Source organism: Myotis yumanensis, unplaced genomic scaffold, assembly GCF_028538775.1.
Source record: "Myotis yumanensis isolate MYYU_CA2020_CCGP unplaced genomic scaffold, mMyoYum1.0.hap1 SCAF_3, whole genome shotgun sequence".
Taxonomy (NCBI): Eukaryota; Metazoa; Chordata; class Mammalia; order Chiroptera; family Vespertilionidae; genus Myotis; species Myotis yumanensis.
The window spans coordinates 155,391,431-155,535,609 of record NW_027223754.1 but is presented as its reverse complement, the minus strand read 5'-3'; positions in this window follow the sequence as shown (position 1 = coordinate 155,535,609).

The following is a 144,179-nucleotide window of genomic DNA, read 5'->3' as shown; positions in this document are numbered from 1 at the left end:
TCAGCCAGAAGCCAGGCTCATGGCTGGTGAGCACAGAGGCGGTGGCAGGTGCTTCTCCCACCTTTGTGGCAGTGCTAAGGATGTCCAACTGCTGGATTAGTCCCGCTCCCTGAGGGACATCCCCTGAGGGCTCCCAGACTGAGAGAGGGCACAGGCCCAGCTGAGCGCCGCCCCCCCCCCCCCCCCGCATGAATTTCGTGCACCAGTCCTCTAGTATTACTAATATTATCAGTATTTAAAGATTTTGCAGCCTAGGAAATTAGACTTAAAATATACCACCATACATGGAAAGAGAAATATCATACTACACAAAGCTGTGGGTCTTTATTAAAGTGCTATATTTCTTCAATAAATTATATAAAAGTACTAGGGAAGAAGTACTAGCCTAGGTTAAGAGACTTAAAAGATTATAACAAAAAGTAACGTGTAGACTTTATTTGGAACCTTATTTTAACCCCAAAAGAGATATGTTTGAGATAATCCAAGATATTTTAGTATGAACTGGATACTTGATTTTGTTCATCAGAGTTTTGTAGTTTTCCTCAGATAGATCTTATGCATATTTTGTTAGATTTATACTTAAATATTTTATTGTAATGGCTCTAGTGTAAGTGGTATTGTGTTTTTAATTTCAAATTCAAATTGTTCATATCTGGAATATAGGAAAGTTACTGACTTTTATATATTAACTTTTTATCCTCTAACTTGCTGTCATCACTTATTAGTTCTAGGATTTTCTTGGTCAATTCTTTCAGGTTTTCTAAATAGACAGCCAGGTCATCTGCAAATACAGCCAGCTTTATTTCTTCTTTCCCAATCTATATACATTTTATTTCATTTTCTTATCTTATTTCATTAGCTACGACTCAATGTAATGTTGACGGTATAGTAAGAGGGAACATCCTTGCCTTGTTCCTAATCTTAGAGGGAAGTCTTCAGGTTTCTCACAATTAAGTATGATGTTAGCTGTAGGGTTTTTTTTGTAAATATTCTTTACCAATTTAAGAAAGCTCTCCTGTATTCTTAGTTTAATGAGAGTTTTTATCATGGATAGTTTGGGGATTTTGTCAATCAATTTTTCTGTATATATTGATATGATCATGTAATTTTCTTGTTTTGTCTATTGATGTGATGGATAACATTATTTGATTTTCAGATAATGAACCAGCCTTGCATATCTGGAATGAAAGCCACTTGATTTGTTGAAGATTTTTATCATTCATTGTTCATGAATGATATTAGTAATTAGCTTTTATTCTTGTAATTTTTTTTCTGGTTTTCATATTATGGTAGCAGTAGCTTTATAGAATGAGTTAGGAAATATTCCTCCTGTTTCTATCCTCTTTAATTTCTTATTAAATGTTTGATAAACTCACCATTGAATCCATCTGGGTCTAGTGCTTTCTGTTATGGAAGGTTATTATTAAATTGATTTCTTCGATAGATGTAAGCCTGTTAAAGTTTGCATTTCTTTTTGTGTGAATTTTGGCAGATTGTGCCCTTTAAGGAATTGGTTTATTTAATCTAGGCTATCAAATTTCTGAGCATAGAGTTGTTCATAGTTTTTCCTTCTTATCCTTTGATGTTCATATGATCTGTAGTGATGTCTGCCTCTTCATTTCAGATATTAATCATTTGTATCCTATTTTTCTCTTTAGGTAGTCTGGCTAGAGTATTATCAATTTTATTCAATCTTTTATGAGGAAGTAGCTTCTAGTTTTAAAGATTTTCTCTATTGATTTTCTGGTTTCAATTTCACTGACTTATGCTCTAATTCCTATTAATTATTTTTCTGTTAACTTTGGATTTAATTTGCTTCTTTTAATAGTTATTAAGGTAAAAAAATACATTATTAATTTTAGATTTTCTCTTTTATAATATTCATTTTAAATGCTATAAACTTTCCTCTAAGAACTGCTTTTACTGCTGCCCACTAATATTGATAATTTGTGGTTTACTTTTCATTTAGTTCAAAATATTTTAAAATTTCTATTGAAATTTTTTTCTTTGGCATGCATGTAGTTTATTTCCATGGTGGTCTGAGAGTGGATAGTGTATGAATTCCATTAGTTTAAATTTGTCAAGATGTGTTGTATGGCTCAGAATGTGCATGTTATTGGTGAATGTTTCATGTAAGCTTGAGAACAATATGAACTCTGCCTTTGTTGAATAATCTATAGGTTAATTGTTGATTTTCATTATTTCCTCGCTGTTTTTCTGCCTTCTGTTCATTTCTGAGAGAGGGGTGTTGAAATCTCAAATTATATCAAAGGATTCATCTATTTCTTTGTGTAATTCTATCTGTTTTTACCTCACATATTTTGATACTTTCTTCTTAAAGTCATAGATATTAAAGGTGTTATGTCTTCTTAAGGGATTGACTGTTTAATGATTGTAAAATGCCTTTCATTATCTCTGATAACTTTTCATGGTTTGAAATTTACTTTGTCTGAAATTATAGGACTACTCCTGCTTTCTTTTGAATAGTGTTAGTATGGTATATATTTTTCCATACATTTAATTTTAATCTATATGTGTCTTTTTATTTAAAGTAGGCTTCTTGTAGATAATTTATAGTTGTGTCTTATTTTTTGTTCACTCTGACAATGTATATCTTAATTGGTGCATTTAGACTTTGATATTCAAAGTGATTATTGATATAATTGTATTAATATCAAAAATATGTGTTGCTTTTTTTCTACTTGTTGCCCTTGCTCTTGGTTGCTAATTTGTCTTTCATTCTCCTGCTTTTTGTGGTTTTAATTGAGAATTTCTTCTTTTCTTTTTTTAATATCAGTTATACTTCTTTTTAAACTTTTTTTCATGGCCTTCCTAGAATCAACTGGGTATTGATGAATCCAAAGATTTGTTTTTGTCATATGTCACATAAGCAGAGCGGTTTATTAATAAATGCTTATCTTCATAAAAATGCAAATTGAAATGTATAAAGTTAACATCATGACAGTCTTCGATTTCTCTACAAATTTTAGGTGACAAACTTGGATGACAATAATCGGAGCAAGAGAAATCTTGGTAATTTTTGAACATTTGATGTTTGGAGGATTTAATTATACTACTTTATCCAATTTGATGCATTTGAAATTTTTCCTTATAATAATCTACTCTATAGTTAGTAATTAATTTTTTTTTTCCATTTCAAAAGTGCTCTGTAAATTAAGTCACAAATCTACAGATCATCTTATTATCATTGATAATTTAACTTTCATGAGTAAGAAAAAGTTTAGGTACCGATTGATCTACACATGCACCCAAGGAAAGGAATGAGTCAGTTTCAGGAAAGTTACTGGTCTGGACCCGTCTGGCTGGTTGCCTAGTACCCTTACACTACGTTCACTGTCATTGCCTGAGTTAAGCTAGACAACACAGGGCTATGTTCGAGTGATGTTTCTTAAACTGATCTGAAATTGTAAAAAAGCTTAAGTTTTAAGCTGTCATCTTCAGTTTAAGAATAAAGCCCGTTTTCTTTTGTTGCTACAGATGAATGGCAGAAAATGTTTAAATCCAAATGAAAACTTCCAAGAACTTAGCAAAAAAGTTAGAATCTCTTGTGCTTACTATAATCACCATTTTTATATGTACTTTATTTTCATTTCTTCGAAGAAGCAGGAGATAAATTGAACAAAGATTTATGACATTTAATGTCACAGTTGATTACCAACATAAATTGGAAGAATGCAATTTTTATGGCTTTATGTAAAAGTAAGTTATAATTTAGGATGAAATGGAGATTGGCTAGACGAACAGATTTAATTTTTAAAAATATATGTTATCTTGCAGGAAATATTTATATAAATTAAGAAAGGCAAACCTCTAATTTGTTTTAAACAATTCATCTGACTTTCTACTTGTCACATATGTCTCTTAAATATCCTTTTTCACTAGTACACCCAAATTATTAAGAAATCACATAAGATACTGAAATTCTACTCATATAATTAATTTACTGACTTAAGCAGTTATCTGATATTTGTTTTTTAAATTCTATAATATCTAACATGATCTATATTAAATGTTCAGTAAACCCCTCAAATTATACCCAGTCATTAATGTTGGCTATATGTAGGCATATTGCCTTTACTTTTACAGTAAGGCTTTTTTAGCCTTTCTAAGATAATTAATCTCATCTTGTTAAATAGTAAGAACCTGCCTTAACCCGTTTAGCTCAGTGGATAGGGTGTCGGCCTGCAGACTGAAAGGTCCCAGGTTCGATTCCGGTCAAGGGCATGTACCTTGGTTGCAGGCACATCCCCAGTAAGAGGTGTTCAGGAGACAGCTGATCAATGTTTCTCTCTCATTGATGTTTCTAACTATCTATCCCTCTCCCTTCTTCTCTGTAAAAAATCAATAAAATATTGATTTTAAAACAAAAACTGGTAAGAACCTGCTCATGAGAGACACAATCAGGAAAAAAAATAATCACTAACAAGAATAAATATATTTCCTGTCATTTTCACCCCTATTACCATCAAACTAAAGGGGATTTTAATAAATGCATTTATCCACATATTTAAATAATAAATATTTTGGGGCACTAACTGTGCACTAGGCACAGTGTTATAAATGACCTTAATTTTCAGGATCTCCATCCTCCTCAGAGTTGATAGATTACCAAGAAAGACAGTTATTCGATTACTTAATACTAGGGGCCCAGTGCACGAATTCATGCACCTTGAAAGGAACTGTGGGCCACGAGGCTGCAGTGGGCACAGGAGGATCTCGGGCCCATTCTCCACTCCCTTGCCTGGCCCCCAATTCCCTGTCTGCTGGCAGCGCCGCTCCCGCCACAGCTGCTCCCGTGTGCTCACAGCACTGGCCCTGCTCACACCCAATGATGGTGTGGAGCAATTGGGGCCGGCACCAGCAGAGGATGTGAGCAGGGCTGGCACTGCCACCATCAGTGGGTGCAAGCAGCAGCTGCTGCCCCGATTGCCCCACAGGAGCAGGGAGAGGTGAAGAAGACCTCAGGGGTGATGGGGGCCGACAGTGGGTGCGAGTCGGGCCGGCGCTGGCAGCAGGTGCAAGTGCTGGGCGGGACCACAGTGCATGGGTGCAAATAATTTTCATTAACCACCAGATGCTAGCCCCAATGACAGCAATGGTATGGCTCCCCAGCTCACCTGCTCCACCATCCTGCCGCGGCAATGCCTGCCATGTTCTGTGCGTGCACACCTGGTTGTCAGCGCACGTCATAGCAACTGGTTGTTCGGTTGTTCTGTTGTTCAGTCTATTTGCATATTAGCCTTTTATTATGTAGGATTCTTTAAACATATTATACAAGTCTAAGTTTCTACAGATTTAGACAGGTTGATCCTTCTGTCTTATATATTATTTCATATTTACACCACCCAATGAACTGCTCTTTATCCTTGAGGTCAAGTGATAGGGTGATTAGATGCTTTTTTTTTTAACTGCCTGTGAATTCAACTAATTTGGAAATACTGTTAACTGTATTTAGAAATGACACCTTCTAATAAAAACATGCTTCCTCTCTGAGAAGGTTTATAATATGGTTACTTGAATTTGCATAACATGTATCATCTGACTGTCCATATTCACAATTACAACAAATCATTTCAATATTATATTATACTATTCATGTTATTAAATCAGCATATATTTATTTAATTGGAAAATGAAGAAACTATAAAATTAAAATGCTCATCTTCACATATGGTAATACACTTACAAAGAAATCTAAATTAAGAGCTATTTTCCTCATGTATTAGGATGCCTAAGACATAAAGTTGGTATAGATACTTCTCTGATACAATCCATTTCCGAGGGTGGTTTTGTTTTATTTTTTTCCAGGATCCTTACTCTATTGCTTGTTGCCTTGTGTTTGAAAGATGGTTGCTATATGTATTATCCTGAAAGCCAATGGGCAAAAGAAGAGTACCAGCCAAATATGATACATTTTCAGAGCATCTTCAGCTTTTTGGAAGTACTATCCAGTGGACTGATGCTTATATATAATTAGTCAAATATGGGTCAGTTATACAAATTTAACTGCATGGGAATCTAGACGGTTGAATAATTTTTGCATGGTGTATTTTCACCCTGACAAATATCAGAATCCAATTGTAAAGAAAAAGATGAAAATGAATATGTAGTAGGTACCATCAAGTATTTGTCACATATTGTCCTGCAAAATAAATACACTAATTTTAATTTTTCTTTGTATATAATTTTCAATATTATTTCAAACCATGCATATACTTTCTTAATATGTTTTTCCCAATATATACTTAACCTGTAGATTGCATTGGACTCTAAACTGTCTTTAGCTCAATGGGTAAAATAAGTTCAGTGCCTTGATAGGAATAAATACTCAATAACACTTATTGAAGTTAGTTAAATATTTTTAAAAAAATTTAGAATGTCCAAAATATTTCATTGATGTTTAAATATTACCCGATAAGTTGCAACACTAAAATGAGAAGTTCTTCAACTTAATTGCTGTTTCTAACGTAAGTTGCACATATAGACCAAAACATAAACTTTATAAAATGTAAAATTTTAAGAAAATACATATTTATTTAGCATAGTCCCTCTTTTCTCAGGTGGAGAATTGAACCCAGGACAATAAAATAACTTCCCTGAACCACACTTCCAGTCAATGACAGATCAAATAATAGAAACATTCTGTTTTAAAACATATACATACTAGAGGTCCAGTGCATAGATTCATGCACCAGGGGGTCCCTCGGCCTGGCCTGCACCCTCTCGCAACCTAGGACCCCTTAGGGGATGTCAGAATACTGATTTTGGCCGAATCCCCACAGGCTAGGCTGAGGGACCCCACTGGTGCACGAATTTGTGCACTGGGCCTCTAGTATGCATATAAGATCTTTGGTTAATCTCTTCTCCCCATCCCTCCTCCCCACTTCCTTGTGAGATTCATCAGTCTGTTCCATGTTTCCATGCCTGTGCATTAAGCATCTACACCCTGGTGGTCAGTGCGCATCATAGCTACAAGTTGAACAGTTGAATGGTTGCTTAGACTCTTATATGTATAGATAAATATAAAACAGGATATCATTTTCTTACTATAATGGTTCTCATATAGGTAAACAAGGCATTTAAGCAAATATTATTTAATGTGACACTCTTTTACAAGTTTTTGTTTTTTTCCATAAAAATATACAAGTAGCTAATAAAATGGAGAAAAAAAACAATATTTGGAAATTCAAGAATATTTCATACTGTATGGGTGCCAGGTAGATCAAAAGAAGATTTCTAAAATCTTATAATATCTACAGGAACTTAATATATTCAATATGTAATTTCTCTTTTTAACCTTTTGGGGAAATTGTTGGCATAATTTGGAAAGAATAATAAAACAGAGTGCATATTTGTTCTATCTCTTGGTAAATATTATGCTCAAGAGATTTTCTCTGCTGTCAAGTGTATCTTTATAACAAATGTAATCCAGCACTTAAACATTATGTATAGGTTTGCAATTTAAGATGGCATACTTAGCATAAACATTTACATCCCATTATCCCTCAACTGCACACCCAGTGCTCTCTAGAAATAATAAAAATAGAGAAGGAATAGAGCAGCAACAGCAAAGAGAAACAAGGGAGTCTTCATACATGGATGAGAGTTTTAAAGTTTTCCTGTAGCTGGACTCTGGAGAATGCTAATGGATGCAGCAGACAGGAAGATGTCAGCATGTCATGAATGCAGACTGCCAGGCCTACCCCAGGAAAAGGTCTAGGTGTCTCTTTGGCAGTCTTTTCTAAGGCCTAGCTGAGAAGGGGTGCTGCAAGCAGGGGAATTGTTTGAAGTTTGATAAAGAAAATAGCTATATCCTTTTTGTACAATATATAAGTGAAAAATACCATGCAGTCTAGCATTCATTCCCAGGGTAAAAAATGGTAAAAGTAGTTGCTGAAGAATTGAGCAAACCTGTGAGGAGTTGCTACTGTTCTCATCATTGCAGCATTCAAGAAATTATAGCAATAGACCACAAATCTAACTCACTGTAAATGGCAGAAAATGCCCCTCTCATATATCAAGTTAATGATCAGCAAGATTCCTGGTAAATAGCCATGTATTACCCATTTGGCAGAGGAGATTCAAAATGCAACAGAGTAAAAATGAAAGACTGAGAAAGGAAAATAAACAAAAAATTAAATTATGGAAAAATCAAAGATAATTCAGGGAACAGAAAAGAACTATAAAACAAAAACCTATAATTGTTTTTCAGAGCTTTTCAAAAAGATATTGCTATTGGTTTACAGAAATGATAAAATAATGTTATGATAGAGGTGGTAAAGAAAGTATTCTTATGGATTAAAAATGTGGTTGCCAAATTGAAAAAAAAATCATGCAGATGCTTGAATATAATGGTAACTTTCTTAGAAATATAACAATCTGATAAAGATATAGTAATCTTCAGAGGAAAAAAAAAAATGAAAGGCTATAAATTGGGCCAATATTCAAGTGTTAAGAGTTCCAGGTGGGTGGGAGAGTAGGTAAAAATGTATGGGTTGAAGTTAACAAAATGATGGAAGGAAAATTCCCACTGCTGTAAAGAAACATGAGCCTTCAAATTGAGTGTCTACCCAGTGTAGATGAAGATAAATCTTAAAATTGTCACCTAGACAAGCACGAGTAACATTTCAAAATAAAAAGAGAAGACAGAGTTAAAAGAAAATTAAAGACTTCCAGTAGACAAAATGGTGTGTGTGTGTGTGTGTGTGTGTGTGTGTATGTATGTATGTGTGTGTGTGTGTGTGTGTGTGTATTAAGCACAACTACATAATCATCTCTGGAAAAGGCACAAAAGATAACCAAAGAATAATCTGAAAGGAGGTGAGGAGGTGAGCTGATTTGTGACCTCCAAACTGGGGGATCAGCACCCATCAGGGTGTCTTGTGTGCCCCCACTCAACAGAAGAGGAGCATCCAGACCTCATGTTTCTTGACCCCCTGACTAGCAACGGACGATGCAGGCAGACTGCTGCTTCCCCTGAAGGAATGAATGTTCTCCTGACAGCAGCAGGCCACCCTGACAGGAACGTAAGGGGGATAGGTTGGGAGCGCCACCAGAAATAAGCAGCCTGGGGAGGCACTCTCCTTTCCCAGACTTGAAGCTTTCCTTTTCCACTGAGAGAGATCGAACAAGGTGCCGGTGTCAACAGGAGAGATCCACTTCAGTAATACACCCACTACCCACCAGGAAGCTTCTTTGTTCTCTTGGGCCAGAGATTCTCGCCTCCTGCCTGAAGACACCAGGTGGTGGTGGGAGTGGAGGAGGATCCCACCACATCTCTCCCTTCCTGAGGGACATCGGGTACCCCAGCCCGGGACACACCCTTCTGGCCTCCCAGGCATCACCAGGAAAGACTGGTGGAAACCCCAGTGGAACCAGGTAAGTGAAACAGTTAAACAAAAACCAAAAAACTGCAAAAGCCAGAAAGTCAAATTGTCATTGGAACCACAACCTACAGAAATAGGCTAAGACCTCAACAGAGACAATTCAAAAACCATCTATTTTTATTGATTTCAGGGAAGAAGGGAGAGGAGGAGAGAGAGAGAAACATCAGTGATGAGAATCATTGTTCTGCTGCCTCCTGCACACCCCTTACTGGGGATGGAGCTCGAAACCCAGGCATGTGCCCTGATTTTGAATCAAACCATGACCACCTGGTTCATAGGTTGATGCTCAAACACTGAGCCACACTGGCCAGGCAACAGAGACAATTTTACTTCTTTTTTTTTTAAAAAAAAATATATTTATTGATTTTTTACAGAGAGGAAGGGAGAGGGATAGAGAGCCAGAAACATCGATGAGAGAGAAACATTGATTAGCTGCCTCCTGCACACTCCCCACTGGGGATGTGCCCACAACCAAGGTACATGCCCTTGCCCGGAATCGAACCTGGGACCCTTGAGTCCGCAGGCCGATGCTCCATCCACTGAGCCGAACCAGTTAGGGCCAATTTTACTTCTTTCTTTCCAATCTGGATGCCTTTGATGTACTTTTTCTTACCTGATTTTTTCTGTCTAGGACTTTCAGTATTATGCTGAATAGAAGTGGTGAGTGAGCACCCTTGTCTTGTTCCTCATTTTAGAGGAAATGCTTTTAGCTTTTCATCCCCTGAATATGATGGTAGCTGTAGACTTCTCATATAAGAACTTTATTTTGTTGAAATACATGCCTCCCAATCTGTTGGAAATTTTTATCATGAAAGGGTATTGAATTTAGATAAATCTTCAGGGAATTATGCTTAATGAAAAAGTCAATTTTAAAAGATTCCATACTATATCATTCTACTTATATAACATTTTGAAATGATAAAAATTTAGAGTTGGAAAAACAGATTAGTAGTGTCCCGAAACTGGGGAAGGGCAGAGTAAGTGATAGGAGAAAGGCAGTTGTGAGGGACACTTGTGGCACTGGGACTGTTGAGTATCTTGACTGTGGTGGCGAAAGCAGGAACCTACACAGGTGATACTGTTGTGTAGAATTTAACACACACACACGCACACACACATACACACACACGAGTACAAGTAAAACTGGAGAAATCTAAGTATGACTGGATTGAATCAATGCTCACATTCTGGTTATCTTATAGCATAGTTTCGCAAAATGTTACAATTAGGGAAACTAGGTAAAGTGTACAGAAGAGTTTCTGCATTTTTTCTTACAACCTCAAGTGACTTCAATTATCTCAATAAAATAGGAATAGGACATCTAGAACCTCTACGTAAAACAACCAATGGAACAAAAGAGACACCACTCAAATCTAAGATTAAATGATTTTTGAATAGTGTTACTTATTTACTTATCTTAGCCCCATTTCAAGAACAATCAAACATGAAGTCAACATATATACAGTTTTAGACATGCAATAACACGCAGATTTTTTTCCTTGTATCTCTTTCAGAGGAAGATAATTAATAATAAACCAAACAAAAACAATGCCAAAAGGTGGTAGTGGGGGGGGTGGGATTGAAGTTCCAGGAAACCCAAAAGACACTCGAGTGAGGAATATTGGAAGATGTCAAGAAGGTAATTAGTGCAGATTAAAAGTTGAGGGCTCCAGCAGAGATATTTCAGAGAAAAATAAATGGATCTCATGCAACGGGAAATATGCTTTTAATGCTAGATAATGTGAATTGAATAACATTTACCTAACTTGTTTTTTTCTTTTTGGTAAGCATTAAGAAATGAAAGCTTTTCAGTAATTTCAGGGGAAAAAAACACACCTTGATTCACATTTGAAGCAAACTAACATGTGGCATCATTTTAAAGAACTGAAGTGTACAGTAGTAAGTGAATGCCTTTAATCTGGATGCTAGGGACATTATTTATTCTATGTAGAGTTTTTCATTCATAATCAGTTTCTCATTATATGGTACTGAGCTTTCGGAAGCTTATTAGTCTTTGACAGTATTAAAGACATTGTTAAGTTGAATTTTTAATCATGTTCCTTATAAGCGGTATGAGTTTAGTAATGTGAGAAGAGAATAAAGATAACAAAGTGCAACATGTTGGTTTCCTCCGAAGTTCTAATTAAGATAACTCCCATTGCAGCTGATTTGAATTACTGTGTCTGTTTTATTAAATGTATTTCCATCCACTATAATCACTAACATTTCTTTAAATAAAATGATGTAGTATTTCAAACCCAGTAATAACCAGTGGGTCTAAATGGTTGTCTATTTTCCCAAAATGTATTTCTTTCTTAGAAATGAATGGGAGTCTGCCAGTCATGTTAATTGTGATTGTTTATCTGAATGACAATGTGTTGGACATTTTAAGAGGTTCGGTGAAATCTGTGAGCATCATGTAACAGTCATATAAGGAAAAAGCCAAACTGATATGAAGAAAGAAATTGTAGATGGTGGAAAATGAGCTATTGAAATAGGAAATAGCTGGCAATGAAGCACATAGAAAACATTAAACTGAGGAGCTATTGCTCAACCTTGGGAATAGGGTCAGGATGAAAAAATGTTACTACAATGGAATCATCCCTTAACTATTACATTTGCAGTTTTCCTGTAATGAGGGAGAAATCCTTATCAAGGAAAAGCAGGTACTAAAGAATGTGCCTTCTGGGAAGCAAATGTATAAGGTGAATACACTTAACCTAGAGATTTGATCTTAAAAAGATTACTAATGTTCTCACAAAACACTAACATTTTACTGTTTGCCAGAAGTTCCTGACAGGCCATTAATAAACAATAGCAACTGTGGAAAACAGTGTCAAGGTTCCTGTTAACCAGTCCACGTGTCTGTCAGTTTCAGAGATTCATTTTATTGTGGGTACACATTACCAGATAAAAGCAGTAGGTGGGTTGGTTTTGCCTCACCCTACCCCACTTTGAGTTGAGAAAATGCACTGGTGTTTCTATTCAGCCCTGCACTAATGCACCTGACTCCTTCCTGAAAGATTAATCAACCACATCCAGAATAAAAATCAATATAACCCTGAAACATAGAACTGGATACCAAAAATAAGTGTGAAAAAAAGACAGACACGCATCTCTCTCAATGTTTTGGAGAACTGTGCTAGCATTGCAAAGTGCAACTGTTCTTTTTTTTCCCCTCTGTAAATAGCGATGGGTATGAATTTTATATGACATTTTCAATGCCAGCTGGTGCATTTTCAAAACAATATTATTAAAGGTTGAGTCTCTGTCCTCTACTGCCTGTTATTTATGATGGCTGCTTTGTGGCAAACAAAACACCGAACGCAAATAAATAACGGTGCAGCTGTGTATGTTCTTTCCCCGCACAGTGTAAAAACAAAAGTATACAGTTTGGAACTTGCTTCAGAAAGGGTTTTGTTCATGTAAAATAATATCCCTTTCAGCGGGGTGTGTAAGGAAATAAAACTAAGCTAGGCAATCAGTTATGTTGTATGAACTAATTGACTGATTCAGTTGATAAAAAATAAACTAGGACATGACAGATAGAAAGTAGTCCATCACTAAGAAAATCAAGCCTGCTTTCCTCTCTCTCTCGCTCACAAACAGACACACAGGACAATTAAGTAAAAAAAAAAGTATGGATGAAATCCCTGATTTTGTGATAATTTTAGATGTTTCATTGGCAATTAATTTTAGTGTTGTTTATTCATCCATATTTAATTTTCTTTAAGAAATAAATAGTATCCTTCAAGAATTGTATATCCTTGTCTTTACCATTAGTATTTTTTTTTAATGAGATAATATAAAAATCATAACGATGCTCTCATATTTTAGTAAAAATTTCACATGTAAAAAGATAATGTTTGACCAATAAAATAGTAGGGATTTAATTATCAGATTTTATTTGCAATTTCAGTTAATGAAAAACAAAATTTAGGGAAATAGTGTTTTTTTTCTTATTAGGAATTTAGTTGTATTGGGATTTAGTTATGTTTTCCTACATTACAACATTTTCACTAAAACATAGACATTCTAAATCTCATTATACATCATTCTCACTAAAATATGGACATTATGCATTTACCTCCAGTCCCATAACTGCCTAATATTTATTTTTTTGGTGTTAATTTTTAGCATTATTTCAGTTGTCCATCACACACAAAAGTTAAGAGAAGTTGTGTGGTTATCTATACTATTTTACAGATGAGGAAACTAAATTAAAAAAAACTAGAATACACATATATACCAGACAGATAATGTCCATCCATATTATAAAGATTATAGGTGTAACCCTCTTTGTACTGCTTAAACATTCACCTAATTCGGTTTTCAGGGAGCTCTTGCCTCCTCGGAACTGTAACAGATTCCCTCTTTCTGTTATCTGCAAATATGCTTCATTCTCCTTTATTAATGCTTAATCAGAAAGTTGATATGTTTTCTCTAAAAGGCAGAAACTTAATTGCATTGTATAATAAGCCACAGAATTTTTGTTTGTTTTCCTCTATATTACATTGCTCTAGTTAAAGTTCTTGAGAACAATTTGATTCTGATTCAACCTAGGGTAAATTTAGTTTTCCTCATTACTTCTTAGAATTATTGCCTTTATCCAGTCCATTCATGGTCTCTTCTGTGTTGGAAGTAATAAGACATTTTGTAGAGAGATTACCGTGCACATGAAGTGTACACAATCACTGATCACCTCAAAGTGGAAGGAGTCGATCACTCATCCTTCCGTTGGCACTGCCTTCCCTTCAGGATCCACAACTCCAGCACTTCAAGTGGACCTGTGATCTTCATTCTTTGTTCTCGAGAGTTTATACTTCTGTTCTATTTGTAAATAAACTGAGAAAACTCCTTAATTTATGCTTTTTAAAATTTATTCAGGAATAACATTTTGGACAGATGGGAACTTTGTCTTTCCATCAGTCTAACTGGTGCCATCTCTGTCAACATGCTATATAGCATTGATTTGCAGCATTAAGTGCAAGCTCAGGCCATTTAGCAGCAGGAATTTTTGAAAGTGTTAAAAATTAGTAAAAAAGAAAAATGTTAATTTAAACTACACCTCTTATTCCTATCATGTGTTCCTCACTGCTAAGGAAGATAATTGCTCAGCATATATTCAAAGAAATTCTCAGACAGGAGTCAAGGGCAGATATAAATACCTGATAATAAATAATAAGGTGCAGGCTGAATAAAAATGATAGAATGATTTTTATTTCATTAGATGGGCCTTGAAATTCCTCAGGAAGAAAAAAGTATAAGATGATTTCTAACCCCTAGAATTAGGACATTTTGATAACCAAATCCTGTTTTTAAATAATTGGGCACAATCTTTTCTTTGGGTCCATTTCTCAGGAAAATATTAAAACCTTCAGAACTCTTCACACTTGTACCATTACCTTCACTGGTCCCATCTTGGAATGCTGATAGGAACCTTGTTTTTTCCAGACACTATTCAAAGGCCTGCTCCCCAGGGACTTGGGATTTTGTTTGTTTCTTTTTGTTTTTGCAGGCACACTCATGGCTACTCATGGTTATGCACAGGGTGATTATGAAAGGTTTGCAGGGGGCCTCATCCAGCATTAATCGTTTTTGCCCAGTTTTGAGCCATTTTGGTGTTGTTGCTCTCTAGATGAACTTTATGTCAAAGAAACAATAATTGTCTATTTTTATTTTACCTTTGGATTATGAATAACAAGAACTACATGTTATATACCTGCCTAATATAGAAAAAAGAGAACTAGTAGATTTGGTGTTTTATTCTCTAGATAGCATTGATAATTTTTTTCTTCTTATGTGATTTGCATACTCAAAATGTTACAAACTTTCATTATCAGACAAATTGGATTTATCCTGCTTATGCATACCAGACTCTATTTAAAAATCATATGTATGTATAATATAAATCTGATTTATATAAATTACTATATGTAAAGACTTTAGAACCTACTCTGGTACATAATATGCAATCCTATATAATAAAAGAGTAATATGCAAATTGACTGAATGGCAGAACTACCAGTCGCTTTGATGTGCACTGACCACCAGGGGGAAGACACTCAATGCAGGAGCTGTCCCCTGGTGGTCAGTGCACTCCTACAGGGGGAGCACCGCTAGGGATGGGAGCAGGCCAGACTGAGGGACCCTCCCCCCCAGTGCATGAATGTCATGCACCGGGCCTCTAGTATAGTAATATTTTAAAATGATATGTCATTTAATTCTTATAATATAACATGAGTGAGTACGCTCCCGTTTTACACATAAGTAATTGAGGTTCACAGGTTAATTAACTTCCATAAGTTAACATAATTAATAAATCATCTGTTCTATGGTTTAAATTTATTTCTGATTCCAAAGCAGATACTAATTTCACTAGATTATTTTACCTTCTATTTAAAGAAAAATAATAACTTCAGCCACAGAGCAATTGGAAATAATGATTCCCAGGTAAATCTTTATAATAGAGAAATACCACACTTTAACAGAGATTTGATTTGGTTTCTGCAAATATCAGTTCCACAAAACAAAGTATATGATTCTTAAAATACATGAAGAGAAAACTGTTTAGGAATAATTCTTTATTATTATTATTACAAAGCTCCTCAACTAAAGCTTTTAATTCTACTCATCTGACCTTATTTTAAGCCACATTAATTCTTAAATGAAATGTAACTAATAAGAATTTTTACATTTTACTAACCACTAAGGCAGCAGAAAGGTATACAGGTTAGTTGAAACAAATACCATTACTGTTGAATTTTCATTGATTGACACAAAGAACATGAAAAGTTTAGAATTAAAATTTCATAAAAAATAGCTGGTACAAAATAGGATGTGAAAAATCGGAAATCCCAGCATCAAAACAAAAGTAGTGTCTGCTACTTTTAAAGATTATCACATTTATAACGCATTTGATGAAGATCAGTGTGAATTACCATTTCAAAAGTATTACTAATAGAACTAAGTTTCATTTTACTTGGAACATTTATTATGCTCAGTGTATTTTCCCTCACCATTGCTATACCTACAAACACACACATACTTTCATATAACCCCATATGTAAACATCTTCAACCACAGCTAGAATGTAGAACTATAAAATCAGAATTGTGCAAGTAAATATAGAAAGATCAAATGGCTAGCCATTGTCTAGGAAATAACAATACCTACTGTACATTTCCCCTTATGGTGCATTAGCCAGATATGAGTGTTCAAAAAGCACTTCCAAAGTGAATTAGACTGTCATTTAGCTTTTCACTTGTCATTATTTCTCAATATTATTGATTGCTAAAGTGTAAAATAATGAAGAAAACTGTAGAGTATCTATTAGTGGTCAGTGTTGCAATGGAATGCAAAAGGATGTTGCAGAATTCTAGTGTCATAAAATGATGGGGAATTACACATAAATGCAGAAATTGCATAAAGCACAGTCCTATATGATGCATAATATTAAAATATGATGCACAAACCTCAATGTATTCGTCTAGTTAAAATATAAATATACCTAGTGTTTCTAGCAAGAGAGTGTTGAAATTAAAATTTAATCCTGAACTCATTTGTATTGCTAATCTATAGTCTATATTGACAAAAAGTTATTTTCCCCTTTCCAATCACAATAAGTAGATCCAGATAGAGATTACTGAATATAGTTAATATAAAAATAAAGCTAATAGGTTGTCTTTTAATTAATTACTTTATCAGTTTATTTTAGGAAACTCTTAAAAGTTTGAAAAATATATACAAAAATAAATAAATAAAATGGGTTCATTATCTTTTCCCATTCACCCATCATTCTCTATACCCTCTGTATTATAACTAGCCTCCCCCTCTACACTATCATCCTTCAACCTTGACTCTTCATTCTCCCTTAGCTTACTTTTGTGTAATCAGCTAGATATTAAGCCTTATAGAGGGTACCTATTTCTTTCTCTTTATTCCATCACCAATTAATTTAGTTTTCCTTTATTTCTAATCTGGATTATTACAGTTAATCTGTGCTTCAGGTTCAATCTCTGCACATTCATTCTCTTCATGAATGCCAGCTTGTCCTTTCTTAACTAAAGCACACATTAGCTCATGCCCATTCTTCTTTAAATGCTTTAATAATTTCTTACTGCTTTATAATTAATTTTGGATTACTCACATGGGATAGCAGGTCATTGTAGATCTGGTTCTTGTCTACCTCTGCTGTTTTATAACCACTTTTACTCTTCTTTCCAATTACAGTGCACCATTTATAGCTTAGAATATATGAAATTACTAGTATAGCTCAGAGTATATGAAATTTATATATTAGTGCCTTCAACCTAGTGGTCCACTGGTTTACTCAAATTAACATTTATTCAACATTGAAGGGATCATTTCTTATCTTTATCTGTTTTTTAATATGTAGTGTTATTTTTTGTACAGTAGGAACCACAGTAACTCTCTTAACCCTTGTCAAGAGTATGGACATTAACCAAAATAAGATCAAATTTCCTCTAGGGTGATCTGCATCTTGAGTGAAGAAGACAAACAGGGTGAAAGACAAATATATGTTTGTAGAAGGACATAACTAAGAGATAGCCCAAAATTTCTTGTTAGTGAGAATATGCCTTTTGCACAATAATGGTATTTATCTAATATTTCTTTCTGTATTTTTTCAAATGATCATATAGATTTTTTCCTTCTTTATTCTGCTCTCCTAGTGAATGGCATTAATTTATTTTTAGATTTTAAACCAACCTTGAATTCTTTTTTTTTTTTTTTTTTAACAGTCTGTGTTCCAAATGTTTATTCGTGAGTTGCTTATTTAGAACTTGGAATATATATATATTTTTTATTTTTATTTATTTATTTTTTTAAATTAAATTTTTATTGTTCAGATTACATTTGTTCCTCCCCCCCCCCCCCATAACTCCCCTCCTTCCAGTTCCCGCCCCACCCTCCGCCCTCACTCCCCACCCACTGTCCTCATCCATAGGTGCACGATTTTTGTCCAGTCTCTTCCCGAATCTCCCATTCCCCTTTCCCCCCCAAGAATAGTCAGTCCATTCCCTTTCTATGTCCCTGATTCATTATAATCACCAGTTCATTCTGTACATCAGATTATTTATTCACTTGATTCTTAGATTCACTTGTTGATAGATGCATGTTTGTTGTTCACAATTTGTATCTTTACCTTTTTCTTCTTCCTCTTCTTAAAGGATACCTTTCAGTATTTCGTGTAATACTGGTTTAGTGGTGATGAACTCCTTTAGCTTTTCCTTATCTGTGAAGCTCTTTATCTGACCTTCAATTCTGAATGATAGCTTTGCTGGATAAAGTAATCTTGGTTGTAGGTTCTTGGTATTCAGCACTTTGAATATTTCTTGCCATTCCCTTCTGGCCTGCAAAGTTTCTGTTGAGAAATCAGCTGACAGTCGTATGGGTATTCCCTTGTAGGTAATTGAGTCTCTTTCTCTTGCTGCTTTTAAGATTCTCTCTTTGTCTTTTGCTCTTGGCATTTTAATGATGATGTGTCTTGGTGTGGTCCTCTTTGGATTCCTTTTGTTTGGGGTTCTCTGTGCTTCTTGGACCTGTAAGTCCATTTCTTTCACCAGGTGGGGGAAGTTTTCTGTCATTATTTCTTCAAATAGGTTTTCAATATCTTGCTGTCTCTCATCTTCTGGCACTCCTATAATTCTGATATTAGTCCGCTTGAAGCTGTCCCAGAGGCTCCTTACACTATCTTCACACTTTTGGATTCTTTTTTCATTTTGCTTTTCCAGTTGGGTGTTTTTTGCTTCTTCGAATTTCAAATCTTTGGTTTGATTCTTGTGCTCCTCTGGTCTGCTATTGGGTATAATATTCTTTATTTCAGTCCGTGTATGCTTACTTTCTAATTTCTTTATGGTAGCTTCGAGGGTCTCATTAGTTTTTGTGAGGCTCTGCTCAAGTTTATTGCAAGCCCTCAAAATTGCGATTTTTAGCTCCATATCCTCCATTTCTGTCATGTTTTTTTGTCTCTGCATCTTTTATGCTTTCTTGGTGCACCCCCTTGTGGTCTTTGTGCACAGTCTTGTTCTAGTTAAGCCTTAATTGTTGTAGTTAATACTAGAGGGATTTGACCACCAGGCCGACTGGCTGTGGGAATCAGCTGTGTGGAAAACTTCTGTCCTCTGGGAGGTGCTAATCTAGCCTTTGCCTGAGGTGATCGGCAAATGGCTCTGCGCAGGGCTTGGGCGGGGCGGGATCAACAGGGCGGGTGGAGGGAGCAGCTATGGCTGCTCTCAGTCCTTCCCCAGGGGCTCTGCCTCTCTGTCCCAGCAACTGCTGCAAACCTCGGAGGGACTGTAGCCAGACAGTCCCGCTTCTCCCGTTTGAGTCTGGGTCCCTAGAGACTCGCCCGGATCTGTAGCCCAGAGTCTGAGACTCCCTCCTGATTGAAAACGACAACCGCGCCCTCAGCCACCAGCCCGCTTTGCGCACGCACCACCGCACCACCGTACCTTTAAATTTTCCACACTGCGCCTCTTCTGAGCCTCGTAATGCTGTTGTTTTTCCTTCTAGTTGAAGAGTCTCTCCTCAGCCAGCCTTCCTGTGGTTCTGGTTGATGTCCGTTCCATCTTTTAGTTGTATTTTTGAAGTGGTTGTTTGCGGCAGCAGTCTCCGGTGTTTACCTATGCCGCCATCTTCAATTCTTCCCAACCTTGAATTCTTGATTAGACTCAACTTTTTTTGTTTTGAAGGATAATCAGAATCAAAATATATTGAGAAAAGTTTTGAGGTCCAATATACATCCAGAAGAGTTGACAAGTCATTAGTGTGTAGTTTAGTGAACATTCAAAGCCAAACATATTCATGTAGCCAAAACCCAGATTAATAAACAGACCAGTATAAACTCCCCTTTCAGTCAGTACGTTCACTAATTGGAAACCCTCATCTGATTGCTGACTTCACAGCATACTATATATTGCTTTTGAAGTTTACATGAATTAAGAGGACTCTTTGAGACAGACTGATCCAGTGATTGGTCGATACAGGATATAAAAGGCTGAACTCCTTCCTGCTCACACTTGCGACTATTCTGAAGGGGTATTCAAGTTCTAGAGCAGAGATGGCGAACCTATGACATGCGTGTCAGAGGTGACACGCGAACTCATTTTTTTGGTTGATTTTTCTTTGTGAAATGGCATTTAAATATATAAAATAAATATCAAAAATATAAGTCTTTGTTTTACTATGGTTGCAAATATCAAAAAATTTCTATATGTGACATGGCACCAGAGTTAAGTAAGGATTTTTCAAAATCCTGACACGCCGAGCACAAAAGGTTCACTATCACTATTCTAGAGCATCCTATTGGCACTGGGATGCCTTATACTTGTGATATTTACCTCTCTGAGCTTCTAATTGTTTAATAAAATAGCTTTAGTACATAAATATAGATTTACTAGAGCCCTGATGCAAGAAATTCATGCAAGGGGCTTGGCCCTCGCTGTCTGGTCTAATTAGCATTTATGCTTTTATTATTATAGATTATGACAATTATATGATATGCATATAAAGTTTTTAGCATAATGATATAGTAAGCAGTTATAATATGGTTCTTATTGTATGTAATTAGAATCTGTCTTCAGAATCCATCATTTAAATCCTAAATTCTCATAAAATTTTATCCTAATTTTATCTTAAAGATTTTTTCATTAAATTGATTGTGGTGATAACAGTAAATAACATACAAATTTCAAGTGTACAACTTTATTTATTTATGTATTTGCAAACTTTTTTGTTCTTTATTGATTAAGGTATTACATATGTGTCCTTATCCCCCATTGCTCCCCACCCCTCTCATGCCCTCATCCCCCTGGTGTCTGGTGTCTGTTGGTTAGGCTTATATGCATGCATATAAGTCCTTTAGTTGATCTCTCCCCTTTACCCTCACCCTCCCCTACCTTCCCTCTGCGGTTTGATGGTCTGATTGATGCTCCTCTATCTCTGGATCTGTTTTTGTTCATCAGTTTATGTAGTTCATTATATTCCACAGATGAGTGCGATCATGTGATATTTATCTTTCTCTGACTGGCTTATTTCACTTAGCATAGTGCTCTCCAGTTCCATACATGCTGTTGCAAATGGTAAGAGTTCCTTCTTTTTTACCGCAGCGTAGTATTCCATTGTATAAATGTACCACAGTTTTTTAACCCACTTATCTGCTGATTGGCACTTAGGCTGTTTCCAAATCTTAGTTATTGTAAATAGTGCTGCTATGAACATAGGGTACATATATTCTTTCTGATTGGTGTTTCTAGTTCTTGGGATATATTTCTAGAAGTGGGATCACTGGGTCAAATGGGAGTTATATTTTTAGTTTTTTTAGGAAACTCCCATACTGCATAACTAGACCACCAACTTACACCATACACAAAAATAAACTCAAAATGGATAAAGGACTAAACATAAGACGGGAAACCATAAAAATATTAGAGGAATCCACAGGCAGCAAAATCTCAGACATATGCTGAAGCAGTATCTTCACTGATACAGCTCCTAGGGCAATGGAAATTAAAGAGAAAATAAACAAATGGGACTACATCATAATAAAAAGCTTCTGAACAGCAAAAGAAACCATCAACAAAACAACAAGAAAGCGCACTGCATGAGAGAACATATTTGCCAATGTTATCACTGATGAGGGTTTAATCTCCAACATTTACAGGGAACTCATACAACTTAACAAATGAAAGACAAACAGCCCAATCACAAATTGGGCAAAGGACCTAAATAGGTACTTTTCAAAAGAGGACATAAGGAAGGCCAAGAGACATATGAAAACATGTTCAAAGTCACTAATTATCCGAGAGACGCAAATCAAAACGACAATGAGGTACCATCTCACACCTGTCAGAATGGCTATCCTCAACAAATCAACAAATGACAAGTGCTGGAGTGGATGTGGAGAAAAAGGTGCCCTCGTGCACTGCTGGTGGGAATGCACACTGGTGCACCCACTGTGGAGAACAGTATCAAGTGTACAACTTTATTATATGACTTCTGTAACTCTATTGTAATGTTCTCGTGGTATCTCCATTATATCGCAGTTACTATTACTGTGTAAAAAAATATCCAAAAATAGTAACTTAAAACAACTACCATATTATGTTCATGAATTCTGAGGATCAAGAATTTAGAAAGGATATAGCGGGGGACATCTTGACTCTGTTCCACAACATCTGGGTGCTCATTTGCAGGGACTCCAAGGCTGGGGTTGGGATGACTCACATGGCGGAACAGGAAGCTTCTGAAGGCTCATCCATCTATCTTTGAAAGCTAAAAAACAAGCTATGCTGATGGAGCACCTACATGTGGCTTTTCTGTGAGTTTGGCTTCTTGGTGGTAGGGTGGCCACAGGTGTCCGATCTCCAACTGTGAGTGAACTAGAATGGAAACTGCATTACCTCTTTTGAAGTAGTTTCAGGAGTCACATAGAATAATTTCTGCCACTTCTATTGATTACAAAAAGTAATTAAATCCACTAAAGCCTTTCCAAAATAGCTAACATTTTGGTGTCTGCTTGTATAACTTTTTTTTCTATTCATTACAAGCTTAGGTCTTCAAGTGGTGACAGTATGCACTGTATTTAGACTTTGAGAGAATTAAAAACCCAATCTTGTGACACAATTGCAAACTGTGATAAGTGGTAGAAATGAAAAGCTGCAATGGAGATTATAACTCAGGGCCCTGGTTTAGTTTGAGGCTTCATGAGGGCTTTTCTAAGGAAGTCACATCTAGGCTTAGACACCAGTGATTATTGAAATTGTAAACTGCTAATTCTCACCCAGCACTAATCCTGAAGAAAATACAGTTGTCTAATAATAAACATCTCAATTAGATGAGCCATGTGTCAGAATGCTCTCCTTCAAATGAGACCAGTGACTCACTGGTCATTGTTCATTACAAGATGATTTAGCACACAGCTATAATGGAATGAAATATAATCAAAGGCTTTCTAAAAGCCTTCAAGAGTCTCTGTCAATAAAGCAGACCTAATTAGTAGGAGACTTTTGGGTTCATTTGCTACATTAACAATCAGATGTCATTCCCAAAGGAGACCAGTGAGAGCTGGCTCTGTCCTCTGAAGGTTATTTCTGATTCTTGTATAAGCCTTAATAATAGACTATAGAGCATTTTAAGAAATACTGTGACATCTAGAGATTTCTGTGAACCCATCAAATATTTGAAGTTTCCTGGCAAACTACTAATGTAACATGCATAATTATAATACCAGCAGAAAAAAGAAAAATAATAGAGCAGAAGAAATATTTGAAGTAATAATGGTTTAAGATTTGGGGCAGACAAACATCCTAAATTTAAAGGACTATGGAACACGCAAGTATGTTTTCAGAAATAATGGAGTTAAAGTAGAAATTGGTAGTAGAAAAATAACTGAAAACTATTCAGTGATTAAACAGTATAATTCTAAATAGCACAATGGTCAAAAGAAGTCTTAAGAGAAATTGTAAAATATTTTTAACTAGATTAGAATGAAAATACAATTTATCAAAATTTGTGGTACAGTTAGAAGGATATTTATAGTATTGAATGCATATGTTAGAAAAAAGAAAGATCTATAATTAATAACTAAGCTCACATCTTAGGACACTTAAAGAAAGTAGAACAATAAAATTCTAAAGCAAGTAGAAAAAGAGAAATTATAAAATTTAGATTAGAAAATAATTAATTTGAAAACAGAAAAATAATAGAGAAAATCAATGAAATGAAAACTGGTTATTTACACAGCTAGTAAGACTGATAAACCTCTAAGCACACTAACCCAAAGAAAAAAGGAATAATCAGAATTTATCAATACCAGATATAATGTAGCTTTAAAGAGTAATGAGACATTTAAAGATTAATGAGAAAATTCTATAAAACATTTAAAGAGTAATGAGATACAATAGACATTTTGTAGATACAATAGACAAATAGATACAATAGACATTTAAAGAGTAATAAGAAAAAACTATAAAACTGCATGGCCTAACGTTTATCTTCAATAAAGTAGACCATTTCCTTGAAGGACAAAAATCATCAAAACCCACACAAAATAAATAGATAATATAAAAGGTGTTTATCTATTAAAGAAATCAAATAAAAATTAAGAACCCCCCCCCCCGCCCCCCAATAAAAAAAGCCAGTTTCTCTCACTGGTGAATTTTTTTTAACATATTGTTATTGATTTCAGAGAGGAAAAGAGGAGAGATAGAAACACCAATGATGAGAGAGAATCCTTGATCTGCTGCCTCCTACAGGCCCACACTGGGGATTGAGCCTGCAACCCAAGGATGTGTCCTGACTGGGAATCAAACCTTGACTTCCTGATTCTTAGGTTGATGAGGCCAGGCATTGGTGAATTTTATTAAATATTTAAGGAAGAAATTATACCAGTTCTCCATAATCTCGTCTAGAAAGTGGAAGTAGAGGGAACACTTCCAAACTCATTCTTTGTGACAAGCATTCTCCTAATATTAATACCAGATGAAGATATTACAAGGAAGGAAAAACACAAATATTGCTCATGATCATAGATGTAAAAACTCTCAAATACATATTTAGCAAATCAATTGTACAATGTATAAACTGTATAAAAAGATTATTCACCAAGATTTACTCTAAGACACAGTAATAAAGACAGTATATGATTGATGAAAGAATAGACACATAGATCAATGGAATATGATAGAGAGCCCAGACATAAACTAATACAAATATATTCAAATGATCTTTGATCAAGGAGCAAAGACAATTCAGTGGAGAAAGGATAGTCTTTTCTGAAAATAGTGATGGGTTAGTGTACATCCATATGCAAAAAAGAATTATCTAGACACAGACCATTCTAGATGGTCTAAAATAAACTCAAAGTGGATTTCAAACCTACATGATAAATGCAAAACTGCAAAGTTTTCTAGAATAATATATAGGAGAAAATTTATTTGATTTGAGGTTTGGTGATAATTTTTTAAATATAACATCAAAAATAAAATCTATAAAAAGTAGTAAATTGAATTTTAAACTATTTAAAAAGTTTGCTCCAGGAAAGAAAATTTTCATAGAGTGAAACAACTAGCACGGACTGGGAGAAAATATTTGCAAATGTATCTAATAATGGACTTATGTCCAAAATATTTAAAGAATTCTTAAAACACCACTAAACACCATTTGTAAAACATCCAATTTACAAATGAGCAAAAGATTGAAACAGCTCACCCCAAAAGATTGTATTATGGATGGGAAATAAATGTAATATCGATGCTTAACATTATTTTTCATTAGTGAATTATAAGGTAAAATAAAAACTAAATACCACTGAACACCTATTAGAGTGGCTAACATTAGAAAACAAAAACAAAAACCTGACAGTACTTGATGAAGATGAAGGCCAATATGAACCCCCATTCCTTGCTGGTGGGAATGCAAAATGAGCAGCCATTTGGACCATAGTTTGGAATTTCCTAGAAAACTAAAAGTAATATTACCATGAGATCCAGCAGTCACAATTCTAGGTATTTACCCACTTTGCTTGAAAATTATATGTGCAAAAAAACTTGCACTCAGAAATTTTATTCATATTCTCTGAAAACTGGAGACCACAACTAGTCCATCAATGAATAACCAAATAAACAGTACTATTTAATATTGTAAGAAAATGAGCTATGAAGCCAGGAAATGACATGGATGAATGCTGCATGCATATTAAAAAGTTATCAAAATTAGTGTCAAAAGACTCTTTACTGTATGATTCCAGTTATGGTTTTTTGAAAAATGCATTACTGTAGCTATTGCAAATTGATTAGTGCCTGCTGGGGGTTCAGAGGGAGAGCTGAGGGATGAATAGATAGAAGCACTGGGAAATTTTTAGGTCAGTGAAACTATTCTGTTTGATACTGTAATAGTGTACACATGATAATATACATTTATCAAACCCACAAAATTTTACAACAGGAATGGTGAGCCTTACTGTATAGAATTTAAAAATATATATTTAGGAGGTTGGAGGATCCCAGGATGAAATGAAGAAATGACAAGCGATTTATGTAATGGTCTGCTCCTAGTGACATTCTTTCAAAGAAGTCAGTATGGAAAGGCAGAAAATAGTTCTGGTTTACAATGGACAAAGCAGACAAATACTACCTCAGACATGTGACCAAGATCAACAGTAACAGTGATAAGTTGATATATACACTTGATATAATACAATAAAAATGGTATTCTAACTGTATCATATGCTTCCCCTCCCCCAAAAAAGACACACCATATAACTTCAACCCAATTATAACAAAAACATAATAATACTCCCAATAAAAATACATCCTAAAAGTACCTGAGCAGTACCCTTTCAAAATTGTCAACTTTATCAAAAAACAAGCAAAATCTAAAAAGCGGTCACAGCCAAGAGGAGCCTAAAGAGACATGATTCCTAAAAGTAATGCGATATTCTGGGTGGTACCCTGGAACAGAAAGGACATTAGGGGAAACCTAAGGGAATCAGAATAAGCTATGGACCTCGTTAATTGTGATAAATACACCATTGGAATATAAGCTGGTAACAAATAACAATTTGGGGTGGGATATATGAAAACTTTCTATACTATTTTCTGTAAATCTCAAACTGTTCTTAAAAAATATTTATTTAAAATTACTTTCTTTTAACCATAGTCAACATACTTTTCTTTTTAACCCAATTTTAAATGCACTTATAATTATATATACATATATATTTTAATAAGATCATTTGATTTCAAGTATACATGTCTATGATATATGATCAGTATATAAAATTACTTTTGAAAATATTTTACTTTTAAGATAAGTTTAAAATTATTCATGGACTCATGGATATTTTATATTTTGGATATATATATTTCTGCACCTGTTCTAAGTCCTCATGAGAGTTCCATGAAGTTATTAACTATATGACTGTGTTGCCTTTGAACTCATATAGCTAGTATTTCAAGAGGTATGTGCATGAAGCATGAAGGACCAAGCATTCTCACTATGTTATTTAAAAACCTCTACTCTAAGACTTTTCTTTTAGGAGCTGTGTGAAATAAACCAAATGAAAAATTCTCATATTTGATCTCATCAAACTGTAATCTGAAGGATGGAGGGTCTTTTTACTATTTCCCATGTAGGTTATATCTAAGTTAGTGTCTGATTTCTACTTTATTTAAGGCATCATAATCCTCCTATTTGTTCATAACCACATTTCCTTATAATAAATCATGACCCACTCCTCTCATCCCATCTAGTCTTCCCTCCCTCCATCCCTCCTTCCCTTTCTCTCTTTCTTCTTTCCTTCTTTCCTTCCTTCCCTCCTTGTTACCTTGTGGTAGAAAATAAGGCAAATATTAGACCTATTCTTTTGGAGCTTATAATCTGCTAAGAGGAGACATATTAAAAATTTAAAAAGTTCAATGTTAGAAAAATGTACAACATTTAAAAAGGAAAGGAAATTGCTGTAAATTATTCCAGCATAAAAAAAGAAATATTAAAAGGCTATCCAGAAAGACTAATTTATAAAAAGTTGAAAATCCAGTGGTTTTTGTCTGTTTCTATTAACTCTACAGCAAGACCATTTCAAAAAGTATTTTCTATCTAGTCAAAAAAATAAAAATGAATTAAAAGTCCAAAAACAAAAGCTAATTTGTCATTCATAGGCAGTGCAATCAGAGTTAGTTTAGGTTTAGATTTATCTGATGGGAATGTACATGTACAAATGGCATAAATAAAATAAAATGTGTTTATTTTTTATATAAATGTCAGGATATAGGCAGTTCTGGGCTAGTATGGTGGCCCTGATCCATGAGGTTCCCTGAAATACAGGCTTTTTTCCACTTACTGCTTCACTAAACCTCGTGAGTAGCATTGTTCTAACAGTTGAATATGGCGATTAGGTTTTGGAACACATTATCCACATTCAAGTAGCAGATTGAAAGAAAGGGCCTAGGAAATGGAACAAAAATGAGAGCCCGCTGTCTTTTAGAGAAACCTACAGGAATGTGACATATACATACTTCCATCTATATTTACCTTTGACATAGTAGTGAGGTTGTAAAGCATGGCCTTTATTTGGAAATTATACACCCAGCTAAAAATTGTGGGAAAAGGAAAAATAGTTATTAGGAACAGGTAACGGTTTCTACCATATCTACCTACAGTGTTTATAGAAAGCGTTTGGCCTCTCTGCATGCATTTATAAATCACCACTACTTACATCCAGTTGCACAGAGGTTATGTCTATAAAAATCAATGCTGTTTAATAGAACATTGTTCGATGATGAAAATTTTCTGTATCTGAATCCTCCAAAAGGATAGCCAGTAGCCACATAGGCTATTATTGAGCACTTGAAATTTGGCTTGGGTGATTGAAGAACTGCATTTTTTATTTGATTTGATTTGATTAAATTTAGATTTCAATGGCTATGTGTGGCCAGCAGTACCATATACACAGCATAGCTATAAAACTTTAGAATGCTCAGTGGCTATGATCAGCTTATACTTTCCTCCAGCTTCTGGTGGACCACTTAGAGATTTGTGTACTTAATTACCTGAGGAGAGCAAGCTTTTCAACTTACAAGAAATTTATGTAATAATATGATAAAGAGGACAAAACCATAGAGATATATGTTTCCTTCCTTCTTCCTGTTTCCCTAGTAAGATTTTGTTCTAGACTTCTTTCTAGCATTTTGCTGTCTTTTATGTTTTTCAATTTAAAAATGCGCAATAAAATGGAAAAGAGTTATCTGGTATGAGCCTTTATATTAATTTGCAGCATCACCTAGGGGCATTTGAGCTCTCACCGATCCCAGTAGGTCATGTCATAAGAACACACAGGCAAGCCTTAAAACTGTCTAAAATTTCTGGGAAATACAATGTTATCATTCTTATTGCAACAACTCTGAAGGACCATAGATCTTAGAATAATTCAAAGATTTCTATCCTTTCTCATGACCATTTAATGTATTCAAATAAGTTATATTAGTAGCACTTTTTTGCCAATGTGTGTATATGTATACATACATGCATGTTCATATGTGAAAAGTGGAATGACCAAAGAGAGAAGCATAAGGTTTTACATATATAAAGAGGAAACATATGAGCTATTCTGGCTAGTAAATGTATATGAAAGGTGAAGCTATTTCAAAGAGATTAAGAGAGTGAAGAAAAGAATGGAAAAAAAGTATTTCTTAGCAAATAAGGAAATTTAAAACTACAGCCTCATTTTCAGGGAGAAAAGATAAAAAACTCTATAGAGAACAAAGCAATTCATTAAAACGTAGCCTGCATATGTATTTCCTGCAAAGTACTTGCTTGAATTTATTTTCTTCGTACTATATTTATTTCCAAAACAATATTTCTATTCACTACAGTTAGAAAGTTAGGTTTGCTAATCTTGATCTTATAGACTCCAAATTTAGGTCCTGCTGGCAGTGAATTGCATATCTACATGTTGAGCTTCAAGCAGAATATCAAGGAGAAAGCAATTGCTCTTTCAATTTATTAAATGTATTCAAACAAATTTCTGAATATGGGACATCTCTGTCAATAAAATTGGGGTTTTATAAGTAGAGACTTTCAACTATTACATATTTACCCTTAATTTATTCTTCCTTTTGAAAGAGGGATATGGTGAGGGCACCAGAATGTAGTACATGGTTTTAGGTGCCAGAAGGAAATAAGACTTTTCTTTTATTCAAATTTGACTTTCCAGAGATTATACTGAGTGTCATTATTGTTTATGAGGGGAAATAATTTTACATTTCATTTAAAATTGTTATGGATAGCTACAGAAATAGAATCTTAAAACTAATTTTCCATCCATAAGGAAAAAGAGTTTGGGTTAGAGAGGAATTATGTATATAAATTATCAAACATTTAAAGGAGTGAACTAATAAAGAAACCAAAGATTTCTAGGGAAAATGTACTAAAAATAAAGGCAATCCATCATCTTCCATATATACATATAAGTATTGCTCAAACAATAAGTTAAAGTGAGGAGAAAGACCCTTACACTTCTCAGGTGTTATAGAAAGAAAAACATGGGGCTAAATAAATTTGTGTTTTAATTCCCCAGATCAAGTTTACCCTGGAGATTATCACAGCTAAAAGAGAGAGCAGTTTGGAGATGTTAGGATAAGATTTCTTGGTTTTCTCCCAGAGAGGGAAGCCATTCAAGCTTTTCCCTAAGAGTAGAGTTTTAGAAGGAATGGAATTTGGGGGTGCGGAGGAGATGAAGGCACTGGTAATTCAAGGAGGGGAAACCACATTCAGGAAAGAGAAGGGCACAGCTCAGATGAGGTTCATGAAGTGAGATTTCCAAGATTATTTATTTGTGTCACTGGAGGAAAGTTTTTAAAAGTGTCAGACTTTTCTAGAAATGCTTTTATTAAAATAAAATATTCAGAAGCATAACTAGGTATTCCATATGAAGGATTAATTACCCAAAATTATATAATTAAACACCTGTAACACTTTTATCTAGCATTAAATATTATTTTAGTAAGGAAGTACTTTGCATTTCTGAGCACTTGAACACCATTTTTTTTTAAAGAGGAAGATTAAATGACCACTGCTAAACCTCTTTGATATTAAGCCTCCCGAGTGGAGGGTGGGGAAGAAGTTTTCTATGACAACTAATGAGATCACTAAGATTCGTTTCATACAAACATATGTGTGATTCCAGAATATGTCTCTATTTCCTGTGTTGTATTTTTTTAAATTTCATTTTTCCAAATTAGAAAAACATAATGTATCGATATAACTTAAAGAGGAAAGTGTTAACTGGATTGGGAAATAGGAATGCTTAAACTTCAAAGATTAATAATGCCATTGCTATATGGACTGCATTTTCGAAGTGTGTTTAAATAGAGAATTTATTTCTTTGGTACACTTATTTGTAACAATTTTTATTATTACTGGAAGTTTATCCAAGGGAAAATGCAATTGAACTTTGATTACTGGCTACAAGAATCTAATAACTCTTATTTTAGATGAAGCATGACACATGCTGTCAAACATGTACTGTTCACAATACATTGTCACAAAACTTGCTTTTCCTGCCAGCATCCCAGATAGATTTAAACATAAATCAAACCTTTCCTGAGAAAGAAAATTTAATTTAGAAAATCCTCAGGTGAAAACAAAGAGCACTTTGCCTAAAATTTCCCAGAAACATACGATGGTGCATGGTAATACTGTGCATGATTACTTAGTGACAATGTGTTTCACTAGTATTTTCAAAAGCCAATGACATTTAGTAAAAATATTATCTCATAAGCATATTATTTCCCATTAAATTACCCACTGTGTGGCTAATAGTGAAAATGTTATGTGACTCTATCTGGTCTAAATTAGACATAATTCATTGGAGAATATTGCAATCTGAGCTAAAGAACAGACTCTAGACATGATCAGTGAAGTAACACGTTCAAATTTGATGAACACTAGAGCATCTTCTTTACTGCTATTGTATGTTTCTAAAAAATAAAAAAGGTCAATATCCTTGAAAAGTTATCTATTACTATGTAACAAATTATCACAAAACTATAGGTTTAAAACAACATATTTTAATATCTCAAAATTACCATGGGTAAGAATCATAGCTTTGTCCTGTGCAAGACATCAATCAAGGTGCAGGCCAGGCCTGACTTCACATTTAAAGGCTCAAGTGGGGAAGCTTTGCTTCCATCCTCACATAATTGGTGGATACATTCAGTTCCTTGGGAACTGTTGGACTGAGTACTTCAGTTTCTTGCTGACTGGAGGCTGAAGGCTGCCCTCAGGTCTTTCCCGCATGACCCGGTTCTCTACTACATATCAGCTTGCTTCTTCAAAGCCTCAATGGGAGAGTCCATTCCCAGACTGGCATTGTATTCTTCCATAGCACAATTGAGTACATCTTGTTATATTTTCCATATTCTGTTTGGAAGCAAGTCACTAATTTCATCCATATTCACAGGAAGGAAATAATACAAAGGTGTGAATAATAGGATGTGGGGACCCTGGAGGCCATCCATCTTAGAGTTTGTTCACTACACCATATTTTAAGACTGACAGTGGTTATTCATTGTCTTCTAGCAAAATTTATTATTTAGTATCAAGCGATTTTTATTCCCTGGTATTCAGACCTCTAAGTACCAGACACTCACATATTCTTAATCTCACTCAAATACTCACCTGTGTAAACACTCCCCTTTGCCATGCTCTCAGTGAACTTTCTATACAGTATTATTTTGTTGCTTTTAAGAATTAATTATATTCATTTATTCAAAGCCAATCTCTGCAGCTATACTACATGCTTCTCATCAAGATAATGTTCTAATTTGCATTTACCCACCACAAAACAAAGTTTATTGAATGTGAGGATGTACAGATAAATGAATGAATAGATGGATTGTAGGAAAAGAGGTCTTTAACTGTTTTTTTAGTCTTAATATTATCATCCTTTTAATTTTCTAGGCTTTAATATTCTAAACGTATTTATTCATGAAACCCTTTAGCAATAGTTGTGTTTACCTATGGCATTTTCAATTTTAACACAAACCTCTTAAATTGATACTGTTATCCCTATTTTACATACAGTAGATGAGACTAATCTTCAGAATTGAGTGATTTCACGATGGTTTACAACTAGGAAATGGCTGATAGAGTATTTAATCCAAGGTCTCTTTTAACTCCAAATGCTTGACATCTGCTGTTCAGAGATTGATTAAACCCATCCCTTGTTAAGTCAGAGTCAGTCAATAAGAACAAAGACAAGCATAACCTCACAAAAAGTTCCAAATAATCCAAAGATGATCTATATAATGTCACAGTAACCTGCAGAACTTTTTGTGCAGCTGAAAGACATATTTGAAAGAGAAAGCTCTTGCATTTATCCATCCTTATGAGTCCTTTCGAAAGACCACAGAATTCTCCTGTATTTAAGAAGAAATTTGAAGGCTATCTTTGGTAGCTGCAAGAGAGAATTGTTTGCTTTCTGGTTAGAGGATTAAAGATGTAGTGATTTAACAGGCAGGCAATAATTAAGAAGCATGTTATTAGACATCTCTGACATTGATAATAGCCTAGGAGGTAATATGGGAAGCTTTCAACTGAAGGTAAATTCCATAGTATTCTTGGAGAGATGTAAAAGCTACTCAAGGAATTTGGTTTCAAGAATATTTAGAATCTCAACTTAGTGTTCCTTTTTATACCATTACTAGAGGTCCAGTGCATGAATTCATGCATGGGTGGGGTCCAACAGGCCTGCCCTGATGGGGGGGCCACTGGGCAGGGCCAGCTGTAGGGTCTAATGCTGGAAGCTATAGCTTTCCCCCAGCTGGATCTAATTATACTCTAAGGATGGCCAAAAGAAAACCAACAAAACTGTTTTGCATTTCACATGCCATGAGATGAAGTTGTTTATGTGTTGTTTGCAAACATATAAGAAGATGGATGATGGCCCTTTAATGATTTTTGTGTTCTTCCCGGGGCTCTGCCCTCAGTTTCCTAATATGATCGTCATGTCTGTTTTTTTAAAAGTTTTTCTGTTTTTAATTGTGCCTACCCTTCACTGTTGCTCCTGGCAGCCTTCAGGTCCTCTTCACCGCCCCTTTTAAAGAGAGATTGAAAGCTCACCTAATCTGCAAGGCACTGCAATTTCACGAAATCCCCTACCAGCCTCTCTACATTCCCCAGCAAAGGGCCGCCATCCCGTTAATGCTTAGGTCACCTTTTTTACTAATTTGGAAGATCCCCTGGGACTGCAGGGCCATGGAGGGAGAATTCCACACCTTGGCTGCAGTATTAGCAGAGTCCTCTGGAGATGCTGGTTGGGGACAGAAGGGACTGATAATTATTTTCTTGTGCTTTCATTAAATGTACATGCTCCAGGGAACCAAGCAATGATTTAGGGGTTTGGGGAGCTGCTTGGGGGTGGGACCAGAGGGCGAGGGGCCACGGGCAGTTTGCCGACCAGACCTTCCCCCAATCAGCGTGGGGGGGCCTGCTCGGTGGCGGGGCCAGCCAGGGTGAGGGGCCATGGTTGTTCTGGTCATTCCACAGTTCGGTCGCTGGGCTTTTATTATATAGGATATATAAAGTCAATGATAGCGATTTGCTGTTTTGGACTTCAGACACTATACAAGGCACACATTCAGCAGCAATTTTTAAAAAGCAGTCATTTGCCTCCTGGAAATTCAGCTTTTCTTAGTTTCTCCTACAGAAGTGCTGGTAATGCAGAAGTCCTCACAATTCTTCTGTTTTGTTCTGCACCCTTTATTAAAGATCCTCACAAACTTTTGTTTATGAAGGTTATGTCTATTGATTCTAAGACATATAAAATGTTTATTTATGAATTCACTTAAAATAAACAATATAAAAATAATAAGTAACAATAATAAACCCAGTATGTATGAATCTCAGCAGCATATTTTAATTTAAAAATAGTTATTTTTTCAAATAAAAATGTTGAAAAGAGTGATTCTGTTTCAAGCTTTTTCAAATCTCTTTAGTTTGTAACCTAATAGGGCCAATTCTATTCTCCTTTCTGCTTCTGTACTCTTTTTAGGGCAATGCTTGCAGTAGGCTGAATTATAGTCCTCCAAAAAGTTAGAATATTAGGTTCTAATCTCTGAAACATATATATATATATATATATAGAGAGAGAGAGAGAGAGAGAGAGAGAATCTTTGTAAATGTGATTAGTTACCTTTTATTTTTTATTGAATTTATTGGGCTAACATTGGTTAATAAAATGTTATAGATTTCAGGTATGCAATTCTATAATACATTATCTATATACTAGAGGCCTGTTGCACAAAAAGATTCATGCAATAGGCCTTCCCTTCCCCTGGCTGCCGGCACCGGTTTTCCTCCGGCACCCGGGACCCAGGCCTTTGCTCCGGCCGGAGCAGCCTTCAGTCTTCGCTCTGCCACTTCGTGCCTATGTATGCAAATTAACCGCCATCTTTGTTGGTGGTTAATTTGCATATCTTACTGATTAGCCAATGGGAGGCGTAGCGAAGGTACAGTCAATTACCATGTTTGTCAATTATTAGATAGGAGGATTGTATTGTGTGTTCACACCTCAATTCAGGTCTCCTTCTATTATCAATTATCTCCCCATATGCTGTTCTACCTTCCCTTCCCCCGCTTTCCCTCTAGATGTGAAATTATTTTGGACTACTTTGGTGAGCCCTAAATGTAATCACAAGTGTCCTTGAAAGAAAGAAGCCAATGGAGATTTGACAATCTTTACTAAACCGGTAATGTAACATGATATGGAAATTTATTCTTGCTAATTAACAAAGCTGATTCCCTGGCCTCCCAGAGAATCTATAAGTTATTTAACATTATTTTAATACACGACAATTGTTTTTAGATCAACTAGGATCATTTTTTGTTGCTCACATTTAAGAACTCTGACACACAAATATTGGACTTCTTTGTACACAAATCTAATCCTTATTCTCTATTTACTTATAAACTCTATGATTCTTAAAAACTAGAACTAACAACTTTGGTGCCAGCTTCTACTTTGACATAATGCGTGGTATATTATGAGTCAAAAATAAATGCCTGTTGACCATAGGATCTATAACTGATGATTTCACTGCAAAATATAGAAGCAAGAAAATCAATGTTTTCTATTACTTTCACAATAATGTTCAAACACATTGAAAGCCCTTTAAAGACTAGCCTTTGATGATCTTATCAGCCTTATATCTGATCACTATAATCCCTAACACTTAAGCAACAATATAACTGAATTACTATCTTTTCTCTTAAAGCAAAATTCTATTTCTTACCTTAAATCATTTAACAAATATTGATTACATGACTGCTGAAACAGCAAGCATTTTACTAGGTGCTGGAGAAACAAAAATGAATTAGGTCTTAAACTTCTACTTCTGTTTATGGTAAATCAGTTTGTATAACCCATCCCTCTTGCTTAGAACACCTAGTAATTTTAAATAAAATATGAAACAACAAAAAAGAAAGCAATCTCTTTGAAGACATTGGGAAACTAACAAGGCAGTCAAGATTTGAATGACCAATATCCTGGCAAGAGGAGGGTTTAGGTAAATAAACCTGACATTCTGTGCCTCTTATTCCCTTATGCATTTGCATTTATCAAACTATGGCTGAGAGGCTGAGAAAAAATAAAGAGTTGAGCAGAGAATTTACATGGTAAAGGAGATAGGGAAACAGACAATTATAGTGTAAAACCCATTAAGGTAAAGGAGAATAAATAAGCACCCCATGCTTTCATCTTTGACCCATAAAGGCAACACTCTAAGAAAATGGTAGACTATACCAGTTTTCAAATGAACTAAATCTTAAATGGGTTAAGGCAGTGGTTCTCAACCTTCTGGCCCTTTAAATACAGTTCCCCAACCATAAAATTATTTTCATTGCTACTTCATAACTGTAATTTTGCTGCTGTTATGAATTGTAATGTAAATATCTGATATGCAGGATGGTCTTAGGCGACCCCTGTGAAAGGGTCGTTTGACCCCCAAAGGGGTGGTGACCCACAGGTTGAGAACTGCTGGGTTAAGGTGATCTTCCTTTATTTTTTTTTATTTTTATTTTTTTTAAATATATTTTATTGATTTTTTACAGAGAGGAAGGGAGAGAGATAGAGAGTTAGAAACATTGATGAGAGAGGAACATCGACCAGCTGCCTCCTGCACATCTCCCACTGGGGATGTGCCCGCAACCCAGGTACATGCCCTTGACCGGAATCGAACCTGGGACCCTTCAGTCCGCAGGCCGACGCTCTATCCACTGAGCCAAATCGATTTCAGCGAGGTGATCTTCCTTTATACTAACTACCCCATAATAGCAAAAGTAAATTCTCTATGAAGAAAGATAATACATACAGAGTCTTAAATTATCTCTACTGCTTAAAATATTCAGTCTTCAAAAAAATAATCAGGCATGCCAAAAAAATTTTGACTTAAGCAGAACCCTCCCCCCCCCGCCCCACATAACAAAAAGACTCACAAGCAATCTAGATACTGGAGTTAACAGAAAATAGTTTTAATAAAAATATGATTCATATTTTAAGAGATGACAATATGGAAGGTTAACAGAGAAGAAAAAAGAAGGATCAAAAATACAGAAAAGACTATAAGATACATATGGCATCTAAAGAATAGGCCACACACACAAATAATTGGATTCACAGGAGGAGGAAAAAAAGTACATGGGGACACAGGAATATCTGAGGGGATAATGTAGAGATTTTTTAAGACCTTTGTAATGCGCATATTTAGAAAGGAGTAAAGGAATATGAACCTCAATCAAGATAAATTTCAAGCCCTAGCTCAGTGGATAGAGCATCAGCCTATGGACTGAAGGGTCCCAGGTTCGATTCCAGTCTGGGCACATGCTTGGGTTGTGGGCTTGAACCCCAGTGGGGGATGTGCAGGAGGCAGCCAATCAATGATTCTCACTTATCATTGATGTTTCTATCTTTCTTTCCCTCTCCCTTCCTCTCTGAAATCAATAAAGATATATTTTTAAAAAAGATAAATTTTAAGAATACTACATGGAAGTACCTGATAGTAAAATTGCTGAAAATTATACTGAAGAGAATTTTTAAAATGTAGTTTGGGATGAAGAGGGAAGGGAGATATTCTATCATCCAAGGAGCATAAGCATGGCAATGGGTTTTTAAACAGAAAAGAAGAAACCCAAAGTATAATAAAATTGACTTTTTAAAGAACAAAAATAAAATAACTGCCATTCTTTAATACTATACCCAACAAAATAACTTTAAAAACAAAAAGCTAAAAGAGGACTTAATAAAAAACTGAGATGAAATTAAGAGAAAACATCTAATATGGAGTTCTTCAGCAGATAAAATGTTATTCCAGGTGGAAACATGTAAATGCAGGCAGGAAAGAATAACAAAGAGAACATACAAATGAATAGTGACTCCATAAAACAAGAATAATGACTTTTGAGGTTTTAAGATCTAGATACTGGAGTTAACAGAAAATAGTTAACACAAAAGCAAGAACTAAAATATATATGATTACAAAATACTGGATTTAAAGTATTTTAATTTCCTCACATTGTACAGGATTTGGTAAAAGACTAATTTACATTGATTAAGAATCAGGAATGGCTTTGGTTAGTGTAGTTTAGTTGGTTGGAGCTTTGTCCTGTACATTGAAAGGTTAAGGGTTATATTCCTGGTCAGGGTACATAAATAGGTTACAAGTTCTACCCAGGTCAGGGTGCATACCAGAGGTAGCCAATGGATGTTTCTCTCTCTCTCTCAAGCTCGCTCTTTTTCTCTCTTTCCCTCTCCAAAATCAATAACTGTCCCCCGGTGAGGATTAAAAAAAGAGAGAGAGAGAATCAGCAATATAAAATAAGAAAACAATATTTAATTGACAAGTACAGAGTGGAAAATTAAATAAATACTTAACCCCCCAAAACAATACTGGCAGAACCGAATAAAAAAACAAATACGTAAAAGATAGTTGTCAAACCAAATATGTCAGTAATCACCTTAAATATCAATGAGCTGAATAATTAATGAATAAACAAAGATTGTCAGACAGGATAAAAACAAAAATTAATTATATGCTGCTACAAAGGGACACTTTTTAAATATAATAATATAGCATGGTTAAAAGGGCAGTTATAAAAAAAATCATGAAAACTCTAACCAGAAGAATCCTATATAATAAAGAGGTAATATGCAAATTAACCCCCACGCCTTCACAAGATGGCTGCCTACGACCAGGCTGGCTCATGGTTCAGTGATGGACGACCAAACAACTGAACAGCAGGCTGCGTGGGGCGACCAGGCCAGCAGGGGGGCTGTGAGGGGCATCCAGGCTAGAAGGGGGGGCAGTTGGTGACCAGGCAAGCAGGGGGAGCAGTTGGGGGAGACCAGGCTGGCAGTGGGGGGCAGTTAAGGGCAACCAGGCAGCAGGCAGGTGAGCAATTAGGAGCCAGTGAGCCAGGATTGTGAGAGGGATGTCTAACTGCCAGTTTAGGCCCAAGATCAGGCCTAAACTGTCAGTCGGACATCCCCCGAGAGGTCCCATATTGGAGAGGGTGCAGGCTGGGCTGAGGGTATCCTCCCCCTCACCTCTGTGCACAGATTTCATGCACTGGGCCTCTAGTTATAATATAAAATGTAAAAGTACTCTGCAAGAAGATATAGGTTTCACATGCTCTGGACAGCCAACTCATATGTAAATTAACTACAGGAGTTTTGGGGGAGAATACTCATGGGATGAGCATATGTAGGGAGAAGGAAGAAAGTAACTATGGGAAATGGGCAAGATGAGACTAAATGTTAAAATGTTAAAATAGTTAAAATGAATACTCAGGCAACTCCATGTGTGGAATGAAGCTGAAAAAGCCCTTCAGAGTTGTTGGACTTATCGTAAGGTGGCTAAGTCTTTATAAACTTTTCATCAACCAATCACTGAATATAGGCTGCCATTGGGAAGGGAGCTTGACCTTGGGTGAGGTGGCTTGCTTTAGCAAAGGCTAAAAGTTGAGGATTGTCAACCAGGAGCACCTCTGGTATCTGAGAGAATAAATCCTTCAGTCCTGAAGGGGATCTAATGAGCAAAGCACTGAGTGAACTACATACTATACTCATGCTTTGTGTGATTATGAATAGAGTAATAGAAAAATGGGCACTGGTATGTGTTAATTTGTCCCAAACAATTGTGAGAATCACTTATGGCTGTAATTCTCACAAAATCATATAAAGTATTCTTATCACATTCTTATAGATGAGAAAATTGTAAATCTGAAAGGTAAGGTAGGAAGAAAAGCCAGAAATCAAACCTAAGTCAACATGACTCCTAAGCTTTTGATCCTTCCCCTGTATATGCTATCCCTAGACTAGTAAGGAAGTAAATTAACTTTAAGAGGATTTGATGACAAAATTGTATATTTAAATGTTAGGTATAGAGCTTATTTTTTAGTTTATTTCCATCTATATCATCTTACTGTGTTATTTCTGAAAAATAACACTTTAATTTTTAAAAAAATATATTTTATTGATTTTTATTTTTATTTTTTACAGAGAGGAAGAGAGAGGTATAGAGAGTTAGAAACATCGATGAGAGAGAAACATGGATCAGCTGCCTCCTGCACACCCCAAACTGGGGATGTGCCCCCAACCAAGGTACATGCCCTTGACCGGAATTGAACATGGGACCTGTCAGTCTGCAGGCCAACGCTCTATCCACTGAGCCAAACGGGTTAGGGCAACACTTTAATTTTATAAATAGTTTTATTGTAGTCTGAGGGAAAGTGATTCTATGACTTAAAAGAACTCTAGAAACTATGTGCAAATTCACTTTAGGATTATTTGATACAGGTAGTCCCAAATGCAAGCTAGTATGAGATGTACTAAAAACATTATTTCATCTGTATAACAGAGACCATGAATTTGATTTTCTTTATTCTCAAGATATTTCAAATATAATAATTTCCAATGGCCAGCCAGACCATTCCACAGCTACCCTCACAGAGTTGCCCAAGTATTTGGAATCAACATGTAAAATGGAGAAGTCACTGTATATTTTGACTTAACTTGAGGAGATTCTACAAAAGTCACATTGATCTTCTGATATTCTATTTATACTGAGAAGCACAGCCGTTTTGGGAGGGAGAAAAAACCTAAAGTTTAAGTAACTATAATATAAATTAATTTTCACCTTGATAATGAAAAGACAAAGAAGTCATGGTCAATTATGGCAGCTATTTCTAGTATTTTCTTATGTGTTTAGGAATTCCCTTAAGAATGTTTGTGTGTGTGTGTGTGTGTGTGTGTGTGAGCCTTCATATGTGTTTAAATGCCATGTTAAAGTGCTATCACTCTGTAAGCGTCTATAAACAGGTAGAAATTTCATTTGGAGCATTGTGTTTTTGTAAGGTCCCTTGATACACTTTTCCCAGTTTTCTGAAAATGGAAGGGCTTTGGCTTTCATTGCCTTCCTTTGACAGAGATGCCACCAGGTATCTATACATCTTGAAGGTTAACACAAAATCAATTGGTGTGATTATGCAATTTAGCTGCATTTGTGGTGCTAATTTATCTACTGGCATCTGTAAATGCCTTTATTATAAAAAATTCAAAGGCTCTGCAAAAAGCCAAATTAGATTTGGTAGCAACACAAAAAACATTATCAACAAGGGAAATCTCTAAATGCACCAGCAAACAAGGAAACATCAAGTGATGTCTAGAAAGACATAGAATGTAATATCAATTCATTAAATGCTGACTGTTGTTATTTTAGTTGAGATCTGAGTAAAAGTGTATTGCTGGTGGATTTGCCAAGAATCTCTACTGGGAGGCAATGTACCTAACTGGGACCTGCAGTTATTACCAAATTGCAGATGCCAAAGTTCAATGACTGTTCAATGAAAAAGAGGGGATCAATTAAGAAAAATTTTCACTTTATATAAAAGTTCCAAAACAAACATGTATACAAATATGTAGTATCCTATATATTAAAGAGGTAATATGCAAATTGACACTCACATCATAACACCATCACAAGATGGCTGTCCTGCCTAGCTCCTCCCCAACCCCACCCCTGATCAACCTCTCCCACCCCAATTGAGGGTGGGGGCTAGCCAATCCCCCTAATCCCCCATGGCCCCTCATGGAGGCCGGCCATACCCCCACGTTTTCCCAGGGCTGGGGGTACCCCAAGCAGGCTGCAGGCATGGCATTGGTTAGAGGCAAAGGTCCTGGCTGTCCCTGGCCTAGAGAGTCCAGAAAACCTCAGTAGTGACCAAAGACCAAGACCTAGTGGAAAGGTCCCTGTCAGCACTTATGGCTCAAAGTGCCAGGAGGAGGCAGAGCGTCTTAAACATGCAACCCTGGCATCTGCAAACCAAGCCTTAGGGTACACCACGCTGGTGGTGCCTGTGGGTGAAAGGGGGAGTGCAGGGAGCTGGTGTTGGAGCTGGGAGGGGCCTAGAGTCTTCGGGAGCAGCATGCCTGCCGAGGTTGCTGTGACCTGCATGCTCGGGAGAGGAGGGGTGGGGATGGGGGTAAAGAAAAACGGCTGCTGCTGTGATTTTATAATGAAAAGACTCCTGCTATGTAGAGAGGAGAGCTGGTTCGTTTCCAGCAACTCCTGGCGTGTTCCCTGCCCCAGCCCTGAAGCCTCACAGCACCTAGCAAAGGCGTGTCCACACAGCCATGTGGGCCTGGCTCCTGGAACGTTGGGAGTAAGTTTGAGCTGCATTGACTAAAAAAAAAGTAAAGATTGAAAAACACCTCTTTGTACTCAAATGGCACTATAAAATGCAGATTACAGCACCTGATTTTGTCTCCTGTGTTAATTTTGAGGCAGAGTGCAAATAGGTTCATGGGAAAAGCAGAAAAAAAACAAAGGGAAAGGGAGAGGATTCTGCCATCCACAGCGGTGAACATTGTCTTTTGTGTTTTTTTGTTTTGTTTTGTTATTTTTCCTTCTCTTCTTCAAGTTAGTATATGCCATTTAAACCACTTTATGGCATTAGGTCCGAGATCAGCAAACTGCAGCTCACGAGCCACATTCGGTTCTTTGGCCCCTTGAGTGTGGCTCTTCCTAAGCCTTAGGAGTACCCTAATTAAGTTAATAACAATGTACCTACCTATATAGTTTAAGTTTAAAAAATTTGGCTCTCAAAAGAAATTTCAATCGTCGTACTGCTGATATTTGGCTCTGTTGACTAATGACTTTGCCGACCACTGTGTTAGGTAATGAGCTAATGCTTCCTCTATTAAGAGCAAGCAGCAGTGCCTTTCATATGAGTCACATACACTTAATCAATTCAAATGGAGCATACTGAGTGGAGAGAATGGTATGTGTCATTATATAAAGAACTTGGCATTATGATGCTATCTGGCTGAAGATCTTATTTATTTTGCAATTAGAGAACGTACACAAATCAGGCATTGAAAATGAATGTGCATGCTTAAATGCATGACTTTATTTTCATCTGTAACGACCAAACAACCAGTCAGCAGGAGGTGCATTGATGGGTCCCGTGGCGCAGCGGGCTGGGGTCTTGTGGCGTGACGGGTCTGGGTGAGGTTGTGTGGTGCGTGCGTGCCAGGACTGGGGGACCTGAGGCCGTGCCCCCCACCCCAGCACAGGGATGTGAGGCTGCGTCCCCTGCCCGGCGGGGCTTGACAGGGGTGGGGCCAGCCTGGTCTTGGTCGCCCAATGGGGGTGGGGCTGGCCAGATACTTCTATTATAGAGAAAGGGCAAATAGCAAATATTTCCTCTAATTCCCTTTTAATGTGCACGGATTTCTAGTCTATAATAATAAAAGTATAATATGCTAATTAGACAGGACATCCTTCCAGACAAAGCTGGGGCTGTGAGGGAGGTCTGGGTCCTGGGTGCCTGCCTGTGGCCAGAGGGAAGCCAGCCTGGTCCCAGGTGCCTGTGGGAAGCTGGAGGGAAGCAAGCTGGGGTCCCGGATGCCAGAGGAAAGCCGGCAGCAGGGGGAAGGAGGGCCTACTCTTGCACGAATTTCGTCGGGCCTCTAGTAAGTATATGTGTGTATATATGTGTGTATATATGTAAATATGCATATATTTAAAATTTTGGGATGCTGTGAGCAGCAATGAAAAGAAACAACTAAAATTATTTGATCAAAAAGCAATGATGTTCAAAATTTACACAAAAAGCTACTAACATATTAGAGATGTTTTAATTTGGGCCACTGCTGCCAATGACAGAGACACTTAATGAAGAAAGGGTAGAAAAACTTTTGAAAAGGCTTAAGTAAAATTATTTATTTTATTTGAATCTCATTAATTCTGTCAGATATAGTCACAGTTATAACTTCTGTCTCCTGAAGGTCTTGGTAAAATGCTAAATTTGACAAGAAATTTAAAGGTTATCTGAAATGACATCCTCATTTTAAAGAGAGATCCAAAAAGTTTAGTGGTTGCTCCAGTTGTGATGAAATTAAAATCGATCAGTCTGTTGGCCAATGTTCTTTCCTCATCTGTCTTTGTTTCAATTGCATTTAGCAATAGAAAAATCCTCCCCCTTTTTTGTAATTTTTAGATAAAGAAATTTATGTACTGAATATTAATCTTTATTAAAAGGTCAGTCGAATATTGAAAGTCTTAGAATTATACCTATTGTAACACTTTAAGAGAGTTCACTGATCCAAGTCATTAAGCAAATAGAAAGAACAGGCTTTTGGGTGGGTGTTCAAGTAGAACACAGCTCATCCTTCAAATAGCTGGAAGAGTCAATATATTGAAAAATTACTAATTAAGAAGTGCTGGTCTTTAGCCTTTAAATAAAACACTATAGTAGCTTAAGTTTCAAATCTTAGAACTAGGTGTTTCTAACGCTTTCATACACATGAGGAGAGATATTGCTAAAGGTTTTTTATTTTATTTTATTTTATTTTATTTTATTTTATTGTTTAAAGTATTACAAATAGTAGTACATGTGTCTCCTTTTGGCTTTAAGACAAGTTGACAATATTCTTTATAGATGAAATCTAGTAATTTATGTTAAATTTATTTTGAGACAAATCAATAACCTTTTGGTAAAAGAATTACCAGCAGTGGGGATTGCCTAAAATGATATGGTTGGGTGTTTAGTGAATGGCAAATGAGTAAACTGACCTATGGCAATAATCTAAGTGCTGTTGCAGTCTTTGCCCTGCAGTTATATTTTGTACTCGTGGCCTGGTACACGGATTCATGCACATTGAAAGGAAATTAATTAGAAGAAATATTTTTTTAAAAATATATTTTATTGATTTTTTTACAGAGAGGAAGGGAGAGAGATAGAGAGCTAGAAACATCTATGAGAGAGAAACATGGATCAGCTGCCTCCTGCACATCTCCTATTAGGGATGTGCCCGCAACCCAGGTACATGCCCTTGACCGGAATCGAACCTGGGACCTTTCAGTCCGCAGGCCGACGCTCTATCCACTGAGCCAAACCGGTTTCGGCTAGAAGAAATATTTTAATATCACTATTCGCCCTTTCTCATAATATAAGTGTCATAGATGAAAGAAAATGAGCAAAATGTATATGAAAATAATATATAAATTGATTAATAAACAATAACAATATGATATAACAACAACAAAGACATGATGTAAAAAAAACAAAAACATGATAAAAAACAACATTGATAAAAACAATGACTGATAAATTGATTAAACCTATTCTAATAGCTCCCTGTATACCACATTAAGAGTAAAAATGCTTTCAGAGTGCTTGACTAATTTCCCTTGTGATGAAGTATTTACAACTTTAACAACACTTGCTCTTTGAACTCAAGAGAAAGCAACATATAACTGACCATGTTCGAAAACGGGTTCAGGTAGGAATATTCCTACTCTGTCTAAAGTTTGTCTTTCTGATTTATTAATAGTCATCGCAAATGCTGACATCCTGGGAAACTGCCTTCGAATTAATTTAAGTGGGAGGCCAGTGTCAGACAGGGACAAATCAGTTCTTAGAATCAGAACAACCTCTCCTTCCGCAGATCCTGTTAGTACTTCAGCTTCGATTATGTTAGGTCGCAATCTTTTGATAATAAACCCAGTACCAACCATTATAAAGGCCCCATTTACTATTAGGATTTCTCAGTAGCATGATGATTGCACCTACTTTCAATTTTAACTTAGGATACGGCATTCCCAAAGGAGTAATACTATTAAGAAATTCAATGGGAAAATTTTCCTTTTCGGCATCATCCATTGAATTAATGGAATCATCGCTCAAATAGGTGTGAAAATTTCCTTCAAGTGTATCCAAAATTTATTCATTTAATTTATGAATTGCTCATTTTTAGGACAAAGAATCACATGTTTAGATACATTTTTAATATTATCTATAGATATGATGTTTCCAAAGGTAGCTTCAATAATAGATCCATTACAAATTATTTCATGGGGGATTTCAATAATATCTATTCTGAGAGCTTTATATGTATGGTGCTTGTGCAAGTCAATATTTATTTTTGAATTGCCAGTGTGCATCATATGTACTGGCCGGTTGGTTGGTCGGCCAGTCGGAAGGACGTAAGGTCAGTCACTTAGCCTTTTATAGATATAGATAGATTGTATGTAACAAGTATATAATAAGATTGAAATCAGGGATCCAAGGGACATCATCAAAATGAAATTCAGAGTATCGTCATCCTCTTCCTTTTCCTAACAATGTGGTGTATGATTTGTAATTGTCTCATAGCTCCATTCAAATTAGATACTGAATAAAAGATTAAAATATTTTAGTTCACAAACTGGGAGACAGTCACATAGTCATATACTAGATGATATCTCACTGATTCAATGTGATTTTATCTGACAACCTTACATATCTAAAGTGAAATTGACTACAGAGGAAGGAAAAACTTGTTACTTCAGCCTCATGAAATCAAAGACCACTGTATAGAGGAGATGACCCTGACCAAGAAGTTGAAGTAAGATTTATATATTCAGAGAAAACAAAGGTGTCATAGGTCATAAATTATTTGTAGTACAATCACCCAAAGCCAGCTGACAGAAAATGGTCACCTGACACCAGTGTCCTCAACCTTTTTTATCCTGACGATATGTCTGACCAGGACAGCTAATTACATTTCACCTATATTTAATCACATTTTAATGCATAAATACCTGTTCAGGTCATCTTTAGGGCCTTTTGTACAAACTGACTTGAAAATAAGTTAAATGTTTTTAATATTTATCAAATTATTTGGCTACTTTAAAAATGAAATGATTATTGTGTACTTGGATGAGAGTTACTTTTCTCTCTTTATATTTACTTTTAATAACACTAAGTATGTGCAATTTATATGATATTATAGTAAAAAAAATTACTTAGTTAAAATTTACTTGTTATTGAATGACTTCTAATGAATTATTTAAAACCTGTCATTTAAAAGGTAGACTTTAAAAACATTAGTCATTTGTCAAATGGATCATTAGAATGATTTAAGTACAATTTGCATTTACTTAAATAATTGAAATTTAATTAAACTTAAATATATTTTTGACTTTTACATATATGTAAAAATACTCAGACAGTTGGATTTTGGATCAGCTGATCATTTTTTTCAAGTGATTATAGGTGTACTGTTTTGAACCAGTGAAGTCAATCTACTGAAAGATTTTAACTGAAGAAAGCATAGAACATTATCAAAGTAGAGAGAACATCAGTAAAGAGATTACATGGTGCTTCAAGGGGTTAGGTATATATAGTAGGGTCATATAATGGAACAAGAGGCCCGGTGCACAAAATTCATGCACAGGTAGGGTCAGCAATCAGGGCTGATCAGGTTCCCCGCCTCCCAGCCTCCCTGCCTCCTCCTTCCCTCACTCTCTTAGCCCCCCATGGCCGCTGTTGGTCGCCTGCCATGTTCCACGCCGCCCCCTGGTGGTCAGCACACGTCATAGTGAGCAATCAAACTCCCAGTCTCCTGGTTGAACTCCTGAGGCCTTTTATTGTATAGGATAATTTGACTTGAGGTAGAAGGAAGGTTTTAGCTTTTGTTTGGGTATAGTAAATAACATAACCTTATTTTTATTTTAAGAAGATTTGTAAGCACCATGTTGGCTAGGTTGAAATGAGGAGAACTTAGAATTAATTCTAATTACTTGAATGTCTAATTAGAGTAGGGCAATAAATCAAAAGACAATTTAATTAATGTGGGTGGGAGGCAATAGGTTCCTGAATCAGATCAGGGCAAAGAGTGTAAGTTGTGGTAGTGGGATAGCTATGCTGATGTGATTATAGTTTGTTGAAAAGTGGCAAGAAGTGTGATAGGCAGCATTGTTCTGCCATTATTTGAAAAAAAAAGAGAGGATCAATTATTAACTGAGCAGAGGAATTAGGTGAAGAAATGATACATACAAGTAAGTAGTAGGAACATATTTATAATGGACCAACTAAATTCAAAACATAAAATGTGTGTTATCATGTTCTTTGACATTTTTATATGTAGTTTTGATTCTAAATCATCTTTTAATTTCCTACTGCCTCAATTTAATTCATAATATAGCATAACAATGGCACTTTGGTGTTATTCAAAGTACTACCCATTCTTGGAAGCCTGCATGATCCTTTGGCTTATTAAAAGCATCCAGCTTCATAGTTTCATTAATCTTCTATCTAAAAATATCTTCTTAATATGCAGCCCCTCCTCTTGTGGATATTTCCAGATTCTATTACTCTGCATGTTGCATCTAGAATTAGATCAGAATTCAGAAATACTATAAATGTGATCTGAGTTGCCAGGAAGAAGTCATAGAGCAGTGGTTCTCAACCTTGGCTGCACATTAGAATCACCTGGGAATCTTTTTAAAATCCTTATTTCTGGGCCTCATCCTCCGAATATTCTGTTTCTTTGTTATGGGGTGGGGCCACAACATTAATAACAAAGACACAGAATTTCCAGAGGATGAGGCCCAGAAATCAGGATTTTAAAAAGATTCCCAGGTGATTCTAATGTGCAACCAAGGTTGAGAACCACTGTCTTAGAGGCTCATGTGACACAGCTGCCAACAATGAGCAATTCTGTGTCTAGTCATTATTCAGTCATTAAACTTGAAGTACAATCACTGTTTCTTAGTGCTCCTTAACTTCAGTTGTTGTTTGGTCAGTATGTGGAAGGAGTTAAGTCATAGTAAAATGTTCTAATTTAAGCTAATAGTCTTCACATTTTGCCAGTATTTTAAATATACATTTTCTTTTTAATTTATATAAGAACATATGTTACCATATCATATTTTTATGTTTTTATAACTGCATTTCAATATAATTTTGTTGGTAGCTAAATCTATACTATTTTATGTATTTTAAATTATTATCTGAGGATAGTTTTATAGACTTCACAGGGCTGCAACTGATATTGTGTGTGGTTGAAGTGCAATATGATTGACAAAACCTGATGAAGTGCAATATGAATGACAGACACGTTTTACTGAAAATGTGCTAGACTCCTGAGGACTCTTGTAAAATAGATCAAAGGACCAGAAGGCAAGCACATTTTAGCAGTCTTATTAGGACTTTAGCAAAGATTATGTGTGATTGAATGGAGAGAACACTAGTCTATAAGTCTTAATTTGGTCTTAACTAGGAGATCTTGAGCAACTCAAACTTTTAGGCATCTTTTCTGCTGAAAAATGTTGAATGTCTATTTGACAATTCCATCATGGCTCTAAATATGATTACATATCTATTTTTTTAGTTTAACATTGAGCTAAGTGGAAATGAGAGGTTTAGAAAGTGAGAAGTAGGTGTAGATTCAAATCACAAGAATGCATTAACTAAGACAGGGTCACCAAAGAGAATGACTCAGTAGAGATCTGAGTCTCCAGGAAGAAGTCATAAGAGAAATACTGTGTAATATTATTCAGTCTTTAAAAAGAATGAAATATTGCCATCTACAACAGGACCTAGAGGGTATTATACTAAGTGAAATAAATCAGACAGAGAAAGACAAATACATATGATTTAATTTAAGTCTGGAATCTCAAATACAAAATAAATCACCCAGAAATGAAATCATAGATTCAAAGCATATTTTGATGGTTGCCAGATTGGGAGGTTGTTGGAAGACTGGGCAAAAAGGGAGATGTTAATATATACAAATTGTTAGTTATAAAAAAGAGTAACAAGGATGGAATATAAGGAATCTTACCTAATAATAGACAAACATGTAAATTAACCGTCCATCCGCTACGCTCACCAGCCAATCAGGAGAGTATGCAAATTAACCCAACAAAGATGGCGGTTAATTTGCATACATAGGGGCGAAGTGGCGGAGCGGAGACTGAAGGCTCTGTCCGGAGCGAAGGCCTGGGTCCCGGGTGCCGGAGGAAAACCGGTGCCAGCAGCCAGGGGAAGGGAAGGCCTATTGCACAAATCTCTTTGTGCAATGGGCCTCTAGTATAATTAATAATATTATAATAACTATGAATGGTGTCAGATGGGTACTAGACTTATCAAAGAGATTACTTTGTGAGTTATATTACTGTCTAGTCACTATGTTTACACCTAAAACTAATGTAATATTGTATGTCAACTGTAATTGAAACAATTAATAAAATGTATTGGGAGAGAACTGATACATATTTAACAATTCTGTTTTTGTCCCTTGGTATTACTTTCTATTATAATAGAAATATTACACTTTTATTATATTTCTCTGTATACCCGAGGCTTATAGATTTTTATGCTAATTTTTTTAAATGTAATAAGCTATTCTCTCTGGATTGCTAAACTTTAGCCAACATATTTGAGAAAAGTTAATTGGCCTATATCTTCAAAAGCATTAGCTGAAGTTTCTAAATTATGCTTGTGATAAGACTGCATGATTTAGTTATTATGTCTGCACATGGGTATGCTATTTCTAAGATAGTAATAGTTCTTTTATTTGTTTCAGAAATTAAAGCACAGTATTTCTTAAGGCATTCTATATCTGGCATTAATTTTTCTACCTCAAAAAATTATCTTAAAATTTTAAAATGTTAATTAGCCAGAAATAGTTCGAGGTCTTGCAATGTTCAGTAATAGCTGTTCTGTGGCTCAATATTGGTTCAATTTTTTACCCTTTGTCTAGAATTTCTATGAAATTTGACCTTTGGGTTGTCATATGTCTTTCGTGAGAGTGCTATCTGGTGTAAATCCTGCATGAGTGTTTTAAATTTTACTTGTGCAAATACGAGTATCATATCATGAATCTCTGATATAACCATGAAAATGGTACATACCTCTTATCAAATATCTCTTGGAGAGGGCAGAAATCAAGCTCTCAAGATAGTGCTATGAATAGTTTATAAGAATCCTGCAAAGCTACTGGAAGATGAGAGAACATACGTGAGCCATCAGACCATAAAGCTGCAAATTGGCAGACATTTGGGTGAGGGCTCCCTAGACCAGTGGTTCTCAACCTTCCTAATGCCACGAACCTTTAATACAGTTCCTCATGTTGTGGTGACCCCCAATTTCATTATTACAAATTGAACATAATTAAAGCAGAGTGATTAATCACAAAAACAATATGTAATTATATATGTGTTTTCCGATGGTCTTAGGCGACCCCTGTGAAAGGGTTGTTCGACCCCAAAAGGGGTCTCGACCCACAGATTGAGAACCGCTGCCCTAGACCATCCAGCCATGGAGAAGCCAGCAGAGACAAAAAGAACTACCCAGCCAATGAAGAAAATTGTGAAAATAATAAATGTTTACTGCTTTAGGCCACTAAGTACTTTCAGAATTGTTTATTATGCAACAAAAGCTAAGTGTGGGATAGTGGGATCAAATAGGAGTTTGAGGGTGTTAATTTTTTTGGTGGTATTGAAATTTCATTTTGCTGAATTTTCAAACAGGCTTGAGGGCCAATGAATTTACTCTGGAAGACATGTCTATGTTCCAGGAAAGGGAATTATAATAACCAAATAAATAGTGTTTCTATAAGAAATTTGAATGTGAGAGGAACTAGTGTAATAAAAGGAAAGAGGAAGAAATTGTTCTGTTAGGGTTTGGTGTTGGGAAACCAAGGTTAGGATTGTTTGTTAGTTTTTCATGTTCTAGTGAAGTAGATTGTAAGGTCATCCACGGAGCCTGAATGAGTGATTCAGTGTTTTGAGAAGAGTAGAGAAACATTTAAATATGGCTGTGGAAATGAGGGCAGAGCTGACCAGAAAGATATATTAGAAATGACAGGATAATGAGAACCATTTAGGAAATTTGTAGGGCAATATGTAAACATGGGTGGGAGTTGAGGCCGCATTTTCCCCAAAAGGGAAATGCAGGTAAATGGAAGGCAGTCAGGTCTATGGCCTGCATTAATAAAAAACATTTTGAATTATTTCTATCCTATAAAAGATCATGATCTGAGTTTTACATTCTGTCTCATTTTTCTGAATTTTGCATCTAGCATAATGTTTTCATAAGCCATGAAGAATATTAATAATTATTTTATAAATCTTTGTAATCATACACAGTTGGACTATATAGAATAATCCAAAGAACATGCATAACTAGTATAATGATTAATATGTTGATGTAAGAAATGTCAAAACCTGTAAAAAAAAAATGACAGTATTCTTTGGAAATGTAAAACAACACTATAGCTGAAAATGTTTTAATTTTGTGATTCTTATTGAACAAAAGGAAATGCAATGTATTAGTCATTAATAAAATATATACTATGCCTTATACTCTTTATGTAAGTCTCAGAAGATGTAACACATATCTTTGAGGTTTAAGATTCGCTCTCACGTTGCCATGGATAAAAAGCCTGTTAATACACTGTTCTCTTATTTAGTACTCCTGGAATCAAAGCCCCAAAGATTTTTTTTTCATTTTTATCAATGATCATTTATCTACATCTAGATAAAACAAAAAATTAATAATCCTGTCAAAATTCTAATTTTTCAGAGATTTCTCCCTAAAGCTTTGATGTGGGCTCTTTGTGGGAATTTGTGGTGCTTCTGATTGATCTTGGGTTTGGAATAATACAAGAAAGATGGACAATCTATACAATAAAAGCCTAAGCAACCGTCACATCCGAAACAACCAAACGGACAACCGAACAGGCTGAGTGGGCAACCAGGACGGCAGGGGGGTTAGTGAGGGACGACCAAACGACTGAACACCAGGCTGCGTGGGGTGACCAGGACAGCAGGGGGGTTAGTGAGGGACGACCAAACAACTGAACACCAGGCTGTGTGGGGCAACCAGGCTGGCAGGGGAGGGCAGTTGGAGGCCATGAGGCCAGCCAGGGAGGCCTGTTCAGGGTGATGAGGTCGGCCAGGGAGGGCCATTGGGGGTCATGAGGCCAGCTGGGGAGGGCTGTTTGGGGTGATTAGGCTGGCGAGGGGAGCAGTTTTGGGCAAGCAGGCCTGCAGGCAGAGGGGTTAGGGGCAATCAGGCAGGCAGGCAGGTGAGTGGTTAGGAGCCAGCGGTCCCAGATTGCGAGAGGGATGTCTGACTGCCCGAACCCTGTGGGATTGGGCCTAAACTGGCAGTCAGACATCCCCCGAGGGGTCCCAGATTGGAGAGGGTGCAGGCCGGGCTGAGGGACACCCCCCAGCTGTGCACAAATGTCGTGTACTGGGCCACTAGTTATGAATAATAATAACAATGGAAACTATGGCTTAAGAAACTAGATATTCTAGATACCATTATTTATAAATACACATAAACACACCACATGCATAAACACATATTCTTTAATTCTCACAACATAACACTGTTTTACACATAAATATATGGAAGAACAGAGAGGGTTAGTAACTTGTCTGAGGTCACACAACTAACAAGTGGCAGAGCCAAGAGGCAAATCCAGGGAGTCTACTTCTAGAGTCTGTGCTTTCAATGATAAGGTTATTTTTGTTTTTCAAAAGAATGGTTCTGGACCATTTTCATCATATAAGATTAACATATTCATAATAGACACACAGAGATTGCCACTGCTATTTGACAAACATATTATCAAATTTCAAACAAATTATATCTTTCTGCCAGGGGGAAATTATTTTGAACCACACACAGATGAGTAAAGTACATTAGTACAATTTTTAGTGATAACAACAGGCAGAAACACATTGATAGTATGAAACAAAGGAAACTTTTAAAATATATATTTGATTCTTAAAAATTTAGTTAAACATCACAAGTTTATAGTATTCATTATTCATTAGCACATAATTAGGAAAAGTTATATAAAGAGATAAATGTGTATAATATAGGAAAAATGTCTGTGTTGCATAAGGATGATAAACATGAAATAAAACATAATCATTTTGCCAATGGTACACCTGATGGGGTTAATATTCAAAATTTATAAATAACTTATAAAACTCATCACCCCCTCCCCCCCAAAAAAACAATCCAACTAAAAATGGACAAAGGACCTCAATAGACATTTCTCAGAAGAGGACACACAGATGGCCAATAGATATATGTGAAGATGCTCATTGTCACTAACCATCAGAGAAATGTAAATTAAAAGCACAACAAGGTATCACTTCACACGTGCCAGAATGGCTATCTCAAAAAATCAACAAACAACAAGTGTTGGTGGGGATGTGGAGAAAATGGAACCATCATGCATGAACACTCTTGGTGGGAATGCAGACTGTGGAAAGCAGTATGGAGTTACCTTAAAAATTAAAAATGGAACTGCCTTATGACTCAGCAATTCCACTTCTGGGAATTTATCTTTAAAAAATCTGAAACAGTAATTCAAAAGGATATATATCCTTTGTTCATTGCAGCATTATTTACAATAGCCAAGATTTGGAAGCAGCCTGAGTGTCCATCAGAAGATGAGTGTACAAAAAAGCTGTTGTACATCTACACAATGGAATGTTACTTGGCTGTAAAAAAGAAGGAGTGGAGAAACCAAGATGGCGGCATAGGTTAACTCCGGAGTTTGCTGCCTCGAACAACCACTTCAAAAATACAACTAAAAGACAGAACGGACATCATCCAGAACCACAAGAAGGCTGGCTGAATGGAAGTTCTACAACTAGGAGGAACCGAGAATCAGAGGAGGCGCAGTGCTGAAGTAAAATACTAAGGTGCGGAGTGTGGGCTGGTGGCTGAGGGCGCGGTTGTCTGTTTCAATCCGGAGGGAGCCTCAGACTCAGAGCTCCAGATCCGGGCGAGTATCTAGGGACCCAGACTCAAACGGGAGAAGCAGGACTGTCTGGCTATGGTCCCTCCGAGGTTTGCAGCTGTTGCTGGGGCAGAGAGGCAGAGCCCCTGGGGATGGACTGAGAGCAGCCATAACTGCTCCCTCCTCTGCCCTGTTGATCCCGTGGGACCCGCCCTGCCCAAGCCCTGCACAGAGGCATTTGCCGGATAGCCTCAGGCAAAGGCTAGATTAGCACCTCCCTAGAGGACACAAGTTCTTCCACTGCAAACACAGCTGATTATCACAGCCAGTCAGCCTGGAGGACAAATCCCTCTAGTATTAACTATAACAATCAAGGCTTAACTACAACAAGACTGCGCACAAAGACCACTAGGGGGTGTACCAAGAAAGCGTAAAAAAGAAACAGGACAAAACTATCAAGGGAGGATATTGAGTTCAGAACCACACTTTTGAGGTCTCTCAAGAGGCTTCTAGAGTCTGTCGATAAACTTGATGAGATGTACAGGAAATCTAATGAGACCCTCAATGGTGTGATAAAGGACTATCTAGAAAGTAAGCATACACTGACTGAAATAAAGAATATTATACAGACTCCCAACAGCAGACCAGAGGAGCGCAAGAATCAAGTCAAAGATTTGAAATGCGAAGAACCGAGAAACACCCAACCAGAAAAGCAAAATGAAAAAAGAACCCAAAAATACGAAGATAGTGTAAGGAGCCTCTGGGACAGCTTCAAACGTACCAACATCAGAATTATAGGGGTACCAGAAGATGAGAGAAAGCAAGATATTGAAAACCTATTTGAAGAAATAATGACAGAAAACTTCCCCCACTTGGTGAAAGAAATAGACTTACAGGTCCAGGAACTGCAGAGAACCCCAAACAAAAGGAATCCAAAGAGGACCACACCAAGACACATCATAATTAAAATGCCAAGAGCAAAAGACAAAGAGAGAATCTTAAAAGCAGCAAGAGAAAGAAACTCAGTTACCTACAAGGGAATACCCATACGACTCTCAGCTGATTTCTCAACAGAAACTTTGCAGGCCAGAAGGGAGTGGCAAGAAATATTCAAAGTGATGAATACCAAGAACGTACAACCAAGATTACTTTATCCAGCAAAGCTATCATTCAGAATTGAAGGTCAGATAAAGAGCTTCATAGATAAGGAAAAGCTAAAGGAGTTCATCACCACCAAACCAGTATTATATGAAATGCTGAAAGGTATCCTTTAAGAAGAGGAAGAAGAAAAAGATAAAGATACAAATTGTGAACAACAAATATGCATCTATCAACAAATGAATCTAAGAATCAAGTGAATAAATAACCTGATGTACAGAATGAACTGGTGATTATAATAGAATCAGGGACATAGAAAGGGAATGGACTGACTATTCTTGGGGGGAAAGGGTGTGGGAGATACGGGAAGAGACTGGACAAAAATCGTGCACCTATGGATGTGGACAGTGAGTGGGGAGTGAGGGCGGAGGGTGGGGTGCGAGCTGGAAGGAGGGGAGTTATGGGGGGGGAAAAAGAGGAACAAATATAATAATCTGAACAATAAAGATTTAATAAAAAAAAAAAAAAGGAGTATCTTGCCTTTTGTGACAGCATGGATGGACCTGCAGAGTATTATGCTCAGTGAAATAGCCAGTCAGGGAAATACAAGTACCATGTTATTTCACTTACATGGGGAATCTAATGAACAAAATAAACAAACAAAATAGAAACAGACTCATAGAAACAGAGAACAGACTGATAACTGTCAGAGGGGAAGGGACTTGTGAAGCTAGGTGAAAAAGGTGAAGGGATTAAGCAAAAAAATACACTGTGGTAGACATTGATGACAATATGGTAATTACCCGAGGGAAAGGAGGGTGGGAGAGGTAGAAGAGGGTAATGGAGGGATAAATAGGATGGAAGAAGACTTGATTTGGGGTGGTGATTATATAATACAATATACAGATGATGTATTATAGAATCATACACCTGAAATCTATATTCTTTCATTAACAAATGTCACCCCAATAAAATTCAATAAAATTTTAAGATAAATAATAATAGTTTTAAACAACCTTTTATACTACTGAAATCAATAATTACAATTATTGCCCGGCTGGCCTGACTCGGTGGTTGAGCACTGACGTATGAACCAGGAGGTCATGGTTCAATTCCTGGGCAGGGCACATGTCCCTTTTGCAGGCTCAATCCCCAGTGGGGAGCATGCAGGAGGCAGCTGATCAATGATTTTCTCCCACCATTGATGTTTCTATCTCTCTCTCCCTCTCCCTTCCTCTCTAGAAAGCAATAAAAATATTTTTAAATAATAATAATTACAGTTATTTAAATCTGCAATAACAAAAGCTCAAGCAACGTATATGTATTTAAACATGCACATTTCTAAAGGTGTTGAAAGCCTATAAAAAATAATCACAAAGCTCTGGTTTGTGAAAAAGGTTGTAATACTTAGGCAATGCTTCCTGAAAAGGAAGAAATGCTATAACCAATAAAACTGTTTCTCTGATAACATTCATAATTTCTGATTGTCATTCAGACAAACTTCATTGATAATCTAACAATAGGAAAAGCTTATGGGCCTCAAAATATTGTCAGCTGAACTAATGTAAATATTTAAAATATTATAATGTCAATATGCAGAATGAGATAAGAAGAATCTATTTATTTTCTTTTCTATAAGTAAAATTGAAAAAGAGTTGGAAGAACATGTAAAGAGTTAAGTTAGTTTCAGCTTTGGATAGTTATGTATAAATAGCCAAGGACTAATTTAAAAATCTTTCTCTATTTAAATGAAGAACAAAGCTTAAGTTCAAGTTATGAATAGTCAGTGAAAATTAAAAAGTAATATGAACATTAAATATATAATACAGAAGCTCTTTTAGCATGTAACATTTGTTGAAGTGGGCTTGAATCTAATAAAGTGTAACTAAAATGTAAAATAAACACAGAGCCTGCCTTCTTACTTGAAACTTTTGGAATAAAATATTTATATTCAGGTTTCAGCTGAATTTAATGGTACCTCAAATTAGTTACACTACAATTCCCGGACGACTTTTATTCTCTGTTGTTATATTTCATTATCATTGATTTCAGAAGACTGATGGGTAGAGTAATGAAGAACAGTCTCGTGTCTCTGGAAGCATCCTGCTGTGGGAGTTTCTGTTTAGGGAGAGGGCCATGGACATGTGCTAATGGCTTTGTCATTCTGCTCCATGCAGTTATCCGTTTTGCTAGTGAAAAGTGGCTCCACATCATTTAACCACTCCATCAGCAAAGAAGTCCTTGTCCCGGACGTCCCAACACTAATCACTTTGCAGCAGTAAGGAAAAGTTGAGCAGGAGAAAGTACATGGTGTCTTTATACTATTATTATCTATGTTTTCTAATGGGATAAACTATGAAAGAAGAGCTCTTATATGTTAGTGCCTAGCAGTCTCAGCTATGTTTGGTTCAGAAACTTTTATCCAGAACTTTGAGAAAAAGGTTAGGCAAGGTTTTACTGTTACTTTGAAATTTGGCGTGTAATCACTATCCATTTATTATGCATGATTCTGCTAATGAGAAGTCTCTCTACTAGCAAATGAGTAATTGCTTCTTCCTTTAACTTTTTTTTGCTTCACAATTAAATATAAAATAACTGAGGAAGAGACTATATAAACGGTATAAAATGTGTCCAAAATAACTCAGCATTAACTAATCCGTAATTTATTCCCAGCCAAGCTGTCTCCAGTACCTGTCTATGTTCTGCTCAGTTGGATGACCTGACATTACCTGAATATGTCTTGCACTTGGTAGCCTCAACATAGTTAACAATTGTCATTCCATGTGCTAAAATACCCATTTGTCAAAAATTTAGCCTTTCTCTAAGCCCCGGTAATAATTTGACTCGCATAAAATCATCTCCAATCATCATAAAAATACTGCCTCTAATTCCAATAGCATCGTGTATACTTTTGAACCATATACCATGTAATATATTGAATTTGAAATGACTCTTTATTTGGTAATTTCTCTGAAGGCAGATCTTGGCACCTTCCTACCTGTCTCAGCCAAGGCCATCTTAAGACAGCACACATATATGCATGAACTAGCCCTAACAAGATTAGTAGAGTCAACACAGGTCAGCTAATTTATAGACAAACCACCAGCTAATTTATAGACAAATGAGAAAAAAAACAAATGATTATTGATTTAAGAGGCAACATTTTGTGATGGCTTCATTTGCAATAATAGCTAACTGCTCCGGCAGTTGATTGACTTTGTAAGCTGTATTCCTTCTAATGAGTCAAATTGGTATTACTTGAGCTGTCCTGGAAATTACCATAGTATATCCTCATGACTGTTTCTCTCCACATTCTGTTTTTTGGCTTCAAGTTATTTCTATTAGAGACAAAGATTATCAGAGCTGAACCCTTGGTCTCTTTAATAACTACCTATCTCACTGGTCTTTCAACAAGTTTCTTCCAGGGACGCTAAACATCCTTTGTATGATAAATCTTGTACTAGCAATTTTCTGGTACTTCAGCTCCTCCTAGGACCCGTTAATCAAGTGATTTCCAGATCTACCACCTATTTGAGTAGCTACTCTGGTCAGAAGCTTTTCTAAATACTGAGGTTTAAACATGATGAATAAGACATGATCCTTGTTCTGAGGTTTGGGGATGAATGTGGTATGTACTAGTCATATATTATAGTGATTAAGAGATGCTCTCTGATGCCATAGGATCCCAAGTTAAATCCCACGTCAGTCACTTACAAAGAGTATGTACTTGAACAATTTATTTCTTTTTGTCACATGCCATCGAAGTTGATTGAATTAAATGTAAGAATCTGAGAAATGAGAATAAAAATAGATGTCATTGAGGATTACTTTGAAACTTAAAGTGAAATAGTGCATGTAAAGTACTTTTCATAATACTTGTCATCTATTGTTCAACAAATGTTAGCTATTATTATAAATAATTAATTGTATTTTAATGTGACAAATGATGTATTAGAGGTGTGCAAAAATATTATGAGAACACAGGATAAATTATTCTCCTTAGAAGGTTCAGGTAAAGCTACAGAGAAGAGATGAAATTTGATCTAGGACTTAGAAAATGAGGAGAAAGTTTAGAAAAAAAACGTCAGGAAAGGCCATTCCAGGTAAAGATCCTAGAATAACTTAAGCAGAAAAATACTCTTGTGTGTGAGAAATAGTGTTCTGGTGTTGGTAGACCACAGGATGTTTGCACTGATGAAGGGGTAGTGATCAGTTTTACTATTTTGAAAGTTGTAGGGTAGAAAAATAAATAATTATAATTACTGCCTAATGAACACTTACTGTGGGCCAAGGGCTATGTTAAGCTCTTTGGCTCAAAAATCTCAGTAACATTGTGGCATTGTAGTAAATAACATTATCATCCCACTTGTTTGATAAGAGATTGGTAAAATAAAAACAATTAAGTTATCTGCCCACAGTCACTGTGTTGCCAAACACAATTATTATAGATCCATGGTAAATTTGACCACTGTGACTTACATACAGGATTCAAACTCAGGTAGCATGACTTCAGAGACCACATAGCCTCCTGGACCACAAATACTTAGGTAAGGATACTCGATTCTATCTAATAATTAAAAAGTCAAAATCCACTGCCTGCATAATTCCAGCCACGAATGCACATGTATGAATACAAATTGCAAAAGATATTGGGGAATTGAAGAGCTGTTGAACTGGAGAATATATGCCCAGCCACAAAACATTCAAATTAAAATATTTTCTTAGCTAAAGAGAACAGTCCTAGGGTCAGTTTGAAAACCACTAAGCAATGAAGTATCATAATAAAATGTGAAGCCACAAATTTAGAAAGTATAAACAAGATGAGACTGGATTGAAGTGGGGCAAGGTTTGAGAGAGATGAAAGGAAGTTTCAAACAAGGAATTAAGTTCTGGACTGGAACACTGTTAGTGGGAAGGATTAAGTTGACAACCTGGAGACCTTTGCTATTGTTGAAAAATAAAGCTGAATGAATACCCTCCAAGCCCTAACAGGTTTGGCTCAGTGGATAGAGCATCAGCCTGCGGACTCAGGGGTCCCAGGTTCGATTCCAGTCAAGGGCATGTACCTTGGTTGCAGGCACTTCCCCAGTAGGGAGTGTGCAGGAGGCAGCTGATCGATGTTTCTCTCTCATTGATGTTTCTAACTCTCTATCCCTCTCTCTTCCTCTCTGTAAAAAATCAATAAAATATATTTTTTAAAAAAGACCCTCCAAGACAGCCCTTATCTGCATATTAAATATCTGGGCAGTGCTTTTATAAGTGGATATTAAGAAGACCTCAGTATTCCATTTCAGTATTATTGACTTCCTGTAGAATGCCTTGCAAGAAGTGTCACCTCATCCTATTAGTCCATGGGAGACCATAGATGCAGAACTATATAATTCAGACATGGTACCAAACATAAATCTGTGGCCAAAAAATTCTTGAGTTAACAAATAATCACACCCCAGAACTGCCTATGTTCAAATTATGGCTCTTTACCCCGAGCATGTGGTTCAGAGGTTGAGTGTGAACCCATGCACCGTGGTCACCCATTCCATTCCAGGTCAGACTATGTGCCTGGATTGCAGGCTTATCCTCAGTGAGAGATGTGCAGGAGGCAGCCAATCAATGTTGTCTTTCAATGATGTTTTTATCTCTCTCTCCCTTTCTCCCTCTAGAAAAAATAAAAATATGTTTTAAAAATTATAATTCTTCTACATGCTAGCTTTGTTCTAAATGTTCTTGTGTTTCTTCATATGAAGAATGGAGATATTACCTTCCTCATAAGAAAACATAAAATAATATAAATGTAGAGTGGCTAGTGCAGAGCATGGCAAGTGGTAAATACCTAATAAATATTAACCATATTTAATATTATTTCTATTATTACTAAAACCGGTCTATATAGACAGAAATTATAGCAAGTAATGCAAATAAATGGCACTCTTAAAGTGTATAAAATAATTCTTTAAGTTACTTTTAAAATTAAGACATATGAAACCAATAAAAGTTTATTGTAACATGTGTGCTTTCAATAAATATTTCCTGTCTGATAGGAATATATAAATAGTTTTCCCTATATCTGTTATTAAGCTGAATAAGAGCATTAAAAAATCTCCCTTTACATTTTTAGGTTTTTCCTTCTATAAGTTGGAAACATGATATTTTAATCATAACTTGGCACAGCCCATTTCTGGGTAGTCAATAGGTAACATGATTTATTAGGACACGTTATTCATTTTTGGGGTAACATGCACATTATTACATTTTTAGGATGATTGCAAGATGTTCCATTTTTTTACATTCAACTTAAATAGTTCTTTGGATTTCAGAAAAAAAAAAGAATTGAATTTTTCTACTTAAAGGGACAGCTTCACCCTTCCTTCACCAAGACAGAATTGGCATCATGTAATCAATTTTTACTCTGTTAGTGTCTTACCAAAATCAATGTGAAATAGTGTAACTAAAAAACCTCTTATCTGATACTTTCTTTATAGGGATTTCTATTATCTTTCAAAAATTCCATTGATTTTTTTACTTCTTATCAAAAGTAAATTTGATAGCTAAATCTGTTTATTAAAATTCTATAACCTTTCTAACAATATAACACTTATTATTTAAATACTAGAGGCCCAGTGCACAAAAATTTGTGCACTCGGGGGGGAAGGGGGGTCCCTCAGCCCGTCCTGTGCCCTCTCGCAGTCTGGGACCCCTCAGGAGATAATGACCTGTTGGCTTAGGCCTCCTCCCGGGTGGCAGAGGGCAGGCCCAATCCCTAGGTGCAGCCCCTGGTCGGGCTCAGAGCAGGGCCGATTGGGGAGTTGGGGCGCCGCCTCCTGTCATGCACAGAGCAGGGTGGATCGGGAGGTTGCGATGCCACCCCTAGTCACGCTCAGGGTAGGGCCGATTGGGGGGTTGGGGCACCGCCCCCTGTCACACTCAAGGCAGGGTCGATGGGGAGGTTGCTGCACCACCCCCTGTCACTCACAGAGCAGGGCCAATCAGGAGGTTGGGGCGCTGCCCCCTGTCACTCACAGAGCAGTGCCGATCAGGGGGTTGGGGTGCTGCCCCTTGTCACTCACAGAGTAGGGCCCATCAGGGGGGTTGGGCCTCCGTACCCTGTCACGCACAGAGCAGGGCCGATCAGAGTGTTGAGGAGCTCCCCCCTGTCACTCACAGAGTAGGGCCGATAGGGGAGCTGGGGCACCGCCCCCTGTCACACACAGAGCAGGGCAGATCGGGGGGTTGGGGCGCTGCACCCTGTCACACTCAGGGCAGGGCCAATGGGGAGGTTATGGCTCTACCTTGTCACACACATAGCAGGGCCGATCAGGGGGTTGGTGGGCCACACCCTGTCAAACACAGAGCCGCAGGGCGATCAGGGGATTGGGGAGCTCCCCCTTATCAGGCACAGAGCAGGGCTGATCAGGGGGTTTGGGTGCTGCCCCCTGTCATGCTGATCCCGGTGCCGGGAGCCTTGCTGCTCTGCTGATCCCGGTGCCGGGAGGCATATTACCCTTTTACTATATAGGATAGAGCCCTGGTGCATGGGTAGGGGGCCAGCTGGTTTGCCCTTAAGGGTGTCCTGGATCAGGGTGGTGGTCCCCACTGGGGTGCCTGGCCAGTCTGGGTGAGGGGCTGAGGGCTGTTTTCTGGAAGCGGGTGACTGAAGCTCCCATCCGTTCCTTTTTTTCTTTCTTTTTTTTTTTTATTCTGGCCAGCTTTAGCTCTGAGGCCTCGCTGCTGAAAACATCGATACAATGTTGCAGTCAGGCTGGCTGAACCTGGCTGACTGACAGCCGGTTTCTGGGGTTTTGTTTAGCTTCTTATTTGCAACATAGTATATAGTTGCTTAGAGTTGTAGCTCAGAGGCCTGCAAGTGAGGCGGGGAATGTTGCAGTCCTCCTTCACTGCACCAAGCAAGCCTCATGTTTGCTTCCAGCTGCCTGGCTGCCAGCCGCCATCTTGGCTGGCAGTTAATTTGCATATACTCACTGATTAGCCAATGAAAAGGGTAGCCGTTGCATGCTAATTACCATGTTTCTCTTTTATTAGTGTAGATATGCATTGAATTCTGTATGTTGATTTTTAAACAAAAATTGCATTTGAATAATATGGTAGTATCATTATTAGGACATATTGCATCAAAAATATGCTTTATAAATAAAATCAGCTTCTCAATGTTTGGGGAGAAACTTAAAATCCAATGATCTCACTCAGTGAGTAGAATGACACTCAAACAATTTCATAAAAATTACATTCTCTTGTTTTAATTTATCAAAAATATTTTAATTTTTTTTATCTTAAATAGCATAGAATTTGATTTCCATCAAAGCAAAAAAAAAGGGGGGGGGTAATGATATGGCATTGCATGGCATACACACTTTAAAGAAAAGGTCATTGCCTAACGCCCAGTCATCTTAAATTTCATCAAATATTGGGCAAAGTGAATATCTAAATTCTGGCCCATAATATCCACTGGGGTCCTGGAACCTACATTTGGAGGACTAGGGCAGATGTTTGTTGAACTATAATGAATAATGCAAAAGGAATCAAGTGCCATGTATTTTCTCACTGGAACTTACTTCAAGTTGAATAGTGTATAAGCAAACATAGACTTGCTGCCTATTGAGATTTTTCTGTTTGTAGACTACCTTCAAATAGATTTTTGACATCAAGAGCAAGAAATATTTTGGTCCTGGTATTTCAGTGTGCTCTTTTTTCTCTCCCTTTTTATATTAATACCAAATTATAGTTAGCATAACTATGATTTAGCATAGTTATTAGCATAGCCATGATTAGCATATATATATGATTGCTGGTCAGTGCATAATAGACCAAATGCAGTGAGACAAAGCTTTTTCAAGGCTTATTTATCCTATCATCTGCAGTATACAATCTCAAAATATGAGGCAGGGACATGAGGTAAATTATCATGATGCATTAAAGCACAAGTCACACAATGTGATGCTACACTATAATGAAAAAAAGAAGTAATTGCTGAATTTATTGAAGGAAACCCAGAAATCCACAGTTTGAAGTTTCTTTTAGCTGTATGTACATACAGGAATGGATATTGATATACATTAAACCCACACTTAAATTAAATATTACTTACATTGATAATGATTTTTTATGTAAGTTGATTGAGAGAAAATAGAAACCCTTAAAATTTGAAAGTTATGTTCTGGTTAGTTGTTGTTAACAAAGAGTAGTATACATTTAGGTGATCATTTGGGTGCTTTATACATAAAAAAATGTTTCTGCAGAAATATATTTGAAAAAAGGCAACCTTCCCTTTTAATTTTACTAAATACTGTTGATTAGTTATTTAATTACTGACTTCGTTCTGCATTTAAGACTAAACCAGGGTTAAACTGAAAAAGAGGTGATAATAAAGTGTGTGAGAATTATTAGTGTGGCAGTCACCTATTAAACCCTCACATGGGCCTCACAGAGTCAGCACTATGATGTTTGTATTATACAGATAGAGTTGCTGAGGTACATGGAGAGTAAGAAAAGTACCAATGTTTCATAGTAAGGACTTAAGCTTCTGTGAGCTGGCTCCAAAGTTTATGCTCTTAACCATTCCTCTTTACTGCCTCATTATCACACTTGAATTCCACCACTTTTCTCACATGTAGCATTCAACAATGATGTTGCACATAGAAAACAGAAGGGGAATGCTTCCATATAGACAAGTTTGAAAGCAACATGGAAGAGGAAATTAGACCCATGCAAGCGGACGTAATTTTCCAGGATTTTTGCAAAATTTAGAAGATGGGTTTCTGAACTCATAGTAACCATGAAATTAGATGTTTGAATATTCTGCCACTTTCTGTATTCTTTGCACATGGCTGTTTTTATTTTTCTTCAATATCTTAAAGAGTTTACAGATCTGTGAACCACTTTTAGCATGAAGAGAAAATTTAGTAAGTCTGGTAGATTTAATTTACTAGGTAATTTAAAAACTCAATGAATTTTCAAACTAGTGAAAGAAATGAAATTCATTTTGAGAAAATGGTGATTGAGAAACTGCCAAACTATGTTTCCAAGTGTCTGTAGCATTGGTGCATTTTCACTAGCAATGAATGTGAGTTTCTGTTCTATATCCTTACTGTCATTTGGTGATGTCAGTGTTCTGGATTCTGGCCATTCTAATAGGTGTATAGTGGTATCTAGTTTTAATTTGCATTATCCTGATGACATATGATGTGGAACTTCTTTTTATGTGCTTATTTGTCATATGTATATCTTCTTTGATGAGGCATCTGTTAGGTTAGGCTGTGGTTAACTAGTTCCCCTTAAGATCAGGCCTTCTTAAGAAGTGAGTGCTTTGGTGTATTTCAAACAGGTTCCTTTGCCCCTCCCTCTACTGGAAGCACCAGGGAATTTTTCTCCAGTATCTATATATATAAAACCCTAATATGCAAGTAGGCTGAACAGCAGAACAACCGAACAACCAAACAACCAGTCGCTATGATGTGCACTGACCACCAGGGGGTGGGCATGGGCCATGGCGGGTGTCGGCAGTAGGCCACAGAGCATGGAACATGGTAGGTGTCAGCTGCAGTGGGATAATGGAACAGGTGAGCGGGGGCGCCAGACCAAGGCAGGGTGCTGGTCGCTGTCATCCAGGCAAGCCTCTGATGGTTACTGAAAATTCTTTGCTCCCGTGCACCATGGTCCCACCCGGCTCTCGTACCTGTGGACAGTGCCGGCCCTGCTCACACCTGCTGCCAGTGCCAGCTCTGCTCACACCCGCTGCCAGCACCCGTCAGGCACCCGTCTGATTGCTTGGCACCGTCAGCGGGTGCGAGCGGTGGCTGCTGGCCCTGATCGCCCCTGAGGGCTTCTCTACCTCCCCCTGCTCCTGAGGAGCAATTGTGGCAGCAGCTGCCACTTGCACCCACTGACGGGCTTTGGCACCAATTGCTCCATGCCATCAGCGGGTGCAAGCAGGGTTGGCACCGTCAGTGTGTGGGAGTGGTGGTGGGAGCGGGTTTCCCAGCAGAGAAGAGACTGGGGACTGCAGCGGGAGGGGTCAGGCAGGGGTGCAATGATGGGCTGAGACCCGCCCCTGTGCCCACTGCAGCCTCATGGCCCACAGTTCCTTTCAAGGTGCATGAATTTGTGCACTGGGCCTCTAGTTTACTGTGGAAACCTAGTTTAGTTCCTGGGGGCATATCTCACAATACTGTGGGGATCCCTCTATGGCTGGGTCCCCTTGGAGTTTTTAACTCTCAGCATTGTCTACATTTAAACTCTAGCAACTTGCCAATTACAGTTTATATTTTTTTTACCCCATCACTGGTTTCTGTGTCAATTTCTGCCTGTGTGTCTCTACTGAAGTAGGATGTGACACCCTGTATTTGCCTACCTCTCAATCTTGAGAGCAGTGATTTGTTCCATATTTTCCCTTCTCTTAGGCATCCAAGGTAGTTGTTTGTTTTCCAGTCTGTTCAGTTTTGTACTTATTGTTAATTTGGAGTGGTTACTTCAAAATTCCTTACATGCAAAAACAAACAGATATATAATAATTCACATGGCTTTAAATTATTTGGCAATTCTCACTTCATTTAGTATTTGATCTTATGTCAGGCTGACCTCTGGAATTCTAGAAAAATAAATTATTATAGAGCCGGAGAAAAAATAATTTATCTTATTGCCAGTAGGTGTATTATCTTGATATTGTCTTTTGTAATTTCTTTCTGTTTATTTTTTATCTATAAAGCAATAAAACTTTAAAGGACATAGAGAAATAGGTAAGGAACAAATGAAATCAAGCACAGAAACTAGATTTTCTATGAGATGAGAAAGTTTTGGATTTTTTTTTTATCTTTATCTTTTATTGACTGACATAAGAGTTTGGGAGGAAAGTACGTTTAGTACTTAGTAATGAGAAAGACAAATAAAGCTTATATTATTTTTGTGGTTTAACATACTGTTCTATGATAACTGTATTAGTTGATAAAAAATATTATACACTAGTAAGATAAATATATAATACACGTAATTGACTAAAATATTTTATACCATCAACATAAATGCTCACTAACTGATTATTAAAATGCCTATTAGGATTTACCAAGAGCAGATTCTAGAAAAGTATATTTACTGCTACAGTAGTCATATACTTTTAAAATAAGCTATTTTTTTATTGAATTCCAGGAAAAAAATGCCTTATATATTCAATGTATTATAAACAAGTTCTTTAAAAAATATTTAAATTACAGAACCACCAAAATATTCTTTTAAAAAAATCCATTCTCATATGCTAATCTATTTTCAGAAGAATACTGGGACACTGTTAATCGTAAGTCAGATCTTTAATTATAAGAATAATAATCATCAAACATTATGCATCATATTTCACAATTACATGCATACTTAAGTCTAGGAAGTTTACCTATTTTTCTTATAAATAGCTCTGAATTACAAAATAAGAGGATGATGTCTGAAAAAATAATTTTCTCGTTTCCATATATACCAGCAACTTTAAAGTGCAATTACATTCTATTACTTTTAAACTAATGAATTTTGATATATTTTAATGTTTGAGCTTATTGCCCTTTTTCTATTTTTAAAAGTATTCTAATTCTGTTCACATTTGCATAATATTTGTAGCAATATACACTAGTAACATCTATAATTATAATATACTAGAGGCCCAGTGTCCGGCTTGCACCCTCTCCAATCCAGGACTGCTGGCTCCTAACCGCTCACCTGCCTGCCTGCCTGATCACCCCTAACCACTTTGCCTGCTGGCCTGATCACCCCTAACTCCTCTGCCTGCCTGCCTGATCGCCCCTAACTGCCCTCCCCTGCCGGTTTATACATACATATGTTTTAAATTAACCTCCTGGATGGTATTTATCATTAATACTATGTGGAAAGTTAACTTATTTTGTGAGAAAAAAATTGCCCTAATATAAGGATCCATTTCTTTTCCAAAAATGGTTCTCAGAAATGAACACTTTACCATCTTTTTGAGAATTTACCTAGACTCTCAAATTATGAGGAATTCTTTTAATTGTTTATTTTAAACTATATAATACCGAGAAAACAGGATACTCTCTTAGATTCTTTAGGATAGTAGGATGAATCATTTATAAAGGAACAAAAGATAACTAATCTAATAAATATTCTTTTAAAAAATTGATTGTTAGAGAAGGGAAAGGGGGAGAGAGAGAGACACATTGATCAGTTGCCTCCTGCACACACACCCTGACCAGGAATCGAACCAGCTACCTTTTGGCACAGGACAAGGGCACTAATAAATATTCTTTGATTATTACTTCACAAAGGTTGATTGTCTTTTAAACTTACTTTTTAATGATGATTTTAAAATGTTCATAAAGTACTTACATAGGAATTCACAAGAAGACAAGAAGACACCTCCACTATAAGTAAATGAAATGCCTGCCTTAATATCATTCAAGTTGTGGCTTTGGTTTTAACTTCCATAGAAAACAACATACATATATTAAAATTTTACTCTTCTTCCAAAAACTAAGACATAAATGAAAATATTGTATTCTATAAAGCAAAACTATTAGTCAGGAGGCTGCCAAAATGCAAGTAAAGATACTGTATAAAATAGTTCATAATGTATTGGCCATCTATAGGTTTAACACACCTCTATCAAAATTCTTACATCACTTTTAACAAAATAATGAAAAATCCAGTTCCCAAATGCATATGGAATTGCAAAGGGACCTGACTAGCTAAAAAAATCTTCAAAGAGAATGACATTGGAGAATTCACAATTCATAATTTTAAAACTTACTACAAAACTACAGTACTTTAAAAAGTAAGGTACTGGCATAACAATAGATACATAATCCGATTGAATATAATAGGAAGCCCAAAAATGAGCAGTCAGATAATGTTTAATTGATTTTTGACAAGAGTGTCAAGACCATTCATTGGTGAAGATCAGTCTTTTTTTTTTTTTTTTAAAAAAATAATGCTGGGAAAATGAATCTACATGAAAGAAAGGAAGAAAGAAAGAAAGAAAGAAAGAAAGAAAGAAAGAAAGAAAGAAAGAAAGAAAGAAAGAAAAAGAGAGAGAGAGAAAGAGAGAGAGAGAGAGAGAGAGAGAAAGAAAGAAAGAAAGAAAGAAAGAAAGAAAGAAAGAAAGGAGAAAGAAAAGAAAGTTGTACCTTACCTATACCATATATAACAATTAATTAATTAATTAATTAATTTTTGAAAATTAATTAATAAAAAACCTAAACTTAAGACCTAAAGCAACAAAACCCTTAGAAGAAAACATTAGATAAAATATTAGGTTGTTTAAATTAAAAAACAACAACAACAACAACACATTTATCCATCAAAGAATACTATGAAGAAAGCAAAAAGGCAATTTAATGAATGAAAGAAAATATTTTGAAATTCAATATGGGATTAATATCCAGAATTTATAAAGAACATTTAAAACTCAACAATAATAGACAAAGAACCCACAAGAAAAAGGTAAAAGGCCTTGAAGAAATATTTCTTCAAAGAAACTATACAAATGACCAATATGACCATAAAAAGATGTTCAATATCAGTAGATATTAGAAAAATGTAAAATAAAGCAATTTACTTGGATGAGATACCACTTTGCATTTACTAGGATGGCTAAATAAATAAATAAATAACCTTAGAAAATAGCAAGTGTTGGAGAGGATATAGAGAAACTGGATAATGTGAAATTATGCAGCAGTTTATAACAAGATTAAACAAAGACGTACCGTATGACCCAGCAATTCTACTCCTATGAGCATATCCAAAATAAATTAATTTAAAATAGGGACCTGAACAAATATTTATAGATCAATGTTCATAGCAGCACTATTCACAAAAGCCAAAAGATATAAACAACCCCTGGCCATCTTCAAATGAATGGATAAACAAAATGTGGTATATGCTTTATTGGAATGTTATTTAACTAGAAAAAGAAAATTTGGTATATGCTACAACATGGACCTTTCAATCATTGAGCTTAATGATATAAGCCAGATACAGAAGGATACACATATTTTACGAATCTATTAACATAAGACATCTAGAGCAGGCAAATTCATAGAGACAGAAAGTAGAATATTATTGCTAGGTGTTCAGGGGAAGGGGTGTTATTGTTTAATGGGTACAAATTCCTTAGAAATATGATGAAAAAGTTTGGATCTCTAATGAGTGATAATGGTCACACAACATTGTGAATGTATAATATGCTACTCTATTGTACACTTACAACTGGCTAAAACTATAAACGTTGTGTATATTTTACCACAATAAAACAACAAAAGTGACACATATTTATTATCTCCCAGTTCTTGGGGGTCAGGACTACACATTCAGCTTAGCTTGGCCTTCAACTTCAGAGTCTGTCACAAGCCACATTCAATCTGCTGTCCATCACTGAGGTCTCATCTGAAGGATCTACTGAGGATGAATCTGCTTTCATGCTCACATACATGGTTGTTGGCTAGTTCAGCTACTTGCAGGTTGTTATATTAAAGAGTTTAGTTTCTCCTCATTCACCAGTGGCCCACTCTCAGGTCCTTACCACATGGACTTTTTCAACATGGTAGATTGCTTCATCAAAGCCAGAAATAATGGAGAGTGTGCTAAAAGAACATAAGTCACAATCACTGGTAACCTTACCACAGGAGTGACATCAAATCATCTTTCTCATATTATATTGGTTAAAATTAAGTGACAAAGTTCAGCCTACAGTAAGAGGGCAATGATTACACAAGCATGACATCCCAGGAGACAGGGGATATCTTGGAAGTTGTCTTCCTACAATAGAATTTTATCAAATTATACCAAAACATCTCATTGAAAATTATTATTATTATTATTACTAGAGGCCTGGTGCATGACATTCATGCGGGGAGGGGGGGGGGGGGGCATCCCTCAGCCCGGCCTGTGCCCTCTTGCAGTCCGGGACCCTGAGGGGGATGTTCACCTTGGGGTCCTTAGCACTGCCACAGAGGCGGGAGAGGCTCCTGCCACCACCGCTGCACTCACCAGCTGTGAGCCCAGCTTCTGGCTAAGCGGCACTCCCCATGTGGCAGCGCACTGACCACCAGGGGGCAGCTCCTGCATTGAACGTCTGTCCCCTGGTGGTCAGTGCACGTCATAGGGACTGCTCATTCCTCCATCTGGTAGATTTGCATATTAGCCTTTTATTATATAGGACTAGATCAGTGATGGCGAAACTTTTGAGCTCGGCGTGTCACCATTTTGAAAAACCCTAACTCAGTGATGGCGAACCTATGACATGTGTGTCAGAGGTGACACGCGAACTCATTTTTTTGGTTGATTTTTCTTTGTTAAATGGCATTTAAATATATAAAATAAATATCAAAAATATAAGTCTTTGTTTTACTATGGTTGCAAATATCAAAAAATTTCTATATGTGACATGGCACCAGAGTTAAGCCAGGGTTTTTCAAAATGCTGACATGCCGAGTTCAAAAGGTTCACCATCACTGCCCTAACTTTGTTAAAATGCCATTTAACTAAGAAAAATCAACCAAAAAAATGAGTTTGCGTGTCACCTCTGACATGCATGTCATAGGTTCGCCATCACTGGACTAGAGGCTTGGTGCATGAAATCCCTGCATGGAGTGGGGTTCCTCAGCCCAGCCTGCACCCACTCCAATTGGGGACCCCTTGGGGGATATCCGACACCCCTCTCACAATCTGGGATTGCTGGCTCCTAACCATTCACCTGCCTGCCTGCCTGATTGCCCCTAACCCCTCTGCCTGCCTGCCTGATCACCCCTAACTGCCCTCCCGTACTGGCCTGATCTCGCCCCCAACTGTCCTCCTCTGCCGGCCAATTTGGTTCTTATTGGTCAGTTTCTATGCCAGTCAGGATCAAAAGCTCCACCTCCTAGGCAGCCATTGGCTCCTCACAATTGACCCAGATTTGGTTGTGATTGTTCAGTTTCTATGCCAGTCAGCATCTTGGGGCCTATCAACAGGGCCTGATCAGAAAGGTGGGGCTGATCAGCAGCTTTGGTGAAGGCCTGACGAGAAATGGGAGGCACGGCTGTTGGCCAGGCTGGAAGAGAATGAGAGGCAAGTTCTGATCAACAGCTGCCACAGAGGCTACGGATCACACGCTGCCTCTCTCTCTGCAGGCCTCTCTCCAGGCCTGATCTTCAGCCCCCTAGGCAGTCAGTGCTGGGTCGGGCACCTGCATTGGCCCCAGTCAGTGCTGGTTCCCAGCACTGACTTCCGGTCTGGTGGACCCTTTGGTCATAATCGGTTGTTATGACCCTGGCTCTTTATTATATAGACTAGAGGCCCTGTGCACGACATTAATACATTAGGGGGTGTGGGGGTCCCTCAACCTGACCTGCACCCTCTCCAATCTGGGAGCCCTCAGGGGAGCCCTCTCCAGTCCAGAAGTTTTTGTCTGTCTTTGCAATCATATGAGCAAATTATCTGAGACCCCCAACTCAGTTTGGTTTGTTACTCACAGAATAATAGAGGCATTGTTTTTTCTTTGCTTCATTGGTGGAGATTTCCTGGAAGTTTTAGGATATGTTCCCTTTAATTTTTCGTAGACACTGATTTTACTTATGTCTCTCACCTTTGCTTTCCCTCCATCCCCCACCACAACAGTAACTTGCTCCAGGCTCACTTTGCTCTAGTGTCTAGGCCAGCCGTGGGCAAACTATGGCCCGCAGGCCGGATCCGGCCCATTTGAAATGAATAAAACTAAAAAAAAAAAGACAGTACCCTTTTATGTAATGATGTTTACTTTGAATTTATATTAGTTCACACAAACACTCCATCCATGCTTTTGTTCCAGCCCTCCAGTCCAGTTTAAGAACCCATTGTGGCCCTTGAGTCAAAAAGTTTGCCCACCCCTGGTCTAGGCGATCCATCTGCCACCAGAACTATGATTCTCAGCATTCTTGTTGCTCCCCGCTCTCTGGGCTTCCGCCTCCGGTCCTGGGGCTGCCACCAAAACTACTATTCCCAGAATTCCTGGTGCTCCCAGAGATCTTGATTTTCCCTTCCTGCTCTGTCTCCGTCCCAAGGACTCCCACTCTGGCAAGTCCTCCAAACCACCAGCTCTCCCTCTCTGCTCTCCATCTGGCAGCTTGGGGGGCCAACTTCCCCAAGCTGCTCCATTCTCCGCCAGCTCTCCCACTCTGCACCTGTGTATGCAAATTAACCCGCCATCTTTGGTGGGTTAATTTGCATACCCACTCCTGATGGGCTGGTGAGCGTAGTGGAGGGACGGTCAATTTACATGTTTTTCTTTTATTATATAGGATTATTATTTTATTGTTTTTTAATGTTTATGTTTATGTGGTTTTTTTTTAATTTCTTTATCGGTTAAGGTCTCCTTTTTTTCCCCATTGACCCCACCCTGGCCACTCCACCCCTGAGAACAGGCCTCCACTGCCCCAGTATTCATGACCATTGGTTACGCTGATATGCATGCATACAAGTCCTTTGGTTAATCTCTTACCCTCTCTGCCACCCCCCACCCCCCTCCCCCGCCTTCCCTCTGAGATTGGACTTTCTGTTTGGTGTTTCTCTGTCTCTGGATCTATTTTTGTTCATCAGTTTATGTTCCTTATATTCCACAAATGAGTGAGATCATGTGATATTTATCTTTTTCTGACTGCCTTATTTTGCTGAGCATAATGCTCTCCAGGTCCATCCATGCTGTTGCAGATGGTTTAAGTTCCTTCTTTTTTATAGCAGCGTAGTAGGTATTTCATTGTGTAGCCATACCACTGTTTTTTAATCCATTCATCTGCTGATGGGCACTTATGCTATTTCCAAATCTTAGCTATTGTAAATTGTGCTGCTATGAATATAGGGGTGCATATGTCCTTTCTGATTGGTGTTTCTGGTTTCATGGGATATACTCCTAGAAGTGGGATTACTGGGTCAAATGGGAGTTCCATTTTTAACTTTTTGAGGAAACTCCATACTGTTTTCCACAGTGGTTACACCAGTCTGCATTCCCACCAGCAGTGCAGGGGGGTTCCTTTTTCACTGTATCCTCACCTTCACTTGTCAGTTGTTGATTTGTTGATGATAGCCATTCTGACAGGTATGAGACGGTACCACATTGTCGTTTTGATATGCATCTCATGGATAATTAGTGAGTTTGAGCATGTTTTCATGTATCTCTTGTCCTTCTGTATGTCCACTTTCAAAAAGTGTCTATTTAGGTCCTTTACCCATTTTTTATTGGATTGTCTGTCTTCCTTTTGTTAAGTTGTATGAATTCCCTGTAAATTTTGGAGATTAAACCCTTATCTGAGATAGGATTGTCAAATATGTTCTCCCATGCAGTGGGCTTTCTTGTTTTTTGTTGATGGTTTCTTTTGCTGTGCAGAAGCTTTTTATTTTGATGTAGTCCCATTTGTTTATTTTCTCCTTAGTTTCCATTGCCCTAGGAGCTGTATCAATAAAGATATTGCTACGGCATATGTCTGATATTTTGCTGCCTATGGATTCTTCTAAGATTTTTATGGTTTCCTGTCTTATGTTTAAGTTCTTTATCCACTTTGAGTTTATTTTATGTATAGTGTAAGTTGGTGGTCTAGTTTCATTTTTTTGCATGTATCTGTCCAATTTTTCCAGCACCATTTATTGAAGAGACTGTCTTGACTCCATTGTATGTTCTTGCCTCCTTTGTCAAATATTAATTGAGTATAATGGCTTGTGTCGATCTCTGGGTTCTCTCTTCTGTTCCACTGGTCTATATGTCTGTTCTTGTGCCAGTACCAGGCAGTTTTGAGAACAGTGGCTTTGTAATAAAGATTTATATCTGGTATTGTGATCCCTTCAACTTTGTTCTTCTTTCTCAGGATTGCTGTGGCTATTCGGAGTCTTTTTTTTTATTCTATATGAATTTTTGGAGCATTTGTTCTAGGTCTGTGAAATATGCCATTGGTATTTTAATGGGGATTGCATTGAATCTATGAATTGCTTTGGGTAGTTATGGACATTTTATGATGTTGATTCTACAATCCATGAGTACGGTGTATTCTTCCATTTGTTTATGTCTTTCTCTATCTCTTTCTTCAACATCTTGTAGTTTTCCAAGTACAGGTCTTTTACCTCCTTAGTTAAGTTTATTCCTAGGTATCTTCCTTTTTTTGTTGCAATGGTAAATGGGATTTTTTTTTTGTTAGTTTCTCTTTCTGTGAGTTCATTATTGTTTGAAAATTATTAATCTAACACTATGGTATCACCATATAATGCCACACCAAATGTTTCTGAATATTTGGCAATGTGTAGCCAGAGATTCAAGTGATAGACTTCAATATTCACCTTTATTCTCTATTTTTCTTGTACCACAAAACACAGCCACAAAGATAAATACACTTAGCTTGATACTTCCATCATTCTTTTTGAAATATGAGAGCATTTTGCATGTCAACTTAGATAAATGACATTTTCTGAAAGATGTTCAAACTATCTGGCCTTCTGAGAATCTGATTGCTTTATTATTGAACATCAATACTTTCTTCCATCAATTTCACATGCCATTAACTGTGACTGTAAATCTGTGCTAGACCCTTGTAGAAATGTAATTGATGCCCAGTGGCATGTAGATTGTACCTTAAGTTGTTTATCAATACTAGTAAACTCAATTTTTCTTTGAAGAACATATAAATATATATAAGTGTATAAATGTATCTATATATAATTTGTGCATATTGACCCTAAATAGACTGATTATCTCTTAAGAAAAATTTGATTAAATTCTCAACTGCTTTTTTTCTTAATGAAATAAAATATTTTTCATCCTATTTGGTCTCCAAGCTCTGATTAAATTGAATAAAACAGACATGTCTTAACTGCCTACCAAGTGCCTGTACAGACTCTAGAGTTAATTCCATGGGTGCAAAACCTTATTTCATTTTATTTACTATGAAATTTGGGCCCATTTATTTAGTAGTAGCTCTTGGTCTCAGTTTCATCAGCTGAAAATTTGATTAATAATATTTGCTGATAGATAGGTATAGCATGAGGATTAAATCACTTAATGCTTATAGAAGCATTCATTATATCTATGTGTCTAAGCATTATATCTCCAGATAAATGCACCTATATTTAGAGATAGCTATATAGAAATGTAGATATGGTGGTCTGGAGGAATACTATTTGAAGCAAAAATAAAATATTGCAACAAATGCATTTTTATTTTCTCTGTCTTAGCTTCTCATGCTAAGAGCTCCAGTTTCAGCTTGGTGTGGGTTCAGGGTAGGGGATTAGAAGCTCACAGCAAGGTTGATGAAACACTTGATATTCATGTCAAATAAGATTCCTCTAAAAATGATCATTTCCTGGAGCTTCCAATAATAATCCTAGGTTTAGGTGTCATTAATTGATAATGGAGAAAGTAAAATGAAATAAACGTTGCTGAGAGAGTTATTTAAAATACTGGTAGAGTCAGGAGACTATTAAGGAAGAGGAGCCTCTGCACATCTTATGCCTCAGTACCCAGTGCTGCTAATAAGTTGTTAAACCTGTAACCTGTTGTTAAACTCAGCTCAAAAGTCCTGGAGCCATACTATTCCTGGAACAACAACTGCTACATGGGCATACATGAACTCTATTTCCTTCTCTGTAGTTTTTGCCACCCTCGTTTTCATATTGGAACTAGCCAATCCTTGTTAACCTAGCCAGCAATCCTTCATTTGCATGAAAGAATTACATTTTGTGGTTTTTGTCTTTTTATACATCTGCCTTTCTTTGTTCTCTCCAGAACACAGTTTGGGTTGCTACCTGAATCTACCTCTCTCAGATTGCAGATAAATGCAATCAAATATATTCAAATAAATGCTGTTTATTCTTTATTTCAGCCTAAACCAGTTTTTTTATTAACATAATCATGCTGTGAACTGCAACAACTAAGTCTCTGACTCCACTTATTTGCAGATGACTTCCATGTTACCATTTCTGTAAGACTTTTTACACAAAAAGGCAGTTGTGGTAATAGATATCACGAGGCTATATAGTGATAATGGATATCCTGAAAGAATGTTCTAATACTCTGACATAAAACAGGTTGCGCAGATGCTTTAGAGAATTTTGGCCTTGATTTGTTAGGTATTAATTGGCCACCATTCTCCTACATATGGTAGGTATCGCCTAAATACCAAAATAATCATTTCTGTGCTTCCTATAAATATTAGCTCTGGGGAAAAGGATAACTGAACAATCAGGGCAGGGTAAAGGCAGAGAAGTATTTTATTATGGGCCGCCTCAAAGATCAGTTTGTACTGCCCATAAGAACAAGTTTAAATGCTCCTGCCTGACTGCTATTAGCAGTTGCACTCTTACATTATGCATGACATTTGACTATTCATAGAAAAGAAAATGCACTACATTCCATTAGTGGTTTCCTATGAGTGTAGGCCTACAAATTACGGGTGATGTTTAGGCTGATGTGGGGCTCTTTTGCATATTTATGATGCTCCCATCGCATTCATTATTAGCATAAATGTAATGTGAGTTACTAAAGATCAATATGATTTCTATCAATTTCAGATCCTGTGTTTGTGATTAAAACACTTATGCAAATATGATATTTATGCACAGTCACAAAAGATCTTTGTACTCTGCCTTATAACTGTTATACCAATATTGTAAAAGATTACCCCAAAATAAGATAAAGTAAATGCTGTTATTTCTGATATCAGAAAATGTGGAATCTGCAGTGGTTGGCTATGCTCCTGATACAGAACCACTCATAGACACTTTCTAGGAAAATCAACACATGATTTTCTACAAAAATAAAGATCTGTTTTAATGGAAAGTATTTCCAAAAGAGAGGAATTTATAGGATGCCTATTTAAGCAGAGTTTCCTGGACTTTGAGAAGTATCTTCCCACTTATTGTATCTGAGTATAAACATTTTTGTGCCACATTCTTCTACATAAAAGCTTAAAATCCTGGAATGGCTAAGAACAAAATATTTCTTACATTGTCATTGTGCCTGTCACAAATCAGATTTGGAACATTTTAGTTCACCAATCTCAACAATTTATAACTTTTCATAATGAAAATAAATTATTAAAGATTTTTCTTCTAGCTTTTGCAATGTAGATATAATCAAACCATATATTCTATATGAAATTTTTTAAAGAAAAGAAAGTTTTTTGGGGAATTCCCCCCAAAAAAACAGGCTTGAAGGGACTGGAGAGCAGTAATGACTAGAGGGGCCAAGATTCAAGAAGAACAAAACATATCAAAGGGACGTGTATATTTGCAGTCATTTTTTTTCCCTCTGGGATTTTGGCCATTAGAAAGCAGCAACCTTGAGGGTTTATTCACTTTATGAATTTAAGGACTCAATAGATTAAAAATGTTATTTCTTTTAAAATTGATCCGTAGATCCAATGTTATTTAAAATAAATTCCTAGAGGTTTTATTTCCTGATGAAATTGACAAAATGAACCTAAAACTTATATGTAGCTGCAAAGTGCTAGGAATCATGAAGACACTTTTTTTTACAGAAGAATGAAGTTGAAGGACTTGCACTGCCTGTTATAGAGACTTATTTCCAGTTTACAATAATTAAAGTAGTGTCGCTGACATAAGAATCAAAGAGCAGAAGAATGGAACAGAATAAAGTCATCCCTACTTAAACAGATATAAATCTTCTTAAATTGTCACTTCATTTATAACAATACATGCCACTCTTTTTATGTTGGAACAACTGAATATTCATATGGGGAAAAGCATGAACATTGAAACCCATCGTATACTATACATAAAAAGTCAACTCCAATTAAATTGTAGGCCTAGACGGAAAAAGAAAATAATATTTTTCAGGAAAAATAATAGAAGAATATTTTTTATTTTCCTTGGAATAAATAAGAATTTCTTCAGGATAAAAATAAAACAACAAAAAGTCGTGAGGGGAAATACTGATAAATAGGATTTTATTAAAATTCAGAACATGAATTTATAAAAATGTCACAATCAAGAAAGTAAAAATGCAAGCCAGAGAATATAGTGAGAATATATATCTCAGACCAAAGATTCACATACATTAATATATAAATATTTTTACAGATCAATAAGAAAGTATAGACTATGTTATAGAGTGTCCCAACCCACACTGAAGGGACTCCTGTTGTTGGAAAAGCCTTTTACTTTGATAAAATGTCTGCCACAAAGCATCCAACACTCCTTCACATCTAATGCAGGCCATTGTCATTTTGATCTTCGCTTATGCATAAATTACAGAAAGAAAACAAAACTGAACGAAACACAGTAATGTTATCACTAAAGGGAATCAGATAGAATAAGCCACAATTAGCCCATATAGAATGATGGAAATCTGCAGGAATTCTCCAAGTCTGATTTTAGCTGATAATTTTAATGCACTTCCTGATAGAACAATTTAATCAGGAATAATTAAAATTAATGGGTATTGAACAGCACTTCATTTCCAAAGAGCTTTAGGAAAGTTAACACACTGTCCTATGGACTTAGCTCTCCTAAGGGTCACTGGTGAGCCCATTCAAATGTGGATCTACTGTGCTGATTAGTCATGAGTCTTATGTCTGCAATTACAAAGGTTGTGCTTTGGGTATTCTTCAAAGACATTGTATACAGACCAGCTGTCTATTAAAAGGTTTTGTCTAAAATATGTGAGTCAATTCAACAATAGAGAAACTCTTCATTTTATAAGAAAAAATAATAAATAACAGTATGTGAGGGTATACCTTAATGTCTTAATATCTAAATAGGTTTCTAAGAACACTTTATTAACATAGTTTTGTTTAGGTGTCAGATACCAACTTTGGTGTTTCTAGTAGTTTCTTTTTAAATTAAGAAAAGTAACTCCCATAACTATTTCATTTTTCTCTACTTATTTTTTAAGGAAGTTTTCTGCTCTGGACAATATTTTCTTCCAACTCTGGATGATACCATCTATTGCCAACTTCTTACTTTTCACCTGTATACTTTTGCAAACTACTCTGTTGGCAAATTTCTAGTATTCACTTATTTATTATATAATATAGTCATCATGCAGTACATAGCATCTCTAGACTTATCCTATATTACTGCAACTTTATAACCATTGATCAATGCCCTCTCTTTCTCCAATCCCCACCATTTAAATCTCTGCTTCTAAAAATTTCACTTTATTAGACCTTATATAGAAATGAGATTATGTAGGGTTATTTTTCTTTCTGTACTGGTTTATTTTGCTTAGCATAACATCCTCCAGTTTCATCCACATTGTCACAAATGGCAAAATATCTTTATTCTGTAAGGTGAAATAATATCCCACTATGAACATATACCATAATTTCTTTATTTAGTCATCTGTCAATGGATAATTAGGTTCAATTGTCTTTCAAGGATGTCAAAGTATCTATCATAAAGATGTTCTAATGAGTTATTACTAAATGATTGAAACAAATGTGTAAACAGAAAGTTTTAATAAAGAAATAAAGAACTAAAATAAAATGTTAGAAATTTAAAAATGCAATAAAAATTTAAAAAATAATAATGGATTGGCTGAATAGCAGAATGAGGTGTAAGGAGGAAGGAATCAGTGAACTTGAAGAAGCTGAGATAGAAATTACCCAATCTAAACAATTCTAAAGTAATAGACTAAAAAAACAAAACAACACAACAACAGCAACAAAAATAGAATCTCAGAAACATGTGGGACTATGACTACATATCTGACACTTTCATCATCAGAGTCCTGGAAAAAAGGGGAGAAAATGGTGAGGCTGAAAATATATTTGAATAAATAGTGGCTGAAAATTCCCCAAATTTAGCAGATATAATCTTACAGATTCAAGAAGCTGAACAAATTTCAAACAGAATAAACTCAAAGAAAATCACTTTAAGACACATCCTGGTCATATATTAGAAAACTACAGATATTTTTTTTTTACCTGAATTTATTTTTATTGTTTTTTTTAAATTTTTTATTGATTAAAATATTAAAAAAAAACAATGTGTCTTTATCCCCCCCATTGTCTCCTCAGATTTTTTAAATGAAAGTGAAGCAGTATATTTCATATGGAAAAATAATTTGAATGAATCCTAATTTCTCAAAATAAACCATTGCAATCAGAAGGAATTGGCACACCATTTTTATAGTGCTGAAAGGAAAAAAAAACTCTCAATCTATAATTCTATATCCAGGAAAATGTTCAGGAATGAAGACAAAATCATGGCATTTTCTGAGAAGGAACACCAAGAGAATGTGTTACCAGCAGACATAAATTTTCTCTTTACTGTTTATTTCTCAATTAGAAAATCCATCTCCTTGTAGAGGACCAAATATAGAGTCTTATTTTTTATTTTCAAAAAACTTTGGCAATGTAAAATATGTTGAAATTCAAAAGACTCTCCTTAAGAGGATTTTGCCTTTCTCATTTTTAGCAGAAATGGCTCTACACTCAATGTTGTTTTTATCTATATTTTCCCTCTATGGACTATACTTTTGGAAAAAGAAGATAGTATTTATTCCTCTGATTATTTATTTAGTAAGAATTAAGATTTAACTACAATATGAACATAATATTAAGTACCAAAGAAATACAGTTGAAATGGAGACAAAGATCCTGAAACTCTAGGAAATAGGAGATGGGAAGAGAGAGAGAGATAAAGAGAGAGAGAGACAAAGAGAGAGAAAGACAGAGAGATAATTTGAGACTATTTAAATACTTTGTAGTTTATGTAGCCAAAAAATGAACAAAGACACTTAAGTTCTTGGTGTCTTTGCAGGAACAAATTATGTACTTTTCTGAAATATATGAGGTTTCATTAATTAATTAAAGTAATAAATGGGATTAGTTAAGTTCAGCCTACAAAATATTTCACTTAAATATTTCTAGCATCATAACATGCTGTCTTTTTCTTCTGATCTCCTCTGAGTTTTGTTTATACACTGTTTCATTTAATGAATTAGTTCTGGAAAAGCATAACAGGACATCACATATCCCATTTGAACTATTTGAATTTTAAATAATATATCATGAAAGGTATTATAGGTACATTTCATTTTTTTCCTAAATATAGCATATTTTTATAACTGTGCTTTAAGAATATAGTCTTTATTCTTATTTAATTTATAACAATTTTAAGATATTTATATCAATTTAAACAATGTTTTAAAAGTCTTTTTAAAAATTTTTAAATTATAATTAACATATAATATTATATTAGTTTCAGGTGTACAACATTGACACTTAATTATAAGAAGTAGAATTGATGGGAGTATGATCACATTTGATTCTGTTAGAATGATGTGACATTGAGTTATGTAGAACCACTTCAATTTATAGAAAAAGCATCTGACCACAAAGCAAAGGTTCAAGTAATACACTCCCAATCTTTTCAATACATGTTCTTTCTTGGTAAATGCCTAGAATTCCCAAAGGTAAATAGTAAAGCACTTTCTTTTCTATTTTCAGAAAGAAAACATTTTAGATCTCTAAGGTTGGAGAAATTGAGCAATGATTTAACCTTCAAACTAAATTCTATAAAACAGGCATTTGAGAATATACCTTTGATGTGATTTGATCAGAATATTAGGTTTCATTTTTTTGTAATGTTTGGAGATTGCATTATATATAAAAGCAAATAAAATAGTAAAGTTTATAATGAAACCAATATGTCTTATGTAAATTAACTGGTTTTTAATATATATTGGGCTTTATTCTTTATCCTATAGATACTTAAGTGGATAAATCCTACAAACAATATATTCATAATTTTGTTTGTTTGTTCTTAAACTAACCTGCTGCTCCAGTTATCTGGTTTGTACTAAGTTTGATAAAATCCAAGACAAACATTGGGCACACCATGCTATAGAATTAAACTTTAATTATGTATGCCTTGGAGGCCAAAAACAAAACAAAACACAACAACTGGACATTTAAACTTATATTTGGCTCTCCAATTTCTATTTAAATATCTTCAGATGACTCAAAACTTTTATTCATACAATTAAGAACAAAAAATTTACAAGTATTTAAATATATAAAAGAGAATTATGTTTTAATCAAATGTTTTAAATCATTGTAAACCTGAACTCTTTTAAAAATTGTAATAATATTGTAAAATGGTCTGTTTCATTTTTACTTATCAATTATATTTCATCTCAGTTGTCTTCATCCATACTTCAGTGATATTCTGTGTCAATAAATAATTATAAGTGGAGGAATTACTTCATATATTTCAAAAGAACGAGCAAGAGTTTAGAGGATTCTAAATTTAATACAATTAAACCAATCAAGAGACAAAGCTTGGTAGAAGGAAGCATTCGAAGAAGAATGCCTGTGAAAGTATAAAATGTCTAATTTATTGGCAGAACACACACGTGAAAAAATCCCCTGGGAGAAAGAGGACAAAAATCTCCCTTTTGAAACTCCCAGCTGTGTAAATTCAGTGGGTTTCAGAGTGAGTGAAGTAATCAGGGAAGCACATAAGGGCAGCCAGTCTACAGAGCCTTGAAAACCAGAGCTATGCGTCAGAGACCCTAACATTTGTCACAGAAAATTTTAGAAGAAAGCATGCTTTAGGTCCAAGGAAAGACAATCTACAACCTCAGCTGCTACTGTTGGTAGAAATCCTACTCTCACTAGAAATTCAGAATTAGAATCTGATGAGGAAATATATTCTGATATCATGTACCAAAGCATAAATAACGGTGCTAAGTGCTGTACTGCTTATTTAATGCATTGTATTTCTAGGCAATTGATACAGTCAAGAGATGAGATAATGGGAAAACTGCAAATTACAAGAATATCAAACATTGTATTTTAAGTTCTCTTAATCCTAGCTGTTTGTTACACAAGACACCAATGTGAGGCCACAAATTAGATATGGTACAATAAGATTAACTGTGTTTTGTTTATTTTTTAGCTGTAGTGTCATGGGCATGTTACTTAACATTTTTGAACCTCAGTTACCCACGTGGAATAAATATTATCATCATGGTTTCCTTACAAGGCTATTTTAAGAATAAAGGTAATACTTCAAACTTGAAAAAACTAGCAGGAAGTAGGCTAATACATATCATTGTTAATACATATCATTGATTGAGGATTAATAATCATGTACTTTAAATAACTAATCCCATCATCATTTCTTTCTCTCCGAATAGGTCCAATTATTCTAATCAGATCTATGTTACATTGTTGACTCATTTTCTCTCATGGTATAAACTCAAGGTATTGATTGATTTCCTACCATTTGCTTGTGTTTTATTCTACTTGGATTTCTAGTTTTGAAATATAAGTGAGCCCTGCTCAAAATTTTCTTCTCCACATATGCCTTTAGTTCTTCGAATAAATATTATACTGAAATTTTGCTCCATACTGATCTCCTTTGGAACTTGAGATAACACCCTTTTAAAAAAATCTCTTAATGTGCTTTACTTCCATATTGTGCTGCCTCATGCTTATCTCAACTCAGTGTGTAACATTTCCTTTTCCAATAGATTCCTGACTCTTATTCGGGAATGTTCAATGGAAAAATTTATGTCTAATCTTTGGCAAATTCTGATGTAGTAAATTTGTTGCTAGCTCAATAAAATCTGAAAACATGTAACAAAATTTTTTGCTTTTGTAAATAACACATCAAAGCCCATTTTTAAGTCAGCTTTTTGGTATATCACAAGAAGTGAATGTTTGAATCAAAGAGAGGTAACTTGGGATTATTAAACATCTCTTGTCAACAATTCTTACCTTTCTCTGTGTTTTCAGCAGAGTGAACTCTATTTAGTGGATATGCCTGACAGTACCAATCCATTACAAGGCTTTAAAAGCAGACATAAGTAAAACAACCTAAACCACATCTATTGTTAATAATTGATGTTTATTCATCATTGGCAATTATTGATTATAGGCTTAAAAGGAAGTTCTCTGTGTATTGACTTTGGAACATTTGCCTTGGTATATTGACAACTGCAAGCAACATGAGCTTAATGGAAGTGTGGCACAATTCTTAAAAATTTATGTAGTCATTAACGGAGCAAGATGCATTTGAGTTTGTGGCCTTTCATGGAATAGAAACAGGTTTTTTTCTTGAAGAGATGTCACAAAAGAATTCACTGGAAAATTTTTAAAAAACAGCTGAGTGTTATTACTGATGGCTCAGTTATAACTAATAACTCTTATTCTAGAGGTTTTAAATATGTATATCTTACATTTTAGATAAATGTAAATTGAAACTTAATTTTGTTAGCTGTTTATGATACCAATCATGCTGTTTGAAATATGTTTATTTCACTTGTTTTGCTCATTGTGACTCAAAACACTGGTCAGTTGTATGTGGTTTTTTTGAGCTCTGCTCTTCTCTGTTGTTATTTTAGTTCCTCAAGATCATGTCCCTCAACATGGAAAAATGGTTGTTATTGTTTTATGTCTGCATTTCAGAACATTTAGAGTTTGTATGTCTCAAAAATTCTAGAGACAAGTATCGAGCTTTGCACTGATAGGTTTCGTCTGGGGACCAGAGGAATTCCACCTGGTTAACTAAGATTTGAACTTTCTGAATTTCTGTGATAAAATGGGAATGGTACTATTGGCTTAGAATCCAATTTAGGAACCAGGAGTAGAATTCATTTCATTTAAATTATATGCCTGCTGCATAATGAAATGAATACTGCAGTAAAAATCATAATGTTCAAGTCAGACCCTGTTGAACCTGTAGGGGGAAATCTGCCTCGTCCCTTCTATGTAGTATCATGGTACTGAAGAAGAACTTCTACATTATAGGTCCAGCTTTTTCTTGAAAGCTAAAGAAATATTTGCTTAAGAAGTTTGAATGACTAATTCAAGATCATGTGAAATATTTTAGAACAACTTATTCTGGAGTTCATGCTTCTGGCTGCGAAGAGTTCGAATAGCATCAGTGATGTCTTGCCTGTTGACTGCTGACCACTGGCATTAATGAGAAGCAGGGAGTTACTCTAAAATATTCAGCAATCTATCTGAATAGCAACACTTGATTAACATGCAAAATAAAATAACTATTTTCATATAAATCATTGACATTAAAATGCCCTCATTCTAAAAATCTGTGAGCTATTGCACTATTATATGCAACAGTTCAGATGAAATATTTTCAAAATCTTTTCAGCCAGCTAATTCTAAGTTACAATTCTTTTCTCATGACACTTTTTTTTATTACTTACATACACTCAATTTTCAAACAGAAATTCTGATGTACTTTCATATACTGTAATTATAAGTTACAATGACAAGTACAAACCAATATTTATGTGATCTAAATGTTCATGGACTTTAAATTGCATCAAATATATTTTATTACATTCACAACAGGAAATGTGGGGAGCAGTGTTATAATCTGTTATTTAGTGACACAAAGGAGAATAAGTCATCAGAGCTCTATTGCTATGCATTTGAGGGTAAAACCTTAGTCTAAAATTGTTGAAAGAATATTTTTACAGTGATTTTTAAAATAGATTTAATACCAAGAAAGACAATCAATAATGAGTACAGTTCATACATGACAATGCACTCATGACTAGCACTACTATTAGCTATGTTTCCTATTTTCCTTTTATTAATAACTAGAGGCCTGATGCATAAAATTCATACAAGAATAGGCCTTCCTTCCTCCAGCTGCCAGCACCGGATTCCCTCTGGCACCCAGGACCCGGGCTTCCCTCACAGCCCTGGCTTCATCCGGAAGGTCGTCTGGAAGGACGTCTGGTCTAATTAGCGCATTATGCTTTTATTATTATAGATTATCAATAATTTCAAAATCAGTAGCTGTAAAACACCAAATTAGTTATCCATTTTTACTTAGTAATTTATTTCAAAATTTAGTGTTTGTAAACAGAAAACATTTATGTTTTTTGATAGTTTCTATGTATCAGAAATCTGGGAATGACTAGCTCTATCCCATATTTACAAGGTCAGTCAGAAAATTGTTTTGAAGTTGTACACTGAAGCTGCAGTTTTCTCTGAAGGTTCAACTTTGGTGCATTCACTTCCAAGTTTATTTACATGGTTGCTAGCACACCTCATGTCCTTTCACATTAGTCTCTCTGCAGGGCTGACTCACAATAAGGCAGCTGACACCTCCAGGGTGAGTGACCTGAGGGAGACAGAGAACTACATAATGTCACGTAGTTCTTATGATAAAACTACAGTAGTTAAGATAGTATAGTATTGGTCAGAGAGAAGAGATAGAGATCAATGGAACAAAATAATGTTTCCAAAAATAGACCGCTTAAATATAATCAACTGATCCTTGACAGGAATAAAGACAGTGCAATGGCTTAATGATAGTTTGTTCAACTAATGGTACTAGAACAACTGTATATGTGCATGTAAAAAAATAAAGAAAATAATCTAGACATTGACCTTGAGCTATGACCTGCTGGTTCATGAGTCAATGCTCAATCACTGGGCCACACTGGCTGGTGATGACATTTTAGATACAACACCAGAGCATGGTCCCTGTAAGAAAAAAATTGTTAAACTGAACTTCATGAAAGTGAAAAACTCTGTTTTGTAAAGGGCACAGTCAAAAGATAAGCCACATATTGGGGAAAATATTTGCAAAAGACACATCCGATAAAGGACTGTTATTCAAAATATACAAAAAACTCAAACTCAGAAAGAAAACAAGCAGAAGGTATATGGGAGATCTCTGTACTTTCCTCTCAATATTGCTGTAAACCTAAAACTGCTCTAAAAAATAAAGTCTATTTTATAAAAATCTTAAATACAGAATATAGTGAAAAAATGTTATTAGCCCTTAACTAACCATTTATTATATAAACTAGGTACTTTTTATGGTAAAATATTTAATATTTAATAATAATGAATTATGTATATACTAGAGGCCTGTTGCATGAAGAGATTCGTGCAATAGGCCTTCCCTTCTCCTGGCTGCCGGCACCGGTTTTCCTCCGGCACCCGAGACCCAGGCCTTCGCTCCGGCCGGAGCCGCCTTCCGTCTTCCGTCTTCGCTGCTCCTGCTCGCCTTCAGTCTTTGCTTCACCACTTGGAGCCTACGTATACAAATTAACCTCCATCTTTGTTGGGTAAATTTGCTTACTCTCCTGATTGGCTGGTTAGCGTAGTGAAGGCGTGGTCAATTTACATGTTTGTCTATCATTAGGTAAGATGATATTAGTATAATATCATTGGAGCTTTAGCCTCCTCTCTTATTCTGTGATTTCTATTTTAGTTTATCCAACTCAATTTAATAAAGAAAATGTAATACTAGTTATATGAACTGTAGGGCACATAAATTATTAAATCACTTTCAATATTAAGCAATTTAAAAACTATGATTTTCTCTTTTGTGTGAATGCATGTGTATTAATTAAAACTCTTTTGTTTAAAAACAGTAAGACTTAAGTTTAACTTAAACAAAAATGCCTAAGCGACCTTTATAAGCAAATGACCAGAACAATCAGTCGCTATGATGTGCACTGACCACCAGGGGGCAGACACTCAATGCAGGAGCTGTCCCCTGGTGGTCAGTGCACTCCCACAGGGGGAGCACCACTCAGCCAGAAGCCGGACTCACAGCTGGTGAGTGCAGCTGCCATAGCAGGAGCCTCTCCTGACTCCATTGCACCAGGCGCAGTGGGCAAGGATGAATGCAAGCCTCTCCCTGGCCATCTGCCGCTTGGCACACTGCTACATCCCCTGAGGGGTCCCGGACTGCGAGAGGGATGTCCGACTGCCAGCTTAGGCCTAATCTTGCAGGAATTGAGCCTAGGCTGGCAGTCGGACAACCCACAAGGGGTCCTGGACTGCAAGAGGGCAAAGACCAGGCAGAGGGACCCCCACCCCCCAGTGCATGCATTTTATGCACCGGGCCTCTAAGGGGCTTATAAGGGGATGCCACATATTTCATAGTAGAAAAATAAGTGCATTTGGATATCAAGGACGACTATTTGGGGCTAAAATTTTATTAGTGTTCTGTCTTTCTCCATTTATTTTATTTGCTTATATCAATATGTCAACTTAATCCTTTCTTAATGCATCCAGGATTACCTCATATACTAAGACATATGATTGCTGAGAGCTTCTGATATATTTTTTTTATTTCTGTATAAGCCAGTCATTGCTGTGTAACAAATCATTCAAAACTTTGTGGCATAAAACAATAATGTTTTACTTTATAGGCCAGGAAACTTGATTGGGAAAGAACCATGTAATAAATATTTTGGGCTTTGTAGGCCAAAAAGTTTTTGTTGCAACTACTCAGCTTTACTATTGTAATGTTAAAGCAGCTATAGACAATATATAAATAAATGACTGTGCTGGTGTTTCAGTAAAACTTTATTTACAGAATCAGGCAGCAAACTGGATTTGATCTCCAGGCTATAGCTTGCCAACCCCTGATTTATTTAGTTTATGATTTGACTATCACAAATTTTGTATTAGAATTAGTTTAGTGGACCTTCTGTTTCTTCAAATCTCAGTTGATCATCCTCATGCGTCTTCAGTGAGCTGTATGTCAGCTAGGGAAGTTTTGAACTCTGCTTCTGATGATTGCTGTAGTTGGCTGTTGCCTGCGTCCCACTTAATTCTCTTCTGCACAGTCTCTCATCATCCAATAGGATATCCAGATTTGATTTCATGAAGGCAGGAATCCAACATAGAGAGTAGAAATGTGCAAGGCCTCTTTAATCCTAGGATCATAATGGCACACCATCTAGTCCTCCACATTATATTTGCTAAAGAATGTCATGAGGCAAGCCTAAATTCAAAGGGTGGTAAATACTATCCTCCTTTTCTTATTAGAAAGTCACAGTAAAGTATGGTAATAGGGAGGGATGATGTTTTCTGGACATTTTTAAAATCAATAAAATCAATAATTATTTTCTCATAGTTTCTGTTTGAAATTATTTTGAAAGATCTCTAATTGACTGAATTTAGATCACATGCTTATTCCTGAGTCAATGGAGGACATATAGATTTTTTGAAGGCCAATCAACTACCCCTCTAGGTGGTGAATATTTATTACCCATATCTAACTATAAAATACACCAAATACTTTTTACTTAGTCAAGCTTTTATCTTTATCTTATTGAACTTCATAATTACTACCTCTCTATGCTGCTCTTAATACCCTCAATATCTGAAACTCCATATTCATTTGTTACTTTGCTCTTTTCTAATACTTCCATCTCTACTCCAACCATTAATGTTAGCATTTTTCAGAGTATCTTGGCCAATCCACTCTTTTTGGGATGTGTTTATACACTCTTCTAATTCCAACTACCATCTGTATATTAATAGGATCACATCTTAATTTCCAACTCAGCTTCAAATTAGGTAGTAGGCAATCAGTATATATATCCTGAATGCTAGAATAAATGATTGAATAATATATGTGTCAGTGCTTTGTAAATCTAAAGGCTCTAACAAGTTACAGTTGTTATCATGTATAATTGTACAACCAAGATTATAATTCTACACTCTCCTGGAAACGCTTAATCAAAGGATATCCTTCATACTTATGCAAGTCTATCTTTCTAATCTAAATGACTCATTACTTTATATTCTTGCATAATCTATATTTATAAAACCTTAATACGCAAATAGACCGAACGGTGGAACAACCGAACAATTGGTCACTATGAAGTGTGCTGACCAAAAGGGGGTACACGTGGATCATGGCGGCAGCAGGCGGCAGAGCGTGGAACATGGCAGGCATCAGCTGCGGTGGGATGGTGGAGCAGGTGAGTGGGGGTGCCAGACCAAGGCAAGGCACTGGTTGCTGTCATCGGGGCGAGCCTCTGGTGGTTACTGAAAATTCTTTGCTCCACGAGCCACAGTCCCACCTGGCACTCACACCTGCTGCCAGTGCCAGTCCCGCTCACACCCGCTGCTGGCACCCAGTGCTGGCCCTGATCGCTCGCACCCTCAGTGGGTGCAAGTGGTGGCTGCTGCCCCAATCACCCCTCAGGGCTTTGCCACTACCCCACCCCCCCGCCCCTGCTCCTGAGGGGTGATCAGGACCGGCAGCTGTCTCTTGTACCTACTGCTGCAATGGCCCTGTTCGCACCTGCTGCCAGAGCCGGCCCCAGTCGCACCCGCAGGCAGTGCTGGAGCCGCTGCTCAACCCCACTGCTAGCACCTGGCACCTGCCACAATCGATCCACGCCCTCAGCAGGTGAGAGCGAGGCCAGAGTGTGGGAGTGGCGGCAGCAGGAGCGGGGATGCAGGGAGGTGAGGGAGGTGTGGTGGGAGGGGCCTGATGGGGGTGCGGAGGATGGGCCAAGACCCACCCCTATGCCCACCACAGCCTCATGACCCATAGTTCCTTTCAAGGTGCATGATTCATGCACTGGGCCCCTAGTATTATATATTCATGTTTGTTAATTAAAGTAATTGAATATATATTTTATTATTAAGGAAATACTTCTGCATGTGCTTTAGCCAAATATTGACATAGTTTGTTATTATTTCATTTTGACAGGGATCAAACAGTATTTTTTTTTTTCATTGCCCTTGACAGAGAGTCAAACCCAGACCCTTGGGTCTCCAGGCCAACGCTCTGACCAATGAGCTAAACCGGCCAGGGATGGGATCAAGCAGTCTTGACTGGCAGTTCTGCCATTCGGAGTAGGCAGGATACCTATGGCAACATTGATTAGGATTATTGGGAAGAATTTATGTTGGCAGCTTTTTCAGTTTGCCAGAGGTATAGAATGCAGACTAGGAAGAGGAGGCAGCTTTGCTGGACTCTTTACCTCAAAAGTGAGGCAGCAGGAGGACATTTACCTTTGAATGTTCCCAGAGCATCTGTGTCATTCCTGCTTCTCTTAATAACCTTTGGGAAATGACTGCCTGGGATCGTATCTGCTTATTTGCTTTGGAATTCTGCCCTTCTTGTTATGTTCATGAAATACATTCTCAATAGTTTGTTTAGAGAGTGATTTTAGTAAATTCATCCAAGTTGAAAATCATTAAAACTGCTATTTCTAAGAGCAAAGTAGATTTAAAATCTGCTGCCCCCGTTTGCCAAATGTTAAAGTATCAAAATGTTTCCAGTAAATAGCACTGCATATTATACTTTAGAAGCATTATTTATACATGGTTCATTTATAATCCAATTTTGAAACTTGGACCAATTTTAAATGGGTCATCCTGCCATTTTTATATATTGCTGAGAACTCTTTCTAGGCAAGATAAATAACACCTGAAAATAATTTTTTAATCTCTCACCATTGGGAATATACCATATAGAAACCATTTACATGCAAGATTGCCAGATGAAAGCATTTAGTCATTCTGCTAATAGTAAGGAAATTAAATTTATAATTTGTGATACATCATTGGAAGTATATGCAAAATGTTCTTGTAACCTCTGACATATTGTAAAAAAGAGTTACATCCTTAGAAATGAGCATCTTAGAGCAGGGAACAATAAAGAACATATGAAAATTTTCTTTAGTTTAATTTTTCATTAAACCAAATGTTATGATATTAAATTGTAAGGCAGAATCCCACAGATTATCCTTCTCACATTGTGAAAAGATGAGAAACAAAACATAAGAATTTGCCAGTATTTTGCAAGATGACTATGCAAACGTTTTTTTTTAAATATATGTGTATATATATTTATTGTTTTTAGAGAGGAAAGGAGATGGAGAGAGAGATAGAAACATCCATGATGAGAGAGTCAGTGATTGGCTGCCTCCTGCAGGCCCCACACTGGGGATCGAGCCCACAACCGGGGCACGTGCCCTGACTTGGAATCGAACCATGACCTGGTTCCTAGGTCGATGCTCAACCACTGAGCCCCGCCAACCAGGCAAAAAGGGGTTTTTGTTTCAGTCGAAGGCTAGGAAATTGATAGTAGTTAATAATTGTTTTCCAAAGACCAATAATCCCAAGTCCCATTTAGTTATTGTATTCAATTTAAAGATTAAAAACTTCTGAAGTATGTGCATTTTTCTCCTTCATGTTTAAGTACAGCTACATATATCTGGTGCTTTATAAATGAAAATCAATGTATCTGTCTCTACTTATTCCCACTACAAACACACATATACTAGTGCTGCTTGGAGGCACAGAAAAACGCTACCAGCAGCAAAAACTTTCATTAGAAAAAAGAGGGGGAAAAAACACACAGTATTATTGGTCCAAGGCAATGAAAATCGCCTTCGGGTGGACCCTGCTTTGATGGCAGTGCTGAAGTCCCTTGTGAACCCCGGATTATGCTTTCTAGGAGGAATGCTTGCCTCCATTGCCTTCGTGTGGCAGGCTCAGCAGTCTGAATGCTTTTCGTTGCCCATTTTCCTCTGCAGATGTGTTTGAGGTGGGTATCAGGGTTAAACCCTTTTGCAGAGACTTAATGTTCTTTCAAGTTTGGGGACCCAAGGGTTGCTTTAAGACTCAAATATTAAAGGATTTTTTTCATCCCTACCAGAGGATATATTATTTTCATTTATTTTAGAGAGAGAGGAAGGGAGAGAGAAAGAGAGAAAAACATAGATGTGAGAAACATCCATCAGTTGTCTCCTGCTTGCACCCCAACAGGGCCAGGGAGTGAACCTGCAACTGCAGTACATGCCCTTGACCGGAAATCAAACCTGAGACCTTTTGGTCCTTGGGCCAGTGCTCGAACCACTGAACCAAACTGGCCAGTGCAAACAGTTTATTTATATATTGTTATTTATTAATCATTGTATTATTTTACAACTGTAAACCTACTTTTGCCCCCCCCCACCCCCCCCCGTATGTGATATGTGTGTATTTTCACCAATTTGGGGCCTATACTTCCTCTCAGTCATACCCTAAGGCCTTAGAAACCTCTCAATGTGTATTACAATACTCAAAGTAGCTCTTGTATCAAATAATCTATGAGGGAGGGCCCTGACCAGTTTGGCTCAGTGGCTAGTAGAGCATCGGCCTGTGGACTGAAGAGTCCCAGGTTTGATTCCGGTCAAGGGCATGTACCTTGGTTGCGGGCACATCCCCAGTAGGGGGTGTGCAGGAGGCAGCTGATCCATGTTTCTCTCTCATGGATGTTTCTAACTCTATCCCTCTCCCTTCCTCTCTGTAAAAAATCAATAAAATATATTAAAAAAAATAATCTATGAGGTGACAAAGGGAAAATGATCCCCCATATGTTCATAGGAAAAAAATTTTGTTTTAATATATGTAAACTAGAGGCCCGGTGCACAAAAATTTGTGCACTTGTGGGATTGGGGAGGGGGGTCCCCCAGCCCGGCCTGTGCCCTCTCGCAGTCTGGGACTCGTCGGGAGATAACTACCTGCTGGCTTAGGCCTGCTCCCTGATGGCAGAGGGCACGTCCAATCCCTAGGTGCAGCCCCTGGTCAGGCTCAGAGCAGGGCCGATTGGGGAGTTGGGGCGCCGCCCCATCATGCATAGAGCAGGGCAGATCGGGAGGTTGCGATGCCACCCTCAGTCACGCTCAGGGTAGGGCCGATTGGGGGGTTGAGGCACCGCCCCCTGTCACGCACAGAGCAGGGCCGATCAGGGGGTTGGGGCGCTGCCCCCTGTCACTGACAGAGTAGGGCCGATAGGGGAGTAGGGCCACCGCCCCCTGTCACTCACAGAGCAGGGCGGATCAGGGGGTTGGGGCGCTGCACCCTGTCAAACACAGAGCTGCAGGGCAATCAGGGGATTGGGGAGCTCCCCCCTATCAGGCACAGAGCAGGGCTGATCAGGGGGTTGGGGCGCCTTCCCCTGTCAGGAACAGAGCAGGGCGGATAGGGAGGTTGTGGCCCGCCCCCTGTCACACACAGAGCCGCAGGGTGATCAGGGGGTTTGGGCGCTGTCCCCTGTCATGCTGATCCCGGTGCTGGGAGGCATAGTACCCTTTTACTATATAGAATAGAGGCCTGGTGCATGGGTGGGGTCCGGCTGGTTTGCCCTGAAGGGTGTCCTGGATCAGGGTGGGGGTCCCCTCTGGGGTGCCTGGCCAGTCTGGGTGAGGAGCTGAGAGCTGTTTTCCGGAAGCGAGTGACTGAAGCTCCCAACTGCTCCTTGTTTTCTTTTTTTTTTTTTTATTCTGGGCCAGCTTTAGCTCTGAGGCCTCGCTGCTGAAAACATCGATACAATGTTGTGGTCCGGCTGGCTTTCAGTCCGGCTGGTTTCTGGGGTTTTTTTTAGCTTCTTATTTGCAACATAGTACATAGTTGCTTAGAGTTGCAGCTGAGAGGCCGGCAAGTTAGGCAGGGAATGTTGGAGTTCGCCGTCACTGGAGCAAGCAAGTCTCCCTGCTCGCTTCAGTGCATGGCTGCTGGCCGCCATCTTGGCTGACAGTTAATTTGCATAAGGATATGCTGATTAGCCAATGGGAAGGGTAGCGGTCGTATGCTAATTACCATGTTTCTCTTTTATTAGTGTAGATATTGCCGTAGCTGGTTAGGCTTAATGGATAGAGCATCAGCCTGTGGACTGAAGGGTCCCAGGTTCGATTCTGGTCATATAAAGAGTTTCCCAGACAAGAAAAAGCTATAGGAGTTAATCACCACCAAACAAGTATTAAAGGGTCTAACTTAAGAAGTAAAATAAAATAAAAAGATGACTAATAAAAGGGCAATAAATACATATTTATCAACAATTGAATCTAAAAAAAATAAATGAACAGCAAACAGAAACAGACTTAGAATAGAGAACATTTTGATGGTTGCTAGATGGAAGGGAGGTTGGGGGGATACATAAAAACGATAAAGAGATTAAGAACTTCAAATTGGTAATTATAGAATAGTCATTGGGATATAAAATACCATATAGGAAATATAGTCAATAACATTTTAATAACTATGTCTGAGGGGTACAAGATTTATTGGGATGATCACTTAGTAAGTTATATAATGTCTAATGACTGGTTTGTACATCTGAAATGAATATAATATTGTATGCCAACTGCAATTAAAAAATAAATATTTAAAATAAAAAACTAAATATGTTTAATATCAATAAAATAGATGAGTGGTGCTTTTTAAAAAGATGATGAAGAACTTTTGCAGTATTCTCTTCAATCAAGAGACTATATTGCATTTACAGATTAATATTTTTAACTTTATAGAATTTTAATGGCTAACATAATTATTGCAACTTTGCTGGACTAACTTTAGTATTGACTCAAGTTTTAAAGGACCTGATCATAAAATCATATTTACTTTGAATTTCTGTTTAATGAATACACTTAGAATTTATTGCTTAATTGCATCACACATCAATGCATTTTTCATTTTGATTAGGTAATAGTTTTAAGTGATTCTCTGGGTCATTTGATTAGACATTCATAGAACAACTAAATCATAGTTATTTGCCCCAGAAAGGACAAAACCTTTACTTCCTGTATTATGTTTATAAAATTGACTTGCTACCTTCACAGAGACTTTTTTCGTATGGTTAACATTGTACCACCCAGAATAATTTTTGGCGAATTTTATCACCTTCATTTGTCTTTCTGCTCTCAATTATTTACATCAATTCTTTACTTATCAATTCCAACTCACCAGTCCTTAGTATGCTACAACAATTCATTTAACAGGTTTTATTAATGTATAATATTTAAAGCATGTAATTTGAGGATTTTTGGCATATATATATATATATATATGCTCATGAAACCATCACCACAATCAAAATTACAGTTGTTCCCATAAGCTTCCCAAATACCTTTGTATCCCTTTATAATCCATCCCTCACGTAGACAACCACTAATTTACTTTCTCTCCCTAAATATTAGTCTGTATTTTTAGAATTTGATATAAAGAGAATCATATAGTATGTGCACTTTTGCCTCCCTTTACCTTGTTTTCATTCAGCGTAATGATTTTGAGATTTATCCTTGCTCTAATCTATTTTTTATTTTTTGCATGGGTACTAGCCAGTAGATCAAAGAAACATAAGAAATTGTTTACCTGTTTTTTGATCATATATTGTTTCCCTAAGAGCCTAAAATTCATCAGTCCTAATTTAAATGTTTTTCACTAGTTACTTGCCGGAAGCCGGTCCATCCTTGCTGCTTGACACAGTCGCTGCAGGAAAGAAACATCTGCACAGCATATGTTTCAAGGGACCTGGCATATATAGCATATTGTTCTTAATATGTTTGCTCTCCTTAGTGCCATGTGTTTTAACCAAGGTCACCTCTCTGAGAAAGGTTGTTTCCCCAGGTGGGGATTTTTCCCTGAGGTTAGGGAGGGGATACAACCCCTTAATTAAGTGCCAGGCGGGTAGTTAAGCTACATAATCTTTACTCCCTGGAATGGAGATAAGAAACGCCCTAACCTTTGGAATAGAAATTGACAGGATTAAAATCAGCTGGTATAAATACGGATGTAACAAGACAATAAAGATCAGATCCTCATCAGATCCTCATCAGATCCTAATCAGATCCTAACCAGAACCTAGCCAGAGAACGTGGCAAAAGATCCTGGACAGAACCTGGCTACAGAACTTCACTGGAGAACCTAGACAGAATATGGCAAAAGAACCTGGATAGAACCTGGCTAAAGAACCTGGTGACTGAACCTGGCTGGAGAACCTGGAGAACCTGGCTGGAGAACCTAGCGAGAGAACATGGCACCAGAACTTGGTTGGAGATCCTGACCAGAACTTGGTTGGAGTTCCTAACCAGAACTTCGCTGGAGATCCTGGAGGGAGAACCTCGCTATGCTGATGAACTGAAACCAGTTTCCATGTCATTCATTCTTTGCCGACTCCGTCCACACCTTTGGGGATCCCTGGACCCGTTGGGGTTGGACCCCAGCAGTTACTCCCTGTCATGAATGCATTTCTTACAGATTGTAGCATAACTGATTTCTCCTTGACATTCAAGCCTCAGCTTAAATGTTATAATCTCAGCTTAAATTTCTCTAGTTCAGGAAGTCTTTTTATGACCACCTTCCTAAAGTAGCATTTCTAGTCACTACTACTATAACACTTTTAATTTAGTATCATTTGCCAGCTAGAATCCATAAGAGGAGGAACTTTGTCTCATTTAAAGCTGTTTTCCTAGCTAATAAGATCTTCTGAGTGTTTAAGGAGATTGTCAGTCTCAATTTCAAGTTTTGAGATGTAGATAGATAGGTATGAATTATTAGATAACACATATTGCAATATGCAATTGTGTATATGATTACTTATATACTGAAGTATAGTAAACATCTACATCCATAATTATAATCTATATTAATATCATTATAAATATATGACTATAATAATCTATTATTTATCAATGAATCTAAAAACTATATGTATGCATTACATCTTCCTTGCCTTTAGCATCTCACAAAATATCACCCAGTGTTTCTCTAATTTTGATTATTTGGACCCTGATATTGATATTTCTGGGGAAATGTAATATAGACCCTGAGCAGAATTCACAAATGTGTGCACCGAAGAATAAAATCCACACAGTTTATGTGAAAATAAATATAACCAAGGTGCCAGTTAGTGAGAAAATTTAAATAAAAAAAGGTATACCTCATAATTTTCAGTTCCCTGCCAAGGAAGATTGTTAAGGAAAAGAGGAGGGTTATGGAAGCATAAAAGCAATGGGATAATCTTCAGTCTTAGTTTTTGGAAATCTCTCTCAAACATACATTCTAGATATTAAATTCAGATTTTTAAATCTTCAAAAAGAAATACCATGTGTAATTACATTTTTTTTTGTGGACCAGTGACAGAATCAGATTAAACAAATAGCATTTCATATTAAATACAAAGCAGGGACTCTTATTTCCTAGTCTGTCTTGAGCTGATAAGAGTTGTAAAACACATCATAAAGACTATAATTTGAGGAACCAGACTTTCCTATTTTGCATTTGCTTTTTGCTCTAACAATGGGGCATGATGCTCACTGTTGTGAGATATTACATGCACCCCTTATCTTAAAAAATCGCTGTAGTATTCTCATTAATAATAAATTACACCACATGTATCCAGCAGTCACATTGAAATATACTCAAGTAGATTTAGAAAACTCCCAGCTATTCACATTTTTATTCACCATTGATTTTACCTTATAGTTTTTCTCTAAACCACCGTTAGTACTTAAAAGAGTAAACCAGTTGGGGCGGGGGTTTAAAAATAAAATAAAAATTTTCAAGGGATGACCTATCTTTAATATTGTACCATAGGCCCTTGTGAAATTATAGCATTTCCATCAGAAAGTAGCATTTTCACATTCAAATATATTTCGTTGTGTGTTTCTGGCCCTGTGACATCTTAGCGCTTATGTGACATCGTAGTGGTGGTGGAGGGATATAATTACAGAGCACAGCAATATAAAATGACTATTGGGAGTCTCTGCAACTGTCAGCAGTTTTCCACTTTTCACATGAGGTCGGGCCTGCTAATTGGATTAAATCTGTCTCTAACTGTAATCTCAGCATCAGTTGGGGAAGAACTGCCTTGTCACACCTGGGTTGTGTTCTAGTAGGCGGTGAAGCACACCGTTAATAAGAATCATTTAAAGCTCAACCTGTGCACAGAATTAACTACACCTATTTCCTTGATTAAAAATCTGCTGATCAAGGGTAATTGTTCAACTGAATCTTCAGGGTTACCTGGAGTAACTACCTATTGTGTTTGAACTAGAGGTGGATTGAAAGTGTCATCAAGTGTTTTAGTTATTAGGCAACAAAATTGCAGCTGATTTGCAGGCCTGAAAGTGAGTGTAAATACTGAGTTTTAGTTATAGTGTATGGTAGGGAATTATAGTATCATTTGCCAGATTTTTAGTAATGAAATACATGCAGCTCCAATAGAATGCAGAGTATCTGCTGGGTGTAGAATCTATTTGTGACCTAATTTTGCTTATTTAAATAATTTCAAGACATTTACTGTAGCAAATACTTGTTTGCCAATCTCAATGAACTTTATTTAAAAAACAAAAGACAAAACAAAAAGCTTCCAGACTGTATCCCCAGTGCGGTTGCATTTCTACGGTGCCAAGTGACCCAGTTTTAACCATGGGAAAGTGAACAGAGAGGCTGGCCACTGAAATATCTCTCTCGGTGATCAGTGTCTAGACTAGAGTGATGCAGAATTTCCAGTGGAGTATTATCAAGCCCTGCAGAATGACCAAAGCATTACATGGAATAAAAACAGGCCCCAAGTGATTGCATGGAGCAAAGACACTCTCCTACCTCCACAACTAACCCTCATGACAGTATGTGTGAAACAATAAATAAACCATTATTATATATCAAATTATTACCTTAAGACCTAGGAAATGAAAATTCTGAAGAAATCCGTTTTGGTAGTTTATATAGTATGAAATTTCCTCTACAAATTGGGAAGTACTAATGCTGGTAGTTTCTTTTCCCCTATAGTTAGTGGAGACTTCCAACGTAGATTAGAAATTACTTTTTCATCTACAGCAGGTCCTCAGATAACATCATTTTGTTCAACATTATTTTGTTATAACTTTGATGAGAAGCCCTAGGAACTTAATTCTTGTTTATATCAATTAGCCTACAGTAAAATTGGTTTCCTTATACTTCATTTTGCTTAAAGCTGCCCAACTTTTTAACATTGAGGACTGACTGTTCATTCTTGGTACCTCCACTGTTCCCAGTGGTAGGAGTAAGCACACAAGTGTGAAATAACTCAACTGGATAATTCAGAACACTTGCTGGTGTGTATGCTCAGGCTCAATAGCCTCTAGCAGCAGCAGTAAGTGTGATTCAAGAAATGAGCAAACATCTCTCTCATTCATCACATGCTCTTATTCCAGTATACTTCCTAACGTCAAAACAAGAAGCTCAGGTTTATTACTACCACCTACTTTTAGGGATCTCAGAAGACATACATGTTACCACACACTAAGCCAAGATAATTTGTCAACCCTGTGATCTATACCCAGCTGAAGCTCCAAGTAATTGCCATTGGATGTCATGGTGTCCTTGTTAAGGGAGTGAGCAGTATCCTCTCATTAAAAAACTTTTAGAAGATATTTTTTTTCTAGAGTCCTCTTTTATCTAAACTTACCATAAGAAATATGCATATGTAGTAATTTATGGCTATTAAATTCACAAACTTTATGAACCATTCTCAGTTATACCACTTTTGGGGTGATACAGTTAGGGAAGGATTATCATGGAACCTGAGCTAGCTGAGAGCATTGAGAAAGAAATGTTAAGTCATTTGTTGAGGGTCTATTAGAATGAATATGATTTTAAAGAAATGTTCTTTGTAACCTTTCCATTTCTATATCCTTTATGTTACAATGAGTTACTAATGTAAACATTTTTATAAATGATATTTTCCTTGATTCCTCTTCTCTGTTCTTAAGGAGGATGTGCAATGTTATATAGAAACCAATGTTTGATAGAGAAAAGAAGAGTGCTTAACTAGGAGTGACAGAGATCCACTCTCTCTCTATGTACCTTCATGCTTTGAGACCATCCCCTTACCTTACCCATACCTCAGTGCATCTGTACTGGATGATCTCTAAGATAACGTTCAGATTCTTTATGAAATGTAGAAAGTGAAAGAAGACTGAACATTTATACAGTGCCTCTGAATTCTTTTTTATTCACTTCAAATACCAATTATCTTTTAGGTCCTCATTGCCTTTTCCACTTTAAATATCCCAAATTCTCACATAATTTTGCTCTTGCTTAAATCTCCAAATTTCTACCAAGACAGTCCATGGAAAGACTGTCTGAATGAAAGGATGCTAGAAGTGAACGCAGCACAGCATGCTTTCTCCATCTTTCACTTATTAGTTCACTGTAGAAGAACCTTACTATTTTTCATCTTTAAATCTTTTATTATCGGGAAACAACTTAAGCAATCAGTTTTTGTTTCAGCCATTTAATCTTTGTGGGCCTCAAGATTTTCTTAATCTGAGCTAAGTATTGCTGACATGGATAATTTTGAAATACCAAACTGTTGCATATCCTAACTTTACATAGCATGTTCATATCAACTTAGATAAGGACCCCATGACAAAATAAGGAGTAATTAAAAACCATTCAGACTAGGCTACATAAAATTTAGCAGAAGACTAATGAAGCTATACATATACCTTTAAATTGACAATAAAGTAAAAGCAGAAAAAGAAAACACACTAATTAGACTTTTAAGCTTTAAAAACTTTGCTAATATTGCCCTGCCAGCATGTTTCAGTGGTTGAGCATCGACCTATTAACCAGGATCGATTCTAGTCAGGGCACATGCCCAGGTGGCGGGCTCAATTCCCAGTGGGGGGCGTGCAGGAAGCAGCCAATCAGTGATTCTCTCTCATCATTGATGTGTCTATTTCTCTCACGCTCTCCTTCCTCTCTGAAATCAATAAAATATATTTTAAAAACTTTGCAAATATAGGAAGATTCTACACTAACTCAGGTTTGCATATTTTTTTTCTCAAGTTACATCAATAACCTTAGTAGAAAAACTATTTCATAATACAATTTTGCAGAACCTCTCAGACTTGGTACTTATATGCTATGCATCCCCATCTGTTTTGGGATACTTTTCCACAAAGGAAGTACGTGTCTATTCTTATAACCAATTCCCTTTGTTATATTATATGATTTTTACCAAAGTAATTAGGATTAATCTTAAAGATTTATAAGTAGGGCAGTTATTCATCACAAGTAAGGACTTAGTAGAATAATCAGTAACTAATCCTGCAATCAAATGATATCTAAACATTATTTAGAATTATTTAGAAGATAACGAGTATTGTATTACTTTTCTATTACTGCCATAACAAATTATGACAAATTTAGTGGATTAACAAAACACCAATTTATTATCTTACGATTTTTACAGTAGGACAGAGTCTGATAAGGTCTCAATTAAAGTGTTGGTAGACACTGCTTCTTTCTGGAGACTATAGGGGAGAATCTGTTTCCTTGCTCACTCAGGTTGTTGGCAGAATTCAATTCCTTACAATTACAAGGCTGAGGGCTCTATGGTCTATTTGCTGTCAGCTGAAGGCTGTTTCTAGCTTCAGATACCACCATCATCTTTCCTGGATCATCATCCTCGTTTTTATTATGTTTTATTTCTCTGACCCACACTTCTGTCTCTTTCTCTTCTTTTTTTATTAAATATACTAGGGGCTCAGTGCACAAATTCATGCACCTTGAAAGGAACTGTGGGCCCCAAAGCTGCAGTGGGCCCAGGTGCGGGTCTCAGCCCATCCTCTGCGCCCCTGCCCGGCCCCTCCTACCATGACCCCTGATCCCCTGTCTGCCAGCAGCCCCGCTCCCACCACCACCACAACTCCCACGTGCTGATGGTGCTGACCCCACTTGCACCCACTGACAGCATGGAGTGAGTAGGGCTGGTGCTGGCAGTGTGTACGAGCAGGGCTGTCACCAGCAGTGGGTGCAAGTGGTGTCTGCCGGCCCTGATCACCCATCAGGAGCAGGGGGAGGTGGAGAAGCTCTGAGGGGCAATTGGGGCTGGCAGCCGCTGCTCACACCTGCTGATGGCACTGAGTGATTGGGGCTGGCGCCAGGTGCCGGCAGTGGGTGGGAGTGGTGGCTCTGGCGCCTGCAACGAATGCAAGCAGGCGTGGCGCCGGCAGCAGGTTCGAGCACCAGGCAGGACCGCAATGAATGGGAGCAAAGAATTTTTAGTAACCACCAGAGGCTTGGCCCAATGACAGCAACCGGCACCCTGCCTTGGTCTGGTATCCCTGCTCACCTGCTCCACCATCCCGCTGCAGCAGACGCCCGCCATGTTCCACACTCTGCTGCCTGCTGCCGAAGCCCGCCATGTTCCGCACATGCCCCCTGATGGTCAGCGCATGGCATAGAGACTGGTTGTTCGATTATTCTGCTGTTCGGTCTATTTGCATATAGGATGTTTTTTATTGTTGACATTATTACAGATGTTCCTCATTTTATGCACCACCTGCCCTTTACCCCCAAACCCCACCAGGCCTTCACCACCCTATTGTCTGTGTCCATGTGCTATGCATCTAAGTATATAAGTTCTTTGGTTTATCTCTTCTCATGTCTCTCCCCCGCCCCACCTAGATATGTCAGTCTGTTCCATGCCTCCACTGGGTCTTATTTTGTTGTTCAATTCATTTTGTTCATTAGAATCCACAAATAAGTGAAATCATGTGATATTTGTCTTTCTCTAATTGGCCTATTTCAGTTAGCATAGTACTCTCCAGGCCCATCTATGCTGTCTCCAAGGATAAGAGATCCATCTTTTTTACAGCTGCATAGTATTCTATTGTGTAAATGTGCCACTTTGTTTTTTTATCCAATCATCTTCTAATGGGCACTTGGGCTGTTTCCAAATATTAGCTATTATAAATAAAGCTTCCATATCTCTAACAATTAAATCATGTAAAAATCATTTAACCAGCACATATTCTTTACCAAATACTCTAATGCTCACTTGTTTTTTCTCATCTATATATAAAAGCCCAGTGACTGGAACACTGGAATGACTGAAATGACCAGTCAGTATGGTGAACACTGCAGCTGGCCAGCGGCCAACTGACCTGATCAGGGGGCAGCTCCTCCTCCCCACTGGGGCTGACTGGATTGGGGGCATGGCCAGCCGGTCAAACTCCCACAGCCCTCCCCCCGGGGCCAGCCCCATTTCCAAACATCCCTCCCACCCTGATATGGGGTGGGGCTGGCCAGCCAACCACCGCAGCCCCTCCCCCAGCAAGTCCCGCCCTGATCAGTCCCCAATTAAGGTCGGGGCCAGTCGGCCAACTGCCCACGGCCTCTCTCCCTCACTGACCTGGCCCCATCGGCCCCCACCAGGGCTGGCCAGCCAAATCCCACCCATGCTTGAATTCGTGCACTGGGCCTCTAGTTAATTGTAATTATGTCTGAGTAGCCATTGCCTCATTTGCTTCTTCTACCTTTTGAAAGAAAACTAAAATGTCAATAAAAGGATATGCTTTGCTTGTGCCTTCTTATAGAATAACTAGTAGCCCGGTGCACAAAAATTGGTGCACACGGGGGTGAGGGTGAGGGGTGGGGCCAGACCCCTCAGCCCGACCTGCACCCTCTGTCATGTTCCGGGACCCCGGCCACTCCTGGCCTAGGCACAGGCCTACAGGCTTGGGCAGCCTGGCTCCTGAGGCCCCATTTTATCAAGAGAACAAAGTCGGCATTAGTTACAGCCCTCACAGAACCCAGTACACTGCATCTGTGCATACAACTGCCTCATTCATGTGCCTGCTTTGCCCTACTGAATTACTAACATCTGGAGGACAGAGCTCTGTCTTATCCTGCTTCAACTTCAGTGCCTGGCCTGGTGCCATGGACCTGAGAGGGTTTGTTGAGTGAGTGAATAATGAGTGAGTGAATGAGTGAATGACTGAGCGAGTAAGTGAATGAGCAAGCAGCTAAGGGGCAGGAACTTCTGTCTCGTTGCCATGGCAACGCGGCAGAAGTTCCGGCCTCACACCTGGCTCCCTAAGGCCCACCCCGGTAAAGTTCCCCCCTGTTCCCAGCGGCCTGGGACCCCTCTCCTGGCTGCATACTGAATTAACATTTTGAGGACATAGCTCTGTCTTATCCTGCTTCAACTTCAGTGCCTGGCCTGGTGCCATGGTCCTGAGAGGGTTTGCTGAGTGAGTGAATGAGTGAGTGAATGAGTGAATGAATGAGCAAGTAAGTGAATGAGCAAGCAGCTACCAGCGGGGATAGTTCAAACTCTGCTTTGGGCTGCCTGACGCAAACCCCAGGAAGTTCCCGCCCTGCTCCCAGCGGCCCCACTCCCCTCTGCCAGCTGCATAGTTCCCTCAGGGCAAAGGCAGCCCAGTTGTGCGTTTTGGCAGATCAGTGCATTAGCACCTGCCAGCCTCCAATCCCCACGGGAGGGCCTTTTGTGGGCGTGGCCAGTGGCAGATCAGTGCATGAGCACCTGTCAGCTGGGGATCCCTGCGGGAGGGCCGTTTGTGGGCGTGGCCAGTGGCAGATCAGTGCATGAGCACCTGTCAGCCGGGGATCCCCCAGGAGGGCCATTTGTGGGCGTGGCCAGTGGCAGATCAGTGCATGAGCACCTGTCAGCTGGGGATCCCCGCGGGAGGGCCGTTTGTGGGCGTGGCCAGTGGTCGATAGCTGCGGTCCCACTGCCAGCCCTGGGTCTGTTCTCATATGGGCCGCCTGCTGCCTGGGTCGCAAATAGCAGGAATGGATGGCAGCGAGGCAGGCAGGATGGCGCTGTCCCGCCCTGCCTGCTGTATGCAAATTAGTTGCCATCTTTGTTGGCGGCTAACTGCCATCTTGGTTGGCAGTTAATTTGCATATAACCCTGATTAGCCAATGGGAAGCGTGTCGGAGGTACGGTTAATTACCATGTTTGTCTATTATTAGATAGGACTAGAGCACGAAACTTGTGGAGGGAGGAGGGTTCCCTCAACCTGGTCTGCACCCACTCGCAATCCAAACCCTTTGCTCCTAACTGCCCACCTGCTTGTTCCTCGCTGCTTGCCTTGCCACTCCTTAGCAATGTGGCAGAGGCAGGAGAGGCTCCCGCCACCACCACTGCACTCACCAGCCATGAGCCCAGCTTCTGGCTGGGCAGCACTCTAGCTGTGGGAGTGCACTGACCACCAGGGGCAGCTTCTGTGTTGAGCATATGCCCCCTGGTGGTCGTTCTGCCGTTCAGTCGCTAGGTTTTTATTGTATAGGATTATGTATCTTTGTTTATATTTTATTAGTACACTCTTTAGTGGGGTTGGATGCTTTGAATGACATTTTTCAGAAACCCAAGTGCTAGGTATCAATGTGGTTGCCTTCTAAAGCATTGCTCCATCCTTCCGAATCTTGTAAGTAACTTGGAAACTCAAAGATTTTGCAAAATTTTTTTTTTTAATATATTTTATTGATTTTTTACAGAGAAGAAGGGAGAGGGATAGAGAGTTAGAAACATCGATGATAGAGAAACATTGATCAGCTGCCTCCTGCACGCCCCCCACTGGGGATGTGCCCGCAACCAAGGTACATGCCCTTGACCGGAATTGAACCTGGGACCCTTGAGTCCGCAGGCCGACGCTCTATCCATTGAGCCAAACCGGTTCGGCAGATTTTGCAAAATTTTATCTTAATATTTTTATTGATGAAATGAGCATTTACTCTCCTATCTAATTGCTTACTTAGCTCTCTTTGATATTTGTTTAACATGGTTCAGTTGACACGCTCCTTGAGAGATTAACCCTCCCTTGACATGACACTGCCTGAAAAATCCTCAGAAGCAGATTTTATAGCACAAGCACCACAGAGACTGCCCTGGTCCTCCTCTACTCAGATCTCTGTATGAGACCTCTCATGCAAACACTTCTGCAAAAATTAGTTGGACAGGAAAATTATCTCTGAGAACAAATGTGATAGATTATACTCCTCCACGCATTCTTTCTCAATTTCTTCATTTGAGCTTGAATATATAGACTATAAACTGGAAGGTTTCTTTCTTTTTTCCTCAAATATATCTTAACAAATTCACTTATATATGGTTACTACTCTATGCCATTTATATCATAAATTTTTCCATGTGTCTGTTTTTCGCAAAAGTTTATAAAGATTGTTTTTTAGTTATTTGTATCAATGAAGTTACTTAATGAAGTGATGAATCCTCAGTGGAAAATATTTAAGAAATGATGATTATTGTGGGAATTCATCATATCTGTATAATAGCAGGGCCAAAAGGTTTGCCTTTTAATTATGTGTGTATGTATGTGAGTGTTTCTTAACTCAGACTTACCCAGATATTCATCTTTACCCCCTAATTGTTTAGCATAAGCCATCCCAAGGCATGCTTAATGACTAAAGAAAACATTTCTAATTTCAATATCTTTGAGATATACCTATATTAAATAGCTAAATTAAAATACATATGTGTATATTAGGCTGTGTAATTAGATGGTTACTGAGGAGAAACTGGTCTCTTTCTTGAATTATTTTGCTCTAGCTCATTGATCTCTGGCTCAATGGCCTAGCAAATATCTTGGACATTATTAGTAATTGTCTTTGGTTGTTTGGAGAACTTATCTCTAAGGAATAATTTATATTACAGATTTATACGTTGTCTCAAGCCACAGTTTCAGAGTAATTTATTCCTGACTTTCTAATTTGGGTGATATGGCCCTAATGTTGCTGCAATTTGGATAAGACTGTATTCTAAAAAATTTTCCTCCACAATGACTTTTTTTTACATGTTGTATCTTCCACTAGACAATGTGTTGCTTAAGGAAAAGGAATTTTATAATTGTCTTTGTATTCCAATTTTTTTTTAAATTTTTTAAAAAATATATTTTATTGATTTTTTACAGAGAAGAAGGGAGATAGAGAATTAGAAACATCGATGAGAGAGAAACATCGATCAGCTGCCTCCTGCACATCTCCTACTGGGGATGTGCTCACAACCCAGGTACATGCCCTTGACCGGAATCGAACCTGGGACCTTTCAGTCCGCAGGCCGACGCTCTATCCACTGAGCCAAACTGGTTACAGCCCAACTTTTTTTCACTGAATGTGTGATCATATAACAAACACATAACATGAAGTCTGTTTACAATAACTGCTAAGAAGACCTTTCTGGCTCATTGTTCTTCGCTCATTAATACTTGGACTTTTTGGAAGTAGGGATGAATGTGCTTGTCTCTTTATTCCCAACTACTAGCCTCGTCTATGGGCTATATTAGAGGACACACACTCCTTCTGTGCATTCTACAATTAAAAGCAAGTAATATTAAATGACCTAATTATCCCTTTCAGTCAGAGATGAGGAAGTGCTTTAATAAGTAGTATACTGGTAATTGTCCAAGACTTCAAAGCAATTGGTGTCAGAAATCTGATTAGACCTGCTTCCTCTGTAGGAAATGTATGAATTTTGTCATCGTCCAGTGTATTTTTAGGTGTATGTTTTCGCTGCACTTCCTCTATCCCTGAGACAGCCACATGGGAACAAAAGAAAGGAGCTGTTGTGTCTCTGAAAGGAGAGCCCAAAGACTGCCTGTGAATTAAGGTCAAATGCCTCCTCACCATTTTGACATGAGAATATTTCTTACTTCTCCTTGGGCCATGAATATTTTCAGCAGCTTGAATAAATATCATAGAGGGGGAAAATTCTATATCCTAAGCCATTTTCTACCTTGAGACTGTTCATATTTTATATTATTATTGGATATTTTTCTTTTTATAAAAAGACATCTTACTTAGGCATGCTGACATTTAGCTAAAAGTAACTTTCATCATTCCCCTGTTTTTAGTCAGGGGAAGAATGATTATAGAAAGATAGTCCAACCGTGCCTTTAGGGTTCTTGAGTCAAACTCCTTATTTTTCTCATTCACACTATGGACTCTCGCACTTTGGTGAGCTGAACTTTAGAAGGAATACCCAACTCGTACCAAGGTATGTAAGACTAGAGGGCACATGTGCAGTGGACTGTGAGGAAATTCTGTCTTGAGCCACATTTCTCTTGGTCGTCTTGTCACCCCTGTGGTGTGGAAGGGCATATTTGAACACAGAGTGATAAAGAGATGTGGTCAAGAAAAGTAGAGCACGCCCTAGCCGACTTGGCTCAGTGGATAGAGCATCAGCCTGCAGACTGAGGTGTCCCAGGTTCCATTCCGGCCAGGGGCACATGCCTGGGTTGCGAGCTTGATCCCAGTAGGGGGTGTGCAGGAGGCAGCTGATCAATGATTCTCTCTCATCATTGATGTTTCCATCTCTCTCTCCTTCTCCCTTCCTCTCTGAAATCAATAAAGAAATATATTTTTAAAAAAAGAAAAAAGAAAAGAAAAGTAGAGCACAATATGCATGTTTTCCTTTCTGGTCATAGATTGAGACGGGGGAAGGGCACCATAAGACAAAACTTTTCTTTCTAACTTTGTAGTTTCTGAATCTAGGCTTTCTTCCACCTGCAGCAACTTATAGATTCCCAAACATGCTAGCAAGTGTCATCATGACTTTGCTCAAACTACTGTATGTGGCAGGAATGCACCCAAACGCTGACCCCTCCCTGGGTCACACCCTCAGAGTGCAACTCATCATTACAAAGTAGAAGTGATAGGAAATGACATACTTTAAGTGGATTAAGATGAGAAATGCCTGACCAAAGCAGTGTTAGTGAAAGGAAAATTAGGAGAGAGTAGTGCAACAGAAATCAGTTAAGTCAGATAGAAAAATCAATCAAGTCAACAAACACTGAAATATTTTGTAAAATTAAAACTGAAAATATGTATGAGCAATGTCAGTAAAAGTGGAAATCAGATTGTTTGGTTCAAAGGACTAGGAGGTGAACAATTTTTAAAAAATCAAACTTCTGTAATTGTTTTAGTTCCTATTCTATTCCTTCAATATGTTACTTTAAGGATTAACTTAACTTTCTTGTTTTAAGAAATGTGACAGTTAAAAAGCCCAATACTTAAAGTAAACATTTTCCATTCAATGTTTATATTAATTCAAAGTCAGACGATGACATTGTGAATGACTCTAATTCACAGCTATGGTAATAAGGCAGTTTTCCAAGGAATCTCTTCACGTCATCAACTAGCTTTGTTAAGAAATTGCAACTTTCATAGAAACAACAATTGGAACAATTAATTAGTTTCTATTTTAATTAAACAATGGTCTCATTTAGCTCTGATTAAATTACAACAGCTAGATAAATCCAGACAGCATTTAGCTAATTTAATTAAGTGTGGTATTGCGTTTCTGTATTTCCACTGTGAATGACTAATAGTTGATTGCTAGTGTTTTTCCTACATAAATTCTCTGAACTTTTATTGAATAGGCATATGTAAACAATATGCAAACTAAAACTAAGTATCTTACATTTTTTTCAATATTATTCTTGAAAAGGTTTTATGACATGGCAAATAATTGTCTTTTTCTCTATTTAAAGGAAAAGAAAACCCTCAACAAAAGTTTTTTTCATTTTTTTTCAAGAAATAAATTTAATAATAATTTTGAGATAGTAAGAATTGATTTTGTTATGGAATGCCTAATTCTCCCTGCCTCCATTTTCTTATTTACTATTTTATGAAGATTGATTTCAATCTTTTAATTCAACATTTGGATAATATTATTTTTGGTTTCTCTTTTTTTCTTTCCTTTATTCTCTCTAGTTTTATGTGCCTAAGAGGATTGAACTTGAAGTGGGTATAAGCCGTGATTCAACTTTAAGATTTCTGATTTCTTAGAGAATTATTATATATCTGTTAGGGATTAGATTTTCAGTTCCACAAGTAACAGTAACTGAAATAAAAGTGAGATTAATTTTCTTTTAAATAACAGCAAATCCAGGGGTAACCATCTCAGATCCAGGGTGGCAGCTGTTAAAGAAAAAAAATCATATTGGAAAAGATGAACAAACAAAAGTCAATTTTACTCCAATAGTATTGCAACAGGGGAGTGATACTGAACTCAACTCCACTGAAACAAAAAAAGAAGAGTTTTTAAAAGTAATTGTATTTCAAGGATGTTTTGTGGAAAGATGAGGATTGAGCCTATATCTCAAGGAAAATATCTCTTTCTATGTGGTGATACATTCAATGAGATTCTCCAGATTAGTCACTAAATTGAATTACCCGCTGCCAATTTAGAAACTTGGAGTTTGCAGACATAATTCTATAACCTGAATATTGACTATCTGTAGTTCTGTTTGTAGGAATATAGATATAACAGTCCATTTTTAATTGAGGCAAATAAAGTTAAGTTAAAATATGAAATGTGTATATAAATAACACGTTAAAAAAACTACTGGGAACATGAACTAATATCTGAAATAGTGGGAAAGAAAACATATTCTGTTTTAGAATAAGGATATTGAATATGAAGTTTTCAATATAAAAGTATCAGTTCTCTGTAAATTGATACATTAATTTAAAACAAGCCAAATAGAAATGAAAAGATTAAAAAAAAATGACCCAAAATATATCTTTCCTCATTTTACTCCACCTTTCAGCATCACTTAGAATCTGCTATGAGTCAGCTCTTCCTTCACAAAGATTTTCTGTGTGTCATTTCTGTGTTGTCCTCCTAACCAGGGTTTCATCCTGTCTCACTAGCTTTTTTCTCTTAGTCATATTAGTTATTTTTTTTTTCTCTGCTAACTTCTAAGTGCTGGACTAGGGCTCATCTTTAGGCCTTTTCTTATTCTATAGTGACACCTACTTTCATGTTTTTAAAAGCCTTCTATGTAATGGTGACTCCCAACATTATATTATAAGCCCTGAGCACTTCTCTGGGGTCTCAGATTCAAACATCCAAATATCTATCGGGCATTTTTATGACTATAAATAACAGGCACCTCAAATTGAACATGCTCAAAGCACAGTTGTTAATTTTGCTTCCAAATTGGTTGCTTCTGCTGTCTCAGTACCATCAACTACTACTTTTTAAAGAAAAATTAATATCTCCAAATAAACAAGCAAACAACCATGTAAGTAGAATAGGAATTATTTTTTATTTATATAATCCCCTCGCATTCTACATACATCCACCTTTCTTCCTATATCCCTCAAATTCTCAAACTCTCCTGCTCTTTTCTCAGTCTGACACCCCCTAGTGCTGGGTCTATATACTTCACTAGCCTTCTAACCCATCTCATTGTTTTTATCCTTTTCTTCATTGTTGATTATGTTCCATATATTAAACACAAATTATGTTTTAAAGCAAATATCAATACCCCTCCTCTGGCTATGACATTTAGCTGGAGTAAGATGAACTGTATTGACAAGAACATTGAAAAACGGATGGATTTTTAAATTGACAATTGTTCACCGCAGTGTCACTGTGCTAGAAAGAAAAACTTCAGAGTATTGAAAGATTTGAAGGATTTGAAGGACCAAGAACTCTCCCTCCCCCCAGAAAAAAAAAAGGACTCAAAGAAGTGAGCAAAATATTTTTTATGCAATCTTCTCTTAAGACATTTTCCAACTACTGTATATACATATGTATGCTATAGGCCAAGAAAAAAAAAGCTTCTACATGGATAAGATATTAATTCTCACATTGTGTTGGAAATAAAGAATTAGAGATCAGTGTTTGTGCAATAAAAAAATCTCTGTTAAATACTTATGGCTTTCATTGAAACTGCAGTTCAGAAATAATGGTCTCAAGTGGGTCAAGATGATCAGCTCAAAATCTAATGCCTGACTGTGAACCGTGCCAGCACAGCCAAGTGTTCGGTGAGCCACATGGGGGTAGTGGGGAGGGTGGTGGCGAAGGATTAAAGAAAAGACAGAAGGGAACCTCCTTTCATCTTACAATTGTAGTTCCCCCAAACTCAGGCCCCACGTTGGGTGCCACATGTGCCATGCCAGCAACGCCAAGGTTTCAGTGAGCCTGAGGAGGGGTGATGAAGGATTAAAGAAAAAACAGACAAAGAGAATATAGCTCTGTGGATCTCCTGTGCCTGGATGAGGCCACAGAGAAGGATCCACCCAGCAAGCTGAGGCTTTATTTTATAGTCAGAGAAAAACAAGGTAGTGGTCAACATAGTTACAATGTTCTTGTGAGTTTCACTGGTTTTGGCAGCACTTGCTGCACTTCCCACAGCCCATTAGCTACCTCGGAAGGATCTAGGGAGGGGTATAAGGTTAAGCTTAATTACATTAAGAGGCCTCTGCCCTCTAAGCTGGGACTTGTTTGTGGCTCTGCCACAGGTCAATTCAAGGCTTAACTCTAGAGCAGTGGTTCTCAACCTTCCTAATGCCGCGACCCTTTAATACAGTTCCTCATGTTGTGGTGACCCCCAACCATAAAATTATTTTCGTTGCTACTTCATAACTGTAATTTTGCTACTGTTATGAATCATAATGTAAATATCTGATATGCAGGATGCATTTTCATTGTTACAAATTGAACATAAAGCATAGTGATTAATCACAAAAACAATATGTAATTATATATGTGTTTTCTAATGGTCTTAGGCGACCCCTGTAAAAGGGTCATTCGACCCCCAAATGGGTCACGACCCATAGGCTGGCAACCCACAGTTTGAGAACCACTGCTCTAGAGCCACTCCCTACATGACTGAAAGAAGAAAATTAGTTTCTAAGTATTAGAAGTTATCACCATCAAGAATATCTACATTTTAAAATTAAACATAGTCATTAATTTAAGCATACCAGGAAATAAGATTTATATACCAGAAGCCAAGAATAAAAAATGAGGAATAAGATCAGATAATCCTGATGCTAGATTTATGAGAAAATAACTTTAAAATAACTATAATGAATATTTACAACAATGTAGACAAAAAGATAGAGCTATCATAGGCAATCTTGAATCTATGAAAAAGAACTAAATGGAATTAAATTAGATAGAACTTAAATATAATATATAAACTAAAGAATCAGTATATGATTCTTCAACAGTAGATATCTATAGCAGTAGATAAGTTTAGAAAACTGAAATATAGCAAGTAGAGAATATTTAGATCAAACATTGATTATAAGGGATAAAAATACAGAAAAGAATATAAGGGAAATATGAAGTGCATACATATAACTGGTCTCATAGAAGAAGAGTGACAATGGAGCAGAATCAATAGAAATATTGGTCAATAATTTTCCAAGATAATGGAAAGACACAAAACCAGACTCCAAAAGTTCTCTAAACTTTAATCAAGGCATTAGGCCCCTTGCATATCATATACTTGCTAGATATACAAGGTATCCCCCCAAAATGTATACACACACTTTGAATAATTATAAAGGCATTGTTCATTTTAATTTAACAGCCATCGGCTGTTAAAGTGTGTATACATTTTTGGGACACTCTGTATATACATGGTGTATACATATATATAATATACTTTATACATAATAGCTTGTATATTGTACATAGTGTGTGTGTGTGTATATATATATATATATATATATATAGTTTGTATATAGCATTATATAGTACATATAGTGTATATATAGGACTGTGTGTACATGTACCTATATATCTATATAGATATATATTCACCTTAGTAAAACAATTAAAAGTACATGGGCAATCTATCTAATCCGGTTTCCTCCCATTCTCTCCCTGAGATAACCTTTACTTATTTACTATCACACTGCCTTCTAAGTTAAAAGGTAAGTTCTGTGATGACAAAGCTGTTAGTCTTTTTTGTGTTCTGGTTAACTACACCAAGTAAATCAAAGCCTAGTCCATAGTAACTATTCATTTAATCTGTCTTGAGTGGAGAATGTTCAATACACATAACCTCTCTAGGAGTTGTAGAAATTCCCATGATTTTAATATTTTTTTACATTTTTTTTTACCTGCATTAGTTTAATCTCAGATGTGAAAACAGGAGGTAATTTTAGCTTTACTACACTGATGGAAAGTAAATTGGAGATTCAAAGGAGTTGTGATTTGCCTGAAGTCACATAGCTTATATACATAGCAAGACCAGAATTGGATCTTTGTGTGCTGTTATATAAGGTGGAGCATAGTAACAAGAATTCTGTTATTTGACCTGATAATAGTGTATCTATAACATTTACATGACAATAAGTCTCAGTTAAAGTTAAGTTGCTAAATTCTGGAACTGTGAATAATTCTCACTTGCCTTTGTAGGTGGCAAGTAGATAGATTCAAGAGCCAAGGGAAGCATACACACATGCTGGAGTTTGGTGACTCTCATTAAATAGATATAGAGGATTTTTTTTTCCAAGAAATTAGAAACAAGATATTATCATTCTAACTTCACTTTTTTGGTATCAATCTTAGAGCTATTTGACTTGATCTGAATCAAGTTTACTAGTTATACTTTCTGGTTTATTTGAACAAAAAGTCTCTCTCTCTCTCTCTCTCTCTCTCTCTCTCTCCCTATCTCTAACTCTTCTCTCTCAGAACTTACACATTTCCCCTTGAATCTAATAGGTTACTGCAGGGGTGAAAATCTGAAAATCAGGTTGCTGTACGGTATAAAAATTGGGCCAATATTTTTTCCAATTATATTTTATACAAGAGCGATCTACTATCAGAGGAGTACTTTCTGGAATTATCAAGCCTATGTTCTCATGAGACTTTATATGCAATCTTTATCTGAATGTATCAGCTTTGCCATAACTATTGGAATTGCCTAGAATGACAGGTTAAACACCATGACTATTAAAATAACTTCTGCTAGTTGCACCCCAGTGTAAAAGAAGGTTATTTCTGAAAACAATCTTTTTCTCATCGTAAAAATTAAAATCTTTCACCAGACCCAAAGCCGCTTGTAGTTATTAATATGCAATTATAATTTCATGAAGTTTGAAGTGTAGAATTAATTACCATTTTAATATTTGATTTTGCCTTCACATTTTATATTATAATTGTGTTATTGAAACCTCTTCTCTAGGTACAGTACATATTAGAAATCTCAAATATGATGCCACTTAATTGGAAACAGGACAAATATTGCCAAAATTGCAGGTTCAGAACAATGTTAAATTAGTACAATATTTGTAGAAGTGTCAGCATGAACGGCACAATTGCTATTTGTTTGTTAACCAACAAGGGGGTTTTGGCATAGGCTTCATGCTCTCATCCTCCTCCTCAGGTTAATTGGAATGTGATTTAGAGGGAGATATATCTGTATCTAAAAAAATGCACATAATTGAGAAACAGAAACAAATTTCGGAAATACATGGCTTAATTGATGTCCTGAGGAGCTGGACCAGCTGGAAGCCTTGCTTCATTATGCTCTTCCTTCACCCTGGGAGCCAAGAGCATGAGAAGTTCTCTCCAGCTGTAAAAACACCCACTACCTTCTTTCCCTGTTGGAAACATAGTCATATTTTCCTAGTTATAGACTCAGAAATTGTGAATAATTATCTGCTCCTGAAAGAAGTGGGAATTCCTTTGGGGAAGTGAGGAGATTTTGTAGCGTGGATGTTGAATTGCATCTCAAATTAAAAAGCGCTGATGAGTATTCTGAATGAAATTTCAGCCACCACGGACAGCAAATCCTCAAATTAACGGCAGATTAGTTTATTTTTTATGTGTGCTGAGATTCAAATTAACGTCATTTTGATTGACACATGGGATCAGAATGAGAACAGAGGGGGAATCAGGCAAGATGCTGCTACTCTCATTTAATAATAAGTGTGTAAAATCACTTGAGAAATCATTCAAAAAGAATTCACACATAATGAATGCAGACCTTGGCCAAACATAGCTGTTGTTTTAATGGATGATAAAGCTGATCCAGGTTCAAATATCCCTTACAAATTTGTATCCATATCTCTTGCCTTATTCTACCCAAAATAACTTCAAGAGTTTCTGTGGTTTTACAATGAACTGGAAAAGAGAAACATGGATAGTTCAGTTGTGTCACTTCAGGGTTTATCTGAAGCATGAATATAATAATAATAACTGGTTGTTTGGAAAACATAGTTCTTATATTTGAAAGGAAATAAAAAACAAATGGCACCAAAATAAATGCACATGCTAAAATTCATTTACAAAGCAAGATAATGGATGAGAATGATAAGTGGATTCCTATTCTTTATTCTATAGATTGCACAAATGATAGAAATAATGATAGTCAGCTATGGACCCTATTAAATGACCCCTAGTTATAATACATCAAATAGTGTCCCCTCAAATTTCATGTCCACCTAGAACCTCAGAATTTGAACTTTTGGGAAATAGAGTCTTTGCAGAAGTAATTAGATAGGATGAGGTCATACTAGATTAGAGTGAACTGTAAATCCAGTGACTGGTGTCCATATAAGAAGAGAGGATACACTGATGCACACAGGAAAGAAAGCCATGTGGCCCTGACCGGTTTGGCTCAGTGGACAGAGCGTTGGCCTGCAGACTGAAGGGTCCCAAGTTCGATTCCGGTCAAGGGCATGTAATTTGGTTGTGGGCATATCCCAAGTAGGGGGTGTGCAGGAGGCAGCTGATCTATGTTTCTCTCTCATCAATGTTTCTAACTTTCTATCCCTCTCCCTTCCTCTCTGTAAAAAAAAATCAATAAAATATATTTTAAAAAAGAAGGTCATGTGACAATCTAGGCACAGATTAGAGTGATGCACAAGCAAAGAAACACTGAGAATTGCCTGCAACCACCAGAAGCTAGGAGAGCATCATGGAGTAGATTCTCCTTCAGAGCCCCCAGAATGAACCAACCTTGCTGGCATCTTGATTTCAGACTTTTAGCCTCCAGCACTCTCAGAGAAGGAATTCCTGTTGAAGCCACCAATTGTTTACTAATTTGTTAGGGCAGCCCTAGGAAACAAAGTAGTTAAAAGATGATGTGAGGCATAATTTGTAAAAGTGAAAGTGATCAAGGAAGCCAGGGCCAAAGTTTCTATGCATGCTTCTTTGATAAGGGCAAATTTGTGCAAAACTTGGTATGGACAGGATGCTCTGGCATGTGTTAATCCTCCCAATATTAACTTGGGGCATTAGACTGCTTTCCTCCCTCTTTTAAAAAAAAAAGTGTTTGCAGAGCAGAATAAAATTACACCAAAGATAGCATGAAAAAATTCACCTGAAATAATTCTGTATGTGCTGTCATGGATTTAGTGTAATTTGATGGCACTGGGTTTCTAAATTCTATACTCTAAAATAAATCCCAATTGGATTAAAGAGCTATAAATGCAAAAAATTTGAAAAAATTTACAAAAAGATATCACATTTTATGATGTTAGGGAAGAGAAGAGACTCGAAACATATTACAATGGTTTTTTTTTCTGCATTTTACTTATCAAAGTTTTAAAATTTTATAAGGAAATGTGCACTGTGGACCATTTGAAACTTAAACTATCCCCTTTCACCAGCAATTTGCAAATCACATAACATATCTACTATGGATAAGAGAATACTAACTCTGTTTCAGAGCATCATTCATGTACCAGATACTCTCTTTGCTTAAGTAGTAACCCCAGAGGTGACTCATAGTGTTGATTTGGTCCCAGACTGTCTACATTGTTCTACCTTCAGAATTTCAGTAATCTAATATTTAATGACTTGAGCTTCAGCATGAAATGTTGTTATAAGTTATTCCCTTTTCCTCCTTCTAAATATTTTAAAATATAGGTATGACAGAATCAGGCATTTTTTATAACAGATATTCCAAAAATTCAGAGCCAATGCTTTTAAAAATCTTTTGCATATTGTAAGCATTTAAATATGTGTTTTGTGCAGATCTCAGCCTATTGATAATCATCTTGTGGCCAGGCAGGCCCTGTGGTTCTTATTATGATTGCAAGACACCCTCAGCAATAACCATTAGGAAACTTTGAAAAAGACAAGGTTTATTACACAACTAAACAGGGGCCACACATGTAGTTGGCAGTAGTGAGAGAAATGAAGAGTGCATGAGCCTGGGGTTCTGGTCTTATTGGGATCAAGGGTGGATGGGGGTCTAGGGTTTGCTGGATTTATTCTTGTTTGGTGAATTTAAAACGTAAGTGCTGGAATTTAAAGCAAAGGAGAGAAAAAACAAGTGGTCGGTTATCTAGAGTCTGGTAGGAGGTAGTCTGGCTCTTTAATAGTCATGTGACTGACAATGTGTTTATTGAAGATAGGTGTCTTCAAAGGGGATGCTTTGGTATCAAAATTTTAGTCATTCTTTTGCATATAAAAAGGAAAACCAACTGTCAAGGCTTACATTAAAATGTGTCATAGGAACTATGAAACACCTCCTTAGAAAAATGCATGTAGTTTGCACACAAACACACACATCTACACACACACACACACACACACACACATGTTTACATGCATGGTTTTGTACTATTATAAACTACTCATGGTCTTCCTAAAATTCATCCTTATTCTAGTTTTGGTTCTCTGATCTTAACAACAGCTACAAATAATTTTCTCTAAAATAAACTCAATTCTATATTTTCTATGAAGCACTCAAATAAAAATAAAATATATGATAAATATTGCATATTTATATAATTCAGACTATTTAAGATTAAATGCTTTTACCTCTTTTTAAATACAGCAATCTCCACGATATGTATACAGTAAATTTCTGAAAAGTTCATATAAATTTTTCACACCTTTACTCATAGTCATTATCTATATACTACAAACTCCTGCAAATTCTTAAATCTACTTTCCAAAATAATTAATCAATTAGTCAATTGACTCATATGATTTCACAAACATGTTGTTTCCCCAAAAAATCTATCTAACTCACCTCAGTGATAATGGTCTAGCTAGCATTTTACTGTCTCTCTGTACATTGTGGGATTTTTTTTCATTTTAAATATTTTTCTTATTAAAAGTAAAAAATAATGGATGAAAATCATTGTATGTGGTCTTTGCTTCCTTTGGAATAATTACATATTCTCAGATTAGAACAATACTTAATAAATAGTAAGTTCTCAAAAATATATGTCATATCGAACTTAACTAAGGAATTCTATTTCTCTTACTATGTTTAACAATTCTTTCAAAATTTTAAATTTAATTTTTTTCATCTATATAAATGGAGAAAGTAAATGCCTACTTTCCAAGATTGATTTATGGATTAAGATAATTCCTGTACTAGCATTTAAAAAATTTCATAGCATATAGGAAGAATGCAATGTGAATTCCTCTTATTTTCTATTAAATCTTTTCAATCTACGAATGTGATATAGGCTGTGAATTATTTATGTATGATTGGTTTTTAAAAAACCTGGATATATATATGAGCTTGCCAAGTGATAAACATAGTGACGATTTATTCTACTATGTTGTAATTCAATTACTAAATTTATAAAACATCAATTTAGACACAACTTTAACAGGTTATTAAATCTCAACTTTTATTTCATACTTAGTGCTTGTTTATAAGGGATATTTGGTAAACATAGAAAATATTAAAAAAAGAAGTTAAAAACTACTTTGGCTTAGTTGGTTGAGTGTGGTCCCATGAATCAGGAGTTCACAGTTAGATTCCTGGTCAAGGCATATGCCTGGGTTATGGGCTGGATCCCTAGTAGGGAGCATGCAGGGGGTAGCTCATCAATATTTCTCTCTCATTGATGTTTCTATCTCATTCTTCCTCCCTCACCCTTTCTGTCTCTGAAATCAATAAAAACACCTTATATAATAAAAGCCCAGTGACCATAATGGCGTAACGACCAGAACAACCACTCGACCAGTCTCTATGAGGTGCATTGACCACCTCTCAGTCCCTCCCCCCAGCCCGCAGGTTCTGATTGCTAGATGGTGAATGGGGAACCGGGGTGGGTGGCGGCAGGGCAGGACTGGGGACTGATGAGCGAGCAGAAGATGGCCCCGATCACTGGCCAGGCCGAGGGACCCCACCCGACCTCTAGTAAAAAACAATGAAAATTACTTTTATCCTCTGCCTCACTCCTCCCTTGCCCAAAATGTACATAATGTTAAGTCCTTTCTTCTCCTTATCTAAATTGATTTTTAAGAACTAAGCATTATCACTGGTTCAGAGAATGATTTTTTAAGACTTTTTAATATAATCTCACTTGTGTGATGTGTGGAAGTGTAAACTTTTAATGGAAATGTATTGACCTATGTACTAGATGTCTTCCCCCCCCCCCATACCTAGTTCCCACACTTCTCAGCTTCAGTGTGTGTCCTGGGTGGCTTCCTTGCCCTTTGCCTTCCCATATGGTTCCCCTGTTGAAGGCACTAGCAGAAGTTAAAGCAGGTGGGAAGAAAATGCTAACTTAAAAATAAAAGGCCAAGGTGGGAGGAAACAGGCATCCATTTGAAATAAAAAAAACAAAAACAAAAAAAGGGAAAAGCTATTTGGGAAGCATTGATCCAGGCAGGAATCCAAATAGAGTTCAGCTTAGGAAGTGAAGGCAAGAGGTATCTATAATAATAAAAGTGTAATATGCTAATTAGACCGGACAGTCAAATGACCTTCCAGACGTCCTTCCGGATGTCCTTCCGGACGAAGCCGGGGCTGCGAGGGCTGAGCCCCTTGCACGAATTTCATGCATCGGGCCTCTAGTTTATAAGAAAAGAGAAGGGGAATACTTACATGAATAAGAAAAAGAAAAAGAATTTCTGTTGGTGTTAATAAGCAAGGAAGGAATTTCTATAGGTGCAAATACGCTACATTGTTCTCTAGCTACACATGGTGGTGCTGATTCTAAAGAATGTGGTTAAGTTTCAGTTCCATAGCCAGGATGTCCTGTTAGCTGTACAAACAGTTGTTTGTAATACAATGCTACTTTGGTCCAGTCTAATGGCTATAATGCCCAGTTCAAACATTCCAAAGGTTCAAGGAGTAAGATGTGCATGGCAGTTCCTCTGGAATGTCTCCCTTGTTCTATTTTGAAATGACTCCGCCTATGTCAACTTTGCAAAAAAATAAGATTAGAGTATTTATTACCCAGACTCCTTTCACTGGGTTTCTGTCATAGGCTTTTCTTGCCAGTGTGAGCAACAGCTTTGTCCAGCTGCCCAATCCACACAGCTTTTTCTCTGGGTTCAGATCTCCTTCTTCCCTGGTGATGTCATAGTCATGTCTAGGGATGCCAACAGCTGTCTGTTGTCACTAGCCATGAGATACTGCACCTTACTTTCCCTAAACCCTCTGTGAATAGGTGTGTGGTTTCTTTGCTTGTATTTTGTTAAACTCTTCTCAATTATAAGTTTGAATGGCCAGTTTCTCTGCTGACTGGGTCTGGACTGGTACAACAAGGCAGGCATTAGTGACTCATTTTTGTATTCATGAGTATCTTCCAATTATAATTCAGTGTTTTTAATACATCCCTTTTTATTTTAATAGACTTTTGTGTCCTCAATTGGGAAAAATCACCATGTAAATAATGGGCCATATTATTTGCTTTGAAAATATCAAATTAATGTCTTCCTTTTGATTGGAAAACAAATGGAATCCATCTATATATTTATATAAAATATATTCATATTTATATAAATAATTACAGTACTATTTACCAAAAAAAGAATGTGAAAAGCAAATGAGAAAACCATCAAAACTATCACTCTGACATGACTAATTACAAATATAATCTCCTCTGTATCAGTATATAACTTTGAGAGCGCTTGAGCTTAAGACCTACAGGGTGGGAATGGAAGGTTTTATTTTGTTTTGTTTTTGCAGATCTTCTTGGCCATTATACATATTTCTATATATTTATTTTTATTTTTCATTTCATGTATCTACAATGAACTGTTAACTTCCTAAAGCTTTCATACTTAGTCCTTGGCTATTTCTCATTCAATGTCAGGTTCTTTCTTATGAGCTTTTATGAGGGATCTATATACCCACAGGCATTCTAGAATCAGCTGGGAATTTTCACTTCTAGGATGTTGGGCTTGCAATTCTGAGCAAGCTACACTATTGATAGTCCTCAACAATTTGTAGGAGTATCTCCTTTCTGTATTCTTCTATATACTCTAACTTCTATTATTCTTTCACGTAAAATGTGTAGGCTTTCATGACTAAGATATCCCATTCTATTGGGAATGCTTGATATTTGCATTGTGTCAATACCACACTTGTGTATTGGTCATGAGGCTTTGTAGGGAGGTATGTATCAGCAGGTTCTTGAGAAGAACCTCTTGGAGAGGCTGATTAGAACTGAAGAGGCAAATTGGTTTATAATTGTTGGGCTTTGAACTTCAACTTATAAAGCTTGTCATGGTTGTCTTTCTGTTTGGAGCTCTGAGGTTCAAGGCCAGTCATCTCTTCATGATATATAGAGACCACTCCAGAAAATTATCATCTCACTGTAAGGTCCATCTGTTTAAGTCCAATATAGCTCTTACTTCTCTGCCTTGATAGCTCAGGGAGATGCAAAAGAAGAATTTAAAATATGGTAAAAAATTATTTAACAAATATGTCTACATACACTTTAATTTTATTTTTCTTACTCAGTCTTGAGTAAACCCATTGGTAGGTGTCTTGTTTAGAAGGCAGAACAACATATTTGATTTGCATCTATAAATTGGTAAGCAATCCCAGTATCTTTGTGTGGAGAAAGATGAATAAGAGAAGCATCGGCGTAATTGAAGACAAGCACAAGAAAACATCATTGGCAAGCATCCACATTCCTTTACTTTATTCACATTAGAATATAGAGTGAGGAGAGGCCAGTTATTAGGTCAGAATTACTGCCCCAAGAGATCTTTCTATTTTGAAATAGTAATGATAGATAATTATCAACCTATCTCAAGGCAATGCAACATATTTAAGAAGTTTGGGACCGTTTTATAATGGGATACATTCAAACTGCTGCTCTGTTGAGTTAAAAACACAAACAACAAAGCATTGTAAAAGAGAGGGGAAAGCATAGGTTTAGAAGGTTCCAAGCAGATAACGGATAATCTGAGGGCTGGCAAGAACACAGAAAGTCAAATATTTTTGCATTGTGGGAGGAGTGGAGTGTGCAAAGATAAGCTAAATATTTTCAAAATTATTCCTGGAACCCCTTCTACTCAGTGGACATAAATACCATAGGTACCAACAACTAGGGAAGCCACTGATATTCTTCTAGGAAAAATCTAGAAGAACATCCAAAACAATATATAAATAAATAGCATGGTGGAGTTAGTACTTTTCACAACTCAAATTTCTAATAAACTAGAGAGCCCAGTGGAGGAGATATAGACTACTAGGGAAGGCTGAGTTTAGCATCAGTGGGCAAAGACACTTATTCAAACTATGTACATGAATTCACATCCTATCTCCAGCATTCCTTGCTATGAATTGTTGTATAAGTTCCTAAACCCCTTTTAGTTTCTACATAGATAAAATAAAGGGTATAGTACCTAACTCATGGGGTATTTGTGAAGGTGGAATAAGATAACAGTTTGAAAGAGCTCTATATATTTAATGGCACAAAGATATTGTTATTCATGGTTTGACTTATTACAGAATTGTGACACAATGTAGTATAAGTAAAAGGTAGGTTATATTTAGTACCTTGAGTTCTTCAAATTCTTTTATTCTACTATCAATCAAAATCAGATTGCTAATTTGTTCTGTAGTGGCTAAAATCATAAATTATCTCCCTATTGCTAAATTGAATGAACCCATCTTAGATCATATATTTTTTATCTCAAGGGGAAATTTTGCAATTTTTATGTTTCCTTCTTTTTGAAATCTCATTTGTCTTGATTATATTAATATATGAAAATTGTTTCTCAAATTTGACTTCTATCTCCAATATTTCCAATGTTGGTGATTCCTTGGATTCTGTTTTGTTATTTTTCTATTTTTCAACCTACAAATTTACTTAGTGTGGTTCTAAATAAAATTCCAATGTTTTAACCACACACACTACCACCACATACAATCACCTAAACAAATACTTCTATTTCTATTGAGCTCCACAACTCAAGTTTTCAATACACTACTCAATATGACCACCTGGAAGAACCAGAAGGACAAGGAACTTGAAATTTTTATTTATTTATTTATTTTTATTGTTTTATTGCTTAAAGTATTACAAAAAGTATTACATATGTCTCTTTTTTTTTCCCCGCCCTTGAAATTTTTAAAGACTTAAATTGTCTTTCCAAATAAGAGCCAGCAACTAAAGACAGACTTGAATCCTCAAGGTACAAATGATTAGATTTAAGTAACTTAATCAGACTTGTCTTATGTGAACAGGTAAGTTTCAGATTGAATATCAACAGGGTAATTTTAAAAATCACTAGGGAAATTATAAGAACCTATTGGAAAATCTGAGATAGTGTTGTAAAAGATCATATTCTAATGGTTAATTTCAGTGAAGAACTGATAGGGAAATTGGATAGTGTGTTTGCTGTTGTAATATACAAATATAATTCATTCTTTAAATTTATGGTATACACAGTGTGCTTTCAAGTTACAGGGTGGCGCAAAAGTAGGTTTACAGTTGTTCATATGGAAAAAAATATAGTAATTAATAAGTAATAATATAAGAATAAATTCTTGAATACTCACAACTGTAAAACATGTATACTAAATATTTATATATATGTAAATGTATATTATTCATATGTACATATGTGTATATGTATGTGTATGTGTGTACATGTATATGCAAAATGCCATCTTAGAAATCACAAATGGTTATTATATATTTTTAAATATATATTTTTGTCACATATTATATCTTCTTTGGAATGTAATGTAATTATAAACAATATGTTGATCTTAGTGAAAAATTATGCATCAAAACAACTATAGAAACCAGTGAGACATTATTTCATTGATATTGTAGTGGTGGCTTCCAAATGTACATATAAATGACTACTGCAATAGTAAAGCTAAAGAAAATAATTCATAATTCATGCAGAATAGGGGCACTACCTTTATATCTCTGAATCAAATATGTTTACACCAATCACTATTTCTCATGTAAATAAGATAAATGGTGAACCTTATTCCAAATGCATCTGATAGATTATAAGTGACATCCTAAATTTTAACATTTAAAATTTTCACTAAATATATATCTCTATATTAAATCTGGCCCCAATTTTGTCATTATAAACCACAAATTGATCATTTTGAAATGTCAAAGAAAAACAAAATTATGTTACCTAAAAACATAGGAAAGATAAAAAGAACACATAAATTTAGTATGAGTCAAATAGTAAAAACATGAATAAAATAGATTATGAAATAATTTAAAACATCAAGAAGATAAATATGAGGTAACTAATTGCATATCTCTCTATATAAAAGGCTAATATGCTAAGTATCTGTCCAGGTAATGATGTCACACAGCACCACCCACTTCCTCTCCGTAGAGACTAGCCTCCTTGGAGTTTCTGCAGCCCAGGAACACAGGTGGAAACACTTTACACTGTAACTAAATGTCTGTGAAGCATTTTCCCGTGCCTCATCTCATTTGATCCTCACAGAAGTCCTGGAGTAGGTAGATAGGAGACTCAGTGGAATCCTATTTTCTTTTCATTAGCTGGAAAATGGAGATTTAGAAAGCTTAGAGACTTGACCTGACTGAAAAGAAGTAATGGTGGACCTTGAAAATGACTTCAGGTTTTCTCACTGCACAGAATATAGTCAAACACTGCTGCAGTTAAATATTTTACCCTTTGTTCTCCCTGCGTGATCTACAATAATGATGTGCTTTGTATTGATATTTACTACGGTGTTGCTGACAATTACCTGAAAAAGAAGTTGGGGTGCTTCACTGGGCTGGAATAAGTTTAGCTAAATCAGAAAGCAGGACTAATTAAGCAAGTTTATTCTATATCTATAAAAGCCTAAGTTGACTCATACATGGACTGTACATATAAAGCTCTCACTGGTGTCAATCGCATGTGTGTGTTTCTATCTGTCATTGTCAATTGTGAATTTAGTTGACACTTCTGTTATAGAGAAAGGGCAAATAGCAATATTAAAATATTTCTTCTAATTAATTTCCTTTCAATGTGCACAATTTGCACACTGGGCCACTAGTAGTAAATATAATTGTATCAGTTTCCAAATTCCAATGTTATGAGAGTCATAGTTAACTTCTGAGAAACATAGTAAAGAGTTTAAAAACTGCCATCAGTTCAGGAGCCCATGGCTATTAAATCTATTTACCATGGAAATAAGTTCCATGGCTTTTACTAGTAATGGATTCTCATAAGAGATCAAATATGAGAGCAAGAATGTAACTCATGCTGAGTTATAAAGTATAAGGAAGAAAACATTTTAGTAGTATAACTTTCACCTTGATATGAATTCCCTCATGTATCATTTATAAATCTTCTCTCTAAATGTTTCCAGTATTAAAAGGGAATGAATGCCTTTGCTCAAATTCTGAGTAAGCTTATTAATATAAACATATTATATTTCTCAAGAAAAGCAATCAAATACATTCCTAGTCAAAGCTTTATATCATTATACAGGATGGGGCAAAAATAGATTTATAGTTGTGAGTACATGAAACAGTTTATTCTTGTATTATATTTATTGATTATGTATTATTTGCCATATGAATAACTGTAAACATACTTTTCCCCTACACTGTATTAAACTTTTGCCATACTTAATTGAAAGAAATGCATATTAGATTCTATTCTCCTTTCAAATCAAATAGATTGCTAATTACACTCAGTTTTGAAATAGGAAGAAGGAAAATTTGTCTTAATTGCAAACCATATTTCTATCAAATTTTGAACAATCAATTAAATTTAAATTTAGCAAATGTGTATCAGCCACCTGCTGTATAATAATCACTTTTAGGTGCTTTAGGGATTAAATATGAAAGTGAGGTATGTTTTATGTATGGAGCACAGAAGAAGATTCTGTATTTGCCAGCACCTCCTTACTTGTGGTTGCATGAGCCATGGAATAGCCTAACTAGTGGTATTGAAGTATGTCTTTGCATATGTCTATGCATAAAAAGCACTTCAAAAAATACTGTTAATATATTCTGGTCACTTTCTGGATAGAAAGACTACTAGGTAGATAGGTAAATAGACATCAAAGATTCAGTTTTGTTCTGAAGTAATTAAAAGCTAATATTTATATCCACAAAATGGGTTATAGTCACTTAATTTTTCATACAATTACCTGTGTGTAGGTTGTTATTTAAATGGTCAGGCACTTTAATTCTTTAAATCTAGAACTATGTCTTATCTCCCTTTCATACTTTCCCATTGCTAAACAAATAATAAATACATAATTTTAGTATTAAATAGCTGCCAGTTGAAAAAAGGAGACAGATAAACAGAAAGCACAGCTATTAATTTCATGTAGCCAGTGATCAAAGGCTAATGAAATTCCACAAAATTAAATTTTTGGAAAAACAATGAGGACTATCAAGAATCAGGGTGTAGCCCTGGCTGGTTTGGCTCAGTGAATGGAGCATCGGCCTGTGGACTGAAGAGTCCCAAGTTTGATTCCGGCCAAGGGCACATGCCTGGGTTGCAGGCTCGATCCCCAGTAGGGGGTGTGCAGGAGGCAGCTGATCAATGATTCTCTCTCATCATTGATGTTTCTATCTCTCTAACCCTCTACCTTCCTCTCTGAAATCAAAAATAAAAAAAGAATCAGGGTGTAAGTTTTATAATCCTTTTGTTAGGAATTATGACATGTTTCTTAAATAATTGATTAATAATGATGTCAGTAAACGACAAGGTGCTTGCAATTTCTAAATTTTGTGAGTTAAAATTGCGGGAAAGATTCTGAGAATTTAAAGATGCACTTGAAATTTTAAAAATCATAAATAGCTCAACACATAAATTATTGTTGAGTCAGAACCCTATGTGGCATGCAATGTTGATTGTTACTAAGGAGAGGCCAAAGCCCATATATATAATTTACATTTTGCAAACAGTCATGTACATATCTATACTAATAAAAGGGTAATATGCTAATTAGACAGGATGCTTCCGGACAAAGCCGCAGCGGCTGCTGCTGCAAGGGCCTGGCTGAGGCTCAGGCAGCCATGGCGGCCAGCAGTGGTAGCAGCAGTGGCGTGATGGGGGCGTCACTTTCCCCTGATTGGTTGGGTAGGCTCCAACAGAGGGAGGCCAGAGGCAGCAGCAGTGAGGGGGTGATGGGGGCAGTGCCTTCCCCATCAGTAGGACATCCCCTGAGGCCTCACATACTGTAAGAGGGGCCAGGCCGGGCTGAGAGAACCCCACTCCAATGCACAAATTTTTGTGCACCAGGCCTCTAGTCTATATATATATATGCCAAAGTGATCATCTGACCATTCAACCACCCAGCCAGTAGCTATGACATGCACTGACCACCAGGGGGCAGATGCTCAATGAAGGAGCTGCCGAGTTGCGGTGACTTAGCAGCTGAGGTTCTCGGGTGATGCACCCAGAACCAGAGAGGAGGGAGCCCGATTCCAGGGTGCGTCACCTGAGAACCGCCCTCTCACAATCTGGGACCCCCTCAGGAGATGTTGGAGAGCTAGTTTCAGCCCACTCCCCGCAGGCCAGGCTAAGGAACCCCACTGGTGCACAAATCTGTGCACTGGGATTCTAGTAACATATAATAATCTATGTAGTTCTACTCTCTAGCTATATTTCAAGAATTCTTTCTGAAAGAATACTCCTCCATTTAGCCTCAGAATTATGATAAGGATGGAAAGTATTTCATCTTCCAATTCTTCTCCTTGGTTGAAGCTAAGTACTATCATATTTCAAAGAAGTATAAGTTATACATATTTTTAAAAGTATGTCATACATGTATGAAATATGAAAAACTATGCCTTTTCTTTCAGAAAGCTTATGGAACTGTAGAAAATTTATACCACAAAATAATCTTTAATTCTGTCTCACTGGTCCATTAAACCATGTGTTCATATAAACAGGGACAATTTTATTCCCTATATAAAAACTTATATTGTGAAACTCAGAGCATAGTTAATCACAGAGTTCTGTAAGCATTCTAGGATCAGGGAACTAATATCTTCTCATGTTATCATCTAATTAAACTGCATCCACTTGGAGTAAGTGGTGACCATGGGATATCTGATCAGTATGGACAGTGCGGAGGCTGTGTGTTTAATGAGAGTGATCAGTTAGGTCGCTATTTCTGAAGGTAAGAAATTAAGTCTCCCTAATGCCCTTATATTTTAAATTCCTAGAACATGAGAGTGATGGTCTCTTTTAAACTACAGACACTTTTGAAGATTCTTGATAATTTTAAATAATGTTTAATTACAAAGCAAGAAACTAGTGCACAGCTGTTTTTTTGTTGTTGCTGTTTTTGAGATATCTTTAATTGCTTTGATATATTGAAGGACTCTCAAGGGTTAGGAGAAGATGTTAGAATTCCTAATTTTGCAAGTAGGAGGCCTTCGAATGTTATTTAAGTGTAATCTTTCACCCAATTCAGTTAACCCAGCAACAATACCTAGGATTTTACATGAAAACTTGCCCCATCATAAATCATTTCAAGAGGAAATCTCTTACATGCATGGTTAAGGAAAGTGTTGATTGTGCCAAAAAATAAATAAATAAATAAATAAATAAATAAATACAAACAAATTAAAGATAGGTGTGTATATTTGACAGTTATATGTATATATGCCTGAAGTAACTGAGAATAAATTATCTTATAGCATTGGAATTTTGGTCACTTAAATCAAGACAATCATGATACTGTCTATAATATTTCTTTGTACTGTTTAAAATGTTGGCCTCATTATAAAAGCTCTGACCATGGACACCAGTGGCATACAGATTTCTTAATGCAAACAGATTATTCCCTCTACAGATTATTCCACCAAGGCAAAACATTTAAGTTTTCTACCTTCAGCCTCACCACTTACCAATTTTCGTTTATAAATTAACTAATTCATTGGCATTGAAACACGGTGTCTCTCAATGTTTGGTTCTCATTGGAGATCCCATACCTTCCCCCGCTGTTCTCTGTGCCTGTAAAGTCCTATCCCATCCTCTTTTTCTTCCTCTATTATTTCAGCCATTAAAACCATCTTCAGAAGTTATCTTCTCTGAGAAGCTGCCCCTAAGTGTGTGAACTGAGGTTACCCTATGTTTAGAGTGTGACTATCTTTGCTGACAACCTATGTTCAGTGTGTGACTATCTTCTGACACCAAATAAATTTTTTCTTGCACCAACCAATTCTCCAACTCTAGGGTCACCAACTGGGTGTCTTAGAATTCATTCTGATACCAACTACCCAGAGTTAGCGCAGTCCCCACAGATTAGGTGCTCATCCCCACAAGATGGCTGTCATTTCAACACCCATTGTAAGTCTCAGCCATCCAAACTGCTGACAAACCACCTCTAAAACGGGGGTTTCCCACTACTCCTCAGATTTGATAAATTGCTAGAATGGTGCACAAAACTCGAAAAAGTGCTTTGTTTATTATTACCAACTTATTATAAAGGATACAACTCAGGAATAACCAAGTGAAAGAAATCATAGGGAAAGTTACGAGGAGAATGGGAGAGAAGCTTCTATGTCCACTGCAGAAGCACCACCTTGCCAGCTTCTGTAACAGAGTGAAATGCTTGGCCTCTCTGACTCCATCTTGTTCAAGCTTGCTTTGTTTCCATGGCCTTTAGGTTAATACCCTCTGCTTAGTCTTGCATGTAATCATGTTAATTGTTAGAGAAATTCTACTTAAAGCTTGAGTTTTACAAAAATAGGTCCTTACCAGAAACTGCCTCTCACAAATAAATAAGGGAAGTGTGTGCATATATAACTTTGTGAACAGATTCATATCAGTTAGAGTCAACAGACTAAGAACAAAGAAATCTTCTTCAGACCCCTGCTGGCATCCAGATGTCTGCAGTCCTTCCCACCATCTTCTCTGCTTGCTGGCTTTCTGAATAAAGTGTCTTTCCTTGCCTGGACATCTTGTCACTCAATTTATTAGCTGTCATGTAGCAAGTAGTGCAAGTTTGGACTGGGTTACATGATTCACCAACCCAGAATCTTTCCAAACCCAGTTGTTTAGGGGTAGTTGTGGAGGTTCGAATAAATAGGCATAACTAATTAAATCATTGAGCATTGATTATTAAATTCAACTTCCAGTCCTCTTCCTTCCCCAGAAGTCAGGGAATAGGGCTGACCCTCTAATTATGCTTTGATCTTTCTGCTCATCAGCTCCCATTCTGAAGCTATGGAGGGACTAGTCATTTTATTAGCACACAAAGTACACATTTATCACTCCAGATATTTTGAGGGTTTTAGAAGCTCTGTGTCAGGAACTGAGGACAAAAACTAAATATATGTTTCTTATTTTGACAAAGAATGGCTTGTTCTTTTCTATGCTCCAATATTCATATTTCTAAAATCTCTAAAACTTAGACACACAAAAAAGGATTCTTTAAATTCTTGTTAGAAAAGACATGCTGTTTATATATTGGATCCATTGGCAGAGATAAGAAAAAATAAGCTTCAAAAGTGAGCTTCCAAAATTAAAAAAGGCAGATGCCCTGAAATACATGTTTTTCAATTAATCATGGTTTTTACTCAAGAACCTCTATAGCTTGTGCCAGAAAGGAGAGTTGAAGGATTGTTGGCTTTTGTTTGTTTTTGAGGTTTGATTGTTTGTTTCATTTTAAAGAATTTGTATTTAATTATTATTTTTGAATTACAGTTGACATGCAATATATTAGTCTCAAGTATACAACCATAGTGATTTGATATTTATACATTTTATGAAGTGGTCACCATGATAACTGGTTACCATATGTCATCATACAAAGTCGTTGCAATATTATTTACTATATTCCCTATGCTGTACATTATATCCTTGTGACTTACTTTAAACTGGAAGCTTGTACCTCTTGATCCCCTTTACCTTTTTTTCAACCACCTCTCTTTACTCTGGCAACCATCAGATTGTTCTCTGTTTCTGGGTCTGTTTTTAATAATTCTGTAGACCAGTCCTGAGTAGCTAGCCAGAGCCTATAAATCTGAGCACATATAGAATATTTGCTTTGTAGCTACAAACATTTCTTTAGACATGCTTCTCTTTTATTATTTATCAGGGTTAGTTTGGTTGTAATTTATTTTATTTATTGTGTTCTGATTTAATTTCACTGATACTCTTAAATAGAAACTGAGGCTTTCCTTTAAAAAGAAAAGAAACATAAATAAAATCATATATATATATATATGTATATATATATATATTTCCCCACCCAAGGATATTTTCCCCTCCATTGATTTTTTTTAGAGAGAGTGGAAAGGAGGGATGGAGGGAAGGAGAGAGAGAGAGAGAGAAAGAGAAAGGAAGAGAGATAATGGTGATGGAAGGAGACTTGACTTGGGATAGTGAACACAATATAATATACAGATGATGTATTATAGAATTGTGCACCTGAAATATATATAACTTTATTAACAAATGTCACCCCAATAAATTCAATAAAAATAAAAAAGTACAACAGCATACAAAACAAATTCCTTGCTCTTGTAGAGAATACACTCTAGTACAATGATTTTCAACCAGTGTGGCTTTCAAAATATGCAATACCTGACTATTTAGTTAGGGACACTGAGATCTTTTCCCTTATATTGTCAAATAAAAAATTACAACAGCCAACACAACAATAGCTGTCTGGGTGAATAGACCAAAATTATATCTATTTTTTGTCAGATCATCAAAAATAATATATATTTTGGTGTGCCACAGAATTTTAGTAGTTAGTTTCTGTGTGGCAAGAGATGAAAAAGGTTGAAAATTGCTGTTCTAGTATGTTCTTATCATATAAAAACAATACACATGCAAATAGTATGCCCTATATACAGTTAATTCAGAGTATTATTAAAATCATTATCATAAATGAGAAATATTCCCTGGGATGCTGTTATTAAACAGCATTATTTTTCTTACAATACTTTTTCAATAGTATTTTGAATTTTTCTTTTTGCTACTAAACAAAAGTATCAGTAGATGCCAAGGATTTCTACTTCAGTTTCAGATATTAACAGTTTCATTCTAATTATTAAAAAGTCCATTCTGAGCTAAATCAAAATGTTCACTTCTCATTCACTTAGAATCTCTTCCTTAGGCCCAAATCAGTCATAAAAAAGGACTGTAAATAAATGATGTGTGGTCAACATCTTTATTGTTTTCCCACTTTTCTGTTTCATGATTTCTTTTCACTCTGGTACCTATGACTCCTGCAGATTGAAGATAGGTGTTACCCTCAAATAATGCATCCAACTAGAATTATAATGCTGGAATAATTTTACCAACTAACCTTTTATGTTATGGTGGTAATGTAAATCAACAAATGCAGGTTTGGCTATTTACCACAACGAAAGCCAAACTTATGAGGCAGGTTCTGGTGCAAAAGGAAAGAGGTTTATTCAGGTGCCATTCTACCTGGGAGAATGGTGGACTCCCCTCTCAAAGATAATCTCCCTTTCCTGCTCATGTCCTCCCTTCTTATAGAAATAGAGAAGGGGAGGGACTTTTTTTCTATCAAATTATCTTGCTAGCTTTTAGTACACTGGGGACCTGTCCATTCATCTTTCTAACTTTGGGCACACTCAGTGTAGAAACTTTCCCTTATATCAGTGGTTCTCAACCTTCTGGCCCTTTAAATACAGTTCCTCATGTGACCCAACCATAAAATTATTTTTGTTGCTACTTCATAACTGTAATGTTGCTACTGTTATGAATCATAATGTAAATATCTGATATGCAGGATGGTGTTAGGCAACCCCTATGAAAGGGTCATTCGATCACCAAAGGGGTCTCGACCCACAGGTTGAGAACCGCTGCCCTATATCATCTTGGCCATCAAGGAGACTCCTCATTGCTCTGAGTGACTGTCTATGGCAACAGTAACCCAACTGACAAATACCTGACTGAGGTCTGTTTTTACTCCATGGCCCATTTATCCAATACTAAAAGTTATTGGAAGACTGAAATTCACTCTCTGCTCAATATTAAAAATAGAGATTAGCCCAACATATAGGTAAATTATGCATCAGAGTTTAAAGTAATTTTAGAAAGAATCCCAAAATGAGACACCAATATTCTCAAATCCCCCATCTTTTAGAATGTAATTCATTTCTGTAATACCCAAATGAAAGCTCAAGTTCTTATCCAGCAAGGCTGCAGTAGTTCCATTCTCTTATTGGGCTTTCCATAAAATTTATTTTTGTTTTTTGTTTAATTTTTAATAATTCAAAGGAAGAGTTTACAGGTCAATAAATCCATCTTGGATGTCTTTCCATAGCTTAGCCAATTATTGTGACTTAGGTTTATTTTTACTGTTATAATTAACAGCAAAACATTCATTAAAATTAGGAATAGCATTTCGGATTGCTTAGGCATAGTGCATGGAAAATACAAGAAGAATTTCCTAAAATGAGACAATTAATATTGCTTTCTCTGGAGCAGCTATCTAGATCTGTAGTTCCTCTGATGGTTTCTTGCTAGTCTCTTTTCCAGCCTACTATAATGTTGAAAGAATTCAATCCTTCATCTCTCCCCTGGCCTCACCACTCTTCCAAACAACAACCAATGATTATTATCACCTCAAAATCAGGTATTCATCCTTTCCCAAGGTTAAAAAAGATGATACAAATAAGTTTTCCTTCTCTTAGAATTGCCTCTAGCTTGAATGAAACACTCAGGGCTACAGTTCAGAAAGACAATTTTTTATGTCATTATACAGAGCATTTAGCTCCTCATTATCTCATTACCTCTCTATTTCTGAACAGGATTTGGTATTAACTTCACTCCATCAATTGGCCCATTAAAACGTCTTCCTATACAAATGATTCAAAAATTTCCTTGAGGCTTGAAAGAGCGTTTTGTCCTTCTTTTTAGCCATCAAGTTTTCAAACATTCTTTGAAACACCTCATTATATGCATCAGCTCCAAAAAACTGTGCAAATGTTAATTTATGTATTTTGGTAGGATTTTCCAGTTCAATACCTTGCCTCATAACTCTTCAAAAAATACACATGAACGTATGTGAATACTGTAAAACCAATACAGTATTGAATATGTATTTGTCTTAGCATCTCATTCATAGAATACATGCTGGCCCTAACCGGTTTGGCTTAGTCTGGATAGAGCGTCAGCCTGCAGACTCAAGGGTCCCAGGTTAGATTCTGATCAAGGGTATGTACCGTGGTTGTGGGCACATCCCCAGTAGGGAGTGTGCAGGAGGCAGCTGATAGATGTTTCTCTCTCATTGATGTTTCTAACTCTCTATCCCTCTCCCTTCCTCTCTGTAAAAAATCAATAAAGTACATTTTAAAAAAAAGAAGACATACTGTTTTACTATCAAAGGCTATTTTTTTCCATCTATGCCCTCACTTTTTAAAGTGCATTACTTTCCTTTTTTAATCCTTATTGTGTGTTATCAAACTTCCTCTTCTAATGGGATATTCCCATCAGATAATAAACATGGAGACACTAGTGTGGTTAAATGTGTGGCTGTAAAGGTTAACCTGCCAGAGTTTGAATTATGACTTCCCCACTTACTACTGTGTACTATTCACTTAACCTTTTTAAGCCTCAGCTTTCTCAGGTTTGAAATACAGTTAATTATAGTTTAATACTTCAACTCACATTTCATAAAGTTATTATGCAGATTAAGTTAGATGATACATGCAAAATACTTACCACAATCCCTAGTACATACTAAAATTCTAAAGGATTTGTCACTAATGCCATCCTCAAATACCTTAAACTTAAATAAAAATATCCCTGATTTAAAAAGAGTTCCTTAATTCAATTAAATATCAGTCTGCAGTTTTTACCTATTTTATTTTCTCTCAGAGCCAAAGTCACAGAAATATATGTAAATACACTTTTCCCCTTTCTTTACCATTATTAATTCTCCTACTTGGATTCTTTTGCATGCAAGATTCCCAAGTACTTCTGTTGTCTAGTCCTAGATCCATTGTCTTTCTACTCTGTGACTTTATTTTTCATCCTGTTTAACTGGGAAGCAGGCCTCTGTCTGTGTAGTTTTGTGGTCAAAATTTGTATTAAAAAATCTTGAGCAAAACGGGTTTGGCTCAGTGGATAGAGCGTCGGCCTGCCCACTGAAAGGTACCGGGTTCGATTCCGGTCAAGGGCATGTACCTGGGTTGCGGGCACACCCCCAGTAGGGGGTGTGCAAGAGGCAGCTGATCGATGTTTCTCTCTCATCGGTGTTTCTAACTCTCTATCTCTCTCCCTTCCTCTCTGTGAAAAATCAATAAAATATATTAAAAAAAAAAAAATCTTGAGCCCTAGCTGGTTTGGCTCAATGGATAGAGCATCGGCCTGTGGACTGAAGGGTCCCAGGTTTGATTCCGGTCAAGGGCACATGCCCGGGTTGCAGGCTCGATCCCCAGTAGGAGGTGTGTAGGAGGCAACCAATCAATGATTCTTTCTCAACATTGATGTTTCTATCTCTCTTTCCCTCTCCCTTCCTCTCTGAAATCAATAAAAATATATTTTTTTAAAAAATCTTGAGTCTGCAGGCTTCCACACTCTGCCAATCCTACTGTGCATGGCTGAAGAACATATTCAGGGTTTCAGCCAGTTCTCAAGTCTTCTTTGGCTTTCATATTCCACGGGTAACTCTTCAGTCATCCTCACTCATGAACACTTTGGAAACCTGTGAAAAATATCTCAGAGCTTATCACAGCCTTTTAATCTCTCCAATTTCCAGTTTGGCTGCATTAAATTTCACACTGGACTTCTAAACACCCTGAACCAAGACAACATTTTCAGCCTAACAACAATGCAGGTTTTCCCCATTCATTATAAACTGGGTTGATCATTTTTTGGCCAGCAAAGCAACAAATTTTTACTTCATTTGTACCCCTTCCAGTACACAACTGAGTCTGTCATTGCTCAGAGCAAAATTGCTCTTTTCCCTATCAGCTTCAAGATGGTACACCTGCAGTTCCTACCTGGGTTCAGTTTTACCAGTCAAGATGACTACAAATACTAGCCTTTCTTACACCAGATATTTTTTTTCCCCTCAGGTCTAAACACTTCCCATGTCCAAAATTAGAGAAACTTTTTAAAACTGGATGTCTAATAAAAGATATGTAGAGAATAGCATCAGCTGAAACATAAATATAACATGAGGTCATTATAAGTCTTTGTTTATAATGAGTTATGTTGTAAATCATTAAGATTGGGATAATTTTGTTTTAAATTAGGGTAACCTTGTCAAACAATATAGGAAGAACTTTCTAAAAGTATCACACAAGCCCTAACTGGTTTGGCTCAGTGGATAGAGCATTGGCCTGCAGATTGAAGGGTCCCAGGTTTGATTCCGATCAAGGGCATGTACCTGGGTTGCGGGCACATCCCAGTAGGGGGTGTGCAGGAGGCAGCTGATCCATGTTTCTCTCTCATTGATGTTTCTAACTCTCTATTGCTCTCCCTCTCTGTAAAAAATCAATACAATATATTTTTAAAAAATAAAAGTATCACACAATATTTCCTCTTATATCTGTTGGTGTAAATTTTAGTTAAATGGTTATTCTTTACTTCAAGAGCTATTGGCTAATAAAATATTTTGAGAGGGTACATTCTAACCCCAACAATGAGGAAGAAGGGAAAAATGAGAATTGGGTAAATAACTACAAGTCTCTACTCTATCATTACAATGCCAAAGCTCATTAGTTGATGCATTTTTATTTTCTTTTTAAGAAATATGCATTCTGTATTCTGTATAGGTCTGCTATTTTTTTTATTTAATTTTAACTTTAACTTTATAAAATGCAAAAAAAAAAATATGGCATTTATTTTGTTCACTTTACCTCAAAACTAAGGCAAACTTCCTGATGGCTTGATTCAGATCCTAATTTCTCTTTTCTCATTTCCTTTCATTGTTGGTCCATTTTTATCTACGTTTAGGTTAATTGACCATTAATATCTGATAAAACATATTCTCTAAAGCCAATTTTAATAGAATTTCTGGTCTAATCACCTCCTGAATTTTATTCAATAATCCAATAGTAAAACTATTTTTCATATTTTTAGTTTTAGTTTTTCTCTACCAAAAAAAAAAGAAAAGGCAGAAATAATTTTGGCATTCTGAACATTTAGTTTAAATAAAAAAAACAATGTTAGAAATAATAAACGACTTGAAGTTTAAGGAAATAAAAATATAAACTAGTTTGAATGGCATTTTATCCTACTTTATTTTTCTCTTTCCTTGACCTATCAGCAAAAAACAAACAACAACAAAATTAATTAATTAACTATAAATTTAAATTCTGTTTATGTTATAAGCAGAATTTGTCTTAGCAGTGCTGTGTTCACCCTGTTGAGGGAGACTCCACATGCTGATATGTGCTAATTAGATATGTGAGAATTCTCAAATATGTGAAGAATTGACATACTTGCCTTTATCACCCTGAGTGGAGAACCATATCAGAAACAAGCTTCTTTTTCTGAAGGGAAATGTGTTATCAAGTGTTGAGAACAGCTGGCTTGACAGATTGTCCTTGTTTGTCCCAGGCTTCGATTCTGTTGAACACTTCAGCATGTATTGGTATGCTATTTAGGCTAGGTATGACATTTCCAGCGCCTCTCTAAAGGTCAGAATGACAGATGTCTGAGTATAATTCTCTACTGGAAATACAGTGATCAGGCTTACATAGTTTTTTAAATACTACTCTTTATTTTAAGTGATATGTAAGTATTTGTTTTATCAGAGGCCCAGGTTCCAATCCTCATTTTCCTATCTCCAGCAAATAAAACATAACACTCTGGTAAAATGTCTACTCCATAAAGTTATTGTGAGAACTAAATGCATGAAAATACTTTGCAATTCTAAAGTGCCATATGGACATTAGTTCTTTTCATTCTAGGTATTGTGTATGATTCTCTTTTATGTTTATAAATGCACATACCAATTTCTAAATAAGAAAGAAAATAAGTAAGTAAGTAAGTAAATGGATATTAGCATATACATTGAAGAGATACTTGACTTATTCATATTTGGCTCTGTTGCCATCCAAGACTAATCATTGCATACAAATCAAGTCAGCATCCTTTCATCATATAGAAACACTATTAATATCCTAACACTATTGCACACAATACACTTACCTAGATTTTTTTAAATGAATTTTTAGAGAAGAAAGGGAGAGAGACAGAGAGAGAGAAAAACACACATTTATGTGAGAGAGATACATCGGTTGGTTTCCTCCCCTAAGTGTCCCAAGCAAAGATCAAACCCTCAAACTAGGTATGTACCCTGACCAGAATCAGACCCATGACCCTCTGATGCATGGGACAATAGCTCCAAAAAACTGAGACACACCCGTACCTAGATATTTAATGAAGGAGAAAGGAGAGGATTTAACATATCTCAAAGCCTACATTAAAATGTTCATTTACATGGCTCTACTCCCAAATCTAATTGCTGATTGGAAGTAATGGTTGGGGTTGAGTGTCAACTTTGCCTTTGATGAGTCTTATGTTTCTTGGCCCCTTGTTTTCTCTGCTAGTTTCTAGATCCCTCCTGCTGCTACGTAATGTTCCTATACTCTTTATATAGAGCACATTATTTTTACTCCCGTTTTTTCAAAAAATTATATGCACCACAATTTATAAAGTATAGCTCTTATAGTAATCATTTACTGGAATTCACTTTCGTAAGAAGCAGATGATTTTAAATAATTATGCCTCCAATTAAACAGGCTACTTCCTAAATTAAAATGCTGTTATGTGAGGGAAAAAGTCAGGGCTTAATCTGTCCTGCCCAATTATTCCAATGAACTCTACAGATAATCTGATACAACTTGCCATGAATGGTTTTAAAATAATTTTTATTTAATTTTTTTGGAGTGACATGGGATAATAAAATTATATAGGTTTTAGGTGTACAATTATGTAGAGAGTACCTGGGAAGGCACATGAGAATTTCTTTAATTATTGTCAGCTGAATCCAGTGGCTTTGGCAGAGCCACATCCTGGAAACACACCTTGCCAGAGGCAGGTGGATTGTCAGCCTGACCTTCGGCTCAGGCACAAGGGGGTGGGTTTCATGATCTAAATCCAGCCAAGAACCAGGAACAAACATGATCATCCGGGCCCACCCAGAAGTGATGATTACAAAGGACCCACAAGAATGCACATATCTCCTTTGTCTTGGGCGTTAGTAAAACTTCCTGGATTTTGCAGTATAAAATATATGCGCTGTATTGGCTCTGGGTCCCTGTCTCTCCATCAGAGGACAGTGGTCCCACCCAGTCCCAGCTTTCCCTACTGTATTTGTGTCTGTCTCTTTCATTTTCTCAATCTCCAGTCGCCCCTACTCAGGAACCGGACTGCTCTCTAGTTGAGCAAGACACGGAGAAGAGAGAAATATTTATACAATTATATAAAACATCATCTTTATATTATATTGCGTGTTCACTACTCCAAGTCGGGTCTCCTTCCATCACCATTTATCTCCTCTTTACCCTCTTCCATGTCCCACAACCTCTCTTTCCCTCTAATAATCACCATACTCTTGTCTATGAGTATGTTTGTTTGGTTTTGCTTAATCCCTTCACCTTTTTCACCCAGCCCCTCAATCCTTATTCCCTCCAATCTCCAATGGCTGTCAGTCTGTTTTCTGTATCTATAGGCCTGTTTCTATTTTATTTGTTTATTTTGTTCGTTATATTCTACATATAAGGAAATCCCATGGTATTTGTCCTTAATTGGCTTATTTCACTTAGCATAATATTCTCCAGGTCCATCCATGCTGGCACAAAAGAAAGATTTGGATTAAAAACTTAAATGTAAGACTCAAAACCATAAAAATTCTAGAAGAAAACATGGGCAGTAAAATATTAGACGTTTCTTGTAGCACTATTTTTTCTGATATGTCTCTTTGGGCAAAAGGAAAGAAAATAAAAAATAAAACAAATAGGAGGACATCAAATTAAAAAGTTTTCGCACAGCAAAGGAAATCATCAACAAAATGACAACACAACCTACTGAATTGGAGAACATATTCACCAATGATACATCTAAAAAAGAATTAATACCCCAAAATCGATAAAGAACATCTACAACTCACCAGAAAAACAAAAAACAAAAAACAATCAAATTAAACAATGGGCAAAGGACCTGAATATACATGATTTTTTTTTTTAATTTTTATTTTTCGCTATAAGTATTACAAAGGGTATTACATAAGTGTCCTTCCCCCCCCCCCCCCCGCCCTTAACAAGCCCCTGCCCTCCCTAACCGCCCAGTGTCTTATGTCCATTAGTTATGGTTATATGGATGCATACAAGTCCTTCGGTTGATCTCTTACTCCCGTCCCTCCAGTCCCCCAACCCTCCCTGGTCTTCCCACTGCAATCCGACAATCAGTTTGAGGCAGCTCTGCCTCTGTATCTATTATTGTTCAAAAGTTTGTAATGGTCTTAATTATCCATGAAAGAGTGAGATCATGTGGTATTTTTCCTTCATTGACTGGCTTGTTTCACTTAGAATTTTTTTTATTAAATAGAAATATTATTATTTAAATAGAAACTACATCTTAAAAATGTTTCTCAGTGATTCTAACTGGAAAATTTTCTTTTTAAAATGTTCTTGACTCTTCATACAGTGACAAAATTTTTTTCCATCTCCAAACAATTTAGATAAAATTCCATGCTCATTTAAAAATTAATTTTACACTGTCATATAAGGTTGTTTACCTCTTTTAATACTCACTTTTTAAAGCTATGTTCAAATAATTCTTACTTTTCTCTTAACCAACCTGATATAAAGTATCTATTTATTTAATATTTTAAGTTTTACAAGTTATATATAAGAAACTTATGAACT